Source organism: Thamnophis sirtalis, unplaced genomic scaffold, assembly GCF_051295495.1.
Source record: "Thamnophis sirtalis isolate CommonGarterSnake01/CBP01778 unplaced genomic scaffold, rThaSir2_p1.2 scaffold_4, whole genome shotgun sequence".
Lineage (NCBI taxonomy): Eukaryota > Metazoa > Chordata > Lepidosauria > Squamata > Natricidae > Thamnophis > Thamnophis sirtalis.
Window position 1 is genome coordinate 6,278,415 of NW_028261384.1, and position 140,738 is coordinate 6,419,152.

Below are 140,738 nucleotides of genomic sequence, written 5' to 3' on the forward strand. Positions count from 1 at the left end.
ACAAAGTCCACGTATCAGGACCTCCTGGACCAATGGGGTGCCACAAGCACGATCTCGGCCTCTTCTTCCAGTAGCTTGGTCACAACTTGCGGAATGAGCGGTAGAGGGGGGAACACATACAGTAGCCCTGGAGGCCACTTGCACCTCAGGGTGTCTGTCCCCTCCGCTCCTGGAGACTGGTAATGGGAATAGAAATGAGTCAGATGGGTGTTGTGGTGAATGGCGAAGAGGTTGACCTGTGGTTCGCCAAACCTCTGCACAATTTGGTTGAAGATGTCCGGGTGTAGCTGCCATTCTGAATGGTCGAACGTCTGCCAGCTCAACCAGTCCGCTTTCTGGTTGCTGGTCTCGGAGATGTGGTCCGACCTGATGGAAAGCAAGTGGCATTCCGTCCACCTGCCCAGAGACTCCGCCTCCGTCATTAGTGATCTGGAGTGCGTGCCACCTTCCCTGTTGATGTGGGCCTTTGTTGCCACATTGTCAGTGAGCAACAGCACGTGATGGCCCGCAAGCTGAAGGGAGAACTGACTAAGAGCTAGCCTGGCTACCCTTAGCTCTACCTAGTTTATACTGTGGGAAGACAATCCCTGAGTTAGCTGGCCTTGGCAATGAGCTCCCCACCCTTGAAGGCTGGCATCTATGGTCACGACAATCCTCTCTGGCTCTTTGAACAGGGACCCTTTCTCCACCGCTTTGGTCTTCCACCAAGATAGAGAGCAGATCACCTTTGGGGGGGACTCGCACCGGCCTGTGCGAGTTGCTGTTCCTCATTCGTGGCATGGGTAGGAGAAACTATTGTAGTTCCCTGGCGTGGAGACAAGCCCAGGGAACTACCTTCAGGCAGGAAATCATAATGCCCAGAAGTTGAGATAACTAGACAATCTGTACTGACCTGGCTGCGCTGCAAAGGCTCACTCTGTCCCAGAAAGACTTCAGCCGTTCTGGCGAGAGGAAAACCTGACAAGAGCTAGAGTCCAGGATGACCACCAGGTGCTGTATTCGTGTAGTTGGCTCTAGGTGGCTTTTCTTTAGGTTCACTGAGAAGCCATGCTGTTGGAGTGTTCTGATCAGTGACGTGCAGTCACTAGAGGCAAGAGCAGTCACTAGAGGCTGCAAGGTCCGGGCGACCCTCACTCTCCAACTTCTTCCCCAGCGATCCTGAAGGCGCTTTGCACGCACTCAGGAGCACGTCGCCTCTGCCCATCAGCGGCTCGACGCTCCTCTGGCTGGCATAGCTTGATCGGCGCTTGTTCGGCGCTGCCTCAACGGCTCCACATGGGTGCAGCCGCCATGGTGGCAGGCGCGGAGGGAGGTGGCAGCGCCCCCCCGGCCCTGGCAGCAGGTGAGCGCTCCTCCCAAGAGGGTGGGGGGCTTCGGGGCCGGGGGAGGGGAGGGGCACCTGGGGGGGTGGGGCAGGGTGGGGGCTTGTGGAGGGACATGGGGAGATGTCCTGGGTGGAGGGAGGGAGGGGGGCAGGAGGTCCTGCCAAGGGTGGTTATAGATCAGTGACGTGCGGTGAGCTCTATGGCGGACGTGGCGCCGGGGCTTCTGCGGGGCTTTTGCGCTTGCCTCACCAGCCATGAAGCTCACCGCACGTCACTGGTTCTGATGGTGATGCGGACATCCCGCCTGGCTTGGGCCCGGCTCGAGGAGTGAATTATGATGTCGTCGAGATAACACTCCAAGTGAACTGGGCGGTTCTGGAGGTGGGCCACCACCACCGCCAACAGTTTTGTAAATGTCCTGGGTGCCGAGGGCAGCCCGAAGTGGAAAGCTCAGTATTGGTAGTGCTCCCCCTCAAAGAACCTCAGGAACTTCCTGTGGGCTGGATGGATGGGGACGTGAGGATATGCCTCTTTTAAGTCTATCGAGGTGAGGAGATCGCCTCACCTTACGCAATCCAAGATGGAGTGGAGGGATTGCACTTTGAACCTCTGATATGCCAGATGGAGGTTTAGGCGCTTCAGATCGAGAATGGCCCTCCATCCCCCTGATGCTTTTGGCACTAGAAACAGTATGGAGTAAAACCCCTATTTCTCCTGCTCCTTGGGAACCGGTTTTATGACTCGTATCTGGACTAAGTGGCGGATCTCTGCTTGCATGAGTGCACTTTTCAGGGGGTTCCTGGGAGATGGGCAATGGATGAACATTCTTTGGGGAAATGACAGAAATTCTAGAAGGAGACCCCTCCTGACCTGTATTCAGCAGGCAACCTGTCTGTGGTTATCTCCCCTCACCTGTCGGCGTAAAACTGCAGCCAACTCCCTATGGGGGGATCCCTGTGGTGGTCACTTCCCCCTGCGGAAGTTTCGGGAATTGGATCCACCACGAAAGGGCTTGCGAAAGGAGCCCTGCTGGTGTTGCTGCCTACCCCGTGCTCCGAAGGAGCCTCTGTCCTGACCTCTATCGCCCTGCTGGGAGTAGGTAGGAAGAAGAGGTTGAAGGCCGGGCGTTATCCTGTGCCCTAAAGGACTGCCTCCGAAAGAAGCCAGAACCTTTGCGGTCAGCCTTCTTCAGGGTTGCAGGAAGGATCTTTCTCTTGTCCTTGGTCTCAATGGTGAATTTGTCTAGGGCATCTCCGAAGAGGAGACCCCCTTTAAAAGGAGCGGACGCCAACTTCCACTTTGCCTTCATCTCCGCCTGCCAGTGGTGAAGCCAGAGCAGTCGGCGAGAGGTAACGTTAGAAGCCAGCGCCCGGGATGTGAATTTTGCCGCATTTAAAGATGCATCAGCGGAATACTCCACTGCTGTGATGATTTTTTGTCAATTCATGCCTCCATCGAGATCCCCCGGGACGGGGACTAGATCTCAATTGCCTCAGCCAGAGGAGAGAAGATTGTATGAAAAACGAGGCAGAGGTGGAGGCCACCTGGTGAGTCTTTAGGCACGCCTTCTCTGACTTTTTATCCTCCGCCTTTAGACCTTCTAGAAGGTCCACCAGCAGGTTGGAGGTAGAGGTAGCGATACCACCGGAGCATTTTGGCTCAACGGTGTTTTAGGACTTGTCACCCCCACCCGGGTTGGTCAAGGTCCCAGGCTGAATCCACTGCCTCTAGACCACATCCATGAAGAGCTCTGGCACTGGAATGAACTCCTGTAGTCCCTGGTGCCAGATGTTCCAGACGTGGACCCCTTGGGAGTGGACCCTAGCTCTGTGGCCGCCTTTGCCTTATGTAAGATGGACTTAAAGAGAGGAGGCTTGAAATTAGAGAACAAGAGGACGAACAATTCTATAAGATATGGGGAAGAAAAAGAAAGAAAGAGAGAAGGAGAGTTGAAAGGAAGGAAGGAAGGAGGGAGGAAAGGAGGGAGATTAAGAGAAAAGGAAGGAGGAGGGAAAGAGGAAGGGAAGGAGGGAAGGTATGTGAGAAGGAGGGGGGATCGAGGGAGGGAAAAGAGGGGGAAGGAAAGGAGGAAAGGAGAAAAGAAAGGAGGGAAGGCAGGGGAGAAGGAAGTAAGGGGGAGAGGGAAGAAAAGGGTATGGAAAAGAAGAAATGAGGGAAGAGAAGAGGGAGGGAAGGAATAAGATACCTAACCTTTGATGTTTATAATGATTTGATAGTATGGGAATATCTTGAAATGTAGTTGTATTGTTTTTTACAAGTTATGGATGTTGTATTTTCTTTTTACCAATAAAATCTTATTTAAAAAAAAAAAAGATATGGGATTTGTTTTATCAGTGGCTGGGGGGAAAAACTTGGAAATGAAAAATGTTTTACTCATGTTTTAACTGCAGGAGTTAAATGACAACACAATCATGCTGTGAAATAGATTAACAATGATATAGTGAAAAACTGATACATCTATGAATTGAATACTTTAGAATTTTTCGCTTTAAAAAGGATAAGGATAACAATGATTTTATGTACACTTGATAGAGGATTGGTGATATAATGTATAACCTTAAGAACATATTACAATGATGTTGTTGATAAAGAATTTTAACATGGGAATAATTAAAAATTGGTATATATATATGTAGCAACTATTTAGAATATTTTGTTGAAAAATGAAGGAATAAGATCTCTGTTCGAAGGTATGAGGTACAAGGATAACAATGAACATAAGCATACTTGATAGTTGATTGGTGGAATTATGTATAATGGAAAATAGTGATACATAAATATAAATGGTTGGTAAAAAAAATATTTTCTTTCATATAAATGTATACTGTTATCAAATAGATAATCAAGAATGTAAGGGAACTATGATTTATTGGGGGAAAAATAATACTAATCATAATTGAACACATACTGTACAATGAAAGTGAGGCATTTAGATATACTAGATGAAAAATCTGTGATGGTAAATGTTATTAATGACATGCTGTATGTGATGATGCTTTTTTTATGTATGTATTATCTGTGTAATAAAAATAAAAAATTATATTAAAAAAAAAAAAGAAGGCTTAAAAAAGCTGGTGAAAGCCGGTTTGTCTGGCGGGAGGTCCTCGTCTTCTGACAACTGGAAGTCCTCCACCTCCCCCTCTTCCAGGGCGGACTCCTCCATGGCTACCGAGGTGCTGGGGGAGGCCGGAGTCTACTCAGTGGTCAGTTTGGACCCTTGCTTAGGTTTAGGCGGGGCCTCTGTACCAGTGCGATATTTCATGCCCTCAGCAATGCCCTGAGAGATGTCCAGAGATATGACCTCCTTCATCTCTGTGGACAGGCCCGACTTGTTCCTCCCCCTGCGGTGGGCCTTACTAAAAACCCCGCAGTTTCTGTAGGCCCTGGTGGTGGAGTCCTCATCAGAAGGTAGAGAAACTTGTGAGGGCGCCAGTTCCTCCCTCAGGGATGAACTGGAAGCATCTGGGTAACCCCAGGGGGAGCCAAGTCCCTACTCAAGCCTCTGCCCTGGGGTGGGTGGGATCAGGTGCCTCTCTGCATTCCGGGGATGGGTGATGCTCCCATGAAATAGGGGAACCCCCCCCCCCACTTGCAATGCTTGGCGCTATCCCTATGATTATCGCTCTCAGAAGGCCCCGTGGGGTGCCTACTAGAAGGGCCTTTGGTCCCTTTTTCTCCCTTTGGGTGGGTTATCCAGCCTGGCCCGTTTGGCTGAGAGCCCTGACTGGGCTTCCTGAAGCTCCAAACCTCCGTCTGGCATGGTGGTTCAGCTAAGGGAAGGGTGGTGAGGAGCTGACTCAATAGGTTGGATAGGGCACAAGCCAGCCGGCTACTGGCGCCCGCAGATCATGGAGGAGAGGGGTGCCCGCAGGACTAGGCCCCTCCTCAGGCCGCCCACATCCCTCCGGCTGGTGTGACGCAGAAGGACGCGACTTTCTGGCACCTGAGACAAGTCTCTGGCCTCCCGGACGGCGATCCACAATGCTGCTGGGGTACAGGAGCGGCGGCCCTCCGATTGCAGCGGCTCCAAGCAAGCGACAATGGAGACCACTTTCCTGACTCGCTGCAGCCCCGTAGAGGCTTCTCACTTATACCGGCTACACGTGGTTGTGGAAAGGCTCCTCCAAAATGGCTGCCACTGTGTGTGCAGATTCTGCCCTTGTTGCCAGGGAAATGCACGCAAATCTCAAAATGGTCGGCGCGATGGCTGAGAAAGCCGCCCGTGCTCTGTCCGAGCCAGAGAGAGGCTTCGTGAAACCAGGAAGAGTCGTGATATGAAGGGAACAGCCAGAGAAGACCTCCTCCCCCCCAACCGTTCGCTGGCAAGCGCCGGGCTAACGACTCGCGGTTACAGCCAACTGCACAGACAACCCCTCAGCAGCGACAAGCAGCTGTAAGACGTTTCGTAATGGCTAGCAGAATCACCTGTCCAACCGATGAGTGGTCTTGAGGGACGTAGTGATGATAGAAGAACGCTTATGATGGGAAGTACACTCTATTTGCTCTAGGACCGAGGAACTCCCCAAACTCAAGTCCTCACGGGGCGGACTGAGTTTTTAATCTGGGATTGTAGAGGCAAAGGGAGGCATGGTTAAAGGGGGAAAAAAAGATACTCGGTCCTAGGGCAGATAGACTGTGTTAACCCATGCTTGGACTCTCCAAGCAGCGCTCAGGAGAATCAGCAGCTCTACAATGCGATGGATCCAATTCTGATGCGATGGATGGATGCAACAAGGAGCAGGCAGGCAGCAAGGCAGCAAGACAGGTAAAGCTGGACTGGTCACTGGAGGGACAAGGGTTGTCACTAAGCACACCGCCTGGCAGGCTTAGCCAGCCAGGTGAGGCTGCGTGGCGTACGCCAGCCCGCGGCTTTGGTGAAAGCCGCAAAAGCTAGGCTGCCACCGCCACCCACCCTCTTTCAGCGTGGCGTGGCGTACCGATTCCTGAGCCAAAAACTGACTCTTTTTGATGCTTCTCAGGTTCCCACAAAGCTGTAAATAAAAATCACAACTTAAAAATGGAATTGTTTGCTTTGCAATTTGGTATCTTCCTGCATTGTTACATTGAAAAATTCCAGAAACTGAGCGCTGAAGTTCAGAAGACGGAATTAAACAAAAGGTTAGTGGGGTCGTCGTGGATGGCATCTTAGCAAACAAAGGACTAACTCTAATATCCCACCACCACCACCACCACCACGCCAAATATTTTGGCTTAATACAGCGCTTCAATTTATGCAGACAGTAAATCACTTCTTGGTACCTAGCCTTCTGCAGAATCATTTTCCCAGGTTGGAGAATATATTAAGAACCAGTAGGTGGTGCTGGAGAACACAGTTTTAAATTTTCTAGATATCGTGATATTGGGACAAAGGGGTTACAACAGTTTTGCTTTGGAAAGTTTTCAGCTTGATGGATTAAAAATAAAAGTAGAGGGCATTTCATAGCAGTGCCTGTCCTGCTGAGTGTGTCATAATTCTCTTGGCTTGACAATATGCACAACCTCTTTCTAGCACTTAAGCCTCTGAGAAGCAGAAAGAGGGATGGAATGGAATGGAATGGAATGGAATAGAATAGAATAGAATAGAATAGAATAGAATAGAATAGAATAGAATTCTTTATTGGCCAAGTGTGATTGGATACACAAGGAATTTGTCTTTGGTGCAGATGCTCTCTTCACATAAAAAGACAAGATACATTCATCAAGAATCAAGGTACAACACTAGTTGTACATGGTAGTGGATCTGAATACTTGAGAGACCGCCTTCTGCCGATTACCTCCCTCTGTCCCATCAGATCGCACAGATTGGGCCTCCTCCGAATTCCATCCGCCAGTCAGTGCCGACTGGCGACCACGCGGAGGAGAGCCTTCTCAGTAGCAGCTCCGACCCTTTGGAACGATCTCCCCGTGGAGATTCGTACCCTCACCACCGTCCAGACCTTCCGCACAGCCCTTAAGACCTGGGTATCCCGTCAGGCCTGGGGATAAGATTTTAATCCGCCCCGCCCGAATGTTGAATGAATGTTGTGTTTTACTGTTTTGTTTTATTTTATTCACATTTATGTTTTCTCTTGCACTCCCTCCTACGAGTTGTAAGCCGCCCTGAGTCCCCTCAGGGAAAAGGGCGGCCTATAAATGCCAAATAAATTAAATAAATAAATAAATAAATAGTTGTAGGGTGCAAATAAGCAATCAGGAAACAATCGATAAAATCGATAAGGATACAAGCAACAAAGTTATAGTCCTGCAGTCATAAGTGGGAGGAGATGGGGGATAGGAACAATGAGAAGATTGATAGTAATGCAGCCTTAGTGGATAGTTTTGACAGTGGTGAGGGAATTAGTTGTTTAGCAGGGTGGAAAAAACTGCCCTTGTGTCTAGTTCCATCTGCCAGCCAATATCGGCTGGCGACACCCCGGGGGAGAGCCTTCTCTGTTGCAGCTCCGGCCCTCTGGAACGAGCTCCCCGTTGAGACCCGGACCCTCACTACCCTTCCGGCCTTCCGCAAAGCGACCCAAGACCTGGCTGTTCCGGCAGGCCCTGGGGCTGTTGAGTTGTCCAGCCCCACTTCAGGTTTGTGACTGTTGTGCAATTTTAAACTGTTGTTTATTTTTTATATATCCCCCTTCCCTTTTATTGTAAGCCGCCCTGAGTCTCTTTTGAGAGTGGGCGGCGTACAAAATTTAAACAAATAAATAAATAAATAAATAAATAGTTGTTCTGGTGCGCGGTGCTCTATAGCCTCGTTTTGAAGGTAGGAGTTGAAACATTTTATCTCCAGGATGTGAGGGGTCTGTAGATATTTTTACGGCCGCCTTAGTATTTGGATGGGAGATTACCAGAAAAAAAACCCACTCAGCTGTTGCTAAAGGATCTGATTAATCCTTGGACATCCAGTCCTTTTTTTTTTTTTTTTGTAACTTCAAAACCTCTCTGCTCCAGCTGCCAAAACGTACCGTTTTCCCTTCTCCTTCCCCTTCCTTCCTGTCCCTCCGCTTCTTTTCCAAAGCACCAGAAGGCAAGGCAAGAAGCAATGGATAGAAACTAGTCAAGGAGGGAAGCAATTGAGGAGAAATTTCCTGACAAAATAATTGACCAGTGGAACCGCTTGCCTTCAGAAGTTGTGGATGCTCCATTAGTGGGGGGTTTTAAGAAGAGATTGGGTAATCACTTTTCTGGAGTGGTGTAGTTTTGTGTTCTGAGGCGTCAATAACTGAGAAGGCAGCAATTCACTTAAATGTTTAGTAACGATAACAACTAAACTGACAGGACCGCACAAACCCCATCTGACAAGCTGTTTATACTTGTACCTGTCAGACGGGAAACCAATGGGAGAGCTGTATTTGTCGCGCTGGCCGGCAGGCGCATCTGAACCAATCAGGGGTTTTTCCTTAGACGCCCCCTGCTGGTCGCGTCTGGTAGAACACCACACCCCCTTCCCCTGGATTGAACATTCGTAGTACTGGCGATATCCTGTTCGACCCACTTTGACCAAGCGTCGACAATTATAAAGAAGGTGAGACCTGCCATGAGACCCATGAAGTTGACGTGGAGGCGACTCCAGGGGGCCGTGGGCTGTTCCTAGTCTCTAGGCGGAACGGCGGGAGGTGCCGACCGCACACTTTGGCAAGGCATGCAGCGCTGCACTCAGGCAGTGATGTCTGCATACATGGAGGGCCACCAGACATACCGTAGGGAACTGAAGGATGCCATCCAACTCTGGCATGGAAGTATAGTTTTCTGTCCCCATTACTAGGTAGGGGAACAGCAGTTGGTTGCGTCCATTGTTTTTGGACAACGTCAAGGAACAATTTTGGAAAGGGGGTGACATCCTGTTCCTGCACCTATTCTGCAAACAGACGTTCCATAGAGTCAAGCCCTACCGCCGTACTAGCCTGAGTGGTGGCGCCCCCCATGTTGGTGGTGGCCTTTGCCTTGTACAAGAAGGACTTAAATAACACTGGGCAAAACAAACCGGAAGAGGTAGGCTGGTCATGTGCTAGGCCTTCATCATCCGAAAATTCTATGTCTACCACTTCTCCCTCCTCGTCTAACACCGAATCCTCGCTGTAAACCGAGGGCAGAGGTGATGGGGGGGGTCCGCTGGCAGGTGGACAGGTCCCTAGGCACTCTGGCGGGTCATGCCCAGCCCAACCAGCATGGCGGTTGGCGAACCGACTCCCAACCGCGTTAACCAGCGCACGGAGAGTGCCGAACCTACTCTCAACCGCGACCCGCTGGTAAATAAACGCGATCAGCGATCTTTCGCAGCAATAATTTTCCCTTTCGTCCACTAGATCCTTGGGGGAAATTGCCAGATGTGCCAAATGGCTTCCAGGCTGACAGCGAACTGTCGCCCATAGATCCAGCCAGGCACTGATCCGCGCTTGATTTTCTACTCCAAACAGTCAATGCGGAAGATAAATTTTCCCCAAACTGCATATGTGCGTGCAGCACGCGTCAGGCACATGAAAGTGCTCGATCACCAAACCAGTTGTTAAACTGGTAGGATCTCACCACTGCCTATTAGGGGCACAATCACTCATCCCCGGAGGCCTCAGCGAGCCTTTGCTCAAGGCAAAGCCACAGCAGAGAAGCTGGAGAGGAGACGGCTCCGATAAATATAGAGATCTGCCTAAGGTAAGTGATCCGGTCAGGCGGGATGAGGGTGGGAAGCCTGAGATATCTCAGTGGGTTGAGGAAAGCACTGCCTTATTCATCGATAACTTATTGATTTGCAACTCAGAGGCCAAATTTACTGTGCTGGGAAAAAAAATCAAAATGATTGGTGGGAGTAGAAAACTGTTTCTTTGTCTGATTAGTTCTGCTAATGGTCCTCTTGGAAGAAATGTCCTTCTGGGTAGCTGCACCCAGTGAGGAGAAAAGGGGGATCAGATGCTTCCAGATGTTGGGTGAAGAAGAAAAGAGGGCAGAGATGCTGGAAGTCCCTGGTTTTATGCCCTCTCTGGCCTTTGATCTTGAGCTTGCATTCTGATTGGTTGTCAGACTCCCATGGGGCCATGCAGGGGCAACTCTCTAGGCTGTGCTTTGAGTCCATGTTTGGGTGAGCATTGCTTCCTCCCAGGTGCCCTGTGGTTGAGATGGGTAAACGGCTATAATACTATCATGCATTAATCCCATCACCCTGGAGCTGAAGGGGGAGATCTTTGTTATGTAGAATAGACCGTCTCGGGTATTTTAATGGCCCAATGACAAAGGTGGGGGGGGGCTATTAAGAGTGAGTCTGCTTCCTGCCTAAAAACACGTTTCTCCCTTTCTGACCCAGGGAAATATAACATTCTGCCTTTTCAATATTGCCCAAGGATATTTCATTTTTCTAGCAGAGGGGTAGGTTTTAACTTCCTACAGTCCTATAAACAATTCCAATAAGGAGGACAGTTGTTAAGGTGAGTCTTGTCTGATATTTTTGCCATTGTTGTTAAACAAATCACTGCGGCTGTTAGGCAAGTCGCAGTCATTAAGTGAATCCTGCTTTCCGCATTGACTTGCTTATCGGAAGCCAGCGGAGACTGCATTGAGTAGCGATGGTGAACCTTTTAGGCAGAGAATGCCCAAAATGCGTGTGCATGTCCAAACTTCAAAGTGCGAGCACATGTGCATGCGCGCTCTGTGCATGCCCAGTAGAAACCTGAAGATCAGCTGGCTGGCAGGAGACATGCGTGCATGCGTGGCAGAGACCCGAAACAGAGCTGAGGGGATGGTGCAAGGTGCACAAGGGAAGGCTCTGCATGCCACTTATGGCATGTGTGCCATAGGTTTGCCACCACTGGCATAGAGTGATCACATGTCCAAGATGCGGCAACCCTTCACTTTTTTCACTGCCGTTGTAACTTCAGTCACTAAACGAATGGTTGTAAGTCTTATTTGTTGACGGAAGGGAGGAAGGATGAGGAGGGAAAGGAAGAAAGGGTAAAGCAGAATTAAGAGTAGGAGAGAGGGTAAGAAGGAGGAGAAGAGAGGAGGAGTGGGGAAAGAGGGGAAGAAGAAAGGAGGAAGGAGAGGAGGAAAGGAGGAGAAGAGGAGGAGTGGGAAAAGAGGGGAAGAAGAAACGAAAGAAGAAGGGGAAGAGAGGAGGAGTGGAGGAGGAGTGAGGAAAGAGCGGAAGAGTGGGGAAAGAGAGCGGAAGAAGAAAGGAAGGAGAGGAGGAAAGAAGGAGGAAGAGTGTGGAAAGAGGGGAAGTAGAAAGGTGGAAGGAGAGGAGGAAAGAGGAGAAGAGAGGAGGAGTGAGGAAAGAGGGGAACAAGAAAGGAGGAAGGAGAGGAGGAAAGAAGGAGAAGAGAGTAGTGGGGGAAAGAGGGGAAGAAGAAAGGAGGAAAAAGGGGAGGAAAAGAGAAGAGAGGAGTGGGGGAAAGGGGAACAAGAAAGGAGGAGAAGAGAGGAGGAGTGGGGAAAGAGGGGAAGAAGAAAAGAGGAAGGAGAGGAGGAAAGAAGGAGAAGAGAGGAGTGGGGAAGAAGAAAGGAGGAAAAGGGGAGGAAAGGAGGAGAAAAGAGGAGTGAGGAAAGAGGGGGATAAGAAAGGAGGAAGGAGAGGAGGAAAGAAGGAGAAGAGAGGAGTGGGGGAAAGAGGGGAAGAAGAAAGGAGGAAAAAGAGGAAAGGAGGAGAAAAGTGGGGAAAGAGGAGGAAAGGAGGAGAAGAGAGGAGGAGTGGGGAAAGGGGAAGAAGAAAAGAGGAAGGAGAGGAAGAAAGAAGGAGGAGAAGAGAGGAGGAATGGGGAAAGAGGGGAACAAGAAAGGAGGAAGGAGAGGAAGAAAGAAGGAGGAGAAGAGAGAAGGAATGGGGAAAGAGGGGAACAAGAAAGGAGGAAGGAGAAGAAGAAAGAAGGAGGAGAAGAGAGGAGGAATGGGGAAAGGGGAACAAGAAAGGAGGAAGGAGAGGAAGAAAGGAGGAGAAGAGAGGAGGAATGGGGAAAGAGGGGAACAAGAAAGGAGGAAGGAGAGGAAAGAAGGAAGAGAAGAGAGGAGGAGTGGGGAAAGAGGGGAACAAGAAAGGAGGAAGGAGAGGAAAGAAAGGAGGAGAAGAGAGGAGGAATGGGGAAAGGGGAACAAGAAAGGAGGAAGGAGAGGAAGAAAGAAGGAGGAGAAGAGAGGAGGAATGGGGAAAGAGGGGAACAAGAAAGGAGGAAGGAGAGGAGGAAAGAAGGAGGAGAAGAGAGGAGGAGTGGGGAAAGAGAGGGGAAGAAGAAAGGAGGAAGGAGAGGAGGAAAGAAGAAGGCAGAGAAGGGAGGTTGAGAAGATGGAAGGTTGTTGCAAAATAAGATGGAGGCACGGGGTGACAAGAAAGTGACCCAAACTATATTCTATATATTTATAAGAAAATAACGATAAAGATTAATGATGAATAGATAAATATTAGTAGCAATTATATGTATATTTGTGAATGAATTTGACAGAAAAAAATTAAAAAAAACTTTATTTAAAAAAAGAATATTTATTTGTTGCACAATGTGTGGAACTAAAAACCAACTTCTTTAATTTAAGCACGTGATGCCAGCCGACGTCCTAAGATTTGCTCCCCCCTTCCTCGCTCGAAAACCATCTTCCTGTAGGAAATCGGCTGTTTCTTCCTTGCAAAAGGGACAGAGAGGGGCAATGGGGGGGGGGAGGGAGGGGGAAGGGACTAAATCAGGAGACGGAAAAAATCACAGCAGCAATCACAATCTGACAGGCCACTTACGCACCCGCTTCATTTATAAATGGGTCAGTGTGGAAAGTAGCTAGGGAGCTGGAGCGACGGAGAGCCAGCATAAAGCTCTTATCTCTGGAACCATATGCGCTCACTTCCGTGATGGAGGTAAAATAAGAATCGCTGTAGTTGGAAAGCAGGAGGCCAGAACATGGACAGGAGACCGTGTGGGCAGCCCCGGCTTTTCACGCAGGGCCAATGAGAACGCCAGGCAAGAGATTGTCTCTGCGTTGTGTGTCACACAAAAGGAAAGAAAAGGCAGCCGATGGAGGGGGGGGGGAGGAAGAGAGAAAGAGACGGTTGCGAAACCCATACAAAAAGTCACTTCACTGGCTGTAACGCACCCGAATCTGTGATGCACGTAGCAATGAGGGACGCATCTATATTGCAAAAAGGCCCTGCTGTTATGTTCATCCCGTTTCTCAAATGTTGGTGGGGGGGAAATCTGGTGCTGCGGCATTTCAATATAGAATAATATCCGAGCTAGAAGGGACCTTAGAGGTCTTCTAGTCCAACCCCCTGCTCAGGCAAGAAACCCTACACCACTTCAGACAAATGGCTGTCCAGCATCTTCTTAAAGACTTCCAGTGTTGGAGCATTCACAACTTCTGGAGGCAATTTCTGTTCCACTGATGAATTGTTTTAACTGTCAGGAAATTTCTCCTCAGTTCTAAGTTGCTTCTCTCCTTGATTAGTTTCCACCCATTGCTTCTTGTTCTACCCTCAGGTGCCTTGGAGAATAGTTTGACTCCCTCTTCTTTGGGGCAGCCCCTGAGATATTGGAAGACTGCTATCATGTCTTCTTTTCATTAAACTAGACATACCCAGTTCCTGCAACCGTTCTCCATATGTTTTACTCTCCAGTCCCCTAATCTTCTTTGTTGATCTTCTCTGCACTCTTTCTAGAGTCTCCACATCTTTTCTACATCGTGGCAACCAAAACTGAATGCCGTATTCCAAGTGTGGCCTTTCCAAGGCTTTATAAAGTGGTATTAATACTTCACGTGATCTTGATTCTATCCCTCTGTTTATGCAGCCTAGAACTGTGTTGGCCTTTTTGGTAACTGCTGCACACGGCTGGCTCATATATGATTGAGTTTGATAAAGAAGATTATTTGTAGGGTTGGACTGAGGAGTCCTTGATGCTCTCTGATTTTGGAAGTTTTTTTGCAGACATTTTAGGGACTAGTACTAGTGAGGTTACTTAGCTTGGGTAATGAAACATCTGCAAGGAAACCTTAAGTTTGGGTTTTCTTGGAAACTGAGGTGAAAAATAATACCCCCTCAGCGGAAGGCGACTCTTCCAAGCTCTTTGTGGGAAAAGCCCAATTTGAATTTGCCTCCAAAACTTGTGGTTGCTCCAATACTGGAGTTTTTTAAGAGGAAATTGGACAATCATTCCTCTGAAATAGTGTAGCCAGGAGTTCAAGTGGTTGTTTTTACTAAAAAGAACTAGTTCTAGGATACACCTGCCCCAGTATGGTGGTATTCTGCCTGTCCTTACCAGTTCAGGTGAACCGGTAGTGGCAGCGGCTAGAAGCTCCACCCCCACCCCGATGTAATGTGTGACCTTCTGTGCATGCGCAGAAGTGGCGCGAGCGAGTGTAGTGAGTAAGCATGCTCACATTTGCGAACCAGTAGTGAAGGTAAGTGGATCCCACCACTGGCCTGTCCCACTAGGCCAGTTAGGATGGGTAGAAGCAATTTGAGAGAGACGCAATCCAGTTCTAAGCCATGACAAGCTTTAAAAGTTGGCAGCCAAAATCTTAAAATTGCGTCTGGAAGCACATGGGGAGCCAATGTAACTCATGCAGGAGGAACTGCATCTTCCAAATACTCCCTCGAGAACAGCCCCAGGTAGAGTAATTCAAGTGGAAGTGGATTAAGGGTATGAGCATTTAATTTAATATGTAAGATATTTTTAATAGTTGCAACAATGAAGTGTATAATGGGCCAGAACACACAGTTGTAGTTGACTGCTTGGAGAGCAATCTACGTTATGATTGATTGCTAGGTGAGAAGGAGGAGTTTCCGGTTTTCCTGCCTCCTTTTTCTTCTGTGTGTTTTCTTCGATGCCATTTTGGCCGGTAGGATGTTGCAGGAGGCCGTCCAGGCTGAAAACAAAGCATGGGGAGCTGTAGGTGCCCCCCCCCCCCGGTGCCTCATTTTGGCCAGCAGGATGCTGTAGGCCGCCCAGGCTGAAAATTGAGTGTGTGGGGGGGACCATGGCTGGTCCCCGTCTCCTATTTTGGCTGGCAGAGTGCTGCAGGAGGCATCCATCCCGTCTGCTGTACGTCCTGTCTCCCCACCCCGCCCCACCTTGCTGGCCCACAGAGGACAACTACAATGTTGATCAATGTCAGAATATTCATGATTGGCAGAGACATGGTAACAAGGTCAGCCAATGCATAGGCATAGCAACTAAGTCAGCCAATGGGAGCTGAAACAGAACTCAGTCTGTGCTGAGAATTGAAACTGAAACTACTCGTCTGCTCTGGACTCTTGAGATGAAACTAATTGTTCTCTCCTGCTTGTGTTCTGCTTGTAACTTCTACCACGTTGAAATAACCTACTATTGGTATTGTACATTTATTGATTTGTTATTGTGTATATAAAGAAGTGAGTGAATCCAGCTGAATCAGTTATCTGTGCTTTCTGGATTTGATTTTTCTGCAGCAAACTCTTGACAATCCGGCCCTCCAAGAAATTCAGTTTGATACCTGTTCTGTGATTTACCTCGCGATTTACCTCGTAAGGATGTGCCTGGCTGTCTTGTTTGCTGTCCAAATAAATGTAAAATGTATTTATTTAGATAAAGCTACAAGTTTGTGTCAGCTTCATTTGGACACCGGCTGTGCAATTCCCTGACAAAGTACCCCACCCCCCACTTGGCCAGGAACAGGCACACCAGATGCACAACACGGAATTGCACAAAAGTCCTGCTAGCCAAAGCGACTTCCTCCTCAATCAGGAGCCACAGGTCCAGGAAGGATCCCCAGATGTTGCGACAAGTCTGTTTTGGGGCAGTGCCACCCTATCCAGATGGTGCCACTCAGTCTTCCTTGATTGTGAAGCGAAGTTCGCCGTATCCCCATCTAGGCCTCTGCAAATAAATCGCGGTTTAGTGCAAATGCAGTCAGAGGAAGTCACCCATTGTATTTTTTATTTTTTTTTGCAAAATGATTTTTTGACGGATTCTCATTCAGATTAGCCTGAAAAGTGCAGAAGTGGGACGGAAGATCACTGGGCTGTGGCAGAATAGGATGGGGCTGTCACAAGCACACAACAAACCAACCATGTTTTGTCCGCTAACAAGAGATCTGAAATAATACCGGAAAAATAATAATTCTACCAAAGCAGCAGGAAAGGAAACATGAGTTATAGGCCTGTATATCTCTGCAGGCTGAACTCCAGATAGAGTGGAGCGCCTGACAACAAAGAGATTTCACAGTTAAAACGTTCAACGGATGCATATTTAAGGCATGATTATAAAAAGTTATCTCTTACTCTATGCTTACAAGCATTCTCTCTTTTTCCCCCCTATTATCTAGTTTCTTGCTGCAAAGAAAATTGGAATCTTGTTTCTCTTGTCCTTTTTTTCATTTGGCTCCCCTCTCGCCTCTTTTTATTATGTTGTATTTGCCATTTGTTAATTTTTAATCTTTTAAAATTTTAAATAAAATTTATATTAAAAACACATGTTCTCTGGATGTTCTCCGCACTCTTTCTAGCACAGGGGTGTCCGGCTCGATTTCATTGAGGTTACTATGCACGCATAGTACTGGGAAAAAATGCTTCTGCATACGGTGCCACCGATAGAACCAGTTCGGTGGTGTGGCAGGCCGAGTTACTACCTACTCAGACGAACCCACCTCTGTCTCCAGTGTAAAGTACCCTAATGATGCCTGCTTCATATAATAAGCGACCCAATATTGTAAGACAAAAAGCAGTGATTTATTAACAGCTTCATTAGGCATTCTTCATTTCTTAATCGCAGCCATTTTTTTTTTGCTTTCTTTATCTGCTTTTGAACTTTGAACTTTGTCCTCCCTTCAGCCTGTCATAAATCATGTTATCCAATAGCTTCATTCATTTCAACCCAGCTACTGTAATCTGAGATCCAGCTCTGCTGCCGCTCTGCATGGAATGTCAACATAGAGAGTTGACATCCGGCTCCCCTCACTTTTCAACATCCAGTGGAGGAAAGGGAGACCAGAGGGGGCGCCAAACCCTAGTCCTCCAGAGGAGCCTCGCCGTTCCTCAGGCCACGTGGAGGACCCCCTAATGGCAGCACAGTTTGTCCAAAGCGCAAGTGCTCAGCCTAGTCCTCGAACTCACAGGGCACTGGGACCACACAGCCCCAGCCTAGCACTGCTTCCCGAGTGGGTGCCGCGCTCCACTTACCACCACCTCGAAGCGGCTGCTGCTGTTTTCTCTCTCCTTGGCCAGGTTGCTCATAGTGTGCGCGGGAGGGCAAAGTGTATGGGTAGGAGGCTCCCTCTCTCTCCACGTAAGGAGACCCAGTTTTGTAACCAAAGCATCTTCAGAGTTAGGATGGGACACCACCAGGAGAGGTCAGGAGGAGGAGACAAGGGGATGGAGAAAGGGCAGCTGAGCTGCTGGGGGCCGAGAGCTGAGGCAGGACTTCCCTCAGACCCTCCCTCCCTCATTATAATCTCCCTCCCTCTTCATTCTTCCTTTTTCCTCTTCCCTTCCTTGCTCTCTTCCCATCTTCCCTTCTTTTTCTTTCCCTTTCCCCTTCCCTATCCCTTGTTAGATGCTCAAGTGCAAAAGGGGAAACATCTAAGCACTCCGCGGCTGGAAACGGCACACGGGCCTTGAGTTTGGTATAGAGTCCCCACATCTTTTTTACGTTGTGGCGACCAAAACCGGATGCAGGATTCCAAGTGTGGCCTTACTAAAGACCTTATAAAATGGTATTTTTCGGAGTATAAGACGCACTCCCCCCCCGAAAAGAGGGTGAAAATCTGGGAGCGTCTTATACACTGAATACAGCATTTTTGGCCTTCTGAAACCCCACCCCCTTAGCAAAAATGGACGTGCAGAGGGTTTGGGAGGCTTGTAGAGTGCTCCTGGGGGCTGGGGAGAGCAAAAACGAGTGAAAAATCATCAGTTTTTTGTTCCATTTTTTGCCCCCCAACCCCTAAGAGCACTTTGCAGGGCTCTCCAAACTCTTCACATGCTCCATTTTTCACAAAAAATAAGGCTTGCAGAGAGTTTGAGAGGTCTGCAGAGTGCAAAAACTTTTTAAAAAAATTAACCTCTTCAAAATCTTGGTGTGTCTTATACTCCGGTGCGTCTTATACTCCGAAAAATAAGGTATTGCCCATTAGGCCTCTTAAGATCACTCTCGCAGTTACTACTACTGAGCCAGGTACTCAGTAGCGTTTCCATTCGTTTTTTGTTTTTCCTTGCCTAAATGTAGAGCCTTACTTTAATCTAACTCCAAAGCCATAAAAACCAGAGATTTTTAAGATTAGAGAATGGGATCCCCACTGCAGCCCCAGGTGGCCAATAGGAACCAGCCATCCTCCCCCTCTGCGCTTTCAAAATTAGAATATAAAATGCAAAGAAAATGGAAATAATGTGAAACTAGGGAATGAAAAAATAGAAGAGGAGAAAGTGTGAGGTAGAAGGGGAAAAAGGGGGGGGGGAAGCATTGACTTCCCACTCTTTTTAGCACAGTAGAAGAAAATAGCATTAAAGACACAATGTTTTACTTTTATACAATAATATCACTTAGCCATTTCTATAACAAACCTATCTAATTGGCAAAATCAAAACTCTGGGTTTTTTCCCCCCATCACAAGTACAAAATCCAGAAATGATTTTCAAATGGAAACAAGATTGAATATGTTCTTTTCTGTGAAAAAAGCAATCAATTTAACCATCTCTTTTTATTTTTATTTTTTTTGCTGTGGGAAATAATCAATATTTCTGTTTGTACTTATTAATCTTGTCATATGAAGGAAGTCTTCAATTTACTACCACAATCGAGCCCAAATTTTCTGTTACTAAATGAAACAATTTGTTAAGTGAGCTTGCTCCGTTTTACCACTTTTCTTGCTGCAGTTGTTAAGGGAACGACTAGTTGTTAAATTAATCAAACTGTTGTTAAGCACACCTGCCTTTCCCATGGAGTCTTGCATGTCAGAAGGTTGCAAAATGGGATTATGTGACGCCCGGGACACTGCAACCATCGTAAATGTGAGTCAAACATCTTAAATTTTGATCACCTGACCGTGGGGATTCTACAAAGGTTGTTAAATGTGAAAACAGATCTCAAGTCACTTTTTCAATGCTGTAACTTTGAACAGTCACTAAATGAACTGTTGTAAGTCGAGGAACTACCTGTATATTAATGGACATTTCTCCCCCCCCCTCCCGCAAAAATTGAAGATTTGCTACAGATTGACTGTGGAAAAACAGATGTGGAAAAACACCACTTTGAAACTACTCATCAAGATCACATTGGACATGCAGAGAAGTCCTTATTTAGTATCCTAGTATGGTTTATGTTGATTGCTTATTTAGTATCCGATGATTATCACTGAGTGTTGTTTCTTATGATTTATGATGAATATATGGAATGGAATGGAATAGAGTAGAATAGAATAGAAAATACGGAATGGAATGGAATAGAATAGAAAATATGGAATAGAAAGGAATGGAATGGAATAGAATAGAAAATACGGAATGGAATAGAATAGAAAATATGGAATAGAAAGGAATGGAATAGAATAGAAAATACGGAATGGAATAGAATAGAAAATATGGGATTGAAAGGAATGGAATGGAATAGAATAGAAAATATGGAATGGAATAGAATAGAAAATATGGAATAGAAAGGAATGGAATGGAATAGAATAGAAAATACGGAATGGAATGGAATAGAAAATATGGAATGGAATAGAATAGAAAATATGGAATAGAAAGGAATGGAATGGAATAGAATAGAAAATACGGAATGGAATGGAATAGAATAGAATAGAAAATATGGAATAGAAAGGAATGGAATGGAATAGAATAGAATAGAAAATACGGAATGGAATGGAATAGAATAGAAAATATGGAATAGAAAGGAATGGGATGGAATAGAATAGAAAATACGGAATAGAATATATGTTATAGAAAGGAATGGAATAGAATAGCAGAGTTAGAAGGGATCTTAGAGGTCTTCTAGCCCAACCCCTGTTCAGGAATTAACCCTATACCAGTTATGGCTAATCTTCTTTTCCTCGGGTGCTGTAAACACACTCGCGCAACCATGTGCCCACACCCATAATGCAATGCCCCTCCCATGCATCCCACCCGCTGCACATCTGCATGTGACCCCCATCTCTCGCTCCTCACCCCCGCGCATGTGTGCATGACTCCTCCCCCCATGCTCACCCTGTGGCTGTGCACGCAACATCTCCCCCCTCCCTTTTGGCCTCACATCTCAAAAGAGCACTGGAGAGGGGGGGAAACCCCCAACTGCAAATCAGCACTGTGAGGGGGGGAATCCTCCCTTTTCCCCCTCTCCGCGCTGTTTTCGATAGGCGGCTTCTCAAAACCGCGCTGAGAGAGGAACAAAGCCTTGCAATTCAAAACAGCGCAGAGGGGGAAGTCTCCGGACATCTGGAGCCGAGGTGGCGCAGTGGGTAGAGAGCAGTACTGCAGCCACTTCAGCTGACTGCTAGCTGCAGTTCGGCGGTTCAAATCTCACCGGCTCAGGGTTAACTCAGCCTTCCATCCTTCCGAGGTGGGTAAAATGAGGACCCAGATTGTTGTTGGGGGCAATATGCTGACTCTGTAAACCGCTTAGAGAGGGCTGAAAGCCCTATGAAGCGGTATATAAGTCTAACTGCTATTGCTATATTGCTATTGCTATCTGGGAAGTCACAGGCTGCAGAAAGTGAGGAGAAAGGTTTGCGCGTGTGTCTTCCGCCTGCAGGGTAAACCCAAAAATCATCTGGCCAGAGGGAGGTGTGTGCGCTGGGCAATGGCTTGCGTGCCCGCAGAGAGGGCTGTGTGTGCCATCTGTGGCATGCGTGCCATAGGTTCACCATCACGGCCCTATACCACTCCAGGCAGATGACTGTCTAATCTCTTTTAAAAAAACTTCCAGTGTTGGGAGTATTTACATTACAACTTCTGGAGGCAAGTAGTTCCACCGATTAATTGTTCTCAGTATCAGGGGAAAAAAATTTTTTTAAATTTTTTTTATCAATTTCATATATATATTCACAATTATATGATCTCATAACTGTTATTAATAATATGTATTTATAACAATTTTTCCCTACAGTTGACAATATACTTGAAGATTGCTTTCTTACCATCCCATAGATCCATCTTATCTTACAACGGTCCTACTTCTTCTTCCCTCCCTCCCTCTTTCCTTCCCTCGTTTCTTCTCTCCTACTCTCCTTCCTTCCCTCCCTCCTTCCCCCTTCCCTCCCTCCTTTCTTCTCTCCTTCTCTCCTTCCTTCCCTCCTTTCTTCTCTCCTTCTCTCCTTCCTTTCCCCCTTCCTTTCCTCCTTCCTTCCCCCCTTCCTTCTCTCCTACATTCCCTCCTTCCTTCCCTCCTTCCTTCCCTCCCTCCTTCCCCCTTCCCTCCTTCCTTCTCTCCTTCTTTCCCCCCTTCCTTCTCTCCTACATTCCCTCCTTCCTTCCCGCCTTTCTTCTCTCCTTCTCTCCTTGCTTCCCTCCTTGCTTCCCTCCCTCCCTCCTTCCTACCCCCCTTTCTTCTCTTTCTTCTCTCCTTCAGTATCAGGAAATTTATCTTGCTTCTCCCCTTGATTAGCTTCCACCTGTTGCTTCTTCTTCTCCTGCCCTCAGAATAGCTTGACTGCCTCTTCTTTGTGGCAACCCTTGAAAATATTACGATTGTAATAATGATTCATGACTTTGTTCCTTTGTATGTTCTTGGAGAACTGCTGAGAATGTGCACTGGAGACAAATTCCTCGCGTGTCTAATCGCACTTGGACAATAAATAGTATTATTTCACACCTAGCACCCCATCCGCTTTCACTCCGGATTGACTCTTGTTTACATCCCAGCCTTTAATCCCAATCAACGCAGCTCTTTGTCTTCGGAATCCTCTTGAAGAATTTAAATCGTTCCCCCCGTTCCTTTTCCAAAAGACTGTGGAAGAGGGATGAACAACATCTACCACCTCGTGGTCTCCAATCCATCCCGGTGGCAGAGCAGCCGAAGGCAGCCTCCGAACGCGCTGCCAAAGCGTGCTGAGCGCCCATTGGCTGCCGCCGCCTTTGACGTCATCCTTTCCTGCTGCCCGGGTCCCCTTCCTTCTGCGCTCTGCGCTCTGCAGCTGCGCTGGGACGTTCGCGGGCGGAAAGTTTTTCCTTGTTTCTTTTTCTTTTTGCAACATTTTCTTTTAGCTTCCGAACTCCTGCCTCCCCACTTCCCCCTTTTCTGTCCCTCGCCTCCTTTGCAAATCCTCTTTTTTTTCTTTTTGGAAAGCAGAGGAAACTGGGGCATTTGCTCCTTCCCCACCCACCGGGAGCCCAGGACGAATTTTATAGCTGGAAACTTTTCTTTTCTCTTCTCTTGGTCTGGGGGAGGAAGAGACCCCGTCCAGGAAACACGTCCCGGTGCCACTCTGGCGGGGCAATTGCCCCCTCCCCTTCTCCTCCTCCTCCCCCGCCCCCATTTGCCTCTGCCAGGGGAGGGGGGCCTTGTTGATTGATTCTGCGCCCCATCATTCCCGATCCCCCGAGTATTTGGCTACGGGACGCCGAGCAGCTGACGGAGCGAAAGGAGAAACTTCGGCGTTTTCCCTGCAAGGAAGGAAAGGTAAGCCGCGATGGATCCGTGGCTTGAATAAGGCTGGGAATCCGCTCCAAAGCCTTTTTCCAAGCCGGATCGCGCGATCTTCTTTTCCCCTCCTTTTTTTCGCCTTGTTGCTCGATTATTCAGTGCGCAGGTTTTGCACTGCGGTTCCGAATAATGCTTCAGTGCTTCTGCTCATCGTTCTTGACTCTTGTATGCATTCGCACAACCGCCGAGGGGTGGGGGGTTTAAGCTTCCCCATCCGAGATTAGCGAGTCGTCTGAACCGGTGCTTCAGAAATCTCTGGGGTGGATGGACATGTTGGCAAATGCCCTGTAATTTTTTCCCCACGCTGCCACTCCTTGGAAAAAAAAAACTTTTCCTTGATTTATTATTCCCCTCCGTTTCTTCCTCCCACCCAAATAATCATCGCTGGCTTTGTAAGGGGATGGAAGAAAGAGGTAAGCATCGGAGCTGGGAGGAAAGGTAAAAAATAAGCGACGCCTTTAAAATAATATCTCGGGTGGGAAGAGTTAAAAAGTTGGCAAGCAAGATTTTGGGCCCTGCAAAAAAAAAAAAGACAGATGTTGACAGCGACAAGAGTTTTTTTGCATGGAGAATTTGCTTTTATTTTGGATGTTGGAACTTCAGGTGGAATTCTTCCTGTTTTGGGAAGAGAGAACGAATACATTAACCATCTTCCCTCCAAAAAACCCCAACTAATTCCATCTGTTTCAGGCCACTGTCTCCAAGAGGGCACTTTGCTACAGACTGCCCTGAACCCATAGCAGTTTTTATTCATGACGTACACACACACACACACAGAGAGAGAGACACAAAGTTCTTTGCATAGGTAACCCTGGCTGCTGAGATTTAGGGGAACAAATCTGCACAGGAAAATTAAGAACTGGCATTTCTGGAAAATCAGCCTGTGGCAAGAAAAATATTTTACCGGACTTATTTTTTTTTTTCTTCATTGGATGGAGTGATTAAAAAAAAAAAACCTTCTGCTTTTGCCCTGTAGCTCTGCAAATGCTCAGAAAATAATTCCCTGGATGATGAAAGAAAAGGAAGTAACTTAGCTATAATATTTAGGGGTTTCTCCCTACCCCTGCGTTATAATGATTTGAAGGCTCATTTTCGACCTTTGAAGCTGGGGTGGGAATAGCAAATATGAACAAGCACCGTTTCCCCCCACCCCCCACCCCCCTATCTGTTTTTTTTCATAGTCAGTTGCTGCAGGTATCTGGGATAAATAAATTGTGAGGTCAAAGTGTAGATCAAGTTCAACAGTGCCAAAGATGCAAGACCGGAAGTGTGTGTTTGTTTCGGTTTGATGCGATAGGTAACCAGGCCATCCTACCCTTCTGCATTCAACCTTGGCTAAAGAAACCATAGTTTGTTGGCTTGAATATGAAGGTAGCTTAGTGGAAAGGGGGAAGCTGATCGGTCAGCATTCCTTTGTTTATAAACTGATCAGGAAAAGAACTTGGCAAGGAAATATCAGTTGAATGCAAATGCGAAACCTGTGTGTTCTGTTAATAAAACAAACTTTAGAACTTGCTTTAAAAGCCTTCGGGGGGGGGGAAGAATTGAAAAACCATAGGAGGTTCACCTAGTCCTCGAATTACGATCACAATTGAGCCCAAAATTTCTGTTCCTAAGCGAGATGTTTGTTAAGTGCGTTCTGTCTGATTTTATGGCTTGCCTTGCCTCAGTTTTAAAATGAGTGATTTGCAGATGTTTTAAGTTAGTAACAATCTGAAAATTCTGTTGAATTTTCTTGTCAGAAGGTCAGGTCGCAAAAGGGGATCATACGACACCCCCCCCCCTGGACACTGTGACCGTCGTCATAAATATGAATCAGCTGTCAAGCGTCTGAATTTTGATCACATGACCATGGGGATGCTGCAACGGTCGTTGTGTGGAAAATGATCATAAATCGTTTTTTTCCAGTGCTGTTACAACTTCGGACAGTCACTAAATGAATCGTGTAGTTGGTCCTGGATTTATATAAACCAGCCATTAGAACAAATAAGGAAGATTGCAAACAGCTGTGTTCACTACATCTGGGGGTGGGGAGAGATATTGCAGATTGGAAAAAAGCACAGGAAAGAGGCAAACAGAATAACTATGGTGGTTTCAACTACCAAGAGTCATCTCTGGAGAAGATTTGCAGCACATTAATTTAATAATAATAAATATAAATGTTTCACAGCTTGCTACTGGAAAGTTCATCAACGCATCGGATCAGCGGCTGTGTCACCCAAGACATTCGACTCGAGATGGGGCCCCTTGGATTTAGCAACCTCTGGGCTCTTTTGACACGCAGCTCAGAACAAGAGCCACAACTCAGAACTGTGGCTTAATGCACAAATCTGGTTGATGTGCAGATGAAGCGAAACCAAACCATGGTGGAACGCTGGAAATAATAATTAGCTGCCTATTTCAGGTTACGATTGCTGCCTTTTCTGGCGAGCCAAAATCTTTGGGTGACCTCGTGAGCATTTGCATGCAATATTCCAAGCATTTGCCTTATTCCAGAATGTTTTTTCAACTTCACAATCTTGGGATTCCTTCAGGATAAACTTTCTGGATTGCTATCTGAGCCACAAGCTCTTTTTTGCAGGGGACAAAGAGATGCTCTTGATATGTTGGAATGTGCTTTCTTTAAAAAAAAAAAATCTGAATAGGATTTTTCGCTTGCATTTCCCCCAAAAGCTTACATCGCTAAGGACCGTGTAAGTCACATCTGATTTTTATATCTTTTCTTTTTGCCACGATTGTTACACAAATCACTGCAGTTGCTAAGTGAATCACACAGTCATTAAACGAATTCAGCTTCTCCCAGCGTCTTTACTTGTTGGAATTTGGCTCGGAAGATCACAAACAGTGATCACATCACCCTGGATTGCTGCACATGTCGAAATTACATTCCACCTGGCAAGCACACAAATTTTGATCACAAAACTCCACGGCTTGGGAATTCTGGGAGTTGATATTCCTGCATGCCAGTTGTGGAATTTTGAAAGTTAAAACCCATGCGTACCTCCTGGGGAATTCTGGGAGGCCTGTGCATGCAAACTTGTATATTCTGGGAGTTGAAGCCTGTGCATGCCGGCTGAGGAATTATAGAAGTTGGGGCCTGTGTATGCCAGCTCGGGAATAGCAATAGCAGTTAGACTTATATACCACTTCATAGGGCTTTCAGCCCTCTCTAAGCGGTTTACAGAGTCAGCATATTGCCCCCACAGTCTGGGTCCTCATTTCACCCACCTCGGAAGGATGGAAGGCTGAGTCAACCCTGAGCCGGTCAGATTTGAACCGCTGAACTGCAGCTGAAGTGGCCTGCAGTACTGCACTCTAACCACTGCACCACCTTGGCTCTTAATACTGGGAATTTAAACCTGTCTATGCTGAATAGGGGAATGCAGTGGCTAAGATGCTGAGCTCGTCGATCAGAAAGATCAGCGGCTCGAATACCTAGCGCCGTGTAACCGAGTGAGCTTCCGTTACTTGTCCTAGCTTCTGCCAACCTAGCAGTTCGAAAGCATGCAAAAAGGTGAGTGGAAAAATAAGGACTTTGGTGGGAAGGTAACAGTGTTACGTGCGTCTTCGGCGTTTAGTCATGCCGGCCACATGACCACGGAGACGTCTTCGGACAGCGCTGGCTCTTTGGCTTAGAAACGGAGATGAGTACCGCCCCCTAGAGTCGGGAATGACTAGCACATATGTGCGAGGGGAACCTTTACCTTATGCTGAATAGGGAATTCTGGGAATTGCATCTGCCTATTTTGCATCCAATGAGTTTTGGGGGAAGTATGGGAAAGCAAAGAAAAAATGCTGGTAAAAGCTGGGATTTTCTGGGGAATTTGTGCAGATCTTTCGGGGGCTTCGTTTGGAAGTTGAAAGTGCTCCTGTTCTTTTGAAAGACCCTTTTGTTCCCCCCCCCCCCCGTCCTCCATACAGCCTTGAAGTCTCAGGGTTTTCCCGTCTCCCGAACGAGCGTGCTTTAATTTTCAGTAGGCAGAAAACCGCAACTGTGCCACGTTCATAAATGGTGAAAAGAAGTGCTTTCTAACTCCAGCGATAGGAGCCGGCCACCGGAGACCAGGATTCGGGGCTGGCGAGAGAGGCTGATGGAACTTGAAACTTGCATGTTACACTTGAAAAATGGCCCACATGACTTGCGTCAGGGACATGCTGAAGTTGTTTGTTCCTTCGCAGGACAAATTGTTTCTTGGATATGAAACAGAGCTAGGATTTTCTTTCGGAATCCTCTGGCCCTCGGAGGAGCAATTAATGGCCTGCGGAGTTGTAATATATATCTCAACTTTCCTATTCCTATACGGAACTTGCTTGATTTCACCTGAAAGTCAAAGAAACACAAGCAGGATTGGGTGTGTGTGTGTTTTTGTTTTGTTGTTGTTTATTTTTGTTCCATTTTTGCACAATCCAAGAAGACCGGACCGATTGCCTTCTGGGAATTTCCATTAAGTGAGGATGGATTTGAATCTTGGTTTCCTCCATTCTGCTCCATCGCTTTAACCCAGCGGTTCTCAGTCTTGATGACTTGAAAGGTGTGTGAACTTCAACTCCCAGAATTCCCCAGGCAGCATGCAGGGATTTCAATTCCCAGAACTCCCCAACTGGCACAGACCAGCTCCCAGAATTCCCCAGCCAGCATGGGAGGGCTTGAACCAGAATTTGGAGTGTGTTCGCTGGGGAATTCTGGGAGTTGAAGTCCACACAACATCAGATTGTCATGGTTGAGAAATACTGCTTTAACCACTGCACCACATTGCCTCTCAGAGGCTTCGTCGGGCTGTGACCAAGACCAAAATGATGGCAGATGGAGCATTGTGGTATATCTCTTGTTGTTAGTATTGAGGTTGCAGACATATTCAAAAGAAAAATTGATTTTGACTGTTTCCTCTAGTTGCTGTTGCATCCTGTATATTTAGACTTAAGGACAGGAATTCTGAATTTGTTCTCAAATTCACATCTCTATTTAGATATATACCGCAACATTAATGGAGCCAGTTAGATTCCCAATAGTACCATCTGCAAAAAGGAACATGAATCAAATTGTCATTCAAAGGAACATCATATCATAGCAGAAGTCTTCCTTTTAATATGATAAATCCTTCATCCCGCACCTACTCAAGCAGAAAAACCTATACCATTTCAGACAAGTAACTGTCTGGTTGTTAATGTAAAAGGCAAATACCACTCACTCATCATGAAATCTCCAGAATCGTAAAGCCTACAAACTTGAAATTTAGCACTTATGTTCCTCTTGGCTTCTAGGTGCTCGCTAAGAAAGGATTTTTCGAAATGACCATCATATCATTAGTATTTCTTATACAGTAATTCACATGCTTTGATGCTAAGGAGTTCTACTTCCTCTTCCCATCTGAAAAGAACTCTGTTCCAACTGCCAGTTGCTTATATTAACACGCTTTGATGCTAAGGAGTTAGACATTCTACTTGCCCTCCTCACCTGAAAAGAACTCTGTTCCAACTGCCAGTTGCCTCACATTCTGTTACCTCAGTTCAAACTGGTAGACATTCCACTCCTTCACACAGGAGCAGTCGGGGGCTCCTTACAGTACTAAACGTTGCTACCTCACCAAAATGTCTATGCCTTCCACCTCTGGAACTGCTTCCGGACTCAAGGCAGCGGGAGCGATATTTCCTTATGCGTTTCAGTCACCGACAACCACTGAGCCAATTTCTCCTGCATAGCTCGATCATATGGTTTCGTCACGAAGCACAGATATCCAGCTAATAGTTAATATAACTGCCTTATTATGGTGATTATTATGATCATCACTCATCCAGCTTGGATCATTGGCCGTATCTCCTTGTTCACTGTCCAACCGAAAGGAACCAACAATGAGGTTCTGACATCAAATGTTAGGTGCAGATCCGTAGACGGGAAAATATTGCTGTGGAGTTAAAGAAATAGCACTTTTAAAAACCACATTTTGGAAGAGAAGTCATCTAGTAGAAACTTAGTGGAGCTATTCCCATTGTTCTGGCCATGTTTTATGATCCCACCCTTGCAATGGGTCAGTTCCAAGTTGGATCAGATATGGATTGCTCAAAATGTCCCATATAGTTCAAAACAAACCATTTCAGAAGGATCTATGATCCAGTTAGATTCGCCTAACGAAGTGTCTAATATCCTACAAAGTTTAGGGAATGAGATATCTTATGATCTTTCTTGCGAATTTACCTAACATAGCTGGATTTTCACTTCCTAGACTTAATACAAATAATCCTTGACTTACAACCATTTGTTTAGTGACCGTTTGAAGTTACAATGACGCTAAAAAAAAAGTTACTTATGAGCAGGGGTAAAATGCTACTAATTCGGGCTGGTTCCCCCAAACCAGTAGTAAAAAAAAAAATTGCTACCGGTTCGTCCCAAACCAGTAATTCCAACGATCAGCTGTGCCGCGCGATTTATATCCGCTAGAAAGCAGGAAATCCCGCGAATCTAAATCACGCGGCACAGCTGCCTCCTCACCCTCACTGTTCTACTTACCTTTGCAAACTCAGAAAAGGCTTCTTAACCCTCCTTTTTCAGCGCTGCCGGTAGCGCCTGCAGTGTGCCTGCGGGCAAAGCACACGCAAAGTAAACCGGTAGCAGACTTCAAAGCATTTCACCCCTGCTTATGACCCATCTTTCACAGCACTGTTGCAGCAGCCCCATGGTCACATGATTAAAATCCAGAGGCTCACATTTTTAACACTTCCTGTTTCCCGGGTCATGTGATCACCTTTTGCGATGTTCTGATGAGAATGGGGAAGCGAGATTCACTTATCAATTGTGTTACTAACTTAATAACTGCAGTGACTAACTTAACAACTGTGGCAAGAAAAGGGTGTAAAATGGCCCAACACTCACTTAACAACGATCTTGCCTAGCAGCAGAAATTTTTGGGCTGAATTGTGGTTATAAGACAACAACAATCTGTATTTCCGGTTTCAAAGACACCAGTGTGGTCTTCACCATTCTTTCTGTTGTGCTCTGTTTTACAAAACCACTTTAACTGGTTTGGTGCTTCTAGCTTGTAACTTCTAGAAAGCAAGATGTTCTGCAGAATAGGCATTAGTCAGGAGGATGGGTTGCGTAGGAGGAAAAACTAGCAAATGTGGACATTCCCTGTTTAGAAAGAATGTTCTAAGCCTACTTAAGAGTCCTTATTTGTTTCCTGATTTTGATCCTCTTTATTTAAGAGTTTAGGTTTTCTTGTAGCTAATGTTTCAGTTTTTTTGCCATAAACCTCATGCTAAAGTAGGAAAAATATATAGGGCCAAGGAAATTTAAACCATTGGTATTTCAGAGTTCAAATTAGGTTGCTGATTCATTTTTCCCTGTAAATACTGATGCTCTAAATTACTTAATTGTGCTTTATAGATGAGAGTTGAACAATAATAGCTTTTCTTCGGAATTGTTCCCCCCGTGAGTCTGGTTCAGTAACATGAAGCACAAACCCTCACAATCCAACATCTAAGATTTCTGCTTGCAGCTTCCAAAATATCAGTTTTTATTAAAGGGGAGGTCTGTGGTTTGAACAGATGAAATCAAAATGTTACCGCTTCAGATGTTCAGATAGGACAGATAACTTCCTTAATTGCTGGGGAAGCATTTCTCATGAAGTTAGATAGGTATTTTCAGATGTATTTAATTTAAGTACATCTGAGGTATTTTCAGATGTATTTAATTGTAAGTAGCTGATAACCAGGTATTGCCCAGGTATTTATTTATCCTAATCCATAACATTTGTCCTCAAAAATAATCCCGGAGCAAACATAATTTCTAATGTTGGATTTTCCCCATTACCAAAGGTAGCCCCGTTGTGGAGTACTGTGAAGCCATTACCATGGCAACTCCACTGTGTTGTACAGTAGAAGCCATTTTACGGCAGTACGGTAGAAGCCATTTTAAGGCGCAGCACACTGTATCTTAACAGAACACACACCCTGATGGGGTGTCTTACCCCCACAGTATTTGTTTCCAGAGAATAAGTCATCTGTGTACCAAGTCTGGTTGAAATTGCTTAAGGCGTTCCAGAGTTATGCTGGTACACACACACAGCCATTTATATATATATATGATGATGATGATGATGATGACGACGACAATATCCATACTATCAGGTGTAGCAGGAGTTGGGTACATCTAGTGACTAGTCTAACAAAGAGAAGAACTAGGACATACTAACAGTCTTCCAATATCTCAGGGGCTGCCCCAAAGTTAGTGAGTTTCCTTTATTTGTATGCCGCCCTTTTCCCTAGGGGGACTCAGGGCGGCTCACAATTCAGAAGGGTGGGGGGGCAAGACAAACAGTATTCCAAACATGGAGACAATACAACATATTAAAAGAAAGCACAACAGTCACACAATTCGGGTGGGGTTAAAATCTTAACCCCAGGCCAGCCGGGACAGCCAGATCTTTAAAGCGGCGCGGAAGGATTGGAGGGTGGCGAGGGTCCGAATCTCCACGGGGAGTTCGTTCCAGAGGGTCGGAGCAGCCACCGAGAAGGCCCTCCTCCGGGTAGTTGCCAGTCTGCACTGGCTGGAAGATGGAATTCGGAGGAGGCCTAATCGATGCGATCGGATCGGTCTAGTGGAGGTAATTGGCAGTAGAAGAGGGAGTCAAGCTATTCTCCAAAGCAACTCTAGGCAGACAAGCAATGGATGGAAACTAATCAAGGAGAAAACTAACCTAAAACTAAGGATAAATTTTCCAACAGTGAGAACAATCAATTAGCAGAAGAGCTTGCCTCCAGGCGTTGTGGGTGCTGCAATATCGGAGGTTTTTAATAAGAGATAGACGTAAATGTCATGGAAATAGTTTGATTTCTTGAAACAAGAGATTGCAGCTTCATCCAATGCACGGATATACTAGAATGGCTCTCATGTACTCATCTCAGCTAAAATTGCCCAACTCCCTAGCTTAGAACTTGTGTTTAAGCGTTGAATTAAAATAGTTTATATGTGTTTGTAAGTCCAGTGTACAAAGCATTATCTCTCTGCATTAGGGGAACAGTTTCCATCTTACGGCCGTGGGGTTGTTTTGGGTTCCTTATTGTGCAAATTGTGGATGGGAGGACGAAGCCTTCTTAGATAGGAGAATATGCACCATTCTTTGGCTTTTATACCTTCAATCTTCATTATTTTTGTGAATTTCTTAAAAAAATGCAGCTTTGGAGACACTCTTTGTAGAGGCTGTGGGTCTTCCCACCAAACAAACTCCAAAAAGTAGGTGTGCAAACTACAGTTTGAAACATAAGTCCATTGGTTTTTGGTGACCCACCAGGTTTCATCACAATTCCCATGTTGTTCAGTATTTTCTTACTAACATCCCGTTGGAGATCACCCAGGACTCTGCTTCTTACCTTCCAACTCTGAAGAAGAGTTAAATTGGTATTCTTGGGCATTGTCTGAGTTTCAGTCAGTCAGCTACAGGTAGCCTTTGAGTTGCAACCAAAATTCAGCCCAAGATTTCTGCCGTTAAGTGAAACATTTGCCCCATTTTACTATCTTTCTTGCTACAGCTGAATCATGGCAGTCGTTAAGTTCGTGACACCGTTATTAAGTGAATCTGGCTTCCCCATTGATTTTGCTTGTCAGAAGGTCGCAAACGGGGTTCGCATGACCCCGGGACACTGCAACGGACATAAATAGGAGTCAGTTGCCAAGCTTCTGAATTTTGATCCCAGCAATGGTTGTGTGTGAAAAACAGCCACTAAATGAAAGACTGTAAATTGAGGGCTACTTGCAGATCAGTGATTTTTTGTCACTGCGTGCCAAAGGCAATGCGTGCTCAACACCCACCACCACCACCCCTTGCATGCCTGTGCATGACCCCCCCCTGTGTATGCGCACATGACACCCTTCCCCCGTACCCCGTTTTGGGCCCAGTAGGCCTCCCTGAGGCCTTCTAGAATCAAAAACAGGTTGCAGGATATGTGACCCCCCCACCAGTACATGTGCACTCATCTTCCGCATGCCCTAGAGACCCAGAGATCAGCTGGCTGGTGAGAGGCGCGTGTGCATGCGCCGGTGGAGCTGAGCTGGGGCGACGGCTCGCGTGCCCACAGAGAAGGCCACTTGTGGTCCTCCTGTCATAGGTTTCACCATCAAGAACAATAAAAATGTTATGCGCCACGGTGGCGCAGTGGTTAAATGCAGCACTGCAGGCTACTTCAGCTGACTGCAGTTCAGCAGTTCGGCTGTTCAAATCCCACCAGGCTCAGGGTTGACTCAGCCTTCCATCCTTCCGAGGTGGGTAAAATGAGGACCCGGATTGTTGTTGGGGGCAATATGCTGACTCTGTAAACCGCTTAGAGAGGGCTGAAAGCCCTAGGAAGCGGTATATAAGTCTAACTATTGCTATTGCTAAAAAATGATAGATTCAACCCCCTCTTAAAAGTTAGGTGCCTTAGAAAAACTCCGCAGACGAAAAATGGGAGTAAAAACATCGTCGGGGAAACCGAACAGCTTTGTTAGGAAAAGTTTTAAGAACCTTCACTTTGGAATTTGACTTTTATTTCTGAGGTATTTGTAGCAATGAAATTCCTGCCTGCTCTACAATTACATCCCTTCCTGGTCCAGAATAATCCGACTGAATGCCTTTTCTGTGTACGGAAAACAGATTTCGGAGCCTGAAAAGGAAATATGGAGTCCGTTTGGGTTAATTTTCTTTTCATAGAAACTCCAGACGTGGATATTTGCTTTTTCCCATGAAGTGATAGTAGTATGTGAGAGCTGCTGCAGAAATCGCCTATCGAATTCCCCACTAAAGTCCCATTATTTCTTCAAAAAAAAAAAAAAAAAACAGGACCCAAAATTATGAACTGTGCTTCATTCAGAAGTACTTCAGGGGAAAAAAATCAAAGGGAGAAGGTATGTTGTTGGACTGCAAAGAACGAGCTCGCTTCCAAAGTAGAATTATTTAGGTGGGCGGGTTTTTCTTATAATGGGGCAGGCCCCCGTTCCTGTCACTTTGGTGGTTCTGATTGAGATGTTGCTGGTTTCAGGGTGGATAAAAACCATTGTATTTTTTAAAAAAAAATTTTTTTAAAAAGGATTTATAATTTAAATCAGATTTTTTTAAAATTTAAATTGGGTTGTTTTGATTTTTATCAAATTTGTTTTAATAAAACGCTTTTGGAGTAAAAAAAAAAAGTTACCTAAAGATGGTTTTCTATTTAAGATAACATTAATAATTATTTTATTCAGGCGGAAGAGTGGGAAACAGAAGAGAGAAGAAAGATGGGAAGAGAGGGATAGGAGAGGGGGGGGGAGATGAAGAGGATAAGGAGGAGCAATAGCAATAGCAGTAGACTTATATACCGCTTCATAGGCCTTTCAGGCCTCTCTAAGCGGTTTACAGAGAGTCAGCATATTGCCCCCAACAATCTGGGTCCTCATTTTACCCACCTCGGAAGGATGGAAGGCTGAGTCAACCCTGAGCCGGTGAGAGAACCCTGAGCCGGTGAGATTTGAACCGCTGACCTGCTGATCTAGCAGTAGCCTGCAGTGCTGCATTTAACCACTGCGCCACCTTGGCTCTAGGAGTGGAATGTAGAGAGAGGAGAAGGAGAAAGGAAGGGGAAGTAGAGTAGGAAAGGATGATGGAGGGAAGAAAGGAGGTAGGAGAGAGGTAGAAGAAAGAGGTGTATGGAGAGCAGAAGAGCTAATAATGGGCTTTTATCTTTTTGGGCGTTGATGACAAGAGGAACTGATGTAATTACTACTTAATACAATAGGATACTGGCTATGTAATATAGTATACATGTGATTGTATGTTATGAAAATGGAAAATAAAAAAGTATTTGGGAAAAAAATAATTATTTTATTCAGCACGAAAAGGAGCTTAGTTATGTATATACTGCAATATTTATATTTTTGTTGAATCCATTTAATGACTTCAAACTCTGCAAGCTGAGATAAACATGCACTGCATTGATGCATTGGCACAATTTCACAGTAACTGTCAGATAAATCATTAAACAAGATTCAGGAATATTCCTTCATCCCGTTGCTTTGCAAATCTATGCCCACTACAAACTCTGTGATTGTTTTGAAGAGAAACGCACCTGTACCACCACAGGCTCTTAAGAGTGAGGAGGAAGGGAAAGCAGTAAAAATGAAAGTGAAACCTTCTCAGCAGCTTATAAATATAATCTTAAAGAGCACCTGTCATTTCAGGTCCATCATGAGCAGCCCCTGTTAATGGACATCCCCTCTCGGCTGCTCTCTCATTGTTACTGCCGAATCACCAGCCGTCTCATTGAAGTGAATGGGACTGCTGCTGAGTCTACAGTAGCTCTTTAAAAATTATGATTTATAAAACTTAAGGTATAAAGGGTAAAAGTATATAATATATACCACCCTAAGAAACCCCAAAGACAAAATTGAGTTAGAAAATCAAGGAGTATGTGAAATCCCATGCGCCACCTGCCCCACCACATACATCGGACAAACCAACAGAAGAATAAGTGCACGCATTGAAGAACACAAGAACGCAATCAGAAAAGAGGAACCAACTTCTTCCCTGGTCCAACACCTTAAAGCCACAGGACATAAAATTGACTTTAAAAAGACCAGAACTATTGCCAAGGCTGAACATTTTAACAACAGAATAATCAGAGAAGCCATTGAAATAGAACAACGCCCACACAGCATGAACAGGCGGGACGATACCTCCCGCCTGCCAGCCATTTGGAAGCCTGCCCTTATTGATAAACGAGACCCTAACATGAGGAATGACTATCCTTACATGAAACACAAACCCCCAACCAATCAGAACACACCTCCACCCAATCAGAACACAACCAAGCTCCCACCCAATCAGCTCAAAACCCCCACTGGCAGTTAAAAGGAAGAAACAGCCGAGATCTCACATTGCTCCTGGAAGCACGAAGCCTGAAGATGACGAATGAGACTTCGTTGAAACGTCGCCAAGACACTTCTAATTTTACACGGGACAAAACCCGAATAACCAAAGACCTACATATATAGAGTATATCTAAATAAGGATAAAACTTAGGATAGCAATATAGAATCTTTTGTAAATAGGATTGCTACGAAAAATATGGATCCCGATATGGAAAAGCTGTTACAAGTGTAAATTTGGGGTTTGTCTTTTAAAGGTTGGAAAATGTAGCAAGTACTATTTTTTTTAAATTAATAATTACGATTTAAATCAAACCTTTTAATAGGGAGTTATATATCGTGATTTAAATCGAGCTGATTTGAATCAAATCCACCCTGCTGCTTTTCTTCAGGTTTTGGAGATGAAAGTGGATGTGAAGAACAAGATTTCGGGATCCAATTTGGGTCGGTCACCGGGACCAGAAATTTTGCCTTCGGAGCTTTTAAGGTCGTGTTGGAGCTCATCCTCAGGGAACTGAAATTTCAGGGGTCCAGCTTGAATCCGAAAGCTCAGAAGAGAAAATAGCAATAGCAGTTAGACATATATACCGCTTTATAGGGCTTTCAGCCTTCTCTAAGCGGTTTACAGAGTCAGCATATTGCCCCCAACAACAATCATTTTACCCACCTCGGAAGGATGGAAGGCTGAGTCAACCTTGAGCCGGTGAGATTAGAACTGCTGAACTGCAGATAACAGTCAGCTGAAGTGGCCTGCAGTACTGCACCCTAACCACTGCGCCACCTCAGCTCCGCTCTTGTCCCAGTGGCCGCCCCAGATTGCATTCTGTCCCATGATCCCGGGATGTGTATATTGGCTTTCATTCGTAACAAGATCTCCTTGGAAAGAACTGGTATTCATTTAACGCCAAGGTTACAACAGTGCTGAAAGAAGTGACTTTATGACCATTTTTCACAACTTGTGACCGTTGCAGTATCGGACGCTTGGCAGCTGACTCATGACGATTGCCGTGTCCCTGGGATGTGTGATCCCGTTTTGCAAACTTCCCAGAAGCCCGTTCTATGGAGGAAGCAAGATTCACTTAATCACGATCACTACGTTAACTGTGAAGGTTCACTGAACAACTGTCTCGCTTAGCAGGATAAATTTTGGGCTAAATTGTGGCTGTAAGCGATCAGACTAAAACGCAGAGATGTCCCCGCTTCGGAGATAATTTTTTTTTTGGCATTTTGGAAAAATGCTGTCCACCAAGAAGACTCTGTGTCTTTGTGTTTGAATAGCCACCACGGAGAAGAAAATTGAATACCAGGAAGGAAGGCAGAGTGGCCCAGCTAAGATGATGACCCTTGGCAGCTCTGTCTTGCAAAGAATGGTTAAAATATCAGCTACAGGTCAACTTAAGACTGTAATTGAGCCCACTTCACACTGCAGCTATCATAAATACATGCCAGTTTCCAAGGGATTTTAATCACGCGTCCATGGGTGTGCTGCAATGATTGTGTGAAAAACGGCACTTTTTTCAGTGCCATTGTGTCTTCAAATTGTCACTAAACTAATGGTTGTAAGTCAAGGACTTCTTCTATGATGCTTAAAGAAGAGAAGGGAGGAGGCTGAGTTAAAAGCCATTTTCCAATGCCACAATTTAATGTCCAGAGGACAAACTCTGAAAGTTGGAATTTTAGGGAGGTTGATCCAGACTCAAATTGAGGGAAGGAGGGAGGAAGGAAGAAAGAAAGGTAGGAAGGAAGGATAAATAGGAAGGAAGGAAGGAAGGAAGGAAGGAAAATAAACAGAAAGGGAGGAAGGAAGGATAAATGGAGGGAGGGAGGCAGAAAGAAATGAAAGAGACAAAAGAAAAAGGAAAGGAAAGAAGTATAAGGGCGGGAGGGAGGATAAATGGAGGGAGGGAGACAAAAAGAAAGGAAAGAAAGACAAAAGAAAAGAAAGAAAAAGGAAAGGAAAGAAGTATAAGAGAGGGAGGAAGGATAAATGGAGGGAGGGAGGCAAAAAGAAAGGAAAGAAAGAAGGAAAGGAAGGAAGAAAGGATAAATGGAGGGAGAAAGAAAAGGAAGACAAAGAAGGAAAGGAAGGAAGGATAAATGGAGGTAGGGAGGGAGGCAGAAAGAAAGGAAAGAGACAAAAGAAAAGAAAGAAAAAGGAAAGGAAAGAAGTATAAGGGAGGGGGAGGGGGATAAATGGAGGGAGGGAGGCAAAAAAAAGGAAAGAAAGAAGGAAAGGAAAGAGGAAAGGATAAATGGAGGGAGAAAGAAAAGAAATGAAAGAAAGAAGGAAAGGAAGGAAGGATAAATGGAGGGAGAAAGAAAAGAGACAAAGAAAGAAGGATAAATGGAGGGAGGGAGGCAGAAAGAAAGGAGAGACAAAAGAAAAGAAAGAAAAAGGAAAGGAAAGAAGTATAAGGGAGGGAGGAAGGATAAATGGAGGGAGAAAGAAAAGAGAGAAGGAAAGGAAGAAAGAAAGGATAAATGGAGGGAGAAAGGAAAGAAAGAAGGAAAGGAAGGAAGGATAAATGCAGGGAGGAAGGCAGAAAGAAAGGAAAGGACGGAAGGAAAAAAAGGGTAAACAGAAAGGGAGGAAGGAATGATAAACGGAGGGAGGGAAGAAGACAAAAACAAGAAAAGAAAAAAAGGAGAAATCCCTGGAGATACTCAAATAAAAGTCTGGCGTGATCTTTTGCTGGGAAGTGCCAGCTAAAGGAAGTCCCCATTACTCAAGGGGTGTGATGATGCCAAAGCAGCTTCCAAGACTTCGGATCCCTTTTGCAATTCCTTTGGAGATCCATGTCATTTTTAAAAGGAGCAACACTATTGCCTCACATGACCCCATTCTCACAAATAAACAAGCAAATCGCATTTTAACCAAGAAGAAAGAGATCCGCAGTGAAACCGGTTTTGCCCCTGTTATCGGGCTGCTAATTGTTTAATATGTCTTCGGGCCTGAGAAATACTATTTCTTGACATAATTATCAGCATATATTGGTATATGATAATAAAACTTCTGATTTGTTTCTTACTTGTTTGTTCTTGTCACTCGCAATGAGGTTGCTCAAGGAGAGAGGGAAGGCGGCTTGTATCTCTGTGGGTGGAAATGGAAAAAATGAGGCCATCTCGAACTGAGTCCAAGCAGAGTTAATTTGCAGATTAATACAGAAAACCACCTTGGTTGCAAAGCCTTTGGGTCATGTCTACCTAAAGCAGGGGTGAAATCCAGCAGGTTATGGAGAACCGGTAGCGGAAATTTTGTAGTTTGGAGAACTGGCAAATGCCACCTCTGGTTGGCTCCTCTCCATTCCCCTGGAGTGAGGAGGGAATGGGGCTTTTGCAGTATCCTTCCCCTGGAGTTGGGTGGGAATGGGGATTTTGCAGTATCCTTCCCCCTGAAGTGGAGAGACAATGCGGATTTGCAGAATCCTTCCACCGGAGTTGGGTGGGAATGGAGATTTTGCAGTATCCTTCCCCTGAGTGGGGAGGGAATGGAGATTTTGCAGTATCCTTCCGCTGGAGTGGGGAGGGAATGGAGATTTTGCAATATCCTTCCCCTGGAGCGGGGTGTGAATGGGGATTTTGCAGTATCCTTCCCCTGTAATGGGGAGGGAATAGAGATTTTACAGTATCCTTTCCCCTTTAGTGGGGAGGGAATGCAGATTTTGCAGTATCCTTCCCCTGGAGTGAGGAGGGAATGGAGATTTTGCAGCATCCTTCCCCTGGAGTAAGGAGGGAATGGGGATTTTACAGTATCCTTCCCCTGGAGCGGGGAGGGAATGGAGATTTTGCAGTATCCTTCCCTTGGGGTGGGGAGGGAATAGGGATTTTGCAGTATCCTTCCCCTGGGGTGGGGAGGGAATGGAGATTTTACAGTATCCTTCCCCAGGAGCGGAGTGAGAATGGAGATTTTGCAGTATCCTTCCCCTGGGGTGGGGAGGGAATAGGGATTTTGCAGTATCCTTCCCCTGGGGTGGGGAGGGAATGGAGATTTTGCAGTATCCTTCCCTTGGGGTGGGGAGGGAATAGGGATTTTGCAGTATCCTTCCCCTGGAGTAAGGAGGGAATGGAGATTTTACAGTATCCTTCCCCAGGAGCGGAGTGAGAATGGAGATTTTGCAGTATCCTTCCCCTGGGGTGGGGAGGGAATAGGGATTTTGCAGTATCCTTCCCCTGGGGTGGGGAGGGAATGGAGATTTTGCAGTATCCTTCCCTTGGGGTGGGGAGGGAATAGGGATTTTGCAGTATCCTTTTCCTTAGAGTAGGGATGGAATGGAGATTTTACAGTATCCTTCCCCAGGAGCGGAGTGAGAATGGAGATTTTGCAGTATCCTTCCCCTGGGGTGGGGAGGGAATAGGGATTTTGCAGTATCCTTCCCCTGGGGTGAGGAGGGAATGGAGATTTTGCAGTATCCTTCCCCTGGGGTGGGGAGGGAATGGAGATTTTGCAGTATCCTTCCCCTGGGGTGGGGAGGGAATAGGGATTTTGCAGTATCCTTTTCCTTAGAGTAGGGATGGAATGGAGATTTTACAGTATCCTTCCCCAGGAGCGGAGTGAGAATGGAGATTTTGCAGTATCCTTCCCCTGGGGTGGGGAGGGAATAGGGATTTTGCAGTATCCTTCCCCTGGGGTGGGGAGGGAATGGAGATTTTGCAGTATCCTTCCCTTGGGGTGGGGAGGGAATAGGGATTTTGCAGTATCCTTTTCCTTAGAGTAGGGATGGAATGGAGATTTTACAGTATCCTTCCCCAGGAGCGGAGTGAGAATGGAGATTTTGCAGTATCCTTCCCCTGGGGTGGGGAGGGAATAGGGATTTTGCAGTATCCTTCCCCTGGGGTGAGGAGGGAATGGAGATTTTGCAGTATCCTTCCCCTGGGGTGGGGAGGGAATGGAGATTTTGCAGTATCCTTCCCCTGGGGTGGGGAGGGAATAGGGATTTTGCAGTATCCTTTTCCTTAGAGTAGGGATGGAATGGAGATTTTACAGTATCCTTCCCCAGGAGCGGAGTGAGAATGGAGATTTTGCAGTATCCTTCCCCTGGGGTGGGGAGGGAATAGGGATTTTGCAGTATCCTTCCCCTGGGGTGAGGAGGGAATGGAGATTTTGCAGTATCCTTCCCCTGGGGTGGGGAGGGAATGGAGATTTTGCAGTATCCTTCCCCTGGGGTGGGGAGGGAATAGGGATTTTGCAGTATCCTTTTCCTTAGAGTAGGGATGGAATGGAGATTTTACAGTATCCTTCCCCAGGAGCGGAGTGAGAATGGAGATTTTGCAGTATCCTTCCCCTGGGGTGGGGAGGGAATAGGGATTTTGCAGTATCCTTCCCCTGGGGTGGGGAGGGAATAGGGATTTTGCAGTATCCTTCCCCAGGAGCGGAGTGGGAATGGGGATTTTGCAGTATCCTTGCCCTGCCATGTCCACCAAACCATGCTCACCACGCCAGGCACACAGAACATGTAGTAAAAAAATTTGAATTTCACCACTGACCTAAAGGAAGAACAAAACACACCATTAGGGGTGAGTTTTTACAAGAATGGGATTGCAATATTCCCTGCTAAATGGGCATACAGTTCTTTGCTCATTATTTGGTTCTTTCTTCGCATTTTTGTGCCTTGCAGTAATGAAACTGAGAGCAGTTTTGCCAATAGAATAATGAGTGGTGGCTCCAATTGATTTATTTATTAAGTTTCTATGCTCCCCGATATCTTTTCAACACTTCATTTAGGGATTGTTTAAAGTTACCACAGCACTGAAAAAAGGCAGTTGTGGCCTTTCCCCCCACGCTTACGACCTTTGCAGTGGTCATGTGATCAAAATTCAGATGCTTCGCCGTTGGTTCATATTTATGACGGTTGCAGTGTCCTGGAGTCGTGATCCCCCTTTTGCGACCTTCTGACAAGCAAAAATCAACGGGAAACTCAGAGTCACCATGTGGTGAATTTATCTGCCACGATGATTCACTTAACGACTGTGGCAAGAAAGGTCCTAAAATGGGGCAAAATTAACAAATGCTTCAGTTAACAATATGCATTTTGGCTCAACTGTCATAAACCCGAGGACTACCTGCATAGTGACTCTGGGTGGCAGCAGTACATTTAAGTCAGTGTTTCTCAAACTTGGCAACTTTAAATAAGTGGATTTTAGCTCCCAGAATTCCCCAGTCAGCATGCTGGGGGTTGAAGTCTACACTTTTTAATGTTGCCAAATTTCAAAAACACTGGTAGGTAAATGCCAAATAGTGGTGAGGTCATAATATCAAGGCTGGAGAATCTCCAGGACAGCAGTCAAAACTCTAGAATGCTGCTAAGATGATTAGACATTTCTTGATATTTGGTGGATGTGAAAGTGCCTGTGACGACTTTAACTTATGGAGGAACTTCTCATGCATAATTTTTAGTAGATATCTGGGAAGTGAAAGTCTTCTGGTTTAGAAAGGTCGTTCTTAACAGCATGCACGAGGAATAAAGTCTGTTTTCTTATTCTTTCTTTCCCTTCCTTCCTTCCTTCCTCTTTATTACTTTCTCTTTTCTCTCTTTCGTTTCTTTCTTTTTCTTCCCCCCCTCCCTTCCTTTTTGCCTTCCTTCCTTCCCTTCCTCTCTCTTTTTATGTTTATCATTCCTTCCTCCTTTCTTGTTTATTCTTCCTCTCTTCCCTCCCTCCTTCCTTTTTCCTTATTTCTTTTCTCTCTTTCATTTCTTTCTTTTTCTTTCCTCCCTTCCTTTTTGCCTTCCTTCCCTTCCTCTCTCTTTTTATGTTTATCATTCCTTCCTCCCTTCTTGTTTATTCTTCCTCCCTTCCCTCCCTCCTTCCTTTTTCCTTATTTCTTTTCTCTCTTTCATTTCTTTCTTTTTCTTTCCCCCTCCCTTCCTTTTTGCCTTCCTTCCCTTCCTCTCTCTTTTTATGTTTATCATTCCTTCCTCCCTTCTTGTTTATTCTTCCTCCCTTCCCTCCCTCCTTCCTTTTTACTTATTTCTTTTCTCTTTCGTTTCTTTCTTTTACTTTCCTTCTCTCCCTTCCTTTTAGCCTTCCTTCCCTTCCTCTCTCTTTTTATGTTTATCATTCATTCATCCCTTGTTTATTCTTCCTTCTTTCCCTCCTTCCTTCTGTCCTTTATTTTTCTTTCCCTCCCTCGCTTCCATTTTGCCGTCCTTCCTTCCCTTCTGCCCTCTTTTTTATGTTTATCATTCCTCCCCCCCTGTTTATTCTTCCTTCCCTCCCTCCTTCTTTTCTTTCTCTTTATTTCTTTTTCTTTTCCCTTTCATTTCTTCCTTCAATTCTGACTTACCATTATAATTTTTGTATATCTCTGATTCCATCCTGCACTTTCAACTTCGTTTGTTTTATGTGGTCATTTTTACGTCACTTCCTGACACCCCCTCCCCATCCTCCTCAAGATAGCAGGTACTGATACTTGGAAGTTCAGAGCCTGAAATTAATCTTCCGAAGGGCCCCAGGATGTCACTAAACAATGTGGACTAGCAACTTTATCTAGTTGAACTTTTCTGACTCTTGTGGATACTTTAAGTGTGTGTAATGCATTTCACAGACAACTTTCCCCAATAATTCTTAGTTTCAACCCCACCCCCCCAATAGCTCAAGAAGATCTTTTAAAAATCTGGCCGTCTTACTCCCTAATTTATTTTTACGGATTTATTTATGATTAAACACATACCTTGCTTTTTACTGAGAGCAGCATTCAAAGGGACATGCAAATTGCACCCTACCATGTGCATGCAACCGCCCCCCCGGCACTCCCCCCTTCATGTATGACCCATGTGCACACGTGCATATGTGCATGACCCCTGCATGTGCGCCCCCCCACATGTGTGCACTTCTCCCGCATGTGCTCTGCTCCCCGCACATATGCGGCAGAGACCTAAAAACTAGCTGGCTGGGGTGGGGGAGGCACGCACACATGCGTGAAGAAGCTGAACTTGGCGATAGCTCGTGTGCATCTGTCATAGGTTCTCTATCACAAGTCTATGCTCTTGGCCTGTAAATACATTTTGATTGATGAAATTATAATTTCCTCCTCTTCCTCACACATATCATTGGCACCGTCAGTATTTATTTGTGTATTTATTTTAGGGGATTTATATTGCCGCCTATCCGCCCTTGGCAACTCAAGGCAGCTGATAGAATTTGAAACCACTCTGAAAAACAATAAAACTAATAAAAGAATCAGATAAATTAATATAATAAAATCACTCCCCACTTTCCCCCAACCCACAGCGACAGCAGGTCACAGGAGCCACTTAGTGGGCTCCATCCCACTCTGGGTTCCCCAGGCCCGCGGGCAGAATCAGGTCTTCAGCGCCTTCCGGAAGAGCGTAAGAGGGGGGCTGTTCTAATCTCTTGGCGGATGGCATTCCAGAGAGAGAGGGAGCCACCACGGAGAAGGCCCTTCTTCTGGGTCCCACCGGATGTATCTCCCTCAGGTATGGGACCCGCAGCATTCCCATCCTCCTCTCCTGCTCTCATGGGTCGGGTAGATTTAACCAAGGTGGCGCAGTGGTTAAATGCAGCACTGCAGGCTACTGCTAGATCAGCAGGTCAGCGGTTCAAATCTCACCGGCTCAGGGTTGACTCAGCCTTCCATCCTTCCGAGGTGGGTAAAATGAGGACCCAGATTGTTGGGGGCAATATGCTGACTCTCTGTAAACCGCTTAGAGAGGCCTGAAAGGCCTATGAAGCGGTATATAAGTCTACTGCTATTGCTATTGCTATAACCGGCAAGTGGAGATCTCTCAGATAACGTGGTCCCAAGCCATGAAGGGCTTTAAAGGGGTCAACAAGCACATCGGCAGCCATGCAGCTCCCGCAGGAGACGTGATACATGGGCACATCGAGGCCTGCATAAAACCGTACGGGCCGCAGCATTTTGCACCAACTGGAGTTTCCAGATGCTCTACAAGGGCAGCCCCATGTAGAGCAGGTTGCAGTAGTCAAGATGGGAGGTGATTAGGGCACAAGTGATGATAGGTAGGGATTGTCCATCCAGGAAAGGGCCTAACTGACACTCAACCCACAGTTGCGCCAAGTCTAATTATTCCCCTAATTATTAGTGATTTATTTCAACCTCACTGTCAAAGGATATGTAACCGTGCTTGTGGCAAGAAGTCGTAAAATCAGGTATGACTCACTTAACAACTGCCTTGCTTCGCAAACAATGCAAAAACAGGCAAAACTGTAAATTCTGGTCCCGTTTGTGTGTTTGTTTGTTTGTTTGTGTGTGTGTGTGTGTGTGTGTGTGTCCTGGTAAGAGATAAAACATTTGCAAGGTAGAAATTCTGAAATTTGCAGACCAAGATCAATTCTAGCAGCGGATCAATTCACAGACACTGTTTCTAACTCCTAAGTGGCAACAAAATTATAGGTAGTGCTTGAAAGTTACAACAGCACTGAAAAAAGGACCATTTTTCATGATTGTTGCAGCATCCCCATGATCAAAATTCAGACGCTTAGCAGCTGACTCATATTTATGACGGTTGCAATGTCCTGGGGTCATGTCAATTGCAATCTTTTGCAAGCTATTGCAGTCTAATAAGCAAAGGCAACGGGGAAGTCCGATTCACTTAACAACCACGTTACTAACTTAAGAAACTGCAGCGATTCGCTTAACAGCCGTGGCAAGGAAGGTGGTAAAATGGGGCAAAACTCACTTAACGAATGTCTCATTTGACAACTAAAATTTTGGGGCTCAATTGTGGCCGTGCTTCGAGGACTAGCCACATAGAGAATAGCCATCTTTTGAGTTTTCTCATTGTGAGGATGTATGAATGATGTCTCACGTGCAAAAAAAGAAAATGTAAGATCGAATAGCATCTTTGGGCCTTTTAAAATCCAAGTGGGATGCTTAATCAGAACTTGGTGTTTTCATTTTACACTTTAAAGAGAGTTTGCACTTTTCTCTGTACTTTTTTAAAAAACTTACCGTATTTCTCCATAGTGAAGGGTTGGAGTGAGGTGGATTGGGTTGAAAGGGAGAGAATAGGCCAGTGTTTCTCAACCTTAGCAACTTGAAGATGTCTGGACTTCAACTCCCAGAATTCCCCAGCCAGCGAATGCTGGCTGGGGAATTCTGGGAGTTGAAGTCCGGACATCTTCAAGTTGCCAAGGTTGAGAAACACTGGAATAGGCCAAAGACACCCAGCTGGATTTCATGCCTAAAGGGGAACTAGAACTCACTGTTCTCCTGGTGATTGGCTCACAGTCACCCAGCCACTTTAGGATTGAGTCCATTCTGTTAATCATCCTTTTAAAAGATGCGTGTGTTTATGCCGGCTATTTTTATTTTGGGGAAAGAGCAGCTGAGGAGCCCTCATCTAAAAACATGTTAAAAACCTAGATTAGAACTGACCTTAACTTTCCCACTGAATTTTGGTTCCGATGAAGAGTGCAAAAGTAATCCTCGACTTATGACTGTAATTGAACCTGGCTATTATGGTCGTAAGTTGTGACAGTCCTAAAGCGGGTCATCACGTGACTGACCAAAAACTTTCCCCCCCCCCAATGGTCATTAAGGGAATATTGTATTCGTAATGCCAAACCCCGTTGTTCAATATGGATTTCCTTTTGGCAGAAACTGAGAGTGAACGTTGCTTTCCTCCAAAAACAATTGTAAATTGTAGTTATATGATTGCAAATGGTCGTAGATGTGGGCCAGTTTTCAGGCGAACAAAATGCAGCCATGTGACCCTGGGGAGGCATCATTGGAATTTCAGAAGTGGGTCATACGTATTTTTTGGGGGTGCAACGTAACTTTGAACAAACACTAAGTTGTGGACAACCAATCCCTTAGTAACAAATGCTTCTTCCTCTTGATTGGGAGTCAGAAAATTGTGTTACCTGTGGCTTAGCTCAATACTAAAAGAGTTGGAAGAGACCTTGGAGGTCTTCTAGTCCAACCCCTTGCCCAGGCAGGAAACCCTATACTGTTCCAGGCAAATGGCTATCCAACGTCTTCTTAAAGACTTCCAGTGTTGGGGCATTCACAACTTCTGGAGGCAACTTCTGTTCCACTGATTAATTGTTCTAACTGTCAGGAAATTTCTCCTCAGTTCTAAGTTGCTTCTCTCCTTGATATGTTTCCACCCATTGCTTCTTTTTCTGTATTCAGGTGCTTTGGAGCAGCCGTCCCCAATTGGTGGTCCATGGATCACTGATGGTTCGTGAGAAAATTTTGGTGTTCCACAGGAAAATTATTTCCATTTTTTATATTGCACTAAATCAGGAGTCCTCAAACTATACCCTCCTGGGCTGGATACGTGCAATGAACGCTTGTGTTGCTGTAGAGAGTCTCCCCCTTCGGGGGCTTTATGGATTGGAGGGGGGCAGAAATTCTGATTTGGGGTCTGCTTCAGCCTCCTGGTGGGGGGCTTTGGGTTAAGGCTGGAGGGATGCGCCGCTGGTGGCGAAGAGCCGTAGGGCCTCGTTCCAGTGGGACTGCATCATGGCCTGGAACTGGCTGACCTTCTCAGCCCACTGAACCTCCACTTGACCTTGCACTTCAGTAGATCTTCCCTCTGCTTGGAGAGCCTAAGCTCATAGTCCTCAGTGAGATCCTTCTGCTGAGCCTCCTTGGTCAGATCCAAATTGAACTGAGCTGTTTTGCCAACTCTTTCTCCTGGTGGCTGCTTAGCTCCAGCACCTGCTTCCTGTTGGGGCCCTAAGGAGCCCAGGTGGGCAGGTGAGGAGTAGCAAGTAGAGGCTGACAAGGCGCCCCTCGACGTGAGTGACATCGAGTTGGCCACGCCCACCCAGTCACATGACCACCTTGCCACGCCCACCTAGGCAGTCATTAAGCAGATCACATTAGTGGTCTGCGGGATTTAAAATGATGAATTTAGTGGTCCCTGCGGTCCGAAAGGTTGGTCACCCCTGCTTTGGAGAACAGGTTGCCTCCCCTCCTCCTTTGTGGCCTGAATCAGGACGGGGAGACAGGAAGAAGTGCTAATTCTGAGGGGATGTGACAAAACGGGCAATGCCCTTATGCGGTTTTGCAAAATGGGGAGATGAATTCTGAGACAGAGATACAGAGGGAGTGTCTGAGAAAGAGAGAAATAGAAAAAGAGAGAGAGGCAAAGAAAGAGAGAAATAGAAAAAGAGAGCGAGAGGAAGTCAGAGAAAGAGAGAAAGAGAAAAAGAGAGCGAGAGAGAAGCAGAGAAAGAGAAAAAGAGAGCGAGAGAGAGGCAGAGAAAGAGAGAAAGAGAAAAAGAGAGCGAGAGAGAAGCAGAGAAAGAGAAAAAGAGAGCGAGAGAGAGGCAGAGAAAGAGAAAGAGAAAAAGACAGCGAGAGAGAGACAAAGAAAAAGAGAAAGAAAAAGAGCGAGAGAGAGGCAGAGAAAGAGAAAAAGACAGCGAGAGAGAGACAGAGAAAGAGAGAAAGAGAAAAAGAGAGCGAGAGAGGTAGAGAAAGAGAAAGAGAAAAAGAGAGCGAGAGGCAGAGAAAGAGAGAAAGAAAAAGAGAGCGAGAGAGAGGCAGAGAAAGAGAGAAAGAAAAAGAGAGCGAGAGAGAGGTAGAGAAAGAGAGAAAGAGAAAAAGAGAGCGAGAGAGAGGCAGAGAAAGAGAAAGAGAAAAAGACAGCGAGAGAGAGGCAGAGAAAGAGAGAAAGAGAAAAAGAGAGCGAGAGAGGTAGAGAAAGAGAAAGAAAAAGAGAGCGAGAGAGAGGCAGAGAAAGAGAGAAAGAAAAAGAGAGCGAGAGAGAGACAGAGAAAGAGATAAAGAGAAAAAGAGAGCGAGAGAGAGAAAGAGAAAGAGAGAAAAAGAGAGAGAGAGAGGCAGAGAAAGAGAGAGATTGCTTTGCTGGGCCTATGTTTTCCATTTCTAGTAGGGAATGAAGTCAATATTTTTGACACACTGGCTTCCTGCACCTATCTTTTGAACCATTCATGAGAGGCCTAATGAAGACCAGTTTCCATGGAGACATCCTCCCCGTCTCATGACTGGTCACCTTTGAGTTGGCTCTTGCTGCAGGCCCATCTTTTGTCATTCATCATGTTTTGTGTCCTCACTTCCTTTCTGGCTCCGAGTTCTAAACCAGGATCCCAAATTCTGCTGAGTTGATCCTCCCTTCACCGCAATCCGCTTCGTTTCCTACTCTCCCTTTCAAGAGAGCTTACACAGAAATGCTTCCTCCCTTCCCTTTATTCATTTTCGGGGCATGCTGGGATGCCGGCTTGCTCCACGGGGCCGAATTGCTGGTTCTGCAGTTACCCGGCGACCAAACTCATGTTTGGAGTGACTCATGTGATGCCATCCAGAGACAGGCCAAGAATAGATGAGATCATTGAGCATCTGGTTTCTTTGGGAAACGGCTGGACGAAGGAGGGAATTTCCAAAAAGTTAGGTTGCCTGATGTGTTAAGATTGTTTATTTGGGGCTTATCTCGAAATCCAGCACACCGTGTAGCTTTGTTCGAAAAGAATAAGACAGAATTGGCAAGGGCGGTTTTTATTCTTTTAAGATTTAAGAAAAGGAATTACCTGCTTCCAACTTGGAGAGAATTAGCCAGAGGGTGAAGTTAGAAGGCCAGGAAACCAAGGGAGGAGGATGGGAAGAAAAATGTGGAGACTCTAGAAAGAGTGCAGAGAAGGGCAACAAAGAAGATTAGGAGCCTGGAGGCTAAAACATATGAAGAACGGTTGCAGGAACTGGGTATGTCTAGTTTAATAGAAAGAAGGACTAGGGGAGACAGGATAGCAGTCTTCCAATATCTCAGGGGTTCCCACAAAGAAGAGGGAGTCAAGCTATACTCCAAGGCACCTGAGGGTAGAACAAGAAGCAATGGGTGGAAACTAATCAAGGAGAGAAGCAACTTAGAACTGAGGAGAAATTTCCCGACAGTTAGAACAATTAATCAATGGAACGATTTGCCTCCAGAAGTTATAAGTGTTCCACCTCTAAAGGTTTTTAAGTGGGGGATTAGCCAACCATTTGACTGCAATGGTTCTGCTTGAGGAAGGGGTTGAACTAACCTGTATTAACTAACAGGGATGGCTAACCTTTTTCTAAAGGACTGCCAAAATTGTGCACACGTGTGCTATTGCACGCATGTCTCATGCGCATGTGCGTGCAACATCCCCCCCAAGCGGCAGGGAGGGAAGTTTTCACTCTCCCCAGTCTTTGAAGCCTCTTCTGAAGCCTCCCTAGCCCCCCTCTGGAAGGTGGAAACGGATCGTTTGCAAACTTCCGCATGGCCCGTTGGGGCTGTTTTTACCCTTCCCCAGCCTCCGGAGTCTTTCCTTGGGCTTGGGCAGGGTGAAAATTCAGCCTGAAGGCTGAAAATCAGCTGGTCGGCGCACGCCGGAGATGAGGGTTGCTGTGCCAGCAAATATGGCTCCACATGCCACAGGTTCGCCATCACGAGACTAGAAGAACTCCAAGGTCCCTTCCACCTCTGTTCTCCTGTTACAGTTGACAGCAAGCGATTGGAGCTTCTTCAGGTGCTGACAGCGCGAGAGAAATCTGTGGAATCCGTGGAAATGCCTCCGTGTGTCTTGCATGGATGCCTTCCACCCACCTGACTTTAAAAAGAATGCTTCACTTTTATCCACACTGGAATAGCACATATCTTAGGCCAGTGTTTCTCAACCTTGTCAACTTGAAGATGTTTGGACTTCAACTCCCGGAATTCCCCAGCCAGCATTCGCTGGCTGGGGAATTCTGGGAGTTGAAGTCCAGACATCTTCAAGTTGTCAAGGTTGAGAAACACTGTCTTAGGCCAACTGAAGGTTTAGAAAACAACACAAAATATATTTGCAATTTTTTAAGAATGAAGGATTTTGCAGACATTTTTGCTCCTGGCTTTCTCTGCAACACGAAAAAGATATTCGGCCAAAAATTGATAGACAGAAAGGAGAGCCCAGCAAGCATACTAGCACAGGTTTTCCTTGACGTACGACCATAATTGGAGGGAAAACAAGGCAAAACCAAAGAATGGGCAGGAGTATGGTAGGCAGCATGGCTGGCTTGGGGAATTCTGGGAGTTGAAGTCCACACCTTTCAAAGTTGCCAAGATTTTAAAAAAAAATACTGATTTCCAGCATCTGTACAAATGGTCTCCAACATCTTCCTATAGGTTCTTAAGGTAAAACAGCCCCTTTAGTAATAGCAATAGCAATAGCAATAGCAGTAGACTTATATACCGCTTCATAGGCCTTTCAGGCCTCTCTAAGCGGTTTACAGAGAGTCAGCATATTGCCCCCAACAATCTGGGTCCTCATTTTACCCACCTCGGAAGGATGGAAGGCTGAGTCAACCCTGAGCCGGTGAGATTTGAACCGCTGACCTGCTGATCTAGCAGTAGCCTGCAGTGCTGCATTTAACCACTGCGCCACCTTGGTAGAACATAGCTTCAAAAATTTATAGAGACCACAGGCCGAGAATAAATTTGAATTTGTAATTCCGTATTCAAGAGTTCTATTAAAAAAAAAAACTACATGCACAGTTAACTTTCATCTCAGAGAAAGCAATTATTATGCAAAACATGCAAAATGTAGTAAAGAAATTAAGCTAGAAGGGAAGGAAAGAGAAACTAATTCATTTTTATTTATTTTTTCAATTTTATTTTATACTTTTTAAACCTTTCGACCCTTGCTTTCACCCTGTCTAAACACTTCAAATACAGGTAGTCCTTGACTTAGGACCACAATTGAGCCCCAAATTTTCTTTTGTTAAGTGAATTTTGCGCCATCTTATGAACTTTCTTACCTGGTTGTTAAGTGAATTACTACTGCAATTGATAAATTAATAACCAGGTTGTTAAGTGAATCTGGCTTCTCCATTGACTTTGCTTATTACAAGGCCGCAAAAGGTGATCACGTGACCCCGGGAAACTGCAACCGTCATAAATGTGAGTCAGTTGCCGAGTGTGTGAATTTTGACCAAGTGACCATGGGGAATGGCCCAACGTCATAAGTGTGAAAAACTGTCATAAGTCGCTTTCTTCAGTGTTGTTGTAACTTTGGTCAAATGAACTGTTGTAAGCGGAGCAATAGCAATAGTTAGACTTATATACCGCTTCATAGGGCTTTCAGCCCTCTCTAAGCGGTTTACAGAGTCAGCATATCGCCCCCCCAACAACAATCTGGGTCCTCATTTTACCCACCTCGGAAGGATGGAAGGCTGAGTCAACCTTGAGCCTGGTGGGATTTGAACAGCCGAACTGCTGAACTGCAGTCAGCTGAAGTAGCCTGCAGTGCTGCATTTAACCACTGCGCCTACCTGCGCCACAGGTAGGAGGACTACCTGTATTTCTTTATGTTCTTTAAACATCTTTGCCTTCCCTAATTCAGGATTTAGTCCACTCCATCTAAGCACAGGGGTTGCCCCAAAGAAGAAGGAGTCAAGCTATTCTCCAAAGCACCTGAGGGTAGAACAAGAAGCAATGGGTGGAAACTAATCAAGAAAAGAAGCAACTTAGAACTAAGGAGAAATTTTCTGACAGTTAGAACAATTAACCAATGGAATAACTTGCCTCCAGAAGTTGTAAATGCTCCAACACTGGAAGTTTTTAAGAAGAGATTGGACAACATTCATCTGAAGTGGTGTTGGGTTTCCTGCTTGAGCAGGGGGTTGGACTAGAAGACCACCAAGGTCCTTTCCAACTCTTATTCTATTCTACTTTACTCTACTCTTCTTTTCCTTTCTCCTTCTCTTCTTTTCCTTTCCCTTCTCTTTCTCTTCTTTTCGCTTCCCTTTTCTTTCTCTTCTTTTCGCTTCCCTTTTCTTTCTCTTCTTTTCTTTTCTCTTCTCTTCCCTACTCCTGTTTCTACTCACAAGTTCAATCTACCCCTTACTTCCAACCCATTCACCTTCTTTTATATTTATTTTTACATTTGACCCTCATTAATTCTCTTTCTATGATTAAACCACCTCAATGTAAATTTTTTTTTGTACGTTATTACCCACATTATTTTCATACCCCACCTTATTGTTTTTAACACATACCCTTCTTTACTTTCACTAGCCCTTTGGCGTAGGCCAGACCTAAGAGCAGAGATGCTACCCTGTCCCAATTTATATTGCAGGTAATCCTCGATTTATGACCACAAATAGAGTGGAAAATTCATTGTTGTGTTGCGGTGTTTAAACAAGATATCACGTGACCACAATTTGGAATTTCCTGCTGTCTTCCCCATTGTCTTTGCGGTTGGAAGCTGGCTTGGAAGGTCACAGCTAATGATCACACAACTATAAAATTATTATAAATGTGCAATGGCTGCCGAGGGCCTGAATTACAATTTACACAGGGAGGTTGCAAGCGTGAGTCCTTTTTTTCAATTCTGTTGACAGTTCTAATGGTCATTAAGTGAGGACTATCTGCAGGCATAATCAAAAAATTATTTGGAGGTTTCCCCCCCCCCCACCCTTAGGTCAGTGTTTCCCAACCTTGGCAACTTGAAGATGTCCGGACTTCAACTCCCAGAATTCCCCAGCCAGCATTCGCTGGCTGGGGAATTCTGGGAGTTGAAGTCCAGACATCTTTAAGTTTCCAAGGTTGAGAGACACTGCCTTAGGTTACCCACTATTTCTGTCTGCAGCAATCTGACTTCCGCTGTGCTTGTTAAACAAATTAATCCATGGTCATTAAGCGGAACATGATGTGACTGTGACGGATTTGCAGCTTCACTTTTACCACAGTCACTACGCGAATCGCCTGCTGGCATTACAGGGTTAAATCATGCAGCCATGATTTGTGATTTAGTGCTGTGTCTTTATTGATTCTGCTTGTCAGAAATGATGCTGACATGACGGTGAGTCACTTCAGTGGCTGAAAATGCCTGTTGGTTTTTTGAAAGGTCTGGATATTGATCATATAACTGACTCACGGTTGACTTCTCCTTCCGTCCTTCCGAGGTCAGTAAAGTGAGGACCCAGATTGTTGGGGGCAGTAGGCTGATCCTGTAAACCGCTTAGAGAGCGCTGTAAAAGCACTGTGAAGCGGTATAAGAGCCGAGGTGGTGCAGTGGTTAAATGCAGCACTGCAGGCTACTTCAGCTGACTGCAGTTCTGCAGTTCGGCTGTTCAAATCTCATCGGCTCAGGGTTGACTCAGCCTTCCATCCTTCCGAGGTGGGTAAAATGAGGACCCGGATTGTTGTTGGGGGCAATATGCTGACTCTGTAAACCGCTTAGAGAGGGCTGAAAGCCCTATGAAGCGGTATATAAGTCTAACTGCTATATATAAGTATAAGCGCTATTGCCATTCCTATGTGGCGGTCATAAGTCTGAGAACCAGCCTTAAAGTTACTTCAAATGGCTGCTAAACAGGGACCTCATTAAGCAAGGTCTACCTGGATATAATATCTTCACTCAGGTTTTTTTCTTCTTTTGCAGCAATCATTTTTTTTACATGTATTTTGGACTTATCCTCAGTCACTTTCACTTCCTTGTTCCATGAAGCGCTAATTTTCATACTTCCTATTCCCTTTGAGTCACTTCAGTGGCGCTCCAGAACACAAATGTTTCCGCTTTGTTCTCAGCCACATTCACATATTGTTTTCTTTCATCATTCCTTCTTTGGGGAGAATGAATATTTTTACATATTATATTTAATACTAGCTGGATACCTATACTTCACTATGAAACAATGTGATTGGGCCAGCCCGCAGGCCGGAAGAGCCCCGTGCTTTCCATGCCCATGTAAGGCAGCTGGCAGTTGGAAAAGAGTTCCTTTCAGGTGGGAAGAGGGAGTAGAGCATCTAACTCCTTAGCATCGACGCGTGTTAATATAATATTGTATAAGAAATACTGATGATATGATGGTCATTTTGAAAAATCCTTTCTTAGCGAGCACTAGAAGCCAAGAGGAACATACGTGCTCAATTTCAAGTTTGTAAGCTTTATGGTTCTAGAGATTTTGTGATAAATGAGTGGTATTTGGCTTTTATATACAGTATAAGATGCATTGGAGTATAAGACACACCAAAATTTTGAAGAGGCAAATTGTTTTAAAATTTTTTTGCACTCTACAGACCTCCCAAAATGGCCCGTTTTTTGCGAAAAGTGGCCTATTTTTCGTCAAAAAAGAGGGCATGCATAGCCTTTAGGAGGCTTATAGAGTGCTCCTGGGGGACAAAAATGAGTAAAAAAACTGCCCATTTTCGCTCATTTCTGCCCTCCCCAGTCCCCAGGAGCACTCTGGAGGCTTCCTAAAGGCTATGCACGGCCATTTTGTTGAAGGGGGCGGGGTTTCGGGAGGCCAAAAATGCTGTATTCAGTGTATAAGACGCACCCAGATTTTCAGCCTCTTCTTTGAGGAAAAAAAGGTGCGTCTTATACTCTGAAAAATACGGTATATAGAAGAAGATGTTTTATTATAAATCAGTCAGAACAATGGAACAAATGGGCCCCGGAAATTGTGGATGTTCCAAGATGGGAAGAGTTTTGGTCCAGTCATTTGTCTAAAGGGGTATAGGGTTTTCTGCCTGAGCAGGGGGGTAGACTAGAAGACCTCCAAAGTCCCCTTCCAACTCTGGTCATCCTGTTATCATAATACTAAACCTGAGGTAAAGCAGGAAGGAAATACAATCGCGGTCGGCCTAGTCTAGCTCGGGGGTGGGGAGGCCTCCAGGTTAGAGGGTTTCCAGGAGTGTCTAGTCTGACTCTTTTCGCCTACGCTGAGTTTTCTCACAGGGATTTCTCTTGCAGGAGCTGACTCAGTCAGAGCTTTCCAAAATTTCCTGTGTTGTTCGGAGGGGGCGGGGGGGCTGGGAAGGGCATGAAGCAGCCGCCGCCTCACATGGAACAAGAATGTGCTGAGATTGTGTGACGGAAGCCCCTCAGAAACATCTCCACATTTAAAGGCTGAGGAAAGGGGAAAAGAGTTGTAAAAAGATGCTCCATCTTACTGAATCTCTAACGCATAGACCAATGTTTCTCACCCTTAGCCATTTTAAAATGTGTGGACTTCAATTCCCAAAATTCCCCAGCTTCCATGCTTTAAGATGTGTGGACTTCAACTCCCAGAATTCCCCAGCTTCCATGCTTTAAGATGTGTGGACTTCAACTCCCAGAATTCCCCAGTCTCCATGCTTTAAGATGTATGGATTTCAACTCCCAGAATTCCCCAGCCTCCATGTTTTAAGATGTGTGGACTTCAACTCCCAGAATTCTCCAGTCTCCATGCTTTAAGATGTGTGGACTTCAACTCCCAGAATTCCCCAGTCTCCATGCTTTAAGATGTGTGGACTTCAACTCCCAGAATTCCCCAGTCTCCATGCTTTAAGATGTGTAGACTTCAACTCCCAGAATTCCCTAGATAGTTATGACAGTTGAAGTGTCCCAGGGTCACGTAATCCCCTTTTTTCGACCTGACAAGCAAAGTCAATGGGGAAGCCAGATTCACTTTACAACTGTGCTACTAACTTAACAACAGCAGTAATTCACTTAACAACTGTGGCAAGAAAGGTTGTAAAATGGAACAAAACTCACTTTAACAGCTGTCCCTGTTAGCAACAAAAATGTTGGGCTCATGGTCGTAAGTCAAGAACTACCTTCATTGATATGGCTTTTTCAGGCACTTGTCAATCGTCCACCTAGGTAGGGTGGGCAGTGAAATTTGATTAATAAATTAGTTAATTAAAAAAAAAATCTGATGTGAGAATCCTCTGTCGAGGACCCAGAGAAATCAGGAGTTTGAGGCAGTTCGAATGAATATACAGCTTTATACAAACTTAAGCTCTGTACAAGAATCTGGTCAACTAACCGTCAAGGAAAATGAGCGGGAGATGAGAAAGGAATTCAAAGTGGGTTGGACTTAGATCTCTTGCAGGCGCACAGGGACTCGTGACTTATGACTCGTTTGACTCCTCCTTTGGGTTCACCCATGTCATCTTCTAGCTCGGGGGCTCAGCCAGTGTGTGTGTGTGTGTGTGTGTGTGTGTGTGTGTGTGTGTGTGTGTGTGTGTGTGTCTACCACGCTGCAGCTTAGCACACACAAGTGTTGTCTGCTCACGCGAGTGGAGCTTCACAAATGCACACTTCCCCATTTCTACCATGGCCCAATTTTGAACAGGCCACAGCTTGGTGGTGAGTTGCGGCCCTGGGGGGGGGGGGTTGTTGGGCTCCTGTTCTATATCCTCTTGGCTTAAAAAAACAGAGAAGTGCTTCCCTTGTCTAAAATAAAATGAATTCTGGGCTAGATGGAGGAAACATCCAGTATAATTAAGGCAGAATGCAATGCTTCAGTGTGTGATTTTTTTCCCCCCTCAACAAAGTGCTGTTCCCCTATTGTGAAATATCCAGAAGGGTTTAGGAACTATTCTTCCAAGTTTACTTTTGATGTCATGGCCCTGAGTTGTTGTGTTTTTTTTTTCTAGTTGCTATCTCAAATTTCTCCCCAAAAACAATATTTTTGAACAGTTCTGTATTGCGTTAAAAAAAAAGAACGCATTCATTCATCCACACACTCATCCATGCAAAACAGACACAAACACACATAGCATCCCACGCTTTGTCTGCCAGGCGTCCTGAAAATTTGTTGAAAGAAATCCTGGAGGAATCATTTTCTAGAATACCATATACCGTATATACTCGAGTATAGGCCGACCCGAATATAAGCCGAGGCACCTAATTTCATCACAAAAAACTGGAAAAGTTATTTACTCGAGTATAAGCTTAGGGTGGGAAATGCAGCAGCTACTGGTAATGATGTCCCGTGCAGCCGCGGGAGCAATGTCCCGCCTCCTATGACACACAACACAATGATTCCTATCATTGGATCACTGTACCAGAGGAGGTGGGACATCGCTATGTGGCTGCTTGCCATAACAAGGAGGAGGTGGGACATCGTCGCAGAGCGGCAGGAGGGGGAGGAAGGGGAATCGTAAGACAGCCCTGCATTACATTAGAACGTGAGGAGGGGGGATGGTGCGGTGCGCGCTGCGCGGCAAACTGACACAGAGGGAGGGGAAACTCAGGGGCGCTGGGCCATTCACGAGCCTCACCCAGCGGCATGGCCCCGCCCCTTTTTCTTCTCCATTTCGGGCAAATTTTTCACTGACTCGAGTATAAGCCGAGGCGGCTTTTTTCAGCCCAAAAAGTGGGCTGAAAAACTCGGCTTATACTTGAGTATATACGTTATTCTTTTCCATGTGGCTCTTCATTTTGTTGACGATTCTTCTCCCAATCATTGGGATAGGATGGGTGTTGAGCCGAGAATTTGATAGGTAATTGGGCTGGCATTGGCTGGGAAGAGGGTTTGTTTTAAAATAAATAAATAAAACCCACCATTGTTTTCTTATTATAAATATCTCAAGACTCTAATACTTCTTCCTCCTCCTCCTTTCTTGACAACAGCCCTCTGAGGCGAGGAAGAAAGAATGACTGACTCAAAGTCACCCAGCCTGTTTTCATGCCTAAGGTGGGGCTAAATAGCAATAGCAATAGCAGTTAGACTTATATACCGCTTCATAGGGCTTTCAGCCCTCTCTAAGCGGTTTACAGAGTCAGCATATCGCCCCCAACAACAATCTGGGTCCTCATTTCACCCACCTCGGAAGGATGGAAGGCTGAGTCAACCTTGAGCCGGTGAGATTTGAACAGCCGAACTGCAGAACTAGCAGTCAGCTGAAGTGGCCTGCAGTACTGCACTCTAACCACTGCGCCACCTCGGCTCTAAAAGTCACCGTCTCCTGGTGATTGGCCCAAAGTCCTCCAACTGATTTTCATGCCTAAGGCGGGACTAGAACTCACCATCTCCTGGTGATTGGCCCAAAGTCCTCTAACTGACTTTCATGCCTAAGGCGGGACTAGAACTCACCATCTCCTGGTGATTGGCCCAAAGTCCTCTAACTGACTTTCATGCCTAAGGCGGGACTAGAACTCACCATGTCCTAGTGATTGGCTCAGTTACCCAGCCTGTTTTCATGCCCAAGGCGGGACTAGAGCTCACCATCTCTTGGTGATTGGCCCCAAGTTCACCCTATCGACTTTCATGCCTAAGGCAGGACTAGAACTCACCATCTCCTGGTGATTGGCCCAAAGTCACCCAGCTGGCTTTCATGCCTAAGACGGGACTAGAATTCACCGTCTCCTGGTGATTGGCCCAAAGGCCTCCAACTGGCTTTTAGGTTTGAGATGTCATAAATATATCCTAGTTGCCAAGTGCCCAAATTTGGATTAGGTGATCTTGGAGATTTTATGACAGTCATAAGTATGAGGACTGGTTGTAAGTCCTTCTTTCAGCACAACTGTGACTTTGAACAGTGGCTAAAATGATTTTTGTAAGTTGAGGACCACTTGTATATTTGCCCCTACCTCTGGTGGAACAAGGAAGACATTTTCTGGGAATGCTGGAGGCAGGATGCTATTTTTTTTTTTTAATGCTAAATCCAAATTTTGATTAGAATCTCAAAATAGCTTTCAAGTCCATTTGGGCTCCCGATTCACCCGTATCATTTTCTCAGTGCGTTAGAAAATTGATCCCCAATGGTTTGTTCCAGGATGTTTTTTAACATCTCACTCTTAATTCCCGGATTCCAAAAAAATGACTTCCCATCCAAGACCTGACCCAGGCTGACCCTACTTAGCTTCAGGGATTATCCAAGATCAGCTAGTTGGTGCCACTTGGGCAAATTATGCCCTCCAATTAACTTCTTTTCTGTTTTTTTGGCAGGACAGTGATTATTCCCGGAAGCCTTAACAGGGCAAGTGCGCTAATTCAAGAGCAGGACACAGACCTCATGACGATACAACCATGGGTGAGTCTTTTTTTTTTTTTTTACTTATTTACTTATTTGATATATACTCATATATCAAAGGTTGCCTTTCCGTGACCCGTCAAAACCGCGTTCCACAAAAGCGCGGTCGACGAAATCGCGTATGTGACGTCATCACAGCGCGACGAAAAAGATCAAAAAATTGAAATAAAAATTAAATTACAGCAAGCCGATTCACATAAAGGTAAGGGTTAGGTTAAGGGTTAGGGTTAGGGTTAGGGTTAGAGCATTAGCGTTACGTTTAGCGTTAGGTTAAGGGTTAGCGTTAGGTTTTTCGTTAGGTTAAGGGTTAGGTTTAGGGTTAGGTTAAGGGTTAGGGTTAGGGTTAGGTTTAGGGTTAGGTTTGGGGGGGTTAGGGTAAGGTTTTCGCTTTATTTTTACATTTTTCGATCTTTTTCGTCGCGCTGTGATGATGTCACATACGCGCTTTTGTCGACCGCGATTTTGTCGTCCACGGTTTTGTGGTGGAACCTGCCTTTCAATTCCCACGGAATTGATGAAGTATGTACAAGAGAAGAAATTAACAAATTCCAACCAACCAAAATTGTCACCAAGTGTTACATACTCTTAATGCCTTTGTAGGAATTCAATTGTGTGGCTGCGTCTGGAACAAGGGTGTTCCAAGATCCCTTCCAGCTCTAGGAGTCTCTATATATGATTAATAAATATGTAAATGACTGCGAAATAGACAAGATTAATAGAGTTGGAAGGGACCTTGGAGGTCATCTAGTCCAACCCCCCCCCCAAAAGCAGGAGACATTACAACAGTGATGGCTAACTTTTTTCTTGTTGTGCACCAAAAGTGCCCGCATGCATGCCCACATCCATAATGCAATGTGTGTGCGACACACTCCAGCACATGTACATGTAACACCCCCCCACATGTGGACCATGTATGTACATGTGCCCCCTTGCGTGCGCATGCAACACCTCCCCCCCATGTTCCCCCACGCATGCGCTCTGCCTTGCTGCTGCTTCGGTTGCCATTGTAACGGGGAGGGGGGACATGGTATTTGGGAGGGGAATCATGATGTGCTGGAGGAAGATTCTAGACGCTGACCTGCCCATCTTACTGCGCATGTGGAGGAAGGGAGTTTCCCGCCAAGGTTAACTGTCCGGCATTCCATCCTGGTGATGTCTTTTGAAGATATCTTCCACCTGACAGTTGGGTGCATTATAATTGGACTATGGACTGGGGTGCCAAGGGGAGGGGATTGAATTATACATGATATTCTCTGCTTTCGCGCCTAATTAACCAGATTCAGCTTAGCTTTGCTACTGTTCGTTTATAATTAGTAAAAGTACACTTGATTTCAAACAAATGGAGTTGAGTGGTTTCTTTCCTGATTATTAAATGAAGTCGCACCTGACACGCTCTTTATAGGCCCAAAAGGGGATGTGCGTGAGCCCCCAAAATGCAATGCAAGTCCCATCTGGTGCACGTGCCACTCCCCCATGTATCCACACATGCATCTGTCTATGCGCCCCCACCAGCATGCACGCCGGAGACCCAAAGACTATCTGGCCAGCGGGAGGCACGCAGCGGAGCTGAGCTAGTGTGTCAGCTGGCGTGCTTGCAGAGAGGGCTCCCTGCCCCATTTCTGACAGAGGGCAGTCCAGTTTCTTCTTGGAAGCCTCCAGGGATGAAGCTCCTGCAGCATCCGAAAGCAAATTTTTCATTATCGCCCAGCTAATTCCTTTCACTGAATCTCTCTTTCGCCTTAAAAGTTAACCCAGGCGTAAAAGTTTTTTTTTATAGTTTTCTTTTTTTTAACCTGAACCAATGTTTTTGCCTCTATGAAAACCGGGCAATTGTGTTTCTGATTTTTCTTCTTCCCTTTTTGCAAAGCTTCTTGTTTCCCCTTTAAAAAAAAAGAAGAACCCTCCCACCTGAATATTTAAATTCAGAGATATTTATGTGAGGAGCAGCTGACTTCTCAAGAAGAGAATAAAAAGGGAAGCTGAAGGATTAAAAATAAGCAGGGGGAAAATTCTGCTTAGTAAATTAGGGATGACACAGAGGAAAGTATGTATTTATTTATGTTGTAATTGTGGCTTTCTAGGAAATCTGCCCCCACAGACCCAGTGATTTTTAGAATTAAGAGCTGATCCAGAGCCATCGCCCCAGCTCTTCTCCACCGCGCATGAGCGTGCCTCCCCCTGGCCAGCTGATTTTTGGATCTCTGTTGCGCATGTGCAAGGGACAGGGCACATGCGGGAGACTCATGTTCCTGTTCAGGGTGCAATGCTTTTTCAAGAGATGCTTGCACCTGCGTGGGGGGAGAAGGGAGGGGGTGCAGCGCACACACACCCCTCCCCAACGGCCCATTTTTTTGTCCCAGGAGGCTGCAAGGAGGCCTGGTAGGGACGTAGGGTGTGTGTGTCGTGTGTGCATGCATGGGGGGAGTGGGGGGGGGTATAATGTGCACATTGCATTGTGTTGTGAACACTGTCGTGTGAGTGCCCAGGCATGCTTTCAGCATGTGCACGCGCTGTCGGCACAAGATGACAAAAAGGTTAGCCATCACTGCGATAGAACATTGATGTAACATTTACTTGGTGGCTAATTTATCTATATTTCCTTCCTCCTCTGCCTCTGGTTTAGTATCAAAATAACAGAGTGGGAAGGGACCTTGGAGATCTTCTAGTCTAACCTCTTGCTCAAGCAGGAAACCCTACACCGTTTCAGACAAATGGCTATCCAACCTGTTCTTACAGACTTCCAGTGTTGGGGGCATTCACAACTTTTGTAGGCAACTTCTGTTCCACTGATTAATTGTTTTCCCTGTCAGGAAATTTCTCCTTATTTCTAGGTTTCTTCTCCCCTTGATTAGTTTCCACCCATTGCTTCTTTTTCCACCTTCCTCTGCTTTGGAGAATAGGTTGCTCCCATCTCTTCATCACTTCCTTTCATATTTACTGTTGTGAACACGGACTGGTCCATAATATTCCTGGTGCTTATTCCAAAAACGTGGCTTTCAACTCAACGTTTATCATCCTTTTGGAGAAACCTTACTCAGAACTCTCGTTTTTTCCCCCCGCATAAGCTGCAGATGTTCTCCAAGGAAGAATGGAGGAGAAATATTTTTAGCCTTGTTTATTCTAAAATGCATTTTTGAAAAAAAAAGCTTTCAAACACCTCCACCCCCCCCCATCCCTGGATCATCACCCCACAGTTACAAGATCCTGCTTTTATGAAGTGTGGACTTCAACTCCCAGAATTCCACAATCCTGGAAGTTGAAGGCTACACCTCTTAAAAGTTGTCAAGTTTGAAAACCACTGTGATGGAAACAGGATTCCCATCCTCCTTCTCTGGAATCTTCTAAGGAGGATCCCTAGAGTTGCAATCAACTGTGGTTGGAAAAATACTATCTGTGGCAGAAATCCTCAACCTTTAGGACCTCAGAGACTACTAAATTCATAATTTTAAATCCCACGGACCGCTAATAGGATCTGCCTAATGACCGGCTGGATGGGTGTGGCTAGGTGGTCATGTGACTGGGTGGGCGTGGACAACTCGATATCATTCACGTTGAGGGGCACCCCGCCAGCTTCTACTCCCCACTCCTCGCTTGCCTGCCCGGCTCCTTAGGGCCCCAACAGGAAGCAGTTGCTGGAGCTAAGCAGCCCCCAGGAGAAAGAGTTGGCAAAACAGCTCAGTTCAAATTGGATCTGACCGAGAAGGAGGCTCAGCAGATGCACCTCACTGAGGACTAGGAGCATGGGCTTTCCAAGCAGAGGGAAGACCTGCGGGAGTGCAAGGCCAGGTGCCAACGCCTGCAGGCTCAGCGTGCTGAGATGGTCAGCCAGTTCCAGGCCATGATGCAGTCCCACTGGAACGAGGCCCTCCGGCTCTTCGCCACCAGCGGCTTTTCCCTCCAGCCTTCGCTCAAAGCCCCCCAGCAGGAGGCCGAAGCAGACCCCAAGTCAGAATTACTACCCCCCCCCTCTGACCCACACAAAAAGCCCCCGAAGGGGGAGACTCTCCAGCATTCATTGCATGTATCTGGTCCAGGGACCCTAGTTTGAGGAGCCCTGATTTAGTGCAATATAAAAAATACAAATAGTTTTTCTGCGGATCACCAAAATTTTCTTGTGGATCACCAGTTGATGACCACTGCTTTAATAAACAAGACTACATGATGGATCCCTTTCCAAGACGTCATTTGTTGATCCAAGTTGCAGCTCACCTGAGCGCCTAAACTTTTTTTTTTTTGCAGAAAAAAAGATTTGTTCCATTTGCAGCCGTGCAAGATTGCTGATTATTTTGGTTTGCAGAATTCAAGGAGAAAGGATTTCCCAAAACGCAAAAGCTTTGAGAAATCAAGCGAACTAAATGATTCCTCCCTCCCTCTCTGTCTTTAGCCCTCCAGAGGAGAGTTGAGGAAGAACAGTGTAGATATTTGCTGATTTAAAGCTGATATTATTTCAGTTCTCTGGATTTCAGCCCACTCCACATTTTTCGAGATGCACATCATACGTTTTTCCTCTCTGGAAATGTGCTCTGCAAAACCTTTGTAAAACACAGATTTCCAGCCAGGCCTACCGCTGCAGCGGTGTTATATGGTAATGGCGTCACGCACACGTACCTTTAAAAATAATTTGGCATCTGCTTTTTTAAAAAAAGAATCTATAGCAATAGCAATAGCAGTTAGACTTATATACCGCTTCATAGGCCTTTCAGCCCTCTCTAAGCGGTTTACAGAGTCAGCATATTGCCCCCAACAACAATCTGGGTCCTCATTTCACCCACCTCGGAAGGATGGAAGGCTGAGTCAACCCTGAGCCGGTGAGATTTGAACAGCTGAACTACAGAACTGCAGTCAGCTGAAGTAGCCTGCAGTGCTGCACTCTAACCACTGCGCCACCTCGGCTCATACTACATCTACATATGCAAAGCTACATAGGTGGCAGATTTTTTCCGATAATCACATGAAGCATTAGTACCGCTTTACAAAGGCCACACCTGGAATACGGCATCCGGTTTTGGTCACCACATTGCAAACGATGTTGAGACTTTGGGAAAAAACATGCAGAGAAGAGCAATTAGGTTGATTAAAGGGCCTGGAGACAAACCCATGAAGAACCGTTGCGGGAATTGCGTGTGGCTAGTTTGGAGAGAAGAAGGACTGGGGGGTGACAGGATAGCAATTGTACAATATCTATGGGGTTGCCCCAAAGAAGAGCGGAAGCTATTTCCCAAAGCATCAGAAGGCTGGACAAGAAACAATGGATGGAAACAAATCAAGGAGAGAAGCAAGTTGGAATTAAGGAGGAACTTGCTGACAAGTGAGGGCAATTAACCGGTGGAACTGCTTGCGTGGTACTTACATACTTGGATGGCCACTTGTCTGAAATGGTATAGGGCAGTTATGGCTAACTTTTTGTCCTTGCGTGGCAAAATCATGTGCATGCGCAACTACGCAAATGCTGGCTGGGGAATTCTGGGAGTTGAAGTCCGGACATCTTCAAGTCGCCAAGGTTGAGAAACACTGGCATAGAGTCTAAATTTTAACCCAGTGATGGCGAATCTTTTCGTCACCGAAAAAGGGAGCACTTCCTGTGGTCGCGTGGGCCTCTTTGGGCTGCGACCAAGAAGAGTACCTGCCCACGGGGCAAGCGCGTGCCGGAAAATGTACTTCCGGTTACTGCCGGGAAATCTTCCGGTTACTCCTGCGCATGCGCACACACCGATCAGCTTGCCAACGCACATGCTCACACCGGAAAACGGAAGATCAGCTCTTCCGGTTTCTGGCACTGACATATGCCCGAAGGCCAGCTGGTCATTGCGTGTGCATGTGCGCCAGAAACCCAGAAGAGGAACGGGTGATGCCGTGTGTGCCAGGAGACATGTCTCCTTGTGCCACTTCGGGCACGCGTGCCATAGGTTCGCCATCACGGGCCTAGGGGTCTGTAGGGCTGCGGGGTCTGGGCAGGATATAGATATTAAAAGCCCAACGGTAGAAACTGAGGAGAGAGTAATTAGTAGCTCTGCCTGAGGCCCAAAGCCAACAGGTGAGCCTTTGGCTAGGCCCGTGATGATGAACCTATGCGTGCCCGAAGTGGCACACGGAGCCATGTCGCCTGGCACACGCAACATCATTCGTTCCTCTTCTTTCTGGTCTCTGGCGCGCATGGGAATGTGGTGATCAGCTGGTCTTTGTGGGTGCATCAGTGCTGCAAACCGGAAGAGCTGGTCTTCCGTTTTCCAGCGGGAGCATGCGCGCCGGCCAGCTGATCAGCGTGTGCGCATGCGCGGCAGTAACCCAGAAGACTTGCTGGCAGTAACCAGAAGTACATTTTCCAGCGCCTGCATGCCCCCCGGGCAACTATTCTTCTTGGTCGTGGCCAGGGGTGGGTTTCAACCGGTTTGCGGCGGTCCCTGCGATCCGGTTGGTCGCCGAACCCGGAAGTAAGTAACTTCTGGGAACGGCGAAGGCCCGCACCCACGCGCGCCCGCACCCGCTCCTTACCCGGTTTTGATGAATTCTGCGCTTCCACGCATGCGCAGGACGCATACAACGCCTGCGCGATCCTCCAGGAGCAGCTGGAGCATCGCACAGATGCTAGTACGCATGCGTGCGGTGCATGCGTGCGCCGCACACGTGCGCGAGGACGCCGCCGGCCTCGTTCCAACCGAACCGGTTGGAACAGGGCAAGAAACCCACCCCTGGTCGTGGCCCAGACGAGTGCATGTGCCCACACAAAGTGCTCCCTTTTCGGCACTCGGTGTCGAAAAGGTTCGCCATCACTGAGCTAGGCCCTGTCCCTCCGTCCTATTTATTTACCTCAGCAACTTCGCATGGACTTCAGCTCCCAGAATTCCACAGGTAACCTGTGTGGACTTCAACTCCCAAAATGCCCCACTAGCCTGCTTCCAGAATTCTGGAACTGAAAACTACATATTTTGAAATAGCTACTCTTAAAAGGGTAGAGTTTCTGAAGAAACCTGTTGCAGTTTGATTTTGAGTGCTTGGGTAAAGAAAGATAAAGAAGAGGAAAACCTATTATATTTCAGCTGATGCCTTTGTATGTATTCATGTATCTGATGCCCTCAATTTTCCTATTCTGTCTTAAATGGCTGGGTAATTCTGGTAACTGAAAGAATCCTAAGTGGCAATTCATACTGATGGAATTTTTGCTTTTTTTATTTTTATTTTCAGTGGTTCAAGCTTTTTTAAGTAATGGGGCGCTAATCATTTTTTATCATGGTTTATAAACTTTACTGTATTTCATTCAAATCTGCATTGAAGGAATGCAATATAACATGTTTACATTACCATAAAAATGGTCTTTTATGAAGCCTACAAATGTAATTCTACTTTGTTATACTTTGCGATGTACTTTCTTTTTTCATTTTTAACATTTTTTTCCTCCTTTTTTTGTTCTTTAATTTTATTGATTAAGATTGAGTAGGTAGGTTGGTAGGTAGAGGAATAGAGAGAGAGAGAAATATATATATAGAAAGAAAAATACAGTCGATAGGTAAGGAGAGAGAGAGTAGGTAAATAGGTACATAAGTAGATACAGGGAGAGAGAGAAATACAGTAGGTAGGTAGGTAGGTAGTTGTTTCCAGGTGTATTTATCCATGTGCTGGAGAAGGAAATAGCTGACAATCTGCAGCACCTAAGACTTTGTTTCTGCTGGCACAGCTCTTGATCAATGTAATTCTTAACAATCGGTTAAAGAGCTTTCCGAATGGAAAAAAAAAATTGGCATTCTGCAAACCTCCCAAAAATGGCTGGTTTTTCACGAAAACGGGCCTGTTCTTTTTTAAAAAGGCATGAATAGCCTTGGGGGAGGGGGGGCTTGCAGTGTGCTCCTGTGGGATGGGGGAGGCAAAAACGAGCAAAAAACAGCCTGTTTTTTCGTGAAAATGGGCCTGCTTTTTGTAAAAAGAAATTGCATGCATAGCCTTATGGAGGCTTATAGAGTGCTCCTGGAGCTGGGGGAGGGGCAAAATTGAGCAAAAAATGCCCCCTTTTTTGCTCATTTCTGCCCTCCCCAGCCCCTAGGAGCTCTCTGAAAGCCTCCATAAGGCTATGCACGGCCATTTTTGTGAAGGGGGCGGGGCTTTGGGAGGCAAAAAATGCTGTATTCAGTGTATAAGACGCACCCAGATTTTCAGTCTCTTTTTTATAAAAGGTTCGTCTTATAGTCCGAAAAATACAGTAACTCATAAAATTATGGAGAAAAATATTAGCTCCCTGTGATCTTACGTATTCTGGGTTTGTGAGTGCATAAGGACACTTCTCGGAAATGGATAGGAATATATTCAAAGTCCTCGATTTACAGCCACAATTTGGACCAGAATTTCTATTGCTAAGCAAGGTAGTTGTAAAGTATGTTGTGCCCGATTTTATGACCCATTTTTTTGCCATAGTTATTAAACACCACAGTTATTAAGTGAATCAGGGATACATTCATGTGCTGTGTAGCGTAACAGTGTTTAGTAGGTTTATTTCCTTAGCAATTCCCTTCACTAAAACCCTAGTTAAGTCCAGCCAAAAACAGGACAATGCTAGGCCACACAGCAATGGCGGACAACCACAAGGCCCTTGAGAGTTTCCCAAACAAGATTAAACCCGCCAGCCTAAATTAAATCCACAATATAGATAGTCCTTGACTTACAACAGTTCATTTAGTGACCATTCAAAGCAGGGGTGGGCTTCAAAAAATTCAGCAGTGGGTTCTGTGCCTAGTTGCTGAGGGGGCATGGCCTGCTTGGTCTTCTGCACCACGGCGGGAGGGGGAGGCACATTTTCACTCTCCCCAGGCTCCGGAGGCTTTCCTTGAGTCTCCGGGAGGGTGAAAACTGTCTCCCCTGGGTTCTGGAGGAACGTCCGGGGTCCCTGAGCCTCTGCGCAGGCCCTGCACTTACCTCGCATCCAAATTGGGCCGTGTGGAGACTCCGGGAAAGGGAGGGGTGAACGGGGCGGGGCCAGCCAGTATTGGGATTTGGAGGTTCTCCGAACCGGCCATAACATTAGCTACGGATTCTCCCGAACCTGGGCAAACCTGTAGCAGCCCACACATGGTTCAAAAAAAGTAGGTAGATAGAGGGAGAGGGAAAGAAAGAGAGAGAATACTGTAGGTAGGCAGGGAGAGAGAGTCTGTGTGTGGGTAGGTAGGGAGAGGGATAGAGAGAGAAATAGAGAGAGAGAGAAATACAGTAAGTAGGTAGGGAGAGAGTGTGTGTGTGTTTGTAGGTAGGTAGATGGATAGAGAGAAATACAGTACATAGGTAGGGAGAGAAAGAGTAGGTAGGTTGGTAGGTAGAGGGATAGAGAGAGAGAAATATATGTGTGTGTGTGTGTGTGTGTGTGTCTGTGTGTAAATACAGTCGATAGGTAGGGAGAGAGAGTAGGTAAGTAGGTACATAAGTAGATAGAGGGAGAGAGAGAGAGAAATACAGTAGGTAGATAGGTAGATGCTTCCAGGTGTATTTATCCATGTGCTGGAGAAGGAAATAGTTGACAATCTGCAGCACCTAAGACTTTGTTTCTGCTGGCACAGCGCTTGATCAGTGTAATTCTTAACAATCGGTTAAAGAGCTTTCCGAATGAAAAAAATATTGGCACTCTGCAAACCTCCCAAAAATGGCTGTTTTCGTGAAAAAAAACGGGCCTATTCTTTTTTAAAAAGGCATGAATAGCAAACCTGGGCAAGCCTCCAGCCGCCCACACCTGGTTCAAACTTAGAACGGCAGTGAAGAAGGTGACTTAATGACCATTTTTCACAGTTACAGCCCTTTATAGCATGATCATCTGTTCCAAATTCAGATGCTTGGCCACCGGTTCATATTTATAATGGTCGCCTGTGATCTCCTTTTGCGACTTTCTGACAAGCAAAGTCAATGGGGGAAGCAAGATTCGCTTAGCAACTGCGATCCTAACTTAACAACGGAAGCGATTCACTTCACAACTGCTAAGAAAGGTGGCAAATTGGGGCAAAACTCACTTGACAAATGTCTCGCTGAAGAACACAAAAAAAATGTTCAATTGTGGTCATAAGTTGAGGACTGAAGGGCACATGAGGTAAGAAAAGTCCAGAGTTCGCAAGGCACAACCCGAAGCACTTTTGAGCCCCAAATTTTTATTGTCAAGCAAGAGCATAGTTGTGAGTTTTGCCCCATTTTGCGACCTACCTTCCTTGCCGCGGTTGTTAAGTGAATCGTTGCAGTCTTTAGGTTAGTAATCCGGTTGTTAAGTGAATCTGGTTTTCCTATTGACTTTGCTTGCCAGAAGGTCGCAAAAGGGGATCACATGACCCCAGGACACTGCAACCGTCATAAATATGAACCAGTTGCCAAGCGTCTGAATATAGGTCACGTGACTGTGGGGAATATTACAAACATCTTAAGGGAGAAAAATGGCCATAAGTTACTTTTTCCAGTGCTTTTTTTTTTCCCCAAGAGGCAACTGGACTTTCTGGTTTTTCTTTGAAGGCGTTTCGCTTCTCATCCAAGAAGCTTCTTCAACTCTGAGCTGGATGTTGGGGAACGGAAGGATTTATATTCCTTGCAGAAGAAGCTTCCTGGATGATAAGCGGGGGGAAAAAAACCCAGAAAGTCTTGGGGAAAAAAAGATAACTATGACAATTTGGATGACTGAGAATCTCCAGACACATTTTTTTCCAGTTTTGTTGTAACTCCAAATGGGCACTAAATGAATAGTTGTAAGTAGAGGACTAGATATATTTTCTTTGGGGACGGGACGGGATGGAAAAGTAAGTAAACCCCCCCTCCCCCCCAAAATTTCAGTGTTTGGGTAGCTGAAGTCCTGACTGAATACATTTACTTTTTTGTACAACTTTATTCATTCTGTTGCAACTTCATTCCAAACTACAGGGTGGGTATCACTTCCTTAGGGAAGAAATATTGATGGCTTTCCAGTAATACTAGAAACAAAATGCTGTCCAAATTTTAGGGAGGATATTGTTTTATCTCTCCATGCCTTTGTGTCTTTGTTCCTGATCTTAATTCTCCCTGTAGCTAAACCCACTGATACCTCTCTGAGATCTTGGCTAAGGCTGCAATGCAGGTGGTCCTCGAGTTGCGACCACAATCGAGCCCCTAATTCCTCTTGCTAAGCGAGACAGTGTTTAAGGGAGCTTTGCCCCCGTTTGGCAAACTTTCTTGCACACCGTTGTTGAATCACTACGGCTTTTTAGGTTAGTAATGTGGTTGTTAAGTGAATCGGTCTTCCATCATTCTCAGAAGGTCACAAAAGAAGGGGGGCACTGCAACGGTTGTAAATGCGAGTCTGTTGCCAAGCGTTTGAATTAGTCGTAAGTGTGAAAAATGGCCCGAAGTCATCTTTTTTCCAGTGCTGTTGTAACTTTGAATGGTCCCTGTGAACTGTTGTAAGCCGAGGACTATCTGTGTATCTTTGCAGTAGAACAGTGAGGGCTAACCTTTTTGTCGTCACCTGCCGAAAGCGAGCGCGGACTCCCGCACCCATAATGCAATGCACACATGACGCACATCCCGGTGCCCTGCCTCCCGCGTGCATGTTAGATCCCCCCGCGCACCCCTCGCTCCTCCCTGCAGCGTCCTGGGACCAAAAATAGGCCACAGAGGAGCCCGCCACTCCCCCCCCCCGTGCGCTCCTCCCTGCCCCCAGCGTATGCACCTGCGATCCCCATGCCCCCTCCCCGAGCATATGCAGCGGAGACTTGAAAATCAGCTGGCCAGCACATGTACAGTGGAGTTGTGCTGGGGCGATGGCTCCCGTTCCCGCAGAACGGGAAGTTTCAGAGGCCTAACCTAATTCTTTTGTTTTGTTTTTCTGTTTGCAGATGAGGAAGAAGTTCTTAATTCGATTATGAAGGATCTCGCCGCCCTGGGCAAATGTGGTGGTTTTTTAGACAGCAACCGGAATAAGAATCATTCAAACAAGCAGGTTAGCACTGGACTTCCAAGCTCTCTTCTACCGTTCTCACTGTTCCTACCTAACGAAAAAGGGATTAGAACAGTGTTTTCCGACCTTGGTGGTTTAAAGGTGGCTGTCTATGTCATTTCACAGAATTCTCCGGCCAACTTTGCTGCCAAGGTTGAGGAACAATGGGTTGGGAGATGATAGCATGGGGCTTGCAGCCGGAAAAGCAGAATTATTTATTTCATTTATGAATTAAATTTATATACTGCCCATCTCCCTATCAAAAGCAACTCTGGGTGGATTATGAAATGGACAGGTTGTTGGTTGTATATGAATTTTGATCAACTTTGTCCACTTTAAGAGGGATAGACTTCAGTTTTGGTCAACATTGGACACTTTAAGAGGGGTGGGCTTTAGTTTTGAATCAGAATAGAGCTGGAAGGGACCTTCGAGGTCTTCTAGTCCAGCCCCCTGCTCAAGCAGGAAACTTAATACCATTTCAGACAAATGGTTGTCCAGTTTCTTCTTAAAAACATCCAGTGATGGAGCACCCACCACTTCTGGAGACAATTCATTCTGCTAGTTAGTTATACACACTGTTAGGAAGTTTATTCCCAGTCGTTTCTCTCCTTGATTCATTCCCATCCATTATTTCTGGTCTGGCCTTCTGGTGCTTTGGAAAATAAATTAACCCCCTCTTCTTTGATAAATTTTGATCAACCTCAGCCACTTTTAAGATAGGTGGACTTCAGTTTTGGTGATCAATTTTGGTGAATGGGGCTGCCCTTGAAGAGCATTCGGCGACTCCAGCTAGTCCAGAATGCGGCCGCGCGAGCGATTGTGGGTGCACCTCGGTTCACCCACGTAACACCTATCCTCCGCGAGCTGCACTGGCTACCTGTTTATCTCCGGGTGCGCTTCAAGGTGCTACTTACCACCCATAAAGCCCTTCATGGTAGTGGGCCTGGGTACTTGAGAGACCGCCTACTGCCAATTACCTCCACTAGACCGATTCGATCGCATCGATTAGGCCTCCTCCGAATTTCATCTTCTAGCCAGTGCAAACTGGCAACTACCAGGAGGAGAGCCTTCTCGGTGGCTGCTCCGTCCCTTTGGAATGAACTCCCCGTGGAGATTCGGACCCTCACCACCCTCCAGTCCTTCCGCGCCGCTGTAAAGATCTGGCTGTCCCGGCTGGCCTGGGGTTAAGATTGTAGCCCCACTCGAATTGTGCGATTGTTGTGTTTTCTTTTTTAACATGCTGTATTGTCTATTGTTTGTCTTTTTCCCCCTCCCTTTTTGAATTGTGAGCCGCCCTGAGTCCCCTTAGGGAAACGGGCGGCATACAAATAAAGGCAAAAGTAAAAAGTAAAAAGTGAATGTTACAAATTTTAAGACGGGTGGATTTCAACTCCCAGAATTATGGGAGTTGAATTCTACCCATCTTAAAATAACCAAGGTTGACCAACGCTTTTGTGGATATTAGAAATGGTGACCCTCTATTTAAAAAGTGACAAGAAGCAAAAAGCGACTCACTTTTTAATTTTTGGATTCTCTCCTCCCCTCCCTCCCGATTTTTCCATTTCTGTTATTTTGTGTTTCATCTTCCTTTGAAATAGAATAAAGTTGGTTAAAAAAAGAAGCAGAGGAACATAGCGTCAATTTTGACGTTAGCTGTCCAGAAAAGAACCCCTTGCTGACATGTGCGAAAAGAAAGTGGATCATCGCATTGATTTTGAGAAAACTGCTTTAATTTGATCCAAACCAATTATCCAATCTGGAAAATCAATTTGGTTTGGGGATTAAACGCAGTTGGTTTTAATTTGCATTTCTGGGTGCTCTTGAGTTTATAAAATCCTGCTGTTAACCCCTGTGGCCGGCGAGGACCAAGGCGCATTAAGAAACACCACTGAATTACAGATTCGGGATTGAATAATGCAGATTCTAACCCCCAAAACCCCATCCTTCTCTTCCCATCACTATAACAACATCTGCTTGTTGACGAAAACAAACACGTAGCTGCACTCCAGGGTGTAACAGCTCTCTGAGTTGAATTCAGCCCTATAGCAGCCTGTCCTGAAAAATGATTCAAGATGTTTAGGATATTCACGAGGTCGCTAACAGCTGTTGCGCTGTCAATGAGCCAATAAGGCTTTGATTGACAGGGGAATTAATTTTTTTTGTGGAAACTGATGCACCAGTGGGGTGGGGAGCAGGCAGGATTTGGCAAGCACCATCTTGGGATAACTTGAGAAATTTTGGAGAGTAGAGATTAGTTTTCTTATTCTTCTCCCTTCTCTTCTACTCTTTTCCTACTCTATTCAAGCCCAGTCTACTCAATCATTATTCTCCCTTTCTCTTTCCTCCATCCCATCATTTCATTCCAATTATAATTCTATTCTATTCTGTTCTTTTCTTTTCTTTTCTGTTATATTCTATTCCATTCCAATTATAATTCTATTCTATTCTGTTCATTTCTTTTCTTTTCTGTTATATTCTATTCCATTCCAATTATAATTCTATTCTATTCTGTTCATTTCTTTTCTTTTCTGTTATATTCTATTCCATTCCAATTATAATTCTATTCTATTCTGTTCATTTCTTTTCTGTTATATTCTATTCCATTCCAATTATAATTCTATTCTATTCTGTTCACTTCTTTTCTGTTATATTCTATTCCATTCCAATTATAATTCTATTCTATTCTGTTCATTTCTTTTCTGTTATATTCTATTCCATTCCAATTATAATTCTATTCTATTCTGTTCACTTCTTTTCTGTTATATTCTATTCCATTCCAATTATAATTCTATTCTATTCTGTTCATTTCTTTTCTGTTATATTCTATTCCATTCCATTCCAATTATAATTCTATTCTGTTTTGCTCATTTCTTTTCTGTTCTATTATATTACACTCTTCTCTCTTTCTTGATTTTCTTCCTCAGTTTTTTTTTCTTGTCTGTTTATCTTTCATTCTTCTGTTGTTGTTTTTAAATCAATCAAGTTATAAAATTACAGAAAAGCGACAGACAGAAGATTTATCAGAGCACATTCATGAATACCGATTAGCTTTTGGAACATATGGTGAACTTCATGTCGCACAGGTATAACTAACCAAATTTCCAAACCAGGGAAACTGTCAGCATTGTAGACCAAGCCAGGTCCCCAAAACACTAGAGAATGGCTTGAAGCCCTGAAACACAGACAAAACAGCCATCACCAGGCACATATAGAAGAACAACGTTTGCACGCTGTTCAAAAGAACAATAAAAAAGGGTAAAGAAAGAAACAAAACAAACAAATAGACCAGAGTTTCAGCTTAACCGAGGAACTACTAAGGTGAAAAACCACATCGCTTCCGAAAATTACACAGTGGTAATTTTCTCTCTTGGAATCTCTAGGTCTCATCAACGTTCAGCAAAATATTCAAAGCTAGTTCTGCTAACGAAGCCGGCCTCTGTTCAGTGCTTGTCCAAAAAGGACCAGGATACAAAGTGGTTTTGGTTTTTCCCCTTCTCATCGGGCCTCTTTGCCCATGCTTGTTTTCCTAGCAAGTCGGAGAGGGGGAAGTTTTATCCAGCACAGCTTCACTCATATTTCTCTTCTCTCCCGGTCAAATGCTGGTGTGTGTGTATGTGTGTGTTGCCTGGTGTGTTTCCCTTGGCCCTTACCGAAAGGAGGTCATTGTTATTGTTTCACGGTGAAGAAAGAGGATGCAGCTCACATGTTTCCTCTCTTCTGGGCCTGCTTTAAACAAGTGCTTCGTCCATTTCCAGCAACAAATTATTCCTAGCAGTTGAGTTGTTCTGCTCCTCTTAGCAGTTGAGTTGAGTTAAATAGCATTAAATAGCATTAAGAGCCGTGGTGGCGCAGTGGTTAGAGTGCAGTACTGCAGGCTACCTCTGCTGACTGCTGGCTGTCTACAATTTTGGCAGTTCAAATCTTACCAGGCTCAAGGTTGACTCAGCCTTCCGTCCTTCCGAGGTGGGTAAAATGAGGATTGCCCCCAGATTGTTGGGGGCCATAGGCTGACTTTGTAAACCGCTTAGAGAAGGCTGCAAAGCACTGTAAAGCGGTATATAAGTCCAAGGGCTATTGCTATTGGGCCTTAAGGACTGTCTTCCCTTGGTGAAGACCTGTGGACTTCAACTCCCACACTGGCTTCTGACTCCAAAGGCAGTTGATAACTGGCACATGGCTCTGGCCCCCTCTCTGCCTCCAATGCAGAGCCCTCATCAGAGCCTTCCCCAGACTCCAGGACTGGCCCATCTTCCTCCCCAACCTCCTCACTCTCCGAATCTGCTGCCAGCTCCACTGGCTGGCCACGCCACCTTGCTCCTCTGGAATGTAGCCCCTCCCTCTTGGAAATCTGGACCACAGTATATTCCATCACAGGGACGCTGAAGCTGTCGTAAATACATTCCACAAATGTTTGGACTCTTTAAACTAAATCTCTTCAGTTTACTCACTGCAGGTAGCCCTCGACTTAGAGCCATTCACTTAGTGACTGTTTCAGAGCTACAACGGCACTGAAAAAAGTGATCCTTCTTCACAGTTGCAGCACCCCACATGAAGATGCTTGGCCGTTGATTCATATTTATGAGGGTCGCAATGTTCCCAGGGTCGTCACATCATCATTCCCTTTTGTGATCTTCTGATCACTAAAGTCAATAGGGGAAGTCACTTAACGACCATGTTAATAATAATGACTGCAGGGGTCAAGTTAACAATGGTGTCAAGGAAGGTCGTAAAAGGGGGCAAAACTCACAAGAACTGTCTTGCTTAGCAGAAATTTTGGGCTCAATGGTGCTTGTGAGTCAAGGGCTGTCTATATTGAGCCATGCTATCGGGGCTGTTTTTGACAACACTTTAATTCGGGTACAGAGAATAACCTAACAGCCATACAAGCAGTGATAGCGTGGTGGAAAATAGATTACAATACAATACAATAGCAGAATTAAAAGGGACCTGGGAGGTCTTCTAGTCCAACCCCCTACCTAGGCAGGAAACCCTAGACCGTTTCAGACAAATGGCTATCCAACATCTTCTTAAAGACTTCCAGTGTTGGGCCATTCACAACTTCTGGAGGCAACTTCTGTTCCTCTGATTAATTGTTCTAACTGTCAGGAAATTTCTCCTCAATTCTAAGTTGCTTCTCTCCTTGATTAGTTTCCACCCATTGCTTCTTGTCCTGCCCTCAGGTGCCTTGGAGAATAGCTTGACTCCCTCTTCTTTGTGGCAACCCCTGAGATATTGGAACACTACTATTATGTCTCCCCTGGTCCTTCTTTCTATTAAACTAGACATACCCAGTTCCTGCAACCATTTTAGCCTCCAGTCCCCTAATCCTCTTCGTTGCTCTTCTCTGCGCTCTTTCTAGAGTCTCCGAATCTTTTCTATATCGTGGCGACCAAAACTGAATGCATTAGGGTCATCTATTCAGCAGCTTTTAAGAGAGATTCCTCTCTCGGCAGGAATAGCTAAGAAACTCCAAGGGATCAACCAGTGAAGTGAACCCACAGTGACGATCCAGTTTAGTGACCCACCAAATTCAGCTGATTTCCAGTTATTGATGGGAATCAGTTGAATTTGGCATTTTCGCTACATTAATAGAGGGGTAGAATCAACATCATGGGAACTGGTACTACCACTTTATAATGCCCTGGTAAGGCCATCCTTGAGATGCGGTGCCTAAGATGCTGAGCTTGTCGATCAGAAAGGTCGGCAGTTCAGCGGTTCGAATCCCTAGCACCAAATAATAGAGTGAGCTCCCGTTGCTTGTCCCAGCTTCTGCCAACCTAGCAGTTCGAAAGCATGTGAAAAATGCAAGTAGAAAAAATAGGAACCACCTTTGGTGGGAAGGTAATAGTGTTCCGTGCTCCTTCAGCATTGGGTGGTGCAAGCCACATGACTATGGAGACATCTGGACAGCGCTGGCTCTTCGGCTTTGAAACAGAGATGAGCACCGCCCCCTAGAGTAAGGAATGACAAGCACACATGTACGAGGGAAACCTTTACCTTAAGGTCATCTTGGAACACTGCCTCCAGTTTTGGTCAGCACATTATAAAAAAATACGTTGAGACTTTGGAAAAGAGTGCAGAAAAGAGCAACAAAAATGATTATGGGACTGGAGGCTTAAAAAATATGAAGAATGGTTGCAAGAACTGGGTATGGCTAATTTAATGAAAAGAAGGATTAGGGGTGATATGATAGCAGTCTTCAGGTGTTTGAGGGGCTGCCACAAAGAAGAGGGAGTCTAGCTATTCTCCAAAGCCCCTGAAGGCAGGACAAGAAGCAATGGGTGGAAACTAATCAAGGGGAGAAGCAACCTGAAAATAAGGAGAAACTTCCTAACAATGAGAACAATTAACCAGTGGAACAGCCTGCCTCCAGAGGTTGTGGGTGCTCCAACATGGAGGTTTTTAAGAAGAGGCTCCACAGCCACTTATCTGGTGTAGGGTCTCCAACTTTTGCAGGGGGTTGGACTAGAAGACCTCCAAGGTCCCTTCCCACTGTCTATTATTCCGAAATCAATCAACTTCAGCCATTTGTTGATGCGGTCCACTTTGCCACATCAGGATATGCGGTCTTTTTAAATACACACGTAAATAGCCGTCGAGCTGAACCTTTCTCACTGCCGCAACATATTTTTCGGGCGCGTAGAATGGGAGCATGGAAACTGCTAATCACGTTCTGGGTAAACCTCAAGTGAGAGATAAGAAGAGTTTTCAGGAAAAGGCGTCATCTGTTCGCCCCTCTAGGAATTCTCCTGTTTAGATACCAGCACTGTGTGGCTGATCTTTCCAAACGATGCGCAGTCCCAAATATAGGATACGCTTTTTCCATTCCCAAAAGAAACCCGGGGGAGAAAAAGGAGAGAGAGAGAGATAAGGTTTATTTCTACATAAAAAAAGAACTTCAAGAATACTGGCCCCACCTAATTCTCCAACCAGTTGTAGATTTTACGTTGTAGATTTTACAGAGCAGTTCTACGCTCCTGGTTTACAAGAAATGGACATATGTTTCCAAAACTTCCAGCTTGGGGAACAGCAAAATGTTAAGATTATTATTGGTTTGCAGAACTGCAGTTTTAGGCTCCATTGAGAGAAAGCAAATTCACACAGCATGCTGAATCATACCCAGGTTTGTTGCATTGTGTTATCAGAGCACTCAACCAGCTGATTCAGCACCACAAGTATTATTTTAAGGGTTTCCAATGGAAGGAGTCTTCACTGGGTCCTGCAGGAATGCAGAATATAAGATGGTCCTACTCAAACATTATCCTTATTCAGTTTGGGAGGGTGGGCTGCGCAATATTGCATACACCAAGTAAGAAGAGGGGACGATGGATGGATGGATTGGAGTGGAGATTGAATACCTAACAGCAGGTACCATGAGAATACTAGGAGGACTGTCTGTCTCTCTTTCTTTGTCTGTCTGTTTCTATCTATCTCTTTATCAGCTATGTATTATCTCTCTCTCTATCACCTTACCATCTATCTGTCCACCTACCCATCCATCCATCCATCCATTGGTTATTCATCCATACCTATCCATCCATCCATCCATCCATCGGTATCCATCCATCCATATCTGTCTTGTCTTTTACCATCCATCCATCTCTCTCCCCCCATCCATCTATCTCTATCTATCTTTCTATCTGTCCATCCATCTATCTTTCTATCTATCTATCTTTCTATCTTTCTATCTATCTATCTATCTATCTATCTATCTATCTATCTATCTATCTATCTATCTATCTATCTATCTATCTATCTATCTACCTACCTACCTACCTACCTACCTACCTACCTACCTACCTACCCACCCACCCACCCACCCACCCACCTATCTTATCTATCTATCTATCTATCTATCTATCTATCTATCTATCTATCTATCTATCTATCTATCTATCTATCTATCTATCTATCTATCTATCTATCTACCTACCTACCTACCTACCTACCTACCTACCCACCCACCCACCCACCCACCCACCCACCCACCTATCTTATCTATCTATCTATCTATCTATCTATCTATCTATCTATCTATCTATCTATCTATCTATCTATCTATCTACCTACCTACCTACCTACCTACCTACCTACCCACCCACCCACCCACCCACCCACCCACCCACCCACCCACCCACCTATCTTATCTATCTATCTATCTATCTATCTATCTATCTATCTATCTATCTATCTATCTATCTATCTATCTATCTATCTATCTATCTATCTATCTATCTATCTATCTATCATATCCATCAATCTATCTATCTATATGGATCTTTGCCATCCATCCGTCATCCATCTCTCTCCCCCCATCCATCTATCTCTATCTATCTTTCTATCTGTCCATCCATCTATCTATCTATCTATCTATCTATCTATCTATCTATCTATCTATCTATCTATCTATCTATCTATCTATCTATCTATCTTTCTACCTACCTACCTACCTACCTACCTACCTACCTACCTACCTACCCACCCACCCACCCACCTATCTTATCTATCTATCTATCTATCTATCTATCTATCTATCTATCTATCTATCTATCTATCTATCTATCTATCTATCTATCTATCATATCCATCATATCCATCAATCTATCTATCTATATGGATCTTTGCCATCCATCCATCCGTATCTATCTTTCTGTCTGTGTGTGTGTGTCTCCATCCATCCATCCATCCTTTGGTATCCTAATTAATGTTTTTCTGTCTCCCTTTTCTTCCATAGTTGCGGAATGCTAGGATCAAGTTTGAGCATGATGGAGAAAAAAGGTACATTTATTTTATTTATTCATTAAATTTCCCCCTTACAAGTCACTCGGGACCTGGGTCTGTCAGGTTTAGATATTTTGCTTGTTTTTGCTGAACCTTAAAAACCATAAACTCGTAAGTAAATAAAGGCCAATGTTCTTTCCTTTATTGGGGTGTTTTCTTCAAAAAGTTGTCCTCCTTCAGGTATCCGTACAAAATGGTGATATAGCACTGAGATGTGGGTTATATTTTTATTTATTCTCTCATGTTTACATGCCGCTCCCATTGAAAATTAATTAATTTAATTTAAAGCATTAAATGTGGCCCTTCCAATTAATTTTGCAACTTTGGGCGATGGACAGTAGATGGAACCAAAAACTAAAGAAAGCACTTCAGTTAAAATCCAAATTATTACTCAGCAAATGACTCTGAGCAGCTTACATTCTTCATTCTAGCTGTGATAAGATTAAAATTATGCAGCTGTGCCAATTTATTAAATGTGTTAAGAATTGAGTAGAAGGCCAGAATTTCTCAGCTTTGGATGAAAAGGCACAACTGCTATAGGTAAGCCCTCCGCTTACGACCACAATTGTTGCCCACATTTTTTGGTGCTAAGCAAGACAGTTGTTAAATGAATTTTGCCCCATTTTTACAACCTTTTTTTGTTAAGCGAGACGCTGCAGCTGTTGAGTTAGTAACACAGTTGTTAAACGAATCTGGCTTCCCCATTGACTTTGCTTGTCAGAAGGTCACAAAAGGGGAAAATATGACCCCTTAGCAACCCGTCATAAATATGAGTCAGCTGCCAGGCATCTGAATTTTGATCACATGACCATGGGGACGCTGCAACAGTCGTAAGTGTGAAAAATTGTCATAAGTCACTTTTTTGTGACTGTTGTAACGTCAAACTGTCACTAAACATACTTTTGTATGTATGACTACCTTGATAATATTGGTAGGATGAAGTTAATTGTTTTCAATTTCATCCTCCTTCTCCTGCAGGATTATACAGTTCCAGAGGCCGGTTAAATTCAAAGATGTTTTGCAGAAGGTTATGGATGCTTTTGGGCAGTTGATGGATTTGCATTATGCTGAGAATGAGGTACCTTTCATGTTGCTTTTTCTTCTGTCTCTGCTGTCCTCTTGCCCTGGCATCTGTCCGTCACAATATCCCGTATTTTAAAAGCCATTGCAAAAAGAATTTCCAAAATTTAGAGAGGCGTCATATCTCTTGCGTTTAGCCAGGGATATCCAACATTGGTAACTTTGAGACTTGTGGAGTTCAACTCCCAGAATTTCCCAGCCAGCGTGCTTTAAGATGGGTGGATTTCAACTCCCAGAATTCCCTGGCCAGCGTGCTTTAAGATGGGTGGACTCCAACTCCCAGAATTCCCTGGCCAGCATGCTTTAAGATGGGTGGACTTCAACTCCCAGAATTCCCTGGCCGGCGTTCTTTAAGATGGGTGGACTTCAACTCCCAGAATTCCCTGGCCAGCATTCTTTAAGATGGGTGGACTCCATCTCCCAGAATTCCCTGGCCAGCGTGCTTTAAGATGGGTGGACTTCAACTCCCAGAATTCCCTGGCTGGCATTCTTTAAGATGGGTGGACTTCAACTCCCAGAATTCCCTGGCTGGCGTGCTTTAAGATGGGTGGACTTCAACTCCCAGAATTCCCTGGCCAGGATGACTGGCTGGGGAATTCTGGGAGTTGAACTCCACCCATCTTAAACTTGATTGTGGTTGGATACCCCTGCTTTATCCAATAGATCAGGCATGTCAAACTCGATTTCTTGACGAACACATCAGGGTTGTGTTGGACCTTAGGAGGCCGGGTTGGGCGTGGCCAGCTCAACATCACTCGTGTCGGGGGCACCTGTGACGGCCGAGCATTTTGCCAGGGAAAACAGGCTCCTGAGCTCCATTTTCAGCTGCCACGGCCTCCTACAACCCTCTTGTCGGTGAAAACGGAGCTCGGGACCCCGTTTTTGCTGGTGGAGGCACTGCAGGCTGATCCTTCACTGTTTCCAGGGTGGCCCCGTGGGCCAGATTTAAGTACCCAGTGGGCTGGATTCCCCTCCCTTCCCGGGCCTTGAGTTTGACACAAATAGATGTTTGCAATAGATGTTTTGCACAGCCAGAAGTTTTGAATGACCCATGAAAAATAAGTAAGTCAATAAACCTGGAGAACGCTTTTAGTTTTGAAATCCCTTTTAGTCTAAGATGGTGCTTTTGAAGACAGTAAGCTTTTTTTCTGGATGTCTGCCCCTTTATCCCCTCCCTTTTTAGCTTCATGTTCTTGAGTCCTGGTTCAAACAGGGAGAGAATTAAAGACATGAGTCAGCATTTGAAAGCTTTTGTTGCCTTCCTGCCTTACATTAATGTACTTATTCAGTGTCTTGGATTCAGGAAAGCTGCGTTTGTTTCCTGAATTTGCAACGTGCCAACTTAACGCTCCCGGTTTGCATGCGTCTAAATTTAGGCCAGTATCTGGTAGAAAACTGTCCGTGAACACCGACAAGTTTTTGCTAGCATGGAAGAACCCAATTTTTCTCCGTTTTTTTGGCAACGGGCAAAAAAGTCAAGAGCGAGGCCGCACCACATCGAGTATATATACTTTTCAACCCGAGGTCTTTTGAGGCTGGCTGCTAAGGACCCGAAGTCCCGAGAAACAGAAGGAAGGCTGTAGTAGGATATTTTTATTTCCAGATTTTGAAAGATTAATGGGCATTCCAAGGAAAGGCACTGGAGAGAGAGAGGGAGAAAGAGAGAGAGAATGCCCTGGAAGTGATTTGCAAGCGATTGCCAGAGGAAAGCGGTTAAAACAAATTCCAAGTAGGGAATGCATATAAATTGTACTGCAGTCGTAAGAATGTAAATTTAATTCTTGATTCCTCTTTGCTGGGAAAAAAAAAAAGAGAGAGAAGGCCTTCTTTGGAATAGGCCTGACTTGCCAGGTTAAACTGAACTCTGCCACTGATTCGAATCTGGCCAGGAATGGACATCTGATATCCGCCTCAGTTTGATTTCTATTACCTACGGAAATCTTCAACCGAAACAGCAATATAACTCTGCAGCTTGAGAAATAGTCGAAGGGTATCAAAGAGGCAACTTTGTCCAAATTTTTGGCAGCTCTGTTCCATTCTGCACCACCCAGAAGCCCCGTCCCAAAGCACGCTTCAGCGTTTGCAGGCCTATACAGGCAGTCCTCGGGTTACGACCCCGATTGAGCCTCAAATTTTCAATGCTAAGCAAGTGAGTTTTGCCCGGTTTGCTCGCCACAGTTGTTAAGTGAATCTGGCTTCCCCTATCAACTTTGATTGTCGGAAGGTCGTAAAAGGGGATCACGGGACACACGCCCCTCCCGGGACGCCACAACCGTCACAAATATTCCAGGCAGCCAGATGAAACAGCCATAATGATAGAACCACTTCAGAAATCAAATAGAGACAGTCCTTGAATTACCACCGGGTTCGGGAGAACCCGTAGCTAACGTTATGGCCGCTTCGGAGAACCTCCAAATCCCACCCCTGGTTGGCCCCGCCCATCCCATCCCTTCCCCGGATTCTCCACGCGGCCCATTTTGGATGCGAGAAAAGTGCAGGGCCAGCGCAGAGGCTTGGGGAGGGGGAAAAACAGGCCTCCCGGAGGGCCTCCAATTCCTAGAGAGGCAGTTTTCGCCCTCCCTGAAGCTCGAGTAACTAGGCCACACCCACCATGGCCACACCCACCCAGCAACTGGGAACAGAACCCGTTGCTAAAAATTTTGAAGCCCACCCCTGCTTACAACCATCATGGAACCTGCCCGTCACAGTTGCAATCATCACTAAACTGGTTGGTCCTGTGATAAACTCCATTTTATTACCTTTTTTTTGCAGCAGGGAGCCAAGGGATCTCTATGAGCAAAAGCTTTGCCAAAACCTGGAAGCGGCTGCCAGTTTTTTGCAAAACCATCATAAAACACAGTCACGTAACCAAGGGACCTTGCCAACGGCTGTAAACGCAGTTTCTTGCCAATCACCTGAAGGTTTATGGTTTCAAGGGAGGGGGGGCAGACCATCAGAAACTTCAAATCTGGGTCATAAAGGGGGGGGGTCCCTCAAAACTTCGAACTGTTCATAAGTTGAGGACTATCTGTGAAGCCATTGCAGTTCTCTTTCTGTATTTGCCCCGAGGATCCCGTGCATTTCTAAGGTAAAGATTCCCCTCGCACATGTGTGCTAGTCATTCCCGACTCTAGTGGGCGGTGCTCATCTCCATTTTAAAGCCGAAGAGCCAGCGCTGTCTGAAGACGTCTCCGTGGTCATGTGGCTGGCATGACTCAATGCTGAAGGCGCACGGAACCTTCCCACCAAAGTGGTTTCTATTTTTCTTCTTGCATTTTTTACCTGCTTTCGAACTGCTGGGTTGGCAGAAGCTGGGACAAGGAACGGGAGGTCACTCCGTTACGCAGCGCTCGGGATTCAAACTGCCGAACTGCCAACCTTTCTGATCGACAAGCTTAGCATCTTAGTTTCTAAACCGTTAAATAAACAGGCCTCCGGATCAACCGAGAATTGCATTCTAAATGAATTGCAGAGCATTGCATTGTATTGGGAGTACTGGCAGTCCTTGACTTACAACCCTTCATTCAGTGACCTTTGAAAAGTTACAACAGCATTGGAAAAAAGTTACTTATGACTGGTGTTCACACTTCATGACTACCGGTGCATCCCCGTGGACCCATGATAAAAAAAAATCAGAGACTTGGCAACCGACTCATATTTATGACGGTTGTAGGGGGGGGTCACGCGGTCTCCCCTTTTGCGACCTTCCAACAAGCACAGTCAATGGGGAAGCCGGAGTCATGCTTAACAACCGTGCAACTAACTTAAATGCTTCAGCGATTCACTCAGCAACTGTGGAAGACAGTTTGTAAAACGGGGCGAACCTCACTGAACAACTGCCTCACTTAGCAACAGAAGTTTTTTGGGGGGGAGGATAGGTCAAGGGCTACCTGGGTTTATTCAATCCAGGTCTTTTATTTCCAGCAGAATGAGTGACCGGTTGGTTGGTGGTCATCCTTTCCTAAGTAATTGTTTAGATAACTTTTATCGAGTTCTTCCTTGAGGGAATGTTATGATGGAATAAAAGGTTATAGCCCCTGGTGTTTGTTTCTGTTTTCCAGTAGAAAGCTCCAATGGCTTTGCATCGTTCTGGGTTCACGGGGGCCCCAAACCCCTGCCGTTCCCAAGCTCCCCCCACGCCCCCCCCCACTTCCTGCCTTTTCTCTTGTTTGCGACTCAGCTGCCTGGTCCGTGTTTGTTCAAATCTTTTTCCAGCTCCTGATTCCCCTGAAATCGCAAGAAGATTTGGATCGAGCTGTGGAACATTTAGACGTTAGCCCTTCTCTCAAAAGCTTGAGAGTGTTTGTGAAAACTCCAAAGGAAACAAATGTGAGACTTGTTATTTCCCCCCCCCCACTTTTTTTTGTTTTTTTTAAAAAAAGATTTGTCTGTATTTTATTTGTGTACAAAGCAAAAAAAGAAAGAAAAAAAAAGTCCATGTGGTCATCCGAAGGAGCGGAAACACTTGTATATTTTGATGATTGCAAAGTTAGAAGCAAACCCCCACCCCCTGGGAATCGGTGTTTGGCAAATCTCACTTTTCCAAACTTTTGTTTATACGGGAAATTAGTGTTGTACAGGTAGTCCTCAAACTTGCAAACACTTTTTGAGTGACCGTTGAGCTACAACGTCGCTGAAATAAGTCACAAACAACCGTTTTTTCCCCCACATTTACGGCCTTTGCAGTATCCCGGTGGTCATGTGATCAAGATTCAGACACTTGGCAAGTAACTCGTATTTATGACGGCTGAAATGTCCTGAGATTATGTGATTCCCCTTTTGCAACTGTAGGGCTACCCCCAAAAGGGCCGCTGCAGTCTGGGTCCTCCTGGCCCTCTTGGTATTGCTCCCGGTCCATACCAGTCCCTTGCTCATATACCTCTACTGGCCTGGACTAGTGGTGGTCAGTCTCCTGTTAGCAGAAAGTTCAAAGTGGGGTGATGGTCAGTCTTTTTTCCAGTCGGCGGGTCATGAGATCAGATGGTATTCAGGTGGCTGGTTGGCCCTTCTTTCTGTCTCTCTCCATCCACCGTCTCTGCTCCTTTGATTCTTCTACTTGCTCCACAAAAACCTCTCCTCTTCTTCCCTATCCTTTTCTCTCCCTCAGGCTTGCCTCACAGAAGCCTTTCCTACCCTCTCCCCTTCTCTCCCTCAGGCTTGCCCCACAGAAGCCTCTCGTATCCTCTCCCCTTCTCTCCCTCAGGCTTACCCCACAGAAGCCTCTTCTCTCCCCTTCTCTCCCTCAAGCTTGCCTCACAGAAGCCTCTTCTCTCCCCTTCTCTCCCTCAGGCTTGCCTCACAGAAGCCTCTTCTCTCCCCTTCTCTCCCTCAGGCTTACCCCACAGAAGCCTCTCCTCTCCCTCAGGTTTACCCCACAGAAGCCTCTCCTCTCTCCTTCTCTCCCTCAGTCTTGCCTTGTTTTATGCTAATTAGCATTGCCTCATTAGCATCACCTGGATATATTTTTAGTATTTGGGTACCGTTGTACTTTATTTCCAATTAGCTCTCATTATTTGACAAGTAGAATGAATCCTAACCTTTTTAAGACAGATAGTCCTTTTCTTATGACCACAATTGGGGCCAGACATTTTTGTCAAGCAACAAGATGGGTTTTGTAAGCAACTCACACCAGATTTTATGACAATTTAGTGAATCACTGCAGTTGTTAAATGAATCGTACAATCATTAAGTGAATCTGGCTTCCCCATTGACTTTGCCCAGTTAGAAAGTTGCAAAAGGAGATCATGTGACCTTGGGATACTGCAATGGTCATAAATACGAACCCTTTCCCAAGCATCCAGATTTGGATTACATGACCACAGGGATGCTACAAAGGCCATAATTGTGAAAAAATGATACTGTCACTTTTTTCAGTGCCGTTGTCACTTTGAACGGTTACTAAATGAGCTGTCGTAAATCAAGGACCAGGGGCTACACAGCTTTTCCCTCGCTGTTAAGTGATGTCACCTTAAATAGATCACCTAGATTCCGCTTGATTCCCTCACTAATGGAGCCCTGGATCCTCCTGAGATGTGGTATCACTTCTTGCAACAGCCGAGATAGTTGAGTCATTACCCGTATTTTTCGGAGTATAAGACGCACCCTTTTCCTAAAAAAAAAAGAGAGAGAATGAAAATCTGGGTGTGTCTTATATACTGAACACAGCATTTTTGGCCTCCAGAAATCCCGCCCCCTTTGCAAAAATGGACGTGCAGAGGGTTTGGGACGCCTGCAAAGTTCTCCTGGAGGCTGGGGAGGGCAAAAATGAGCCCCCCAGCCCCCAGGAGCACTCTACACACCTCCCAAAGCTCTGCATGCCCCCCCTTTTTTTGCAAAAAAAATGAGGTGTGCAGAGGGTTTCAAAGGCCTGCAGAGTACAAAAACTTTTTAAAAAAATTTACCTCTTCAAAAGCATGGTGCGTCTTATACTCCAGTGCGTCTTATAGTCCAGGGGAAACTACCAACAACTTTTATTCTATTTGCAGCTTCTGCAACCCAACAACACCAAGCAGCATGAAATGAGGATATCTAAATCCATGGGAGATATTCTGGGATCCCTGTATAAAGACACCGAGAGGACACGGAAGCATTCAACAGGTTAGAGAGATGAAGTTGTGTAGTAGACCATGTCCTACTGAGGATAAATCCCATTTTTGTATCTGAATAAATACTGCTCCTCTTCAGCCTAAACTTTCAGTGTTTCTCGACTTGGCAACTTTATTTTATTTTTTTCCCCACTGTTTAAAAAAGTATACTTTATTAAACTTTTTACGAAACAGAACATAAAGAGCCAAATCCAACATCCATTCTACCCATTCCTAAGACATTGGTGTATCTCATTTTGCTTATCGTATTACATACTTTTCATCCGTTTTATATTTACAATTTCTTCTTTACATTTATGATTCCTATAGCCTAATATTTACCTATATAAATATTGTACTTTCATTCGTTATTCCTATTCTCTAACCACCGATACCATTTATCCCATACTGTATACTATTCTTTATCTTCTTTACCTTGCAGTTTAAAAGTTAATTTGACCATTTCCGCGCAGTCCACTATTTTTTTAAATTATCGTGTTTTTGGAAGGTATGCTGTCTAATTTCCAATTTTGGGCCTATGTTATTCTTGTTGCTGTCGACTTGGCAACTTTAAGCGGAGTGGACTTCAACTTCCAGAATTCCCCAGCCAGGGATGGGATGAGATTAGATGAGATTAGACTAGATTAGATTAGATTAGATTAGATAAGATATGGATGGATAGATGGGTGGATGGGATGGATGGATATACGGTTCCACCACAAAACCATGTTCGACTAAAGCGCGCTCGATGAAACCGCGTAGCTGACGTCATCACAGGGCGACAACAGCGCGGAGACAGAAGCACGCTGTCAGCGTTAAACCTAAAATTAACCCCTAAACCTAAACCTAACCTCCCTAAACCTAACCCTAACCCTTAACCTAACCCTAACCCTAAACCTAACCCTTAACCTAACCCTAAACCTAATCCTAACCCTTAACCTAACCCTAACCCTTAACCTAACCCTAAGCCTAACCCTTAACCTAACCCTAAAGCTAACCCTAAACCTAACCCTTACCTTAAGTTGAATCGGCTTGCTTTCAAAGCGCTATTTAAAGCGCCCTTCTTTCTCCGCGCTCGCTGTTGTCGCCCTGTTGATGACGTCAGCGACGCGGTTTAATCGGGCGCGCTTTAGTTGAGCACGGTTTTGTCGTGCCACGTGGATATACATAGAAATAGGTGGGTAGATAGGTAGGTGGATGGATAGATGGAGGGAGGGAGGGATGGATAGGTAAGTAGGTAGGTAGGTAGGTAGATAGGATTAGATTGGATTAGATTAGATTAGATTTGGCAGGTGGATGTATGGATGGCTGAATAGCTGGCTGGCTGGGAAATTTTGGGAGTTGAAGTCTGCTCAAAATCTCTAATGTTGAGAAACACTGGTCCAAAGAAAGACCAGTGGAAAATCTTGGATATCTGTGGGGTCCTTGGTGCTCTCTGAACTTGGTGGCACATTTTTTTGGGCAGATGTTTCATTACTAAACTAGGGAACATCATGTGCCACGACCTTGAGGCACAAATATTCTCTTCTATGAGTAATATCCTGTCTAACAACGTTACCTTCCATGAAGTATAACATAGACCAGTGTTTCTCAACCTTGGCGGCTTTCAGTCCTGTGGACTTCAACTCCCAGAATTCCCCAGCCAGCTATGCTGGCTGGGGGATTCTGGGAGTTGAAGTCCAAAGGACTGAAAGTCGCCAAGGTTGAGAAACACTGACATAGACAACCATGTCTAGGATTGTTGTCAGAAGTTAGTAGAGAAAATTTAAGTCCCTGCAACCTAAGAGTTGTAACTTTATCTACGATAAGTCTCTCACCAATAAAATCTCTTCTTCGAAGTTAACCCCTGGAGCCCCTAAAACAATTAGGGGGCTAGAGACTAAGCATATGAAGAACGCTTACAGGAACTGGGAATGTCTAGTCCAGGTGTGAAATCCAGCAGGTTCTGACAGGTTCTGGAGAAGCGGAAGCGGAAATTTTGAGTAATTTGGAGAACTGGCAAATGCCATCTCTGGCTGGCCGCAGAGTGGGGAGGGAATGGGGATTTTTGCAGTATCCTTCCCCTGCCACGCCCACCAAGCCACGCCCATACAACTGGTCGAATTTCACCACTGGTCTAGTCTAACGAAAATAACAACTAAGGGGTGAACAAGACAGCAGTCTTGCAATATTTGAAAGGCTCCCACATAGAAGAAAGAGGGGGTCAACCTATTCTCCAAAGCACCAGACAAGAAAGCAATGGTTGGAAACTAAACAAGAAGAGAAGCGACTTAGAGCTAAGGAGGAATTTCCTAACAGGGAGAGCAATCAACCAAGGGAAGGACCGGCCTTCAAACGTTGTGTGTGCTCCATCACTGAAGGCTTTTTGAAAAGAGGCTGGACAACCATTTGTCCAAAATGATTCGGGAGCTACCACTTGAGCGGGGGAGGCTGGACTAGAAGACCTCCAAGGTCCCTTCCAAAGCTATTATTTTGTGTCCCAAACTATAACCCATTGTGCTTCCTCAACAAGGCAGCTTGGTTTCTGCTGCTGTTTTCCACATTTTTTGTGACTGCACACTGTTCCAGGAATGCAGACTCAGCCAAGAGAGGCCATAGTAGATCCGTAGGCTGATACTTGGCACTTCCACAGTCCCTTGGTATTTCCTAGTGCAGCGATGGTGAACTCAGTGCCGAAAAGGGAGTGCACGTGCACACTCGTCTGGGCTGCAACCTGGAAGAGGAGCTGCCCAGGAGGCATGCACGCACACACCAGAAAATGAACTTCTGGTTTCCAGTGTGCACATGCGCACTGCCAGGCCATCTGGTTCCCGACATGCACGCACGTGCGACAATCAGCTGGCCAGCACACATGTTCACACCGGGAAACAGAAGGCCAGTTCTCCTGGCACTGCTGCACGCACAAAAGCCAGCTGATCATCGTGCATGCATGCACGCCAGAAACCCGGAAGGGGAATGGGCAACACCGTGTGTGTGTGACAGGCAACATGGCTCCATGTGCCACTTCAGGCACGCATGCCATAGGTTCGCTATTGCAGTTCTAGTGCATCAGGGCTGTGGTTGACCTGCGGGGGAGGTGGGCGGATGGTCGGGCGTGGCCGGCTAGGTGGTTGTGGCCAACTGGGTGGGCGTGGCCAGCTTGACACCACTCCCCAAACTACTGGCAGTGTTTCCTCTCTGCATTGGATAGACCAGGATAGCCCCACTGACCTTGAGTTCGACACCCCTGTTTCTGGTGACAATAGGAGTTGAAATCTCACCTTTTGTAGCTGACTAGTTTGCATGGAAACTTGTCCAAGACAATTAATTTTCCCAAGGAGCCATGTCAGGAACTGTTATGGCCTGCCGAGCCAATAAAGCTGTTTATAGTGCATAGGTATGCACGTAGCTACATATGTAAACTGGGGGAAAAAATAGTCATTTTAAAGTAGAAAGGAGGTGCAATAGCTTAGCAGTTAAAGACACTGAGCTTGTCAGTTGGAGTGCTCACAGCGTAGGTTCGAGCACCGCACGACATAGTCAGCTACTGTTTTCAATCTTAATCGCTACACACCTAGCAGTTCAAAAGCATGCAAGTAGATAAATAGGTACCACTTCAGTGGGAAAGTAATAGCATTCCGTGCTCCTTTGGCATTTAGCTGTGCTGGCCACATGGCCACGGAGGTGTCTTTGGACAGCATTAACCATTACCTTATCTTTTATCAAAATAAAAACAAACCATGTGGCTGGATAGGGACAGCTAAAGAACCATAAAATGCCCAGGAATGGTCTAAGCGTGGAATTAGAATTAGAATTGAACTGGAAGGGACACTGGAGGTCTTCTAGTCCAACCCCCTCTGCTCAAGCAGGGGACCCAGTCCCATTTCAGACAAATGGCTCTACAGTCTTTTCTTTAAAACCTCCAGTGTTGGAACACCCACAATTTCTGGAGGCAAGTTGTTCCACAGATTCATTTTTCTTACCGACAGGAACTTTCTCCTTAGTTCTAGGTTGCTTCTCCCCTTGATTAGTTTCCATCCGTTGCTTCTTGTTCTGCCTTCAGGTGCTTTGGAGAATAGCTGGGCTCCCTCTTCTTTGTGGCAGCCCCTCAAATATTGGAAGACTGCTATCATGTCACCCCCCTGATCCTTCTTTTCTCTACACCAGACAAATGAATGTTAAACAAATAATTGCATGCATGCATGGATGCATGGATGGATGGATAAATAGAGGTTGGGTTGAGTTGGGTTGGGTTGGATTAGATTAGATTAGATTTGGATTGATGGAGATACATAGAAGTAGGTAGGTAAATAGGTGGATGGATGGATGGATAGATTAGATTAGATTAGATTAGATTAAATGTAGGTAAGTGGATGGATGGATGGATGAATGGTTGAATGGATGGATAGAGGCAGGTAGGTAAATAGATAGATGATAGATAGATGATAGATAGATAGATAGATAGATAGATAGATAGATAGATGATAGATAGATAGATAGATAGATAGATAGATAGATAGATAGATAGATAGATAGAGATATAGGTAGGTAGATGGGTAGGTGGGTAGGTGGATGAATAGATGTATGTATGTATGTATGTATGTATGTATGTATGTATGTATGTATGTATAGATAGATAGATAGATAGATAGATAGATAGATAGATAGATAGATAGATAGATAGATAGATAGATAGATAGATAGATAGATGAAGGTAGGTAGGTAGGTAAGTAGGTGGGTAGGTGGGTGGGTGGGTAGGTAGAGATAGATAGAGAGAGAGAGAGAGAGAGAGAGGGAGGGAGAGGGAGAGGTAGTTGTAGGTAGGTAGATATAATATTTATATTAAATTCATATTTAAATAGAGTTAAATGACTATTTTCCATCCCTATTGCTACAGCGGCCTTTGTCCTTTCGCTGTGGATTCCTAGAAGGCCAAAGCATAGATAATTTTTTTTTATTTTTATAAACAATTACAGGGTGTTTTTTTTTTCTTTCTCCTTTGCGTTGCCATTGAACTTTTGCCCAGGATATTAGGAGGAATTTGGTGAAGCCGTCTGAGAAACAAAATGTGCTTGTCTGTTGTTCCGTGGAGCCTCTGTAGATGTCATTGTGTGCTTGAACAGCATGTATATGTTTTGGTGCTGTCCTTCGGCTTGCCGGCCGGGGCTGATTAGCCGACCAATGACATTTGGAGATAATATATATATGTATTGGCTGCTGGCAGAATACCCAAAAGACTCTTCTTTTGGAGAAGAGAGGCAGGACTTGGCAGGAGATCTCTCTCAATGAGCAGACGGGGAGGAATATGTGAAAGGGAGCAGGGTGTCAAACCAGCAGTGATGGAGGATTGCAACTTTTCCTTGCCAGCAAGGTTTGCAATGGCCGAAAAAGGTAATTCCCCTTCCCCTCCCACCCCTCTCCCAATAAATCAGGTTTTTTTTTAGCTTTTTGGGATTGCAGAGGAAGAAAAAGAATCGCGAAGTTTGCTCGGCATTTTCTGTGGAAGGGAAATAATCCAGGGGCAGAATGGGGGGAAGTGAGGAATGTTAGTAGGTGCTCAGCTTATCCCAGTTTTGAAGGCTGATACAGGTGAGTCCTTGACTTAAAAACGATTCATTCAGCAACCGTGTGAAGTTACAATGACATTTGGGGGGGGGGGGGGCGCGCGGAAGTGACTTATGAGCAGATCCTGCACTTAGCAACTATTGTGGCATCCTCATGGTCGCACCGTCGAAATCCGAGCACTCAGCAACTGGGACGTATTTGCAAGAGTTGTAAAGAGCATCGCAAGGTTAGTTGTCTGGTGTTTTGTGACCTTCTTTGCTGGCTTACGGCGAGCAAAGCCAGAGATCAGGTTTGCTGCACGACCACGGGATTCACCGAACAATTTCAGTGAGTCGCTTAACAACCCTGGTTGTAAAACTGGACGCCGCTCAGGTAGCCGTGAGAATTCTCACCCCAACGGTGGTTGCGAGTCAAGGAAACTATGTGTATAGTTGAGGAAAGGGAGAGGGGGGAAAAATGCAATGCTAGTAGGGGTAGAATATCTAATGCTTTCGAAGACTTGCCCACCAAAGAATATGGATCTTTAGTATGTATTTTGGGCTGAATGTAGGAGCTAAAGCTAAAGGGAGGATGTTAAGGACGATTCTAGTTCCAAATAATTGAGTGCAGGGCCCGCTTTGGGTGTGGGAATCTGTATTTCTAAACAGAAGAAGGGAAGAGATAGAAAGGAACTAGGAAACAGCTATCCCAAGACAAGGGAGGAAGACGGGGTACGTAAAAACCCCTGAAGATTTCCAAAGGGAAGAAGAGCTGAGATGCCACCAGGCTTTCACACTATGGGTTTAGCCTTTGATATTTATCACATCTTCATGCCGTCCATCTCCTCTATAAGGAGGAGGCGTTACAAGTTCCATCTAATGCTGGAGTTCAGTTTCTTTCATTTTCAGCCTGTATGGGTTCAAAAATATCTGGGGACTTTCAGGACAGTCACCCTTGTTCTGGGCCAGAAGGACGAGCATGGAGTTGGCTTAGCAGTTCCAGTAGATGATGGGTCAAGGAGGGAAGCTACCTTAGAACTAAGGAGACATTTTTGGACAGTGGAAGCAATTAATCAGTGGGACGACTTGTCTTCAGAAGTTGTGGGTGCGTCATCACTGAAGGTTTTCAAGAAGAGACCGGACAGCTGTTTGTCTAAGAATGGTATAGGGTCTTCTGCTTGAGCAGTTAAGACTAGAAGACCTCTAAGCTCCCTTCCAACTCGGTCATTCTGTTCTGTTGTTAGTAATGAGTTCATCCCTCGGTAAGTTTTATATGCTTGTTAAAGGTTCCAGATGTTCTCTTTGGCGTGGAAGATTTCTAAACAAGGTCTTCTGTCTGGATCTGGTACTTTCCGTTAGGATTTGGTCATGCTATATGAAAGCTTCAGGAAGTTGCAGGCCAAAACATCTGTAGGGGTACCAACTGAAGCCAATCTTAGCAGGACAGAGTCTCTACTCTGCTTCCATTGAGGGCAGATTCTTACCTCCGTCCAACATCGTAGTTTGGCATGGTGCATGCAGATTGCTGTACCAGGGGTAAAAAAAAAAGAACTAGGGGAGACATGATAGCAGTCTTCCAATATTTGAGGGGCTGCCACAAAGAAGAGGGAGTCAAGCTATTCTCCAAAGCACCTGAGGGTAGAGCAAGAAGCAATGGGTGGAAACTAATCAAGGAGAGAAGCAACTTAGAACTAAGGAGGAATTTCATGATAGTGAGAACAATGAATCAGTGGAACTGTTTGCCTCCAGAAGTTGTGAATGCTCCAACACTGGAAGTTTTTAAGAAGAGGTTGGACAGCCATTTGTCTGAAATGGTATAGGGTCTCCTGCTTGAGGCAGGGGAGGTTGGTCTAGAAGACCTCCAAGGTCCCTTCCAACTCTGTTATTCTGTGTTCTGCTTTCTTAACAATTCTTTTATTTTCCTTGGTGCCTGACATCCCTTGTTCAGTTTCCAATTTTGGTCACATGGCCATGGTTAATGGTTGTAAGTGTGAGAAGCGCTCATCAGTTGCCTTTTTTCAGTGATGTTGGAAACAGTCACTAAATGAAACGTTGTAGGTGGAGGACTATCTCTGCTGATTTTTAAGAGGCTTAAAAACTTGGACTCTCTGTGCTTCTGTAAAAGGCAACCGTACTTTCTTGTTTTTTTTTTTCTTGGAAGACGTTTTGCTTCTCATCCAGGAAGCTTCTCAGTTCTATAATCTCAGTTCTTCCGTTCTAAAATTCTTCAGTTAGCAATAGCAATAGCAATAGCAGTAGACTTATATACCGCTTCATAGGCCTTTCAGGCCTCTCTAAGCGGTTTACAGAGAGTCAGCATATTGCCCCCAACAATCTGGGTCCTCATTTTACCCACCTCGGAAGGATGGAAGGCTGAGTCAACCCTGAGCCGGTGAGATTTGAACCGCTGACCTGCTGATCTAGCAGTAGCCTGCAGTGCTGCATTTAACCACTGCGCCACCTTGGCTCTTTTTAGTTAGAACTGAAGAAGCTTCTTGGATGAGAAGCAAAATGTTTTTTGGGGGCGGGGAGGAATCCAAGAAATTCCATTCGCCCTTTTCGACGTTGTTCTCGTTTCCCCGTGGTTGGGATGCACCATCTCGGGGTTCTCCACCGTAACCCTCTGCCTGTTTTGCAGGATCTCTGCACACCGGGAGGAGTTCTCCACCACCTGGGAGTGTTCCTGAAGAGCAACAGCAGATTGCTCGGCAGGGATCCTACACCAGCATCAACAGTGAAGGAGAATTTATACCCGAGACCATGGACCCAAATGTAAGTTCTCTTGAAAAGCCCAAAAAGTGAATCAGATGCCAGAAGTCCTTCTTAACTCTGGGGTGGCAGAAGTGAAAAATGGGATCTTGGTTGAGCCCCCTGGAGATCCTTGGGAATCTTCACAATTTAAAGGTCCTTTTGTTATATTCCTCTTGGTTAGCATAGCACCATGATGGCAAACTTATGGCACGCATGCCAGAGGGTGGCATGTAACACCCTCTCTGATGGCCTGCGAGCCGTCGCTCCAGTTCAGCTCAGCGCCTCCCGCCAGGCAGCTGGTCTTCAAGTCTCTGCCACACATGCGCAGGAGGCATGTGAAGGGGGGGGCGTGCATGCATACATTGGGGGGGGATGCCTACGGGGCACATGGGTGGGGGCGTGGGGCATGTATGGGGGTGCACACTCCTGTGGGGGGGCAGGCTGCATGCACAGGGGGCCATACACGCATTGTATTTCGGAGGTTTCAGCGCATGTGCGCGCGCATTGGGCACTCAGTCTGAAAAATGTTAGGCATCCCTTGCGTAGCACGTGCTTAAATGGACGTCCGATTGGGGTGATTTCAAACCTGTTGTGAAACCCTTATTTCTCTTCTTCTGTTTTCTCCAAAAGTTGTTGGACCCATTTATCAGCCCAAACCACTCGCTTTCTAGCAGTTGTCAGTCCCTGGACCGATCTGTAGACAGGTAAGAACCTGAAAGTTTAACCGTTTCCATATCTTCTTTTTTTTCTAAGACGCTGAGCTTGTCGATCAGAAAGGTCGGCAGTTCAGCGGTTCGAATCCCTAGCTCTGCGTAACGGAGGGAGCTCCCGTTGCTTGTCCCACCTTCTGCCAACCTAGCAGTTCGAAAGCATGTAAGAAAAATGCAAGTAGAAAAATAGGGACCCACCTTTGGTGGGAAGGGAACAGCGTTCCTTGAGCCTTCGGCATTGAGTCGTGCTGGCCACATGACCACGGAGAATGTCTTCCGGCAGCGCTGGCTCTTTGGCTTTGAAATGGAGATGAGCACCGCCCCCTAGAGTTGGGAACGACTAGCACAGATGTGCGAGGGGAATGTTTACCTTCTTTCTTATTCCTTGAGGGCAACTTCAGAACAAGTTATTGTGGAAAGTCACAAGAGATTGGAGGGGAGGGTCTTTCTCAGGGGTCGTATATTGCCTTCAAAAATATCCCCCCCCTCCGAGTGACTCGCCATTCCTGTCTATTCGATTTCTCAAAGAAAGCTCTTTTTATTAAATGAATAATTATTAAGTACAAAGTATGAAGAACAACAGTTAGTCCTCAACTTACAACCGTGACTCTTGCTAAGCGAGACATTTGTGACTTATTTTTAACGTTGAACAAGTACTTCTCGGCTTACAACCATTTGTTGACTCCGAAACATCTGTTGTGAAGTGAGACATTTGTTAAGTGAGTTTTGCCTCATTTTATAACCTTTCTTGCTGTGATTGTTAAATGAATCACTGCAGTTCTTAAATTAGTAACCAAGTTGTTAAGTGAATCTCTCTTCCCGGTTGACTTTGTCAGAAGGTTGTAAAAGGATATCATGTGACTCTGGGACACTGCAACCGTCATACATATGAATCAGATCACATCCCCCCTGTAACCGTCATAAATACGAGTCAGTTTCTCATCATCTGAACTTTGGTCACATGGCCATGGGGATGCTGTTAATGGTTGTAAGGGTGAAAGGCATTCCTAAGTCACTTTTTTTCAGCACAGTTGGCACTTCGAACAGTCACTAAGTGAAACGTTGTAGGTCGAGGACTACCTCTGTTAAGATGGAGCTGCTGGTTTTCTGGGCTTTTGCAAAAGGCAACTGGACTTTCTTGGTTTTCCCTTGAAGACGTTTTGCTTCTCATCCAGGAAGCTTCTTCAGTTCTAACTTCAGTTCTTCCGTTCTAAAATTCTTCGGTTAGAACTGAAGAAGCTTCTTGGATGAGAAGCAAAATGTTTTCAAGGGGAGAAAAAAAATCCAAGAAATTCCATTTGCCTTATGCAAAAAAAGCACTTCTGTGATTTAAATTATCTGTTACACATCATGTCCCTGGTTGTGTTTATTAGTGCAAGATGCCTAACATTTTTATGTGAGGGAGAGGGTAAGCTTTGCTCATTTTAAAAAATCCATGTAGGACTTTAAAATGTTATGCATTGTTAAGATTTTTAGTCTGAGTTATGGAGGGGTACGAGTTTGCAGATAATGAATGAGCAATGTTGGCAGCTGTTCATCTCTCTCTACATCTAATTGGGTTTCTTTCCTGCAGTCCTGCTTTCAGCAAAACACCCGTTTCAAGGAGGAAAAGAGAAACCAAAGACAGCTTCGAGTCCTTGGGTAAGAATGCTGAGTTATTGTATTGTGTGAATATTGTATAATATTATTGTATTATTATACAGTAATAAGTATTGTATAGCGCTTACTGTATAAGACAGTAGGGGTTGACTTCAACCCAGAAGTTTATTTAGATAATACTTGACTTATGACGGCAATTGGGGCCAGAATTTCCATTGCTAAGCAAGGCGATTGCTGAACTTTTTTTGCTACAGCTGTTAAGCGAATCACTGCAGTCGTTAAGTGAATCCAGCAGTTGCTAAGTGAATCCCGCTTCCCCCATTGACTTCGCTTGCTGGAAACCAGTTGCAAAGGTCGCAAACGGGGAATCACGTGACCCCAGGACGTTGCAACCTGAATTTGGATCACATGACCATGGAGATGCTGCCATGGTCGTAAGTGTGAGGAGTGGTCGCAAGTCACTTTTCCAGGGCCCTAGTAACTTTGAACAGTCACTAAATGAATGGTTGTAAGTTGAGGTAACCGAAGTCTCACCAAAATCTTAGAAGGCTGAAAATGAGTGAAAATTGCCCTAAAGCAAGAATGTAAAAAAAAAGTTATAGTTGAAAATTTAGAAGGATGCTCTGCCAGAGAAGGAGAATTATGGCTGCCCTCCCACGCTTCCCCCAGACAGCCCCAGAAATGGGGATCTTCCATGACCCGAATGCTTCATTATCTGACATTTTCCTTGCAGACTTGATTCTGGCTAATCACCCCGACTTCAAGGTTCTTTATCTCGCTGGTGGAACATTTGTTCAATGTTAATGTTATCATGACCTCTGTTATTAAAAAATGAATGCATGGCAAAGGGCCCAGGGAGGAAGGAAGGAGGGGGAAAAGGAAGTGAAAGAAAGAAAGAAAGAAAGAAAGAAAGAAAGAAAGAAAGAAAGAAAGAAAGAAAGAAAGAAAGAAAAGGAGACAGACAGACAGACAGACAGACGAAGGAAGGTAGCAAAAGGAAGGAAGGAAGGAAAGGGGAGGGAGGAAAGAGAGAAAAAGAAAGAAAGAAAGAAAGAAAGAAAGAAAGAAAGAAAAGGAGACAGACAGACAGACAGACAGACGAAGGAAGGTAGCAAAAGGAAGGAAGGAAGGAAAGGGGAGGGAGGAAAGAGAGAAAAAGAAAGAAAGAAAGAAAGAAAGAAAGAAAGAAAGAAAGGAGATAGATTGATGATAGAGAGATGAGAGATAGATAGATAGATAGATAGATAGATAGATAGATAGATAGATAGATAGATAGATGATAGATAGATAGATAGATAGATAGATAGATAGATGAAAGAAGGGAGAAAAGAAAGAGAAAGGGAGGGAGGGAGGACAGAGAGAGAAAGGAAAGAAATAAAAAAGGAAAAAGAGGAAGGAAGGAAATTGGAGGGAGGATAGAGAGAGAGAAAAAGAAAGAACGAAAGGAGAGAGAGAGAGAGAGATAAAGGAAGGAAGAAAAAGAGGAAGGAAGGAAGGAAGGACAGGAGGGAGGGAGGACAGTGAGAGAGAAAGGAAAGAAACAAAGAAGGGAAAAAAGAAAGAAAGAAAAAATAGGTAAGTGTTTGGCTTGAGGTGATATTGTGTTGCAACAAATATTGGAAGCGGATTTCAGTTTTAGGTTGTGGGACTTTTTTTAATATGCCTCCAGGGTGGGTTCAAGTTTTTAATTAAACTTTCATTTGCCTGATCCCCAAGTGTCCGGCTCATTCGACTGCCCCCCTCTTTTCTTTCATATTCAACCCATTAAGGAGAAACAGCTGAACTGTCTTAGGAGATGATGATCAAGTGTTGGTTAAGCGATGTGGAGAATGAGAAAGAGTTATAATAACTGGGCCTAAAGCAGGACTGTTTAAGGCAGCATAAGGAAACAAAATGAAATTTTAGCCTTTTGTAACCGTTGGCTGCGATATTTGCTATTTTGTAAATTCCTTTATCTTCTCTTGGTTTTGTAAAAACAAAAAAAAATATTGTTTCCACCAAGTGGGCCACTTCTCATTTATCTTAAGTCACCTGCCTTATCTCGGAGAAGCTGCTAAGAGCTTCCTCGTGCAGATATTGCCCGTAGGAAAACAAGAGCCATTTTGATGTTAATAGCCAAGGCCCCAGGCTAGAAATCAGGAGCCTGTGAGTTCTAGTTCGGCCTCAGCCATGGAAGCCAGCTGGGGGACATTGGGCCAATCACCAGGCGCCTGTGACTTCGACGACTTCTTCTCAAGCTGCAGAGTTATATTGCTGTTCTGGTTGAAAATCTGCATGTTACATTTTTTCAAATAATCTTTGGCTGCAGGGATGAAAAGAGCATGCTGGAGCAATTTTAAAAAAACAACTTTTTTGACGCTTTTCTTCATGGGTAAAAGTAATGGGAGGAACTCTGCTGTAAAAGAACAGCCTATTATTTAATTCTGCCTCTTAAGTCAACTTCTGACCGGGGTTGGATCCTGGACGGGCTCCTGTTGGCAGGAGGGGGTGAAGCCGGGCAACATTTTGCATCTTTTCACCTTTTTTTCTTCTCTCTTGGACAGATTTCAATGTCCCGTTTTGTGACCGAGGAAAAGGCGGCACCTTCCCAAGGCAGTATCATCTCTCCCAGAGTCGCAAGGACTACAATGATGGTAAGCCAGCCAAAACAAGGGTTTTTAATTGCTTTCGAATGAGAATGTTATGAAAGCAGATAGTCTCAAAAAAGGCAGCACGGCGGCTGTGAAGGTGCAGTGCAAACAGTTTCCCTGGCAGTGGAGATGACTGGCACGAGAGAAGAGAGAGAGAGAGAGAGAGAGAGAGAGAGAGAGAAGGGAGGGAGAAAAAAGGAGAAGAAAGAGAGAGGGAGTGTGAAAGAAAATGAAAATGGGACAGAAAGGAGGGAGGGAGAAAAAGAGAAAGAAAGAATGAAGTAGGGAGGAATAAAGGAAAGGAGAAAAGAGAGAGAAAGAGAGAAAAAGAAGAAAAGAAAGAAAAGAGGAATGGACAAAGTGAAAGAAAAAAGAGAAAGAAAGAAAAAAGAAAAGGAAGTGAAAGGAAAAAAGGAGAAGAAAAGAAAAGAGGAAGCACAGAAGGAAATGAAAGAAAAAAGGGGAGAGAAAGAAAGAAAAAAGGAAGGAAGGGAAAGAAAAAAAGGAGAAAAAAAGAAAAGAGGAAGCACAGAAGGAAATGAAAGAAAAAAAGGGAAAGAAAGAAAGAAAAAGAAGGAAGGGAAAGAAAAAAAGGAGGAAAAAAGAAAAGAGGAAGCACAGAAGGAAATGAAAGAAAAAGGGGAGAGAAAGAAAGAAAAAAGGAAGAAAGTGAAAGAAAAAAAGGAGAAAAAAAGAAAAGAGGAAGCACAGAAGGAAATGGAAGAAAAAAAGGGAAAAGAAAGAAAGAAAAAAGGAAGGAAGGAAGGGAAAGAAAAAAGGAGAAAAAAAGAAAAGAGGAAGCACAGAAGGAAATGAAAGAAAAAAGGGAACAAAAGAAAGAAAAAAGGAAGGAAGGGAAAGAAAGAAAGAAAGAAATTTTGGCCAAAATAACTTCAGTCACCAAGTGGTGGCTAACATCACCTTGGCTTTTTTTCTATCATTCCCTGCAGATCTTTTGGGAATAACTTAGGTAGGCAGTGCAGGAACTTCCTATACCTGTGATGGGGAACTTGTGGCAGGTGTTCCAGTGGAGGCATGCAAAGCCCTCTCTCTGGGTCTGCACACCATCACCAGCCGCTCACTGGTTTCCAGTGCATGCATGCGCTCGCAAGCCAACTGATCCAGAAACATCTTCCTGTGTCCATCTTCCTTTAAAGGCGTTGTTTTTTTTTTTAATGGCCAGCCTAAAATCAGCCTCGTCAAAGAACAAATTGGAGATGTGTTTCTTGGAATAGCAGTTTCCACACTTAGAGCTGCGGTAGCTGAACATTATAAAGCTGAATTCCAACATATGTGAAGGACAAATTCTGGCGTATCAAGTATGTAAATGAGATAAGAGAGAGATGGAAAGAGACAGAGAGTCTGTGCTTAAAGCCACCCAGCTAGAAAGGAAGGGACCTTGAATCCAAGTCCGACCTTAGCCCTGGAAGACAGCTGGCGGATCCTGGACCAGACCCTCTTCCGCCAGCCCACCTCACAGGGTTGTTATTATTGGGTGGATAAATAGAAGATGCTGGGATATGTTCACGGCCTTAACTGTTAAAATTGATGAAGTGAGAAACGAACAAGCGGAAAAGACAGAAGAAATTCAGAATCTGCTTTCTATTACACCAGAATTCAAGACATGAAATAGTGATATAGAATAGAATGGAATGGAATATGATAGAATGGAATGGAATAGAATAGAATAGAATAGAATAGAATAGAATAGAATAGGAAAGAATGGAATAGGATGGAATGGAATGGAATAGAATATGAAAGAATGGAATGGAATAGGATGGAATGGAATGGAATAGAATAGAATAGAATAGAATAGAAAGGAATGGAATGGAATAGAATGGAGTGGAATGGAATAGAATAGGAAAGTATGGAATGGAATAGGATGGAATGGAATGGAATAGAATACGAAAGAATGGAATGGAATAGAATAGAAAGGAATGGAATGGAGTGGAATGGAATAGAATAGGAAAGAATGGAATAGAATAGGATGGAATGGAATAGAATACGAAAGAATGGAATGGAATAGGATGGAGTGGAATGGAATAGAATAGAAAAGGAAGGGATGGAATAGGATAGGATGGGATAGATAGGATAGGAAGGAGTGGAATGGAAAGGAATGGAAAGGAATAGAATAGAATAGAATAGAATAGAATAGAATAGAATAGAACAGAATAGAATTCTGTATTAGCCAAGTGTGATTGGGGACACAAGGAATTTGTCTTTGGTGCAGATTCTCTCAATGTACATAAAAAGACAAGATACATTCATCAAGAATCATACAGCACAACACTTAGTGATAGTCATAGCATACAAATAAGCAATCAGGAAACAATCAATATCAATATTAATCATAAGGATACATGCTACAAAGTTACAGTCTTGCAGTCGTATGTGGGAGGAGATGGGTGATAGGAATGATGAGAAGATTAATAGTAATGCAGCCTTAATGAATAGTTTGACAGTGGTGAGGGAATTATTTGTTTAGCAGAGTGAGGGTGTTCGGGGGAAAACTGTCCTTGTGCCTAGTTGTTCTGGTGTGCAGTGGTCCGTAGTGTCATTTTGAGGATAGGAGTTGAAACAATTGATGACCAGGATGCGAGGGGTCTGTAGATATTTGTAAATAAATAAAATGTAAACAAAAGGATTGGAAAATGGTGCCTTCCGCTAACTTCAGATCATTCCTTGATCCTCACTGAATGTTACAGTTGAAATGTTCTAGTAGCAAAGAGAAGAGGGAAGAAGAGGTGGTTCCATAGAGGGATCTTCATTTCAGGAGAGGTTAAACGAATTTGGGGGAAATTCCTTTCATTGAGATTCCCACGCCACTTCCATTGGGATCCCAGCTGTCCTCTTCTATAAATCACGGGATTGTTTGATTTAAGAAATTATGATGCAAGAATACATCAAGATGACTCATAAACTTGGACAAGATGATTTTGCTCAAGCAAAACTCCCCAATCCAGTTTAAGGAGACCCAATTAGCTTAAAAACAAGCTATATTCCCGTTCGGTCAACACACTCAGGGAGGGACACTGCACATACATGTAAGAAACACGGTTAATGTACCGATAGACCTTGACTTACAATGCTTCATTTAGTAAGCGTTCACGTCTTACTTGGCAACAGAGCTCTTGGGCTCCATTGTGGTCATAGGTTGAGGACCACTTAGAATAGCAGAGTTGGAAGGGACCTTGAAGGTCTTCTAGTCCAACCCCCTGCTTAGGCAGGAAACCCTATACCACTTCAGATAAATGGTTATCCAATCTCTTCTTAAAAACTTCCAGTGTTGGAGCATTTACTACCTCTGGAGTTGTTCCACTGATTAATTGTTCTAACTGTTGGGAAATTTCCTCCTTAGTTCTAAGTTCTTCTCTCCTTGATTAGTTTCCACCCATTGCTTCTTGTTCTACCCTCAGGTTCCTTGGAGAATAGTTTGACTCCCTCTTCTTTGTGGCAACCCCTGAGATATCGGAAGACTCCTGTCATGTCTCCCCTAGTCCTTCTTTTCATTAAACTAGACATAGCCAGTTCCTGCAACTGTCCTCGTATGTTTAACTTGTATATCAGACAATGAAACCTTCTTGGTCTCAATTTATTTATTTTTGTTCTGCCTTGATTGATTCCCAAGGCCGCAGGACATTTCCTAGGAGTTATGCTCCTCCTGAGAACCTGTTCCAGCTTCTGCCTTCCAGCCGAACCAAGAGTTTCAACGGAGACAGCAAGTTAATCACCATGCGGTACGAGGAACGGGGGAACAACAAGTGGTGGCACAATTGCGACAAGATCTTTGAAGGCTTCAGTTCTCCGTCTCCCAAGGCCAGGAACAGTAAGTCGCTCCAGAGTTGGGGTTGTCTGTTGGGTTATGTGGAAGTAGTTGGGAATTCCTTGGTGACCTTCAACGCTACCTTGGACCCCTCTTGGGGATTCACTCAGAGGAGGAACATCTGGGTTGGCTGATAACGTAGACCGTTGTGTGGAACGGATGGCCTTAGAGGGTGCTATTTGCCTTGAGCGGGAGGAGAGGGAGAGGGAAGCACCCTTGAATGGTGGGGAGACCATCCCTTGTTTGCCGTTTTCCAGAGATAAGATGATGGTCTCAAGGGCGGGACAAGAGGAGGTCTACAGCCCCCTTGCTATCAAAACAAGGCTTCTATTCTGAGTCAAAAAGCCTTGAGGAAATTTGGACGTCTTCCATGGTTGATGGTGCAAAGTTTAAAACAAAAACCGAATGGCCCACGGCTTCCCTTGTCTTCCCCGATTTCCATTTCGAGACTTTCCTGGAATGACCCAGGTCTTCCCCAATGTTTTCAGAGACGTATGGAAGAAGGAGAATATTTGCAGCTCAGGGTTGAACTGCAGGGGTCCTTGGTGCTCTCTGAGGTTTTCCAATGGAAGCCACAAATTCTGTAAGAGAAAAGAAATCGTGCTACCGTATTTTTTGGAGTACAAGACGTACCTTTCCCCCCCACCGTCCACAAGAGCGTGGAAATGTTGGTGCGTCTTATACACCGAATACAGCCGATTTTGGCCTCCTGGAGCTCTGCCCCGCATCCCATTTTTGAAAGAAAAAAAACAGGCCGTTTTTCACACCAATTGAGGTGTTTTTGCCTTCCCCCAGCCCCCAGGAGCACAGTGCAGGCTTCAGCAGAGGTGGGGGAAGGCAAAAATGCCTCTGTTTTTGTGAAAAAAGGCCCATTTTTTGCAAAAATTGGGGTGTTTTTGCCATCCCCCCAGCCCTGCTGGAGACTGCAGAGTGCTCCTGGGGGCTGGGGAGGACCGAAACTTTTTTTTCTTACTTACCTCTTTGAAATCTTGGTGCATCTGATAACACTGGTGCATCTTATAGTCTGAAAAATACGGTAATTGTAGATTGGTGGGGGCCACTAGCCTGTATTTTAGAATCATAACAACTAAGGCTGGAAGTACTAGGGGAGCATTCGGATTTTGATGAAATCACTATGGGTTGTCCTCGACTTAACAACAGGTCATTTAGTGACCAACGGCACTGAAAAGGGGACTTACAACTGTTTTTCACAGATGCGACTTTTGTAGAATCCGCAGGGCCATGTGACGACAACTCAAGACGCTTGGCAGCCGTCTTGCATTTATGACCGTTGTGTCCCAGGGTCATGTAGATCCCCTTTTGCCACCTTCTGAACAAACCAAGTCAATGGGCCAGCCAGATTCGCTTAACAGCCAGATTATTACTGATACATCAGCTGCAGTGGTTCACTTAACAACTGTGGAAAGAAAGGTCGTGAAGCGGGGCAAAACTCACCTAACAATGGTCTCGCATAACAACAGAAACGGTGGGCTCAGTTCAGTGGTGGGTTCTGGATCCCGTTGCAACTGGTACGGTGCAACGGGGCCCGGCATCCACCACTTGAACGCCCGCAGCACGCGGACGCGTCCTTACCTCCTGTGACGCTCCGCAACGCCTCCGTGACGCTCCAGCTGCTTGGCGGAGCGTCGCGCAGGCGCCGTATGCTCCGTGCACATGCACAGAAGCGCCGAAGAGCTCAAATACTGGTAAGGATTTACCAGTAAGGATTTTACGGGCGGGTGGGTGGGCCCTCCGGAGCACCATACTGGAACGGAACCTGGTGCTCCCGGCAGGCACCTGTACACCCGTACCACCTGCAACCCACCGCTGGCTCAGTTGTAGTTCTAAGTCGTAGATTCTGCCAAGAAAAAGAATGTGTTTTGCTCAACGTTGTACATGATCCGCGCATAGTTGGAGGGGTTGACGCCTGAGGAGCTGGAGTTGTGGGAAGGTTGCTGACTTGTTCTTCTTGCTTCTGCCCCCTTTTAGCGCTGCAGGCCCCAGTGAATTGGAGGCTTGGGAAGCTGTTGGGCCGAGGAGCTTTCGGAGAAGTCTACCTTTGCTATGATGTTGACATTGGACGGGAGCTGTCTGTGAAGCAGGTGCCCTTTGACCCCGACAGCCAAGAGACCAGCAAAGTGAGTGTTTGGTCAGATAGAACGGAAGAGGAGAGAATGGTAACGTTCTTCACTGGCCAAGTGGGATTGGGCACCCACAAGGGGTTTCTCTAGGGTGCATTAAGCTTCCATTGTACACGTAGACAGCAAGGGATTAAATCATGACCATGTTCATAAAATACCATCATCATAAATGGTAAAATACAACACTCGGTGATAGATTGAGATCATTTTTTGTTTTTTCCTGTCCCTATCTCTCTCTCTCTATCTCTACCTTTCTTTCTTTCCCCTCCTTCCTTCCTTCTTTTCTACCTGATTCTTTATTTATCTATCTACTCTATACTTTCTTTTCCTTCCTTCCTTCCTTCCTTCCTTTCTGATTCATTGTCTCTCTCTCTCTCTTTCTTTTCTTTCTCTTTCTGCCTGATTTTCACTCACTCACTATCTATCTTTCTCTGTCTCCTTCCTTCCTTTTTTCTTTCTTTCCTTCTATACCTGATTCTTATTCTATCTCTACCTTTCTTTTCCTTCCTTCCTTTCTTTCTACCTGATTCATTCTCTCTCTTTCTTTCTTTCCTTTCTACATGATTCTCACTCACTCACTAACTCACTCTATCTTTCTCTGTCTCCTTCCTTCCTCTTTTCTTTCTTTCCTTCTTTCTACCTGATTTTTATTCATTCTATCTATCTATCTATCTATCTATCTATCTATCTATCTATCTATCTATCTATCTATCTATCTATCTATCTATCTATCTATCTATCTATCTATATTTTTCTTTCTTCCTTCCTTCCTGATTCTTATTCTCTCTCCCTTCCTTCCTTCCTTTCTTCTTTCCTTCCTTCCTTCCTGATTCTTATTCTCTCTCTCTCTCTCTCTCTCTCTCTCTCTCTCTCTCTCTCTCTCTCTCCCCCCCCCCCCTTCCTTCCTTCCTGGTTCTTATTCTCTCTGTCTCCCTTCCTTCCTTCCTTCCTTCCTTCCTTCCTTCCTTCCTTCCTTCCTTCCTTCCTTCCTTCCTACCTACCTACCTACCTACCTACCTACCTACCTACCTGATTCTTATTCTTTCTCTCTCTGTTCATCTATCTATTTCTGTCTCTGTATCTATCTCTTTCGCCATCCATCCATCCCTCAGATGTTTTCATCCAAATAGACTCAATTTCCTTAAGCAACGCAGTGGTGTCATCAGGCATCACAATCACCACAAATGGGCCATTTTTATGGACCCGAGGGAGGCACAGGTCCCGCTTACCCACCCACCCCAATCGGGCCATTAAACCGGGGTCTCATTCTGCTCACCCTTAAGTGGGCTCCCTGCAGTTGTGCTGCTTTAAAAAAAAAAACAACCATGCTTCCAGTTACAATCTAGGCTTTTCCACTGTTACTCAGCTCTTCCGTTTCAATTCCTGCCGTTTTTGGGGATTCAGACAGGAAACATTAGTGGCCAAATATTGTTTAGAAGCAGAATCGCTTTCCTGGAAAAGCCTTCAGATCTGCATGATGCTAACTTAAAGCTGTAGTAACCTCTTGCTCAGGCCGTCGTTTTCCTTGAATTGCAAAGAAAGAAATAGTCAACTTTGAAGTTTTAAATTGGGATGCCAGATCTTGCAAAGGGCAAACGCTTGATAAAGGTAGTCCTTGACTTACGACCACAACTGAGACCCCCCCAAAAAATTATGTTGCTGAGTGAGAGATTTGTTAAATAAGTTTGGCCCCATTTTATGACCTTTCTTGCCACAATGACTAAGCGAAACATTGCAGCTGCTAAAAGTTAATAACACAGTTGTTCAGCGAATCTGACTCTCTCCCCATTGACTTTGCTTGTCAGACGGTCCCAAAAAATGATCACATGACCCCAGGACACCGTCATAAGTACATGTCAGTTGCCAAGCACCTGAGTTTTGATCAGGCGACCATGGGGAATTCTGCAAATAAGTGTGAAAAATAAAAGTCAAAAGTTTTTCCAGTGCCGTTTTAAGTAAATGGATGATTGTAAGTTAAGGATGTTCTTGTAATTGCAAGTAATGCCATCCTTTTAAATATGTGGGTGGCTTAAAATATCCCAGTTATATCTGAAAAATGAGTGAGAAAATGTGTTTGCTGTGTTTATAAAATGTTTTGCAAGGAAATTAAAAACAGACAGAAATCCCCCAGAGTCCATATCATTTATGAGAAATGACCTTATAAAGCAATTTGGTTGCTTAATTCCGAAACTCAGGAGCGAATGAATGTGTTGGGAACTGTTTGACCATTGGCAATAAGTAAGTAAGTGATTTAGTAAGTCAATAGTTGGAGATGTTTAGTTGTGTCATCTTGAACTTGCTGATTCTTCTCCATGTTTCACTGGCAATTTAAAATTTAAAAAAAAAATGGAATTTGGAAGCTTGCCTTGTCCCTGTTTGAATTCACTGAATAGCGAAAGGAGATTTTTCAAGGACTTTTAAGGCCACGCAAATCTGCTGGCTTTGCAAACAGGGTAGCAGCTCTCACGATAGATAGTCCTTGATTTACAGCCATTCGCTTAGTGAGCGCTTGAAGTTACGACGGCACTGAAAAAAGTGACCTATGACTGTTTTTCACACATACGATCATGGGCCGCATCTCTGTGGTCCTATCAACAAAATTTGGGCTCGTTGGCAACTGGCGTGTACCGTATTTTGGGGGGCATAAGACGCACCAAGATTTTGAAGAGGCAAATTTTTTAAAAAAGTTTTTTGCATTCTGTAGACCTCCCAAAAACGCCCCATTTTTTGCAAAAACAGGTCATTTTTTGTCAATAAAAGGGCATGCATAGACTTTAGGAGGCTTGTAAAGTGCTCCTGGGGACTGGGGGGGGGACGAGCCCCCAGGAGCACTCTGGAAGCCTCCTAAAGGCTATGTAAGGCCATTTTGTTGAAGGAGGCGGGGTTTTGAGAGGCCAAAAATGCTGTATTCAGTGTATAAGACGCACCCAGATTTTCACCCTCTTTTTTGAGGGAAAAGGTGCATCTTATACTCTGAAAAATATAGTATGTACCATGTCTGCCACCTCCCTGGTCATGCGATCACCATTTATGATCTTCCCATTCAGCTTCCAACAAGTGAAGTCAATGCGAGACATTAGATTCACTTAATGACTGCCGGTTCCAATCTGGGTTGGTCACTGCATCCTGCACCATTATCCTGAGACGTGTACTATATATTTGCCTTCATTCACTTAATGACCGACTGCATGAGTCACTTGTTAACTGCAGCAATCCTCATTGTGGCCAAAAGGTCATTCTAATGGGGGGGGGGAGAGAACTCACTTAACAACCCTCACTTAACAACCACCTTGCTTAACAACAGAAATTTTGGCCTCCATTGCAGTTGTAAGTCGAGGTCTATCTATGCTGGGGATGAACACTAAGGTTGATCAGTATCTTTATGTGCTTTAATTTTTAGTAAGGGTTTTTTAAAAAGGAAGATTAAAAACGAATACAAAGTTAAGGGGAAGAAACGAAACTGAAAGCTGATAATACAAGAGGGAAAAATAGAGAAGGAAGGAGAAAAAAAAGAACTTATTTTTCTTTGCTGCAATTGTAACCAGAATTATGAAGCTGCCTCTTTACAGTTAAAAGATAGAACAGAGTAGAACAGAGTAGAGTAGAATAGAATAGAATAGAATAGAATAGAATAGAATAGAATAGCAGATTTGGAAGGGACTTTGGAAGGCTTTCCTGCTTAGGCAGGAAACCCTACAACCACTTCAGACAAATGGCTATCCAACATCTTCTTAAAGACTTCCAGTGTTGGAGAATTCACAACCTCCGGAGGCAACTTCTGTTCCACTGATTAATTGTTCTAACTGTCAGTAAATTTCTCCTCAGTTCTAAGTTGCTTCTCTCCTTGATTAGTTTCCACCCATTGCTTCTTGTCCTGCCCTCAGGAGCCTTGGAGAATAGTTTGACTCCCTCTTCTTTGGGGCAACCCCTGAGATATTGGAAGACTGCTATCATGTCTCCCCTAGTCCTTCTTTTCATTAAACTAGACATATAGCTCTCTTCTTTCTCTAGTCCATCAGCAAAACTATAAATCATTATTTTCTGTTTAGTCCATAAAGGGATTCCAATCAACAATACAAAGATATTATCTTTTCTCTAATCGAAAAAGCCAACTTAACTATCTCCCATCATCTTTAACAAGATCCCACCATTGTGGGAACAGGTAGTCCTCCACTTTTGACAATTCATATAGTGGCCATTCAAAGTTACAGCGGCCCTGAAAAAAGCGATTTATGACCATTTTTCACACTTACGACCATTGCAGCATCCCCAGGGTCACGTGATCAAAATTCGGCCGCTTGGCAACTGACTCATATTTATGACGGTTGCAGCATCCCGGAGTCACGTTGATCCCCTTTTGACAAGCAAAGTCAGTGGTGATTCATTTAATAACCATATGACTAAGGCAACAGCTGCAATGATTCACTTAACTGTGACAAGACAGGTTGTAAAATGGAGCAAATTCACTTAACTACTGTCTCGCTTAGCAACAGGGGCTCCCTTGTGGCCAAAAGTCTAGGATTACCCGTATAGCCAAATCTTTCCATTCTTATCTTCATGCTTCTTCTGAGCTTCTTTAATGTATCTTGGAGGCCACCAATGAAAACAGGAAGATTTCACATTTCTGGATCATCCTTTTGCATCCGGGGGACAAAATCAGGGGTGGAATCCAGCAGGTTCTGGAGAACCAGTAGTGGAAATTTTGAGTAGTTTGGAGAACCCTCTGAAAATAGCACCTCTGGCTAGCTCCGGAGAGGGGAGGGAATGGAGATTTCGCAGTATTCTTCCCCTGCCATGGCCACCAAGCCACGTCCACAGTAGTAAAAAAAAAAATCAAATTTCACCACTGGGCAAAATGATTGCAAAACTCTGTTCTTCTCTTAAGCAGGCCAGAATAGCAATAGCAATAGCAGTTAGACTTATATACCGCTTCCTAGGGCTTTCAGCCCTCTCTAAGCGGTTTACAGAGAGTCAGCATATTGCCCCCAACAACAATCCGGGTCCTCATTTCACCCACCTCGGAAGGATGGAAGGCTGAGTCAACCCTGAGCCGGTGAGATTTGAACAGCCGAACTGCAGATAACAGTCAGCTGAAGTGGACTGCAGTACTGCATTTAACCACTGCGCCACTTCGGCTCGTAGGGGGGAAAAAAAACGCAAATCCACCTCGGTAAACTCATAGCTTATTCCTTGCAAGTTTGGAACTAGGAAACAAGAAAGAAACTAAATTTTATTTCCTAGATTCGTTCGTTCACCATATCTGATATCTGGTTGTATCCACCAATCTGCTTTTCGCTCAGTTAATGAATTTGGATTTATTTCAGGAAGTGAATGCCTTGGAGTGTGAGATCCAGCTGCTTAAAACTCTCCGCCACGAGAGGATAGTACAGTATTACGGCTGTCTCCGCGATCCGGAAGAGAGGAAACTGTCTATCTTCGTGGAATATATGCCTGGGGTAAGCCATTTTATTTATCGGTTTATTAAGTGTATTTCTACCCTGTTTTCCCGAAAATAAGACACCCTCCCAGATAAGGCCAATCGGGCTTTTGAGCACATGCACTGAAATAAGCTCTTCCCCGAAAATATTGCAACACAGCAGCAGCCATGAGGTGACCACGCTCTCCGTCTCCTGCACCTTAAATATAATAAGACCTCCCCGAAAATAAGGCCAAGCGCTTATTTCGGGGGTCAAAAGAAAATAAGACCCTGTCTTATTTTCAGGAAAAAAACAGTGTCCATTGGGATCCAAGAGATTCTTTGTGTCTTACGTATATGGAATACATGGAAAATATTCATTGTATAATTTTAAAACCCTACAGCCGTCCATTGGAACTATACACAGGTAGACCTACAACAGTTCCCTTAGCACTGAAAAGGTTATTTATGTCTGTTTTTCATGCTTACGACCGCTGCAGCATTCCCATGGTCACGAAATCAAAATTAAGATGCTTGCGGAGCTGTCTCACATTTGTGACGGGTTGCAATGCCTCGGGATCACGTGATCCCCTTTTGCGACCTTCTGGCAAGCAAAGTCAATGGGGAAGCCAGATTCCCTTAACAACCGTGTTACTAACTAAACAACTGCAGTGATCCACTTAACAACCGTTGCAAGGAAGGTTATAGAATGAGGCAAAATTGACTTAACAAATGTCCACAACAGATGTTTCGGGGTCAAATTTTGGTTGTGGTGAGAGTGCAGTACTGCAGGGCTACTTCTGCTGACTGCCGGCTGCCTGCAATTTGGTAGTTCGAACCTCACCAGGCTCAAGGTTTGAGTCAACTTCCATCCTTCTGAGGTGGGTAAAATGAGGACCCAGATTGTTGGGGGCAAGAGGCTGACTCTGTAAACTGTTTAGAGCAGTGTTTCTCAACCTTGGCAACTTGAAGATGTCCGGACTTCAACTCCCAGAATACCCCAGCCAGCGAATGCTGGCTGGGGAATTCTGGGAGTTGAAGTCCAGACATCTTCAAGTTGCCAAGGTTGAGAAACACTGGTTTAGAGAGAGCTGTAAAGCACTGTAAAGTGGTATATAAGTCTATAAAGCGGTATATAAGCAGTAAACGGAGCCATGGTGGATTTCATTCCCAGAATTCATCAGCCAATATGCTGCGGGGAATTCTGGGAGTTGAAATTGAAATATCTTTAAAGTTTTCTGAGGTTAAGAAAAACACTATTCTTAGGGGAACAATACAGTTAATCCTTGATTTATGACCATAGTTGGGACAAGAATTTCCATGGCTAAACAAGACAGTGGTTAAGTGAATCACTCTGGATTGTATGACCTGTTTTTGAATTGGTTGTTAACCAAGTTACTGCAGTTATTAAATGAGTCGCACATTTTTAAATGAACCCTGCTTCTCTCCTGAACTTGGATTATTGTCAGAAGCTGGCTTAGATGTTACAAGTGACAATGATGTGACCTCAGGACAGTGAAACTATCATGAATACATGCCAGTTGCCAAGTGCCCAAAATTTGACCACATGACCATGTGGATGCTGTTATGGTTGTGATGGGCACGATAAATTAGAATATAGAATAATAGAATTGGAAGGGGCTTTGGAGGTCTTCTAGTCCAACCCCCTGCTTAGGCAGGAAATCCTACAACCACTTCAGACAAATGGTCCACCAACATCTTCTTGAAAACCTCCAGTGTTGGAGCATTCACAACTTCTGGAGGCAAATTGTTCCACTGATTAATTGTTCTAACTGTCAGGAAATTTGTCCTTAGTTCTAAGTTGCTTCTCTCCTTGATTAGTTCCCACCCATTGCTTCTTGTTCCGCCCTCAGGTGCCTTGGAGAATAGCTTGACTCCCTCTTCTTTGTGGCAGCCCCTGAGATATTGGAAGACTGCTATCATGTCTCCCCTATTCCTTCTTTTCATTAAACTAGACACACCCAGTTCCTGCAACCGTTCTTCATATGTTTTAGCCTCCAGTGTCCCCTAATCCTCTTTGCTGCTCTTCTCTGCACTCTTTCCAGAGTCTCCACATCTTTTCTACATCATGGCGACCAAAACTGAATGCAATATTCCAAGTGTGGCCTTACCAAGGCATTATAAAGTGCTATTAACACTTCACCTGATTTTGATTCTATCCCTCTGCTTATGCAGCCCAGAACTGTATTGTAGGTCACTTTTTCAGTGCCATTTGAATAGTCGCTAAATTATAAGTTGTGAGTTAAGGACTATCTGTGTAAGAGACTGTCCTGAGTGCAGATTCCAGCTAGCTGCTTTAAATTGAGTCCCAATCTGTACAATTCGCACCGACTCAGCCTAAACCTGGGAATAGGAAGAGATGAAATCCTCGTTTGGATATGGCTGGATAAAGAGTCACCACAAAAGAATGAAAAAAGGAAAAAGGGAACAAAAGGACTTTTTTTCCAACCAGGAAGCACCAGGCCCTGAGAACAAAGGTTTCCGCTTAACACAGATGCTAATATTCACTTTTCTTTGTTTCTCCCCCCAAAAACACGAGTGCTCTGGCGAGACCTCATTTCGGAAGCTATTTATTGCACTTTCCCACTATAACAAAGTTTGTTTTGATCCAATGCAGGCCGCAGTCACATTAAGCCTTGATTGGGGGTGCAAAGAACTGGGAGGCCCCCATATGCTTAACCCACCATTCAGTGAATCAGAGCAGTTGGGTATGGGCTACAGTTAGTCCTTGACTTATGGCCACTATTGAGCCCAGCGTTTCTGTTTTTAAGCGGGGCAAGTGAGTTTTGCCCCATTTTACCATTTCTTGCCACTGTTGTTAAGTGAATCAGTGCGGTTGTTCAGTTAACAACAAACACAGTTGTTAAGCTTACCCGTGCTTACTTTACTTGCCGGGGGTGGGTGGGGGTGGAGTCGCAAAAACAGATGACACAACCGATCCCAGAAAACTGCCACCGTCATAAATATGAACCAGTTGCCAAATACCCAAGTTTTGATCCCCTGACCATGGGAATGCTGTAACAGTCACAAGAAAAATAGTCCGAAAAATAGTCTTTTTTTTTCCAGTGCTGTTGTAACGGTCACTAAATGAATGGTTCTAAGTTGAGGACTACCAGGGTTAATGAGGGAAGCAGTAGAAAAAATATTCACCTTGGTGCCATTCTTAGTTCTGTGAAATTTCTGGCAGCCTGCAAACAGAATGGATAAGGAATATCTTCTCTCTCTTTCCCATTGTGGCCAACACAAACTTCTGTTCTAATAGCTAATACTGTACAGGTAGTTCTCGACTTAACCTCTTTTAATGGCCAATCAGTTTTATAGAAGGCATCCCTTACGACCTGCATTCGAAGAGCCGAGGTGGCGCAGTGGTTAAATGCAGCACTGCAGGCTACTTCAGCTGACTGTAGTTCTGCAGTTCGGCTGTTCAAATCTCACCGGCTCAAGGTTGAACTCAGCCTTCCATCCTTCCGAGGTGGGTAAAATGAGGACCCGGATTGTTGTTGGGGGCGATATGCTGACTCTGTAAACCGCTTAGAGAGGGCTGAAAGCCCTATGAAGCGGTATATAAGTCTAACTGCTATTGCTAAAGTTCAGGTGGATTTTCCCTGCACAGTCACATGATTGCACTTCCAGTGGCCAGGAGCCGGTTTCTGGTCATTTGTAATGTCCTGTGGTCAGGGGACTGCATTTTACAACTTTTTTTTTTTTTTGCCAACAACTGGCATTTATTTCGGATTCCAGTCCATAACAAACTCTCTGTTTCCTTTTTTTCTTTCATCTCTCTCTCACTTTTTCTTTCTTTTTTCTTTCTTTCTCTTTCTCTTTCTCTCTGTGTGTGAGTCTGTGTGTGTGTGTGTGTGTGTGTATGAGAGTGGTGGGTTTCAAAAATTTTTCGAACCTACTCTGAGGGTGTGACCTCCTTTGTGGGAGTGGCTTGCCGGCCATGTGACCTGGTGGGAGTGGCTTGCCAGCCATGTGTTTTCTTTCTTTCTTTCTTTTCTTTTTTCTTTCTTTCTCTCTCTCTCTTTCCTTCCTTTTGTCTCTCTGTTCCTTTTTTTCTTTCATCTCTCTCTCACTTTTTCTTTCTTTTTTCTTTTTTTCTCTTTCTCTTTCTCTCTGTGTGTGAGTCTGTGTGTGTGTGTGTGTGTGTGTGTGTGTGTGTGAGTGGTGGGTTTCAAAAAAATTTGGACCCTCTTCTGTAGGTGTGGCCTGCTTTCTGGTGGAACCTCTTCTAACCGGTTCGGTAGATTTGACGAACCGGTTCTACCGAACTGGTGCGAACTGGTAGGAACCCACCTCTGAGGTGCGCCTGACTCAAATATGATTGTTTATCCCTTTGAACTTGGTGCCCCCCAGGAGCTGAGAAACGTTTCGGAAGGCGTAGAGTTTCAGGAAGCCAAGAAATTAATCAGTTATTCATCTCTTGTGTTTTTAGGGTTCAATCAAAGACCAGCTAAAAGCCTACGGGGCTTTGACAGAGAATGTGACTCGTAAATATACAAGGCAGATCCTACAAGGCGTCTCCTACCTCCACAGCAACATGATTGTACACAGGGACATTAAAGGTAGGCACAACATGCCAACTCAGAGGACATTTTAAGTCCACCAAAAGGCTTCAAGGACCAAATTTTTTTTTAAAAAAGGTTTCCAACTTGATGGAGCCTGGAATGAAAATTGAGGTTGTGATGAAATCTACGGTGCGATTTCTCAAAGATTTTCATCCCACCGTGAAAATGGCTTTTTCCCCCCCCCCTCCTTACTTTATTTGTAGGACGTTTAGAATTTTTCTAAGATGGGTTCTTGCTCACCATCTGAGCTGATTGTGTTACTGGAAGTGGGAAGGTGATGATTCTGCCTTATGTTCCCCAGTCTGGGGAACAAGCAAGAAAAACACCAGGCAGAAAATATATTTTAATGCAGCGTTTCTCCACCTCAGCAAGTTCAAGATGGTGGATTTCCCCACGCTGGCTGGGGAATTCTGGGAGTTTGAAGTCCACTGATTTTGTAATTGCTGAGGTTGAAAAAACACTTTTAACATCTTTCTTTGGCATTTAGGGGGAATTAGAGGCATTTGAGAGAATCTTCCCACATACCATACGTCTTTCCTTATCACTAAATTAGGGCAAGGCTATCCCAATACAGGTAGTCCTCAACTTATGAGCACAATTGAGCCCAAGATTTACTGTATTTTTTGGAGTATAAAACACACTAAGATCTTGAAGAGGCAAAATTTTTGTGCTCTGCAACCTCCCCAAAAATGGCCCGATTTTTGCTGCTGGAGGGGGCACAAAAATGAGGAAAAAAATGGCCCGTTTTTCACTCATTTTTACCCTCCCCAGCCCCCAGGAGCACTCTGGAAGCCTCCTAAAGGCTATGAATGGCCATTTTTGCAAAAGGGGCAGGGTTTCGGGAGGCCAAAAATGCTGTATTGAGTGTATAAGACACACCCAGATTTTCACCCTCTTTTTTGAGGGGAAAAGGTGCGTCTTATACTCCAAAAAATACGGTAGGTTGCTAAGTGAGAAACCAGTTAAGTGAGGTTTGTCTCATTTTACAATGTTTCTTGCCACATTTGTTAAGTGAATGATGCAGTTGTTCAATTAGTCACATGGTTATTAAGTGAATCTGGCTTCCCTATCGAGTTTGCTTGTCAGAAGATCGAAAAAGGTGATCATGTGACCCTGGGACACATACTGCAGCCGTCATAAATGTGAGTCGGTTGTCAAGCATCCAGATACAAACCATGTGGCCATGAGGATGCTGTGACGGTCGTAAGTGTGAAAAGTGGTCCTTGTAACTTTGAATGGTCACTAAGCAAACTGTTGTAAGTCAAGGACTACCTGTATCTATCTATCAGAATCTCCTTTAAGACATATTTAAAACAAAATTCTCTCTTCCCTCTTTTATCAAATTGAATTAGAACAAAACGGGGGAAATGCCGTCCCAGATTAATGCAAGAACTTTAGCAACCAAAAAGAAAAACAGGAATTTGATGCCAGAAAGGATATGCTAGTTAAAACATGACTTTCCAATAAAAGCAGGGCCACTATTGGGGCTGCTACAATATTGATATAAAGGCGAAGAGATAGGGACACACATATATACACTACATTATTTCACATCATGCATTTCTAAAATATGGACATATACACATACTATTTTATTATAATATGGGATTTTTAATACATTGGTGCACACAAAGTTTCTTACAATATGAGGAAGGTTGCAATTGTTGTGGATCAGGAGTTATCCACATCATCGGGGACCCAAAAAAAAACCCCACCCCAGAATTGGAGCTGCTAGAAAAAATATGTGAGATTTGTTTTGGAGGCTGATAAGAGTTTAGTTTCCAAGGGCTGCTTGTCCGTGTGAGTCCCTAGAGGTAAAATTATGGCCCTGAATATACAGCAAATATGTTGTCTTGTGATGATCTCAATCTTCATTGTGTGCAATCAAGTTCTAAGCACCAGGCACTTGGCTAAGGGAGATGGAATTCAAGGTTTACAGCAATATCCTGCCAATTTACTGCTGACTCTCTGTCATGTTGTCTTCTCATTTGACCTCTCCTCCACCTCCTCCTTCCCTATCTTTTCCTTTTCCTCTTTGTCTATCATCTCCTTCTCCTCTTCCTCCTATCTTTGCTTTTCCCTCTTTGTCTATCATCTCCTTCCTCCATCTATCTATTCTTTTTCCCTCTTTGTCTATCAACTCCTCCTCCTCCTCTTCATTTATCTTTTCCTTTTTCTCTTTGTCTATCTTATCCACCTCTTCTCCTCCTTTCTTCCTCTTCTGTCTTCTCCTTCTCCTCTTTGTCTGTTTCATTCTCCTCCTCCTCCTCCTCATCTTCTTCTTCATCTTTCTTCTCCTTCTTTGTTTCCCTTCTCTGCATTGTTTTTTTTTCCCCCTCCAATCTAGGTGCCAACATTTTGAGAGATTCTGTCGGGAACATTAAACTAGGAGACTTTGGGGCCAGCAAACGCATTCAGACGATCTGCATGTCTGGGACGGGTATAAAATCTGTCACGGGAACTCCCTACTGGATGAGCCCAGAGGTGATTAGCGGAGAAGGCTACGGAAGGAAGGCCGACGTGTGGTAAGAACCATTTTCCCAATCCAGCTTTGTTTACAGCACCAGTCACCAACTGGTGGTCCATGAGAAAATTTTGGTGGTCCAAAGAAAAATTATTAGCATTTTTTATATTGCAATAAATCAGGGCTCCTCAAATTATGGCCCCTGGGCCAGATATGTGCAATGAATTGCTAGTGTTGCTACAGAGTCTCCCCCTTTGGGGGCTTTTTGTGTGGGTCAGAGGGGGCTCAGAAATTCCGATTTGGGGTCTGATTCGGCCTCCTGGTGGGGGGCTTTGGGCGGAGGCTGGGGGGAAGCACCGCTGGTGGCGAAGAGCCGGAGGGCCTTGTTCCAATGGGGCTGCATCATGGCCTGGAACTGGCTGACCATCTCAGCCCCCTGAGCCTCCAGGCGCCGGCACCTGGCCTTGCATTCCCGCAGGTCTTCCCTCTGCTTGGAAAGCCCATTCTTGTAGTCCTCAGTGAGGCGCTTCTGCTGAGCCTCCTTCTCGGTCAGATCCAATTTGAACTGAGCTGTTTTGCCAACTCTTTCTCCTGGTGGCTTCTTAGCTCCAGCAACTGCTTCCAGTTGGGGCCCTAAGGAGCCCGGGCGGGCAGGCGAAAAGTGGCTGGGAAGGGAGGGGCGAGTGGAGGCTGATGAGGCGCCCCTTGATGTGAGTGACATTGAGTTGTCCACGCCCACCCAGTCACATGACCACTTAGCCACGCCCACCCAGCCAGTCATTAGGCAGATCCTATTAGTGGTCCGCGGGATTTAAAATTACGAATTTAGTCCGATTGGACCTGAATCGAGGTCTGAAATGTTGGTGACCCCTGATTTACAGGCTTGATGTGATGGGGAACCAAGGAGGAGAGCAGAGTCCCCTTCGCCTCCCCAAAAGCGTTGCAGAAATAAACATTTTTGGGATTTCTTTTTTCCCCCTCCACGGTCTTTCCCAGGAGTTTGGGTTGCACCGTGGTAGAAATGCTGACCGAGAAGCCACCCTGGGCCGAATACGAAGCCATGGCCGCCATCTTCAAGATTGCGACCCAGCCCACCAAGCCTCAGCTTCCCGACGGCGTTTCGGAGTACTGCCGCAACTTTCTCAAGCTGATCTTTGTGGAGGAAAAGCGGAGGCCCACCGCGGAAGACCTTTTGAGGCACCCGTTTGTGAACTTCAGCCTCTAGCAGCGGTTGGAAGAGGAGGAGGAGGAGGAAACCAAAGACTCCATGCCTAAAGAAAAGGTGTGGATGACGACGGAGACCTGTGTGGTTCTCCGTTCAGCCTCACTTGGGGCTGCTTCTCCCTGAGCTGTGTAGTTTTCTTATCAGCCTCCTTGGCTGGGTCTTATTGTGCCTTTAGGCTGAACCTCCATCCGTCTTGATCCTTCTGGATCACGGGTCCCCAACCTTGGCGACTTTAAGACTTGTGGACTTCAACTCCCAGAGTTCCTCCACAAGTCTTAAAAGTCGCCAAGATTGGAGACCCTTGTTCTAGATCAGTGTTTCTCGACCTTAGCGACTTTAAAGTCCTGTGGACTTCAACTCCCAGAATTCCCCAGCCAGCTCTGCTGGCTGGGGGATTCTGGAAGTTGAAGTCCACAGGACTTAAAGTCGCCAAGGTTGAGAAACACTGATCTAGATGATCAACGAAAAAGGAGGTTTTACCAAACAGTTGGTGCCATTAATAAGAGCTGTGTGTGCCTTGTGAATATTAGCAGGTTTTCTGCTTGGGTTGTTTTCTGATGAGAATTGAATGGGTTGGATCAGCCACTAAGGAACAAAAGAATGAAGGAATCTGGTAGATTCTTGACTAGAGCCCTTGAGTAAAACTGCTTCTCAGAACCAGCTCAGTTGTCGCCTGCCAATAGGTAGCTTCGAAAGGGGAGCTTAGAGGATCCTCATTTTCAGGATCCTTGGGAAAAGGAGAAGCTGTGATTCGTAGAATCGCTTACAAAACAATCGCCTTGATTTTTTTAAAAAACAAAAAACCGCTAGTGAAATTAAGGAGCATAGGGGGCTTCTCCAAACCTTTGACCCTGAAAAGGAAGGGGGGAAAAAAGTTATATTCCAATCACATGTTACATATTTCGTTAAAACCACAGAGGGAAGTTGTCTGCTGTTGCTAAATTATCATGGCTCATGTTTAGTTTTCTTCTAAAATCACAAAAGTCGTTTAAAAAAGATGGCAGACCAGTTTCCTTGCTCTACCCACCACTGTTGCAAAAAGGATAAATTAAAATATATCCCTCAAGGCTTGTGGTCTGAGGGATATCACACAAAACGCTCCCACCAAATAGTACTCAGCAATTATTTAAGTATAAGATATCAGCATTAACTGTATTAATGGGTTGAGTGAAGAGATGGATTCTGCTACTGAGTTAAAAGTGGCTCTTTTCCCGCAAACTAATTTGTGATCAACTTATTTATTTATTTATTCTTAAACAAAGTAGACACTTATTAAAAACAACAACAACAACAACAACAATGAAACATTTTCCAGGGCAAAATAGTTTTCCCACCTGGGTTAGCTGAATGCATCATGTGAAGGAAAAAAATGCCCATTTATCTCAGCTTGATGAATGAAAGAACAGTTTGATCTAAGGATGACAACTGCCTCGGTTTAATTTAGTGGAAGAGGTTTACCAAGCCTCATACAAATGAAGTGTACAAATACTGTAGAACAGTGGGAAGGACAGAATAAACAAGACTAAAAAAATTTCAGCCTTGGAAGAGATAATTTTCCGTGTGGACAAGTAAGCTTTCAAGGCGAAAAGAGTTAAGTTACATCAAGGAAAGTTTGGCTCAGTGGTAAAAGGAAGCAATTTATAGATAGTCTTCACTTACAACCATGCTTGAGACTGGAGTTTCCATTGTTTGTTGGTGCGGTCATAAAGCGAGTCATCACATGGTCATTTTTACCATGGTTGTTAAAGAAATCTATCTTCCCCACTGATTTTTTTTTTTCTGTCAGAAACTAGCTGGGTAGATTTCAAATCTTGGGTGATTGCAGGCCATCTTGCCAAAGATCTGAATAGTGATTAAGAAACTGCAAATTAATAAGTGGAAAGGCAGAGTCATAAATAACCTTTTTTCCAAGGGTATTATAACTTTGGTTAAACGAATGGTCATAAGTCAAGGACCTCCTGTGTAAGGCCACCAGAGCCAAATCATTCTCTGCCATTTTTTTTCTTGATTCACGTTGCATGTTGTTGCCAGTTTGAATATTTCTCAGAAAGTTAAAATTCCTGTGGTGGTATAAATTTATATTTCTTGTGCCAGTGATCCAGTTTAAACGTCTGCGATTGAAGTCCTTGGGTACTTTAAACAACTGTGTGTATCTAGCAAATATTTCACTTAATTTACATTCTGTGCTGATGAGAAACCTCATTATAAATTTCACCCTCGGAAAACAAGATTTTTTGGGGTTTTGCTTTGTTTGGGTTTTGCTTTGTTTGGGTTTTGCTTGTCACAAGACAGGCAAAAAACACCACATTTTGTGGGCTACTTTTACAGTGATTAAAAAACTAAAACAAGCAGAGATTGCTTGAAGAATTTATGCCCTTTTTTGGTGATTGTATAGTACATGTAGTCCTTGACTTACAACCATTTATTTAGTGAGTGTTCAAAGTAAAAAAAAATGACTTACAATGGTTTTTCACGCCATCATTGTAGCATCTCCATGGCCACATGATAAAATTCAGATACTTGGCAACTGATTCATGTTTATGACGGCTGCAATGTTCCCGGGGGGGGGTCATGTGATCATCTTTTGCCACCTTCTGACCAGCAAAATCAATGGGGAAGCTTGATTCACTTAACAACCGTGTTACTAATTTAACAACTGCAGTGATTTACTTAACAACGGTTGGCAAGAAAGGCTGTAAAACGGGGGCAAAACTCACTTGACAAATGTCTTACTTAACAACAGAAATTTTGGGTTAAATTGTGGTCATAATTAGTTCCAACCCTTGACTTCCAGCCTGAACTCTCTTATCTATTAATGCTGTTAAGACAGAAGTTTCGGTAAACTGATGCTTTCGATGGGCAGAACTGTGGAACGCAACAGAGTTTTAGAAAGCAAGTTGGAAAGTTGTTTTTTATGATGGTGACTTGCTCTCCTTGCCTGTGCATTCAGTAGGGTGTGCCAATAATCTTACCCAGGGTTAGGATTCAGCCGGTTCGGGCGAACTGAATGCTAGTTTTACATCTGGTTTGCCGAACCGGTAGTTGCACCTACCCTACTTCTTCCAGGCATCTCACCCGTTTTGGATGCTAGGTAAGTGCTGAGGCCATGCGGAGGCTCTGGGAGGGCGAAAAACAGGCCTCCCGGAAGTTCTGGGAGTCTGGAAACGGGCCCGTTTCCAACCTTTGGGGGGCTTCTGGAGCCTCGGGGAGGCCATTTTTGCCCTCCCAGAGGCTCAAGGAAGGCCTCCGGAGCCTGGGGTGCAGGAGTTTGAGTAGGCCACGCCCAGCATGGTTACGCCCACCCATCAACCTGGCAGCAAACCAGTTGCTAAAATTTTTGAACCCCACCCCTGATTCCTTGTGTTGGTTCTTCTGAAGCCAAACTTACAAATTGCTAGACTTTCTGGTGCTATGAGTTCCAATTCCTAAGAAAGAACAAACTCTGTTTTTTAAGAACGTCGTTTATCCAAAGATGATAAGGAGAAGCCCTCAATGTCCCCACCTTTTTTTTTTTTTTAAATCATTTTTCTACTCTGTATTTGGACCAAAGATTATATGCATTCCAGTAATAGTAATATGTGTAAAGAATATTTGAAGGTGTAAATTGTTACTTGTTCATCTCAGCCCATTTTGGAGAATTTCCTTTCTCGGTTTTTTCTCCTGTATTTCTCCTAAGTTGAACTGGATTTCCTGCCTTGTTGTTTCCATTGTTTCTTGGATGCCTTCAGAAATGATGTTTGCACTTTGGCAGTCTTTGTGACAATTATGCCTTTGCCATCAATATATTATTGTGTTCTTTCTCCACCTATGTTGATATGTAAATAGATATGAATAATTCCTCAGGTGCCTTGATTTCATTTTTGCTGATTTCTCTGGCTGTGATTTATATGCACAAAAGAGAATAAAACAGACCAAAAACATGAAAAAGAAAAGGAATACATTGACTTTAGATGCATGGAAACCAAGTGCAGCTTAGCTAACTGGAATCTGTTGCTTTTAGTGGCCCTTATTGCAAATTCAATGGAAGTTTCCACACTAATGTATGAATTCTATACAATTTGTTAAAAAAAAACAAAAGGAAATACATATATCAAGAAAGAAGTACTGGTACTAGAAACTCTGCTTTTGGGGAAAAACAACAACAGCAAGTTCAATCATATCTTCACGTATATGGAGTCTATTTTTTTCCCTACCCAGGAAAATAGGGTTAAGATTGCACATTGTCTAAGGATCACAAGCTGATCTAAAGACCTACCGCTACATGGACTTACTATATTTTAATTTAAATTGGCCTAAACCTGGATTAGCTAAGAGATTTGGAAAAAGTTTATAGAGTTCTTTGCTGTTAACTGACTACTAATTCATAGAGTGCCTTAAACAGACACTTCATCAATTAGCAATGAAGACAGATTCAGAAGTCATTGAAATAAATTCTGTAGACACACTCATCAATTGTTCTATCCGTGTTAGCAGAATCCTTCCCATTTTGTGTCTTAAGTGTGTTGTGAAGGGTCTCTCAGCTTGGCTGTTTTCTTGCAGACATTTCATTTCATCCCTGGACCATCTGCAAGAAAACAACCAAGCTCATTTCAACCCTGAGCTACAAATATTCTCCTTTATTTGTGTGTTGTGTTTGCCCCTCGGCTTGAAAGTAGAAGGAGGCTTCAAATGTAGGAGCTTCACTTTTTTTTCAGAATGCAACACACCAATGTCCTGTTCACACAATGCTACATGAAGGCACTATGTTAAATAGAACAAGGATTCCCCCAATCTTTTGGACAAATTCTGTGCAGAAAGGTTTTTCCGTGGACCAGAGATGGTGTGGTTTCGTGTGCTTCCTGCACCCCGCTGATAAGGCTTCACTTGTTTGTGTGGCCCAGTTTCTGACCAGTGCCGGTCCCCAGACCAGGAATTAGGGACCCCTGAAATAAACTGTTCATGCCAACTACCAATTGGATTTTAGTTTACAATGTTGAACGACGTATGGGTGGTATGCCAAAGTCTAGTTTTATTTTAACAACTCCCTTGTCAAATGTTAATTCTTGAGGTGATGTCAATGCCTTATTACAACTCTAGAAGAATAAGATAACCTTTATAGTCATTTTTCCCCTCCTGTGGGCACTCCGGCACACATTAAAAATGAAATTCTGTAGCTCAGAAGTGTACATATACATAGCAAACATGTAGACATGCTATATATACATAACATATGTATAGACCTACACCCTTGCATATAAATACATATAAATATTAATCCCTGTCCATCTCGAGTACCTAGCGGAAAGAGGAAGCTTGGAAGTTCAGAAGGTTGATACTGTAATGGAACAAAACTTTGGCTGAATCTGGATGTTCTGCTTCGGGTACCACGGGGCCTTTCTCTCCTCCTGGAAGGAAAACAGGTCATGAGGGGCATGTATAACATCCCAGACAATCCTGCGGACCCTCTCGGGCATCACTTGTAGGCCACGCCCTGCATAGGAGGAAGTGAACTGCTAATGAACTTTTCTGCCATCCTCACCACTCCCTGCACCGCCTTCCTGTCTGAAGCAGTGAGGCTTCCAAACCAGACATTATGCAATGTGACAGGATGCTCTCAATCGTCCCTTTATAGAAAGTGGTGAGGACAGGGGGGGGGGGAGGAAGATGCACTTTTAGCGTGCGATGCAGAAAATGAAGGCACCGCTAGGCCCACTTCACTGTTGTCTCACTGTTGAGGATCCAAGCCAGACTACTTGTTCGCTGCACGCCAGTAATGGTTTCCTCTTACCTTTGCTAACAGTTTGGAACCGGGAGCATGGTGTTTCTGCGCATGCGCAGAGCATCCGTAATGATGGGCGGGGAGGGAGCCTCCAGCCCCTGATGCTACCAGTTCGCCCGAAGGGGCGAACCAGCAAATACCACCTCTGCTGCACATCCAGAAACTTGATATGGCTAACCATCTCTACAGGTTTATATGCAGAGGAACGTGGCTTGCTAGATTCTTCTGGAATCAATAATGGTTTATTTAGTTTAAAGAAGGGCTGTTCTTATTACACCAGTTCATGCAGAGGAACGTGGCTTGCTAGATTCTTCTGGAATCAATAATGGTCTCTTTAGTTTAAAGAAGGGCTGTTCTTATTACACCAGTTCACCCTCTATCCCCTTGCGGGAAGCTCCCTCATTGTCATCTTAAATAAGGCCCACCACTGTTGTGTCGTTGGCATACTTCACAAAGTGGCCGGTGGCAAACCTTGCACAACAGTCAACAGGGTGAACAACAGCGGGTTTAGGATGCAGCCCTGACCTGTCAATCTTTTAAAAAAGCCATACAAGTACAGCTCAGTTTACAATTCATTTAGTAACTATTTGAAATTACAACGGCACTGAAAAAAACGTGGTATACAACTGGTACTCAACTAGATACAACTAGTATCTCTTGAGCCACAGGAACCACAATTTCAGTTGTTTGGTAACTGACCCATATTTACAAGGATTTGTAGCATCTGGAGATCATTGTAATCACTATTTGCAACCGGCTTCCAACATGCAGGGTTAATGCAGGAAGCTGTATTCATTTAATGACTGTGCGATTCATTTAGCAGCTGAAATTAACCCCCCAAAAGGTCGCAAAATCGGGCACGACTTTTGCTTAACAACAGATATTCTGGTCCCATATGTGGTTACCTGTATTGCTGTTTATGGCATGTGGTAGACTTGGTTGAATATGGACCTAAAATAGACACCTAACATCAAAAAGTCATCAAAAAAAGCACCACAAAGGATGTTCTTTCTGCGCCAACTCAAGAAGCTCAAAATGCCCAAGGAGCTGCTGATTCTGTTCTGCAGAGGAATTACTGAGTCTGTCCTCTGCAGCTCCATCACTGTCTGGTTTGGCTCTGCAACCCAACAAGAGAAACACGGACTTCAGAGGAGAATCAGAACTGCAGAAAAAAACAATGGCTACCAACTTGCCTCCCATTGAGGACCTGTAGGCTGCATGAGTCAAAAAGGGGGCTGTGAAAATATCTACAGACCCCTCACATCTGGACGTAAATTGTTTCAACTCATACCCTCAAAATGACGCTATAGAGCACTTCATACCAGAACAACTAGACACAAGGACAGTTTTTCCCAAACACCCTCACTCTGCTAAACAAATAATTCCCTCGCCACTGTCAAACTTTTCACTAAGGCTGCATTACTATTAGTCTTTTCATTGTTCCTATCCCCCCACCTCCTCCCACTTATGACTGTATGACTGTAACTTTGTTGCTTGTATCCTTACGATTTATATTGATATTGTTTCCTGATTGCTTATTTGTATGCTATGACTATCATTAAGTGCTGTACCTTATGATTCTTGACGAATGTATCTTGTCTTTTTATGTACATTGAGAGCATCTGCGACCAAAGATAAATTCCTTGTGTGTCCAATCGCACTTGGCCAATGAAGAATTCTATTCTATTCTGTATATTTTTATTAAGTGCTGTAAATGCTTCATCATCCATTCCCCCCTCCCCCTTGGAGTTGCATAAAATAAAATGCTTCTAAAATCTGTGTTATTCCAGAATTAAAAAGTTTGTTTTTGATGGGAGAGAGGGGGAGGGTAAAGAGAAAATAAGTTTTATTCTGACCTGGGCTTAGTTGGTGCGTTATATAAATTGGACCATTTCAGAAGAGGAAGAGTTTGGTATAGCAATAGCAATAGCAGTTAGACTTATATACCGCTTCATAGAGCTTTCAGCCCTCTCTAAGCGGTTTACAGAGTCAGCATATCGCCCCCACAGTCTGGGCCCTCATTTCACCCACCTCGGAAGGATGGAAGGCTGAGTCAACCTTGAGCCGGTGAGATTAGAACCGCTGAACTGCAGATAACAGTCAGCTGAAGTGGCCTGCAGTACTGCACCCTAACCACTGCGCCATCTCGGCTCTCGGTATGATGCTCATATATTTGGCAGTTGCTGGCTAAATGTAAAATATGGGAAACCAATTCATAAAACTGCCCGTTGGTATGTTTCTGTTTTATTCCCCACCCTCCTAAATATTAACTCTGCCTGTGAGTCTGCAATTCCATAAATCTGACAAGAAAACAGTCAAGAATTTACAGAAGGGATAGAAATGTGTGTTAAATTGTGTGGATTTCAACTGCTTTAAATTGTGTGCACTTCAACTCCCAAAATTCCCTAGTCAAAAGTTCTGGGAATTATCCAAACAAAGTCCAAACATCTTAAAAGCTGCTGAGGCTGCAAAATATTAGTGTACAGATAGCCTTGACTTACGACTGGCCGCAAAAGGTAGCCATATGACCTGGGACGCTGCAACCTTCATAAATACCAAGTTGCCAAGTATTTAAATTATGATCGTATGCTGCAACGGTTGCAGAGGTGGGTATTCAGCCGGTTCTGACTAGTTCTGGAAAACTGGTAGTGGAAATTTTGAGAAGTCCAGAGAATGGGTAAATACCACCTCTGGCTGCCCCCCCCCCCATCTCTTCTCTGCCTCCTGAGCCCCAGCTGATTGGGAGGGAATGGGGATTTTGCAGTAACCTTCCTCTGCCACGCCCACTGAGCCATGCCACGCCCACCAAGCCACGCTCACAGAACCAGTTGTAAAACAATTGAATTTTAAGTGTGAGAAAGTGTCATAAATCACTTTTTTTTCAGTTGTAACTTCAAATGGTCACTAAACGAATGGCTGTGTGTGGATGACTACCTGTATGGTATTTAATGGGTTGTGCAGATTAGAGCAGTTTTTATTTTTATTATTTTATTTATTTATTTATTTTGCAAAGTATGGCACCCAAACTGCCCAGATTGGCTCGTTAATTCACTTCCCCAGCCCGCAGTTGCAGATTTGGCAAAAGTTCATCCCAGGAATTCCTGCTTGGACCATTCAGACGAATATAAACCCACTGCCCGCGATGTTACTGTTGGAATCCCCAGTGGGAGCGACGGCAGCTACGAAGAACTACACGTCCCAGGATGCCTAGCGAGCCCCCCCCCTGTGGAGAGTGCGCACTCCACGTCGGCGGACGTAAATCTGTAGAGATAGGAAAGGGGAGAGGGTAGTTTCTGTAGCTTGGCTTTCCTCGAGCGAAAGAGAAACTCCGTTGGGCCTTTGAAACAAGCCTTGGAGAGCTCCATACGTGTAGATCGCAAGAAGGATCCTAAAAACGAGAAATTTCTACTGATAGAATAAAACCTTTGTTTTCTAAGCTGGCTTTGAGGGCGAAGGAGTGGGGGCTACTCTTTAATTTTTCAAAGTCTACGGAGCCTGCCTTTCAGCCTATGGAAAGATGGGGGGCGGGGCTTTATCGGAATGGTCCGCGCGGCTGCGCATGCGCTCTCCGGCTTCGGTTGTGGCAGAGGTTTTTCTGAGACGGTGAAAATGGAGCGGCTGAAAGTGGTCCTCGGACATCTGACCGGCTCCCAGCCGCCGCGGCTCTGGACGCCTTCCCCTTGCCGGGCCTCGCTCTCCGGCCCGGACGATGTGGTGGTGGTGCACGGACGACGGACCCCCATCGCCAGGAGCAAACGGGGCGGCTTCAAGGTGAACGGCGGGGCGAAACCCCCCCAAACTGGGCTCCTTTAGAGGCCTCGGACTACAAACCCCATGGTCCAGGGCCCCTCGGCCTTCTCCCTGGGAGCGGTAACCCAGCATCTCTGCAGGGGGCGCGGATACACACACACACACACACATGGTGGGGGGAGAGATCCTTCTCTTTGACATGGGAGTTGTAGTCCAGGGGATTATGCCGGGGATTATAGGCCTGATGATCCCACTTAAAAGAGTTTGGATGGGCGGGGTGGTGGGAGTAAAGAGGCGGCTGCCCTGGGGGATCCAGCGTTCAGTGCCTTATGGACTGCAGTTCCCATCATCCCCAGACCAACACCTGAAACAGAAAGAGGCTGCCAAATTACCCAGATAATAAATTAATTTTCTTTCTTTCCCTTTTTTCTTTCTCTCCCTTCCTCTTTTTTCTTTCTCTTTCTCTCTCTCCTTCCTCTTTTTTCCCCTTCCTTTCCTCCCTCCACTCACTTTCCTTCTTTCCTTCCTTTTTTCTTTTCCTTCCTTCCTTCCTCTTTCTCTCTCTCTTCTTTCCTTCCTATTTTTCCCCTTCCTTTCCTCCCTCCACTCACTCTCCTTCTTTCTTTCCTCTTTTTTCTTTTCCTCCCTCCCTCTTTCTCTCTCTCTCTCTCCCACCCACCCCCCACTCCCTTTCCAGGAAACTACACCAGACGAACTCCTGGCTGTGGTCATGACTGCCGTCCTGAACGATGTGAAGCTAAGGCCTGACCAACTGGGCGATATCTGCGTGGGTGAGGACCTTTTGGGTTGCAGCCTCTGGTTTCCTTTCCTCTCCTGCAGATGGATGGCCAAATTACCAGGCGGGGAGTGGGCTGTGGTCATCCCACCTACCTTTCCTACCTTTTTAAGCAATGGCCTCTGCAGTGTATCTGGGAGGGTAACCAAACCCTGATAACCGAAGTGAATTCATCTTTTTGTACTTAGGCAATGTACTTCAACCTGGCGCTGGATGCATGATTGCGAGAGTTGGGCAGTTTATCAGGTGAACTTTGCCACTGAACAACCTAGAAGCGAGATCATGGGCACAAAACACCAAGGCAGAGGCCAGAAAAGGGAATCTGGTTTGGTTAATACTGGCAGTTGCAAAGAAAGGTCATGTGACTTCTAGTCCAATTTGATATTAGGCACTTGTACTCCTGTTTCTCCTTTGCTGTTTTCATTGTATAGCTCAGGGATGCCCAACCTTGGCAACTTTAAGACTTGTGCACGTCAGCTCCCAGAATTCCCCATGCTAGGGATTCTGGGAGTTGAAGTCCACGAGCCTTAAAGTTGCCAAGGTTGGGCATCCTTAATGTAGGAGATGGAAGTGAGATTCTGGAGAAGTTATTCATATATTGACTGGTTGATTTTTACCCTGCCTTTATTTATAAGAAATTCAAGATGGCAAACAGACCCAATACTCCTTCCTCCTCCTATTTCTCCTCAACAAGAGCCCTATCAGGTATGTTGGCCTGAGCAAGGCTGATTGGCCCAAAGTCATCCAGCTGACTTCCATGCCTAAGGCTGGTCTCAAATTCAGGTTCCTGGTTTTTTAGCCAGCATCTTAACCGCTACACCAAACTGGCCTCTCTACCTAAGCTTGGTTGAGGATTGCAGAGTGCTGTACAATCAGTTCCTAGTTGCACAGTTTTTAATGGATCTTCCTAAAGTAACAAACCAAGGCCATCGAGGCATAACAAAACCTTAAAATTAGTCCGCTGAGGCTTGAGGGTTTTTTCCAATTCCTCCTTTTATACATTTGAAGTATTTTGTCTTTTTTATTTTAGTGGCATCCCAGAGACTGTCCCAATAATGAGCGTTAACAGGCAGTGTTCATCTGGATTGCAAGCTCTGATTAATATTGCTGGTAAGAAGGCTTGGTCCCTCCCCGTGGGACGGTCAGACTCCACGCATGGAGTAAACGTAGAATTTCAGTCATTGAACCACAGGGGTTTTCAAATACCTGATATACTATGGTATGTAGAGGTTTTAACTTCTAGAAGGCAACATTGTAGATTGCCTGGTAATACTTTCTGTAGAGGAAGTAATAATCCTGGTGCCAGTAAGTTCTATAGAACAGGGGTCTCCAACCTCCAACCTTGGCAACTTTAAGACTTATGGACTTCCAGAATTCCTCAGCCAGCAAAGTAAAGCTGGCTGAGGAACTCTGGAAGTTCACAAGTCTTAAAGTTGCCAAGGTTGGAGACCCCTGTTCTATAGAGTTCTAGGAATACTATTTTTTTTCTAGGATAAAGTTGATATAATCTTTAATTCCTTTCTGGGGGGAAAAAAACACCATCTAAGTGAATGAATATGCTGATCCTCCCTCCCCCAGTAGCACTTACAAAGAAGAGTGTATGTGGAGTTCACTGACTGATGTGAAATTTGTATTCTTTACTTACAGGTGGCATTAGAAATGGTTCTTATGATATTGGTTTGGCCTGTGGGTAAGTTTTTTCCCCCCGTAATTGTTCATTGCTTACCAATAGCAGCCCTTTTGTTGATTACCCCATTGTGTAATATTTTTAAGGAGATTATGAAAATCTGTATTTTGTAGGATTTCTGGAGACCAGCGTTTTGCAGGAGTGTGAGAGAGCAATATTGCACTTTGTTGCACAATACCAGCCTCAAGGAAATCTCCTTTCCTAATTTGTCTTGGAAATAATTTTAATTTGATTTATAATAACCTCCAGTGGTTTTTTTCATCCAGTTTGTTTTGTTTGTGTAACAGCCTTACATTTAAAAAAAAAAAAAAGCAGCTGAGGTGGTGAAGACATGGTTTTAATCACCTTGTAGGTATCCATTTTGTGCTGCCTGCTTAACTAAAATGAATGAAAGCATTGTAAAATGCAAACTCTTTGCATTCATCGAAACCATTTTTAGAATTAAGTCCCCTGCTTTTTCTGTTAATCGATACTTTGGGATAAAAAAGATAACTTCTTTACCAATTCACGGGGCTACTAGAGGGAAATTCCGTGCAGCTGCTACTTCATAGCACAGATTCCCCACTACTGCTACGTCCACATATAGTTTCCTTGCTGGCAACGTGGAATAAATTTCTGTCTGCCTTTTTCTGGGATTTTGATTTCTCAGTCTAGCCTACAACCCTGATATACGGGTAGTCCTCCAAATACAGCCATAATGGAGGGAACCCAGAATTTATCTCATGTTGAGTCATCTACATCTCCAGACTCTTTTTAATGACTCTTTTTTTGTAGTAGTCATTAAGCAAATCAAAGTATTCCTATGGCCGTTTTGGTGGTGTTTTTTTGGGCCAAAAATAGATGCAAAAGGCCAGATATTGCCCCGCCCCTCAAAAAAAGAAGTCTCAGTCACATGACTTCAGAGCACTACAACTCGCCATGAAGGTGAGCCAGTTGCCAAACCTGCCCGAAATTCAGTCATGTGACCTGTGTGGGTGGGTGGGTGGGTGCACCCATTGGAACTCTGGAACTGGGTCAAAAGTAGCTTTTGAGTATGTCCGTCCTAATTGAACAATTAAGAGGGGACTACCTGTATAAAATGGGATAAGCAACAAGCGCAATAGATTTCTGGAAATCCAGAGCAGGTATTGTCGGAAGTTACCAAAGGCTGAAATGTCTGCGGCATCAGGTCACCGCCAAAAGCCCCTTCCTGTATTCTCACACACAAATATCAAACACAGGCCAGCTTAAACGCTCAGCTGTGCCAAAGGTGCTTCTTCAAGAGGCAACTGGACTTTCGTCGTTTTTCCTTGAAAACGTTTCGCTTCTCATCGCTTCAGAACCGGAGAAGCTTCTTGGAGGAGAAGTGGAAGGTCTTCAAGAAAAAAACAAAGGAAGTCCAGTTGCCTCTTGAAGAAGCACCTTTGGGACAACCGTGACTGGGATGGCTGAGAATCTCCGTAGACTTTCCTCAGCCGTGGTGGTGTTCCCTGCGCAGCTACGAGAGTGGCCGGTTTTCTCATTGAAGTTGGGTGAAGAACTTCTCGAAGAGAAAAAAAGATTTTGTCCTCTGTTGCAGACCAGCCCTTTCTCTGCTCTTCTGTTGAGAGCCATTCGTTTCTTGGCAAGGCGGAAGAGAGAACAGCTTCTAAGAAACTAGCATGATGCCTTGATGGTAACCTCCCCACTGGGAGTATTTGGCCCTTAAGCCAGGAATTAAGCAGGTGAAATAAAGCCACTTCCTCTTGATGTCCTTTCCACTACAGTTGCGTAGCTGGGTTCCACCACAAAACCGCGGTAGACAAAAGCGCGGTCAACGAAAGCGCGTATGTGACGTCATCACAGCGCGACGAAAAAGATCGAAAAATGTAAAAATAAAGCGAAAACCTTACCCTAACCCCCCCAAACCTAACCCTAAACCTAATCCTAAACCTAACCCTTAACCTAACCCTAAATCTAACCCTAAACCTAACCCTTAACCTAATGCTAAACCTAACGCTAACCCTTAACCTAACGCTAAACGTAACCCTAACGCTCTAAACCTAACCCTAACCCTTAACCTAACCCTAACCCTAAACCTAACCCTTAACCTAACCCTAAACCTAACCCTTAACCTAACCCTAAACCTTAACCTAACCCTAACCCTTAACCTAATCCTAAACCTAATCCTAAACCTAACCCTAACCCTAAACCTAAACCTAACCCTTAACCTAACCCTTAACCTAACGAAAAACCTAACGCTAACCCTTAACCTAACGCTAAACGTAACGCTAACGCTCTAAACCTAACCCTAACCCTTAACCTAACCCTAACCCTAACCCTTAACCTAACCCTAAACCTAACCCTTAACCTAACCCTAAACCTTAACCTAACCCTAACCCTTAACCTAATCCTAAACCTAATCCTAAACCTAACCCTAAACCTAAACCTAACCCTTAACCTAACCCTTAACCTAACGAAAAACCTAACGCTAACCCTTAACCTAACGCTAAACGTAACGCTAACGCTCTAAACCTAACCCTAACCCTTAACCTAAACCTAAACCTAACCCTTACCTTTATGTGAATCGGCTTGCTGTAATGTAATTTTTAATTCAATTTTTCGATCTTTTTCGTCGCGCTGTGATGACGTCACATACGCGCTTTCGTCGACCGCGCTTTTGTGGAACGCGGTTTTGACGGGTCACGGCGTAGCTGTGGGTGAGTGCAGGTGAATTCCTGCGGGTGAATGCCAAGTTTTAGGCTTGTTCCACAGCATGTAGTGCTGGACATAAGATTACAGTGCGAAGTTTGGTATCTGCTCTGATTCAAAATCTTCAGTCAGCGCCTTGGCAAGTTATCAGTCCATCCTCAGTGCCACCTCTGTAAAACTGAACTGAAAGGAACAGGTGTCTCAGTACGGCAGAAACCCCTGTGCTTGCAAAAACATTATAAATGTCGTTCGTTCTCTTCCACGATCTCATAGCATGTTGCATAAATGCAAAAGCAACTGATTTAAGCAGTCCACTTGGAAACTAGGTTAGGTTAATCAAATGGCTGTGTTGCTTGGTGTGGCCTCCTGATCCCTCCAAACGAAACAATTGCTTCACAGGCCTTGTGAAAATGAGCCCTAGGCCTCCTTCAATATTCACACGCTGTATCAGGACCCATCTGTGCTGTAGCTAGACAAATACTGGGATAGGCCTCCACACGTCGCTTTACACCCCCATAGCTTGGTTTAAATTTCGCAATTACCCGCATAAGATTGGTTGGCAAATTAACTCCTGGAATAATCCAAGAACAAAGTTGAATACTCTGTGAAGGCTGAACTGAGCTCCCTGATGTTGTGCAACACTAAGTTTGCATTGCCACATTCCTGCAGTTGTACGATATCTGATGTGGAGTAACACTGACCTCAATAAAGCACAGAGGCTTAATCTTCTCCTCTCCACAAACTTGTGCTAGCTCTTCATGATTGCTGCTACGAAGTGTTTATCATAGGCCAGAATCTAGAGGTGTGTAAGCTTGTGACAGATGTTCTGGATGGTTTGTTTCACACGTTATCAAAAATGGTCCAACCTCAAAAAACAATCAGTTTTCTCCATTGGAGCTCAGTTGGTGACATCCTGCTTCTTTACATGCATCAATATTTAAAATTCAACATTACTCAGGATGGACACACAGACTTTGAAGATGGCAAATCCCCAGTTGTTCTCTTGCATGGCGGTTCTCGTGAACCTTGTGGCTTTAGCTGTGAGAAGTCCCAATGGGTTTGTTATACTATGTTGTGCCATGCATTTATGAAGTGGTTGTTTTGTTTCTTGAGAAAAGCACTTTTGGGATTTGCAGTTGCTTCTTTAATAATATATTAAACTTTAATAAGAGGGGCCATTTCAAGAAAACTCACAAATATCCTGTGCCCCACCATGGCTCCACTTTTAAAATTCCAAAACATCACTGCTGTATCCCTATTGACTTTGAATGCTATACTCCTACAACTGCTTGATAATATTTGGTCCAACAGAGTGGATCTACCCCAGGGTTCTTCCCTTAAATGTTCTTGTCCAGTGAGGTCTAGGAGGTGGTCCTTCCCCCGCCCCCCTGTCCTTTGGAGTACCCTTCCCCTGAGATCCAGCTGGCCTGGCCCCGATTGTCATAGCCTTCAGAAGGTCATTGAACAGTTGGCTCTTCTTTCAAGTGCTAGGATAGGTCTCTCTTGAGGAAATACAATTCACTGGGAGTGAATTGAAGTGAAAGTAGAGAATGTTTGAAACATGCCCGGAGCCCTCCTGGAGCTGAATCTGGTAGGGGGAGGGGGGGGCAAATGTGGAATCTGCAAATTTCTTGAAATAGTGCTGACAATGAACTTTTATATCAGTTTGCCAAGACAAACAAGTCCAAATGGACTTTCATCTGGGTACAGAAGTTTTGGAGTTTTAATTAAATATTTTCCAGCAGCCCATGGTTCACATTGATTTACATTTTTGTTGTATAGTAACTTCGTGCATTTAGTTCTATTAAAATGCTTACTTATTCATTCGGTTTTTGAGGAATCCATGCATGATTTGTACACACATAATCCTCAATGGCAAATGAAACAAAAAAAAATATGTTTAAAAAGTTGGAATATTTATAATTATCAGGTACATCCAAATTATATTAAAGTAAACAAAATATCTTCGCAATCCTCAAGGCATGTCATAACTTTTGAGCAGCCCCTAATGTTGCTTATGTTTGGAAATCAAAAGTTGAACAATTTGACACCCTAACAATAGAGCGCAAAATTTCTGTTGCTAAGCGAGACAGCTGTTAAAGTGAGCCCCAATTTTGCGACCTCTCTTGCTTTTAAGTCAATCCCTGCAGTTGTTAAATAACACAACTGTCAAATAAATCTGGCTTCTTCATTGACTTTGCCTGTTAGAAGGTCACAAAAGGAGAATCAGGTGATAACACCTCCCCCCCCGCCCCCCAGGACTGCGCAAGCATCATAAGTCTGAACCAGTTGCCAAGCACCCGAATTTTGATCACATGGCCATGGGGATGCTGCAGTGATTGCAAATGTTAGAAATGGTCGTGAGCCCCTGTTGGAACTTTGAACGGTCATTAAACGAGTGGTTTTAAGTCGAGGACTACCTTTAAATGAGAAATATTCACAGCCTCCTTTTCTTCTCCTCCCCGCTCCCCCCAGAGTGGAGAGCATGTCTCTCCGCAGCGCTACCAACCCCGGGGATGTCAGCTCTCGCATCATGGACTTCAGCAAAGCGAGGGACTGCCTGATCCCAATGGGGTAAGAGGCTTCGCCTTTAGTTTCTCTGTTCCTGACATTAAAAGCTTGGTACAGTCTGGGCTCCCACGTTGTCCTGGGACACGATGTCGACTGGTTTTGTGCTACACTAACACAAACAAATGTTGTTGATTCGGCAACACCATTAAAATCTAGCCACTGCTAGATTAAGCGCACAATACCAGTCGTTCCTTGTTAAGATTCTGGGAAAGTGAGTAATGAGTGGGTGGATGTAATACCTCCCGGTTTGTGAGTGTTGGAATATCATCCTGTCACACCCAGCATTGTTATAAAACATCCTGCATCATAAAAGCAAAAGTTGCAGTCATTGTGGAGTAAAGCAAATGCACCCAATTTTGCATATTTGAGGGGAAAAAAACCAGGACAAGATGCTTTGATAATTAGAAGATGAGCTTAATAGTGCCTCCATTTTCACCAACTACTGTAGCTACTGTAAAGTTGCTTTTGGGAAGATGTGACAATTGCTGTCACTGAATTAATTTATGGCGACTTGTGAGTTAGAACATTCGGGAGGCAACTTGTTCCATTTGTCCTTTCTTTTTTTCTTCTTCTTAATAAAGAGATAAAGATGCTTTAGAACCCATGAACTGATCCACATGCTTTTAAATATTGTTTTTCAGAATAACTTCTGAGAATGTGGCAGAAAGATTTGGTATCTCCCGAGAAAAGCAAGATGCTTTCGCCCTTGCTTCTCAACAAAAGTAAGTGGAAAGGGGTGGCTTTTTGCTCTTTTGTGTGCTTTTTTGCCACATTTATGTTGCTTGCAGTTCTCATTTTTCAGAGCAAACGCCAGAATCATAAAGATGGACCAGTCCTAAGATTTTTAAAAAGTTCTGGCCACCGTTTCACTGCCTTTCATTTACTCTTTAGAGCTACATAGAGCATCTATTTTGGGCTGGAATTGTTAAGCAAACCTTATGATTTGCTAGGATTGTGGTTTTTGCCAAAAAACGAGTAAGTGCCAGTTTTCAGCAAAGTTATCATGAAATGCAGTCACATGACTAGATAACACAGCAGATGACTTTTAAAAGCACTACTGAGCTCCATAAATTATGTCACATGTCCGTGGAGGGGCCCCATGGTCAAAACTTCAAATCTGATAGTAAGCCCCATTTTGGGGGGTTGGCCATAACTTTAGATGGCTGTTAAGCGACCGGCTGTAACTTGAGGACTACCCATACTAGATATCCTAGTGCTTTATAGTTGGGAAAGCCGATGCCAACTAATGAGTGTTTCCAAATTAGCAGAGTTTATTCCAAATGCATAAAATAACATGTCCTTGATGGACTCTTTCGCTTAGACCTTTTGCTGAGGTCTCCAAACCTGGCCATTTCAAGACTTGTGGACTTCAACTCCCAGAATTCCCCAGCCAATTTGAAGATACCTTGCTTAAGACTATGACCACACAGATTTGTATGGCTCCCTCCATTTATGTATCATTAGTCATTTTGGATTGCGGTTCCCATTATCTTCCAGACCGGCTAACGATTTTGCACAGCTTAGTTCAGTGTTTTTCAACCTTGACAACTTGAAGATGTCTGGACTTCAACTCCCAGAATTCCCCAGCCAGCATTCGCTGGCTGGGGAATTCTGGGAGTTGAAGTCCAGACATCTTCAAGTTGCCAAGGTTGAAAAACACTGGCTTAGTTGGCCTGATAAAGGCAAGGGTCTTAAGACCCTTGAGTGTCCTTTCCCCAATATACTCTGTTGTGATCCAGAGGGTGCGGATGGAAGTGCAGCCAGAGTTCTATTCAGATATTAACTCCTAGTTGTGGAGAACCCAGCCCTGTTGCCTCTATGCAAGGATTGTGCACAATCACAATATATCTGGGGCAAGTAACCTAGGTTAAGGCTGCAGGATTTGCTGAAACTAAGAGCTGGCTCAGTTGCTTACCAGAAACGGGGGCCAAGGGTCATTTGAAAGCAAATAGGACCTTTGGTGGGAAAGCTGAGCCATCCTTACTTCTGTTTCTCAAGACCCCCAAAAACTACAAGCACTGGACTGCAAGGTAGCAAGTCTGGGAAAGGGAGGTCATTATTCTCCTAGATCAGGGGTCTCCCGAATTTGGCAACTTTAAGACTTGTGGACTTCAACTTCCAGAATTTCTCAGCTAGCATGGCTGGAGAAGGAATTCTAGGATCTGAAGTCTGCATGTCTTAAAGTTGTCAAGTTTGGAGACCCTTTTGGTAGATTACTCACCTGCTTTTAAACACACACACACAGACACACACGTCAAGCTTTTGTCAGACACAAACTAACATGGTTTGTTTTTTTTAAAAAAAGTGGCATTGTATTACTATTAACATAATACAGTCTCATTTGTGTTTACATAAATAGGGAATCTGTGTTTCATGTTACGAACCATCTCGGACTAAGGTCGCATCCTCTATTATTCTGCTAAGCATTAGAGCTGTAGGAATCCTCTTCATTGCTATTGTAAGACATAGATAGTCCTCCACTTATGACAATAAAGGAGCATGTCCATTACAGTACTAAATCATGATGGTTATAAAGCAGAGCGAGTCGCCAACTACTCATTGTTGTGGAAGTCCTGTGACTTTAGGGCATCAGAACTTTGAAACTGAATCATAATTAGCCCTGGGGAGGTCCGTCATAACTTTGAATAGTTGTTAAGGACCCTGTCATAAGTTGAGGAGTTTATCTTGTATCATGCAAGATAAATGACAGTTTGATCAAGGTTGGTACTGCTTAAAAGCCATTTTTTCAAGGGAATAGTTATGATTATTTCCAGGAATAATAAAAAACAATTCCCTCTATATGA

The 140,738-nt window shown here is 44.6% G+C and overlaps 2 protein-coding genes across 2 annotated transcripts in view; both read left to right on the forward strand.

Annotated features, from left to right (window-relative positions):
• The first annotated feature begins 22,380 nt into the window (after positions 1-22,380).
• On the forward strand, positions 22,381-121,017 carry LOC106545629 (mitogen-activated protein kinase kinase kinase 3-like). Its single transcript, XM_087712413.1, has 17 exons — positions 22,381-22,870; positions 59,383-59,467; positions 71,287-71,390; positions 80,122-80,165; positions 81,147-81,246; positions 85,464-85,577; positions 87,734-87,845; positions 95,993-96,126; positions 96,736-96,809; positions 98,389-98,456; positions 100,958-101,047; positions 104,673-104,870; positions 106,857-107,005; positions 112,333-112,464; positions 116,881-117,010; positions 119,361-119,538; positions 120,474-121,017. Exons 2-17 carry the CDS (start codon positions 59,464-59,466, stop codon positions 120,700-120,702), a joined length of 1,860 nt encoding a protein of 619 aa, XP_087568539.1. The 5' UTR covers positions 22,381-22,870; positions 59,383-59,463; the 3' UTR covers positions 120,703-121,017.
• A 9,017-nt stretch (positions 121,018-130,034) lies between these two features.
• The window catches only part of ACAA1 (acetyl-CoA acyltransferase 1), a 17,050-nt gene continuing 6,346 nt past the window's right edge, over positions 130,035-140,738 (forward strand). The window contains exons 1-7 of the mRNA XM_087712415.1: positions 130,035-130,231; positions 130,908-131,001; positions 131,195-131,252; positions 132,037-132,116; positions 132,654-132,696; positions 137,839-137,937; positions 138,576-138,656. Of these exons, the coding sequence (XP_087568541.1) occupies positions 130,070-130,231; positions 130,908-131,001; positions 131,195-131,252; positions 132,037-132,116; positions 132,654-132,696; positions 137,839-137,937; positions 138,576-138,656 (617 nt within the window). The 5' untranslated portion in view covers positions 130,035-130,069. The remainder of the gene's footprint in view (positions 130,232-130,907; positions 131,002-131,194; positions 131,253-132,036; positions 132,117-132,653; positions 132,697-137,838; positions 137,938-138,575; positions 138,657-140,738) is intronic.

Coding starts and splice junctions, on each gene's coding strand:
- LOC106545629 (XM_087712413.1), top strand. Junction 96,127..96,735: donor CCGAGACCATGGACCCAAAT/GTAAGTTCTCTT, acceptor TTTCTCCAAAAG/TTGTTGGACCCATTTATCAG. Junction 98,457..100,957: donor AGACAGCTTCGAGTCCTTGG/GTAAGAATGCTG, acceptor TCTCTTGGACAG/ATTTCAATGTCCCGTTTTGT.